Source organism: Gobio gobio, assembly GCF_949357685.1.
Source record: "Gobio gobio genome assembly, chromosome: 16".
Lineage (NCBI taxonomy): Eukaryota > Metazoa > Chordata > Actinopteri > Cypriniformes > Gobionidae > Gobio > Gobio gobio.
This window is the reverse complement of record NC_137109.1, coordinates 30397198-30503393: the sequence shown is the minus strand read 5'-3', so window position 1 is coordinate 30503393 and position 106196 is coordinate 30397198. Positions and strand designations below refer to the sequence as shown.

At 38.9% G+C, this 106196-nt stretch overlaps 9 protein-coding genes across 17 annotated transcripts; 6 read left to right on the top strand and 3 right to left on the bottom strand.

Moving 5' to 3' along the window:
* Positions 1-1948: 1948 nt before the first annotated feature.
* cdx4 (caudal type homeobox 4) lies at positions 1949-4444 on the top strand (the record flags this gene model as incomplete). The annotated part of the gene is made up of 3 exons (XM_079838456.1): positions 1949-2384; positions 3960-4105; positions 4211-4444. 3 exons carry the CDS (start codon positions 1949-1951, stop codon positions 4442-4444), a joined length of 816 nt encoding a protein of 271 aa, XP_079694582.1.
* A 2080-nt stretch (positions 4445-6524) lies between these two features.
* Positions 6525-12205, top strand: chic1 (cysteine-rich hydrophobic domain 1). The gene is made up of 6 exons (XM_079838788.1): positions 6525-6673; positions 7656-7710; positions 8625-8780; positions 9208-9264; positions 9704-9763; positions 10825-12205. Exons 1-6 carry the CDS (start codon positions 6531-6533, stop codon positions 10873-10875), a joined length of 522 nt encoding a protein of 173 aa, XP_079694914.1. The 5' UTR covers positions 6525-6530; the 3' UTR covers positions 10876-12205.
* Positions 12206-13565: 1360 nt separating this feature from the next.
* Positions 13566-45171, bottom strand: lnx2b (ligand of numb-protein X 2b). Of its 5 annotated transcripts, XM_079838786.1 has the most exons (11): positions 33009-33227; positions 31855-32064; positions 31511-31752; positions 30056-30249; positions 28756-28952; positions 20573-20974; positions 20272-20406; positions 18317-18491; positions 17975-18218; positions 15947-16105; positions 13566-14593 (listed from the first exon to the last, which is right to left on the bottom strand). In XM_079838786.1, the coding sequence occupies exons 2-11, from the start codon at positions 31903-31905 to the stop codon at positions 14458-14460; spliced, it is 1935 nt and encodes a 644-aa protein (XP_079694912.1). In that variant the 5' UTR covers positions 31906-32064; positions 33009-33227; the 3' UTR covers positions 13566-14457. The 5 variants fall into 5 exon arrangements, with proteins under 5 accessions (XP_079694912.1, XP_079694911.1, XP_079694910.1 ...); XM_079838785.1 differs by lacking the exon at positions 33009-33227 and adding an exon at positions 44818-45171 and having other exon boundaries at positions 31511-32064; XM_079838784.1 differs by having other exon boundaries at positions 31511-32064.
* A 12571-nt stretch (positions 45172-57742) lies between these two features.
* slc25a43 (solute carrier family 25 member 43) lies at positions 57743-64160 on the top strand. Its single transcript, XM_079838770.1, has 5 exons — positions 57743-58152; positions 61236-61477; positions 61626-61798; positions 62730-62864; positions 63161-64160. Exons 1-5 carry the CDS (start codon positions 57881-57883, stop codon positions 63371-63373), a joined length of 1035 nt encoding a protein of 344 aa, XP_079694896.1. The 5' UTR covers positions 57743-57880; the 3' UTR covers positions 63374-64160.
* A 548-nt stretch (positions 64161-64708) lies between these two features.
* slc25a5 (solute carrier family 25 member 5) lies at positions 64709-67197 on the top strand. The gene is made up of 4 exons (XM_079838769.1): positions 64709-64957; positions 65952-66438; positions 66519-66659; positions 66743-67197. The coding sequence occupies exons 1-4, from the start codon at positions 64847-64849 to the stop codon at positions 66898-66900; spliced, it is 897 nt and encodes a 298-aa protein (XP_079694895.1). The 5' UTR covers positions 64709-64846; the 3' UTR covers positions 66901-67197.
* Positions 67198-69761: 2564 nt separating this feature from the next.
* Positions 69762-82431, top strand: LOC307139968 (uncharacterized protein). 2 transcript variants are annotated; one of them, XM_079839187.1, is made up of 16 exons: positions 69762-70079; positions 70720-70831; positions 71131-71344; positions 71624-71766; positions 77433-77592; positions 77685-77740; positions 77847-78034; positions 78139-78246; positions 78339-78479; positions 78628-78735; positions 78827-78985; positions 80545-81145; positions 81247-81310; positions 81396-81571; positions 81664-81752; positions 81869-82431. In XM_079839187.1, the coding sequence occupies exons 1-16, from the start codon at positions 69894-69896 to the stop codon at positions 81959-81961; spliced, it is 2598 nt and encodes an 865-aa protein (XP_079695313.1). In that variant the 5' UTR covers positions 69762-69893; the 3' UTR covers positions 81962-82431. The 2 variants fall into 2 exon arrangements, with proteins under 2 accessions (XP_079695313.1, XP_079695314.1); XM_079839188.1 differs by having other exon boundaries at positions 69766-70079; positions 77469-77592.
* Positions 82432-82744: 313 nt separating this feature from the next.
* Positions 82745-92092, top strand: ube2a (ubiquitin-conjugating enzyme E2A (RAD6 homolog); the record flags this gene model as incomplete). Of its 2 annotated transcripts, none has more annotated exons than XM_079839185.1 (6): positions 82745-82968; positions 83194-83274; positions 83635-83660; positions 84107-84196; positions 90310-90398; positions 90554-92092. In XM_079839185.1, 6 exons carry the CDS (start codon positions 82925-82927, stop codon positions 90680-90682), a joined length of 459 nt encoding a protein of 152 aa, XP_079695311.1. In that variant the 3' UTR covers positions 90683-92092. The 2 variants fall into 2 exon arrangements, with proteins under 2 accessions (XP_079695311.1, XP_079695312.1); XM_079839186.1 differs by lacking the exon at positions 82745-82968 and adding an exon at positions 82985-83040 and having other exon boundaries at positions 90554-91701.
* Positions 91728-96127, bottom strand: nkrf (NFKB repressing factor). Of its 2 annotated transcripts, none has more exons than XM_079839184.1 (3): positions 96000-96127; positions 94750-94874; positions 91728-94581 (listed from the first exon to the last, which is right to left on the bottom strand). In XM_079839184.1, the coding sequence occupies exons 2-3, from the start codon at positions 94856-94858 to the stop codon at positions 92366-92368; spliced, it is 2325 nt and encodes a 774-aa protein (XP_079695310.1). In that variant the 5' UTR covers positions 94859-94874; positions 96000-96127; the 3' UTR covers positions 91728-92365. The 2 variants fall into 2 exon arrangements, with proteins under 2 accessions (XP_079695310.1, XP_079695309.1); XM_079839183.1 differs by having other exon boundaries at positions 95105-96117.
* A 9-nt stretch (positions 96128-96136) lies between these two features.
* On the bottom strand, positions 96137-103742 carry arr3b (arrestin 3b, retinal (X-arrestin)). 2 transcript variants are annotated; one of them, XM_079839182.1, is made up of 15 exons: positions 103399-103742; positions 102104-102137; positions 100024-100054; positions 99856-99916; positions 99684-99728; positions 99405-99598; positions 99264-99323; positions 99105-99181; positions 98882-99017; positions 98699-98783; positions 98484-98556; positions 98199-98336; positions 97950-98054; positions 97620-97669; positions 96137-97037 (listed from the first exon to the last, which is right to left on the bottom strand). In XM_079839182.1, the coding sequence occupies exons 2-15, from the start codon at positions 102109-102111 to the stop codon at positions 96964-96966; spliced, it is 1137 nt and encodes a 378-aa protein (XP_079695308.1). In that variant the 5' UTR covers positions 102112-102137; positions 103399-103742; the 3' UTR covers positions 96137-96963. The 2 variants fall into 2 exon arrangements, with proteins under 2 accessions (XP_079695308.1, XP_079695307.1); XM_079839181.1 differs by lacking the exons at positions 102104-102137; positions 103399-103742 and having other exon boundaries at positions 99856-100048.
* Positions 103743-106196: the final 2454 nt, after the last annotated feature.

The following is a 106196-nucleotide window of genomic DNA, read 5'->3' as shown; positions in this document are numbered from 1 at the left end:
CATATAGCTCACTCTACCATTCAGACATGAGATGATCTATCATGACAATCATGATTGGCTGTTTGTTTATTAAAGTTTAGTGAACAAACTGCAAGCTGAAATTAAATGAGTCATTTAATAAAGACTTGGATAAAGATGAGACATGGATTTATGGATTGCCTTCATGAATATGGTTGCAAATGATTGTGTACGCTTTTTTTATTTAATAAATCCAATTTAAAACGACGTAAAACATTATTGTTAATTGTAAAATTAATATACATTCTTTTTATGACATCATATTAGTTGAGAGACTTAATGAAATAATTGTTTATTAATATAAAAAATATATTTGTGAGAGCAAAACTTTTAAATTAACTGAAAAAAGCTTAAATTACAAATATTGGAAACCCAGTTACAACAATTTAAGATTTTAAATGAATAGTTTATTTAAAAAAGCAATTTAATAGTTTTAAGTGGAGAAGATTTGTCACCACATAACATGTCTAGAACAAGAACTATTGAATGTAAACTAACTACCCAAATATATATATATATAAGTTGTATGTAGCCTATGTTGAAAATAAGTTAATTGAATAATATAAAGGCCAATTGAAATATAAGTATGGCCTACCACATTATTTGAATTGGTTTAGCACGTTTAATGCATTTTATATGTGCCTTTTTAAAAATGATAAATATTCTCAGTGTAGTGAATTTAAAATAAATTCTCGTTGTTCATGAAATGTAGCCTACTGTCCTTTCTGCCCAAACACCCGAGACAAGACAGTCAAGCCTGAACAAGCTACTGTCTGCATATGTTAATTATTAAAATACCCCAGAAACCTCGCAGTAAAATGAATTAACAACTCGTTAAATCTTTCGACTACATGGCGACACGCACGACACACTGTCGTCGCATGGGTACTGTAGGTGATACCTGACATTTCCATAAACCGGAATTAGCTGTGAAGTGTGACCCGAGAGTGTCATGGTGTGAGGGATGCGGAATGTGAAAAGTTCGCCTTACTTCAAGACACCTTCTCCCGCTTTGCACCTCTTTTACAAGAGTATCCTTTAACAAATACGCCATGGACTCTGGAGGCGAGAAGGTGGCATGGGTACTATGCAGATGTGGCGTTCCCATATCCACAGGTTTAGCTTCATTAGAGAGACAAGAGCAGTAAAACTTCAAGCGACTGTTACTGGCTGAATGATGCTGCCTGCCTAGAAGCACGTCACCGCTTATTTTTTCACTTTTATGATTAACACTTTTAACAATACAATTAAAATTGTATTATTATTACTATGATTAGGCCGTTATACTAGCTACTACTTGTATAAATAAATACAATTATAAATGTATAATAAAATAAAATGTAGGCCTATTACGATTTATATTAAGACAAATAGCTAGTAGCCAACTGTTGTTAGGCCTACTATCAAATATTATTATAAAAAGTACTTTTTACTTGAACGTTTTCCAAACACGTCAACTAGGCTAGTTAACAAGACACGTTTCAAATTGGCTGCTTTGAGGATAGAAATTTATTTTGAACTGAATATTTTTCCCAGCATAATGTATCGATTCCTTAAGTCACACAGAGCAAGTATGAATATGAATATAAGTCTGTGGTGATGCGAAAATCTGGCGCTAGGGGAATCTGTGAGGGCTTGGTGGTGTTATTGGCTGCTCATTTGAATGCAAATCGAGAGGTTTTGAAGTCGTGGCTGACGTCAGGAGGGCTTGGTTATACCTTTGCCACCACCAACTTGACAACAGAGTCACATCATGTTTGATTGAAGCACGTCAAGGACTACGTCGCGTGACCTGGAGATCTTTTTGGACTACCCCCTTGAGATAAATAGTAAAAGTTTTAAGTCAGGCCTTGTTGTTAAGAGACATTTGGCTTGATGCATGGCTGGCATGTTGCCTTAAAAAAGTTATTTTAGGGGTTTCTTTCGAATCATGTACGTTGGATACCTTTTGGATAAAGAGGGAAGCATGTATCACCAAGGAGCTGTGCGACGATCTGGCATCAGTCTTCCACCACAGAATTTTGTCTCCACATCCCAGTATTCAGATTTTACAGGATACCATCATGTGCCCAACATGGACACACACGCACAGTCAGCAGGGGCATGGGGCGCTCCTTATGGCGCACCGAGAGAGGACTGGGGCGCCTACAGCCTCGGACCTCCAAACACCATTTCTGCACCTATGAGCAATTCATCCCCGGGACAAGTTTCCTACTGCTCGCCTGATTATAATGCCATGCACGGCCCCGGATCAGCAGTGCTGCCTCCGCCACCTGAAAACATTTCTGTGGCCCAACTTTCCCCTGAGAGAGAAAGGCGTAATTCCTATCAGTGGATGAGCAAAACCGTCCAGTCGTCATCAACCGGTAAGGGCCAACAAATGTCTTTAAAAAACAAACAAAAACAAAAAAACACGTAAATGCTTATTTCGAAGGTGCTGAAATCAGTGATCGAAAAAAAGTGAAAGTAAATGATAGTAGGCCTAGTCTACGCCTAGGCCTATGATCCATGTTCTCGTTGTTGTAAAATAAAAATGACATTATTATAATTTAAGTCTGATAACCAAATATTGATTCACATGTTCTAAAAAAAATAAGAACGAACGAATACACATGTCTAGTATAACAGTATAACGAAAGGGAAAAAAGAACATCTAAATATTTGCGTTCTGTTAATTTGGTTTAATAGCTACTAAAATATTAGGGGGAAAAATAACATTTACACGTGGACACATCGTGCAAAATGCAACAAATAATTGTGAAACAATGATTAATTATATAGGCTACATTGTTTGCTGTTTGCCTCAACTAATTGCACATCTGACCAAATATTACGAAATGGCATTTTTTTAAAGAACTGTCCTTCTGCCCTCCGCAATTGTTTGCGTTCCAGAAAAGGATTATCTGCTTTATATTAGCCTATATTTGTTTCATTGGGGGGGAAAAAAATAACGCATGGGAAATACTTGTGGCAAAATGAAGGTGTTGGGAATTGGCGCCAGGGTCGCTTGTAATGCTAATTTGCGACTCCCGTAAACAAGATGTGAGGTCTACTTTTCCTGTTACATTGTCTCAGGTTTTGAGGGTTATCTGTCATATTCAGGCGGCGACTTCTTTCAACACCTTTTTCACTTTGATATGCAGCAGAGCGTCGTCCTCTGCCTCGGTTCGCGAGGGTTCTATTACCTCAAAGAGTGACACATTTCACAGCAAATAAAGTTCTCCCGTCTCCGGCGCACGTTAAAACAACAGCGAAAAAATCCTAAAGAAAACAATCGCCTTACTGTAAACGGCATTTTAATTTCAACAGTTGAAATAAATGAATGTTTTGGAAATGACACGTGAAGTTAAATTGTCATATATGTTAGACTAAGTGTTCGCAGCTAAACCATTCAAAAACACGAATTAATTAGCTACGTTCTTTATTCGTTCATATATGTTTTCAAAGGTAGATAATTTGAAGGCTATACATAAAACAAGTGCAGCATGCTCGACCTGAGGAAAAGATTTTTGATGTTATCTCCTTGTGATTCTTTGTAAGACGTGTGTTGTCTCTTAACACATCAATGGCGTTTGGGTAATGTCTTTGGGTCTCTTTGTTCTGCAGTTTGTTCAGAAACATCTCCTCAAAGAAGATCAGAAGCTCAATTTGAATATCTAGCGATGTAATCTAGTTTATACAACTGACTAAATATTGCAATTATGATTTATAATAACATTGACTGTAAATGCAACAATACAAGTTGGCTAAGAGATAGAAGTTCCTAACTAAATGTAAGCAAATTAAATGATAGGCTACAATGCACAAGTTCTTCCTCTGCTTTAAAATATTATTATAATGGCGCGCATTTTACGCAGAATACACATTTTACTTAATTTCACAATTATCATCTGTTTTACGACATTACATTCGTAATTGTAATGATTATTCGTTCATTTTAGGCAAAACGAGAACGAAGGAGAAATATCGAGTGGTTTACACAGACCACCAGAGACTGGAGCTGGAGAAAGAGTTTCATTTTAATCGCTACATCACAATCAGAAGAAAATCAGAATTGGCAGTACACCTCGGTCTTTCAGAGAGACAGGTAACATGACTTCCATTTGGAGTTTCACAACTAGGAAAAAGATTTATCTAACTAAACAATTCGACTTATTTCTTTATAACCGTAGCCTATCATTTGTCTTCTCAGGTAAAGATCTGGTTTCAGAACCGCAGAGCCAAGGAAAGGAAATTAATAAAAAAGAAAATGGGTCAGTCTGACGGAAGCGGAGGATCAGTCCACAGCGATCCAGGTTCTGTCAGTCCCCTACCGGTACCAGGGTCACTGAGTCCGTCAGATATACACGGTTCTATGTACCCACCCCCAGGAATGAACGCCTTACCATCTATGAGGAACATACAGCAAGTTACTGTCACTCAGTGAACTCGAACTTGGAACGTCCAACTTTAACTGAGCACTCCAACACGCTGAAAGGACAGAACCGAAGCGGACCACTCACGTGGTCAAAAAGGATTACTTTGTAATGAACAAGCATCAAGGCGCGCGTTGTGGATTACAACAGAAGAATCACGTCTTAGATGCAACGAAATGCTGGAGGCTCTTCAAATATTGTTTTAATAGAATAGTTTTTAAAATTAAGAAACAAAAAACATACAAAAAACCTTGTTCGTCTGATCCAGAGACTTAATATTTTAATGGTTTGTTTGTGTTTGCTCAATTAAGATATAAATATCATTTTCTGTATGTGGTGAGTGTATCTAAATGTTTGTAAATAAAATGAAAACTAGGCCTACAGTAGGCTACAGCGTTTTTTTGGGATGTATAATGATCCTGACACTGGAACTGTTCAACTTTTATTGTCTGTGTAAACCAAATGACCTGCGATGGCAGGCTGTTTTATGCTCCAGTTTGTGTCCAAAGCGCACGTCGTTCACTTTCTTTTCACAGGGGTGATGTGCAGGTGTCACATGCCTGATACGGGTATAAGGTTTGATTCCAGCAATGTGTAAATAAAATGTTTTGCAATAACTTTTATCGTGTCTTGATATATCATTAAACGAAGGCCTACTGCTTGACAGACAGCAGGTCGGCTATTTACCTTTAAAACGTGAGAACTCCTTAACCTTTATGCTTACAACGTTTGTGCTTGTAAGGCTGAGCAATCGAGCAATTTGTAAAGTGCGTATAAGCTAGACTATAGCCTAAACATATATTTCTGTATTGAAGCATTTATTGAAATTGGATGATTTGACAACCCCACCCAATAAAGGCTTTTTTTGGGTCTTATTGTTTATGCAACACAATGGTTGAGTATGATTTAGTGAACAATCTCACACACACACACACACACACACACACAAAAAAGTTATGAATAATGTTTTTAAAATAAATTGTGAAAACAGCTCTGTGTCATTATACACCTTGAAAAAAGGTTCATAAAAGTAAAAATGTCTGCAAGGAAAACGTTTGCATTAAAATGTCCGTGCATGTTATATTTACCTTCATATTATACTTTTTTAATAGCCAACATCTGTGAGGGAGATCTACATTTCTCCCTGTTTTTTTGTAACATGAGCTTGTTTTTTATATTTTTCATTTCATATAAAACATTATAACAAAATAAACAGTTTGACTACAGCAGTTGTGATTCCCATGCCTTGCATTAAATGGCACATATAGCCTATATTAGCCTGTGTTCCATGACTTTGTGCATTAGAGGCACAAATCCCTTCAATGTCAGACTTGTTATTTGTACAACAAACTCTTACTGTACATTCAATTAACCTGTAGCAAAAAAGAAAGAAAAGAAAAAAGTCAAATGTCTGGTAAACATATAAAACAGGCATATACCTATCTCACCACAGAAGTCTTGACATCAGTAGGCTACCCAAAAAGTAAAATCATACTACAATGTCAAAATCTTTTTATCCGCTTTTATATTGATAGGCTATTCATAATAGTAAAAACAGGCTATTGGATTATTATAATATTTTTTTTAACAAAAAATTCAGTGTTGACTACATTCATCAAACTCAACAATTCAACCATGTTACCCACGAAAAAAAAAACAAAACAGGATCAAACACATATTTTCCTTAATTTACTGGAAATATAAATGATTACAACCCCACATTTGGTCACCTACTGCAACATAACAGATTGATTTAGACTAAATTTGCAACTTTAAATTAGCAAATTTAACGTTTAATGCTAGAAAACTACAAAAGAGCACGTATGGTGTTATAAGATGTCTGCAAATAGAGATTAATAGCTCACAAATAAACTAGAATAAAATTAAACCGCTCAAATTTCTCCTCTTGAAATTGACAGCATTTTAAGCACCTCGCTTTAATAGATAAACCATTTATTTAAGATGTCCAGGAGCTTTTTTTGTAGGCTACTATATTCGTGCCCAGTGCCAATGGACGCTGACCATCGCGTGCGCTGCCATGACGCTGCCTGAGCAGCACTGGTGTGATGATGTCATCGGCGCTGTGCCAGAGACGTCATGAGCGTCCTACTGCCCAACATGGCGGACTTTGATACCATTTATGAGTTAGAAGAAGAAGAAGAGAGAATTGTGAGTGAAGAGCATCTCGTGAGATACTGCCCCGAGCCTGTGGTCATGCGTGGGGCTGGTCACATCACCGTGTAAGCGTATGAATGCGGCAGCACTGCTGTTAGTCACTGTTAGGTCATGTCTGTTTGTGTAGCCTCCATGCTAAGCTCACTGCATGTTTTCGTCGCTAAATTGTGGAATCAAAATACATGTTGGCCGGGCTTCTCCAGATGGATCCTGACAGTGATTTTAAGCGGAAGAATCATCCCTAGTTACCCGAAGTCTTGTTGTTAGCTTAGAGATTTATGGTTTTATTGCTGTCCGTGGATAAAGGCTGCCCCGTAACCACACTCAAACTCATTAGGATCTTCGCTTTAATTTGAAGTTGTGGGTAACTGTACTGTTGGAGGTAAACCTTAGAGATAATATTTTAATTAAAGCACTTTGGTGGAATAGCACAGCTGTCTGCAACTGTCAGTTATGCACATATTTCAGGCATTGGATCAACATCTGACTGTTAGAGCAAGGTTTGAGGTAAAGAAATATTTAATGAGGTAAACAACATGATATACACGAAACAGCAGTGCAGCACAGCATTGGATTATAAACAGACATCACCCAATACATTTATACAACCTTTAGGTTCCCTGGTGATTCAAGTCCAATGTAGAAACTGAACTTTCTCACTCTGTTGTGTCTATGAGCTGCTTATCAAGTCTAATTCAGCTGAACCCAACATTCTTCACACAGAGCCTTTGTATGTAAGCCCATTTTTACCACATAAGAAAAATAATCATTCTTTGGTAAAGCATAATTATGACATGGAAAAAGAAAATATATAATTATGATTATTTCAAACTTTTTTTGGGGTCAATTTCAATGTTGCATCTTATAATTATGACATGACTATTTATCCATTTATGACTCATCGCATAATTAGTATCTTAATTTTGATTTTATATCATAATCTCATAAATGATTTACCAAAGCGTGATATTTGTTTCTTATGTGGCAGAAATGGGGATCCGTACCGTTGCACCATAATTATAACCTTTTAAATATCTGTGTTTACAGGTTTGGACTAAGCAACAAATTTGACACAGAGTTTCCTTCTGTTCTCACGGGAAAGGTAATGATTTCCAACTCGCATCTACAAAGTAAATCATACTTGTGTGAATAAAGTATCTTTCCCTGTTGACCTTTCCCCTTACATCATTATTCATCATTGTATAAACTTTTGATTAATAGAGAATCCCCTGATGAAGTCTCTTAAATGGTTTTAATCCAGACATGCTGCGTGCTTGCCACAGAATCTGTCAATAAGTAAACCGTCCAGGGCTCCAGTAGGCAGGGATCGCAGCGCTGGGAGGACACGGCTCCCAGTGACAAAATAATGAAAGAAAGACTGTGCCGTTCACAAGAATGGGAAGCTTCCTGGGTCGGACGCAGAAATACAAAAAGGCTGCAGGGGGAAGAGCTGGCCGAGGGAAGTGCGGGGCAATAAAACGGAGCTCAAGTATTGTGACCCAGGGTGACATGTGATGGATGAGGTCAGAATTATGATGACTGAAGGGAGCAGATCAGGCCTGCTGGGCTTTATTCCGAGTTCTTTTGCTGTTTGCAAAGAGACCTTTGCATCCTGTCATAAAAGATTACGACCCCGGTTTTATGGCGTACATACCCAGAGAGGAATGAGCAGCCATTCAGGTTGTTTAGACGGTGCAGCCACAGGCCACGGGCTTATCTCATCTTTTTGTCCTCCCTTTGCCCTGAGTGTGTCAGAGCTCAGTTGGCAAGTTTCAAGCGTGCAATTGCAAGATCACCAGAGAGCATCTGCCAACATAAAGTTTTTCTTTAAAAAAAAAAAGAAAAATCCTATGACTATTTATGGAATTCCTTTTATTTATCTCATGGTTCTTAAGTGAACATTTTTGTTTTGTACCATTTATATTGTAAACCGTTATATTTGAATAATTTTATTTATTACTGACAATGCACAAAGAAACACTTCCTGACTTTTTGTTTCTCACCCATCTACTCTAGCTTGCTCCAGAGGAGTTCAAGACGAGTGTCAATCGAATAAACGCATGTTTGAAGAAGAACCTACCGGTCAATGTGAAATGGCTGCTCTGCGGCTGCCTGTGCTGTTGCTGTACTGTGGGCTGCAGTCTGTGGCCTGTCATATGTCTCAACAAGAGAGTGAGTCCTTCCTCAGACACGTCCCATCCTTCCCCCATTAATCCATGTGAATGACTTATTTCCCCATTTGAACACCTAAGAAATAAACCTGCTCGCTAAGGAGGCGAGTAACAAACCGCATCAGCTTATTAACTGAGTGTGAATTTGATATATGTCAGAAGGCACGGCTTGTTGAATTATATGCTGTGGAAAGGTGGTGATTTTACAGCTACAAATTTTAAGTTATTGGCCATGACGTGCAGCTTACAAGGTGCTTAACTACGAGCTCTGCTCCATAAATGCCTCTGAAGTCTTCATGCCCTGAGAGTTTTATTGCCATTTGTTAAACATGTGTTTGAAGAGTTTGACGGGTGATTAGTATAAAACCCTGTGTGCGCCCATCTATCTTTGTTTGTGTAAAATGAATTATTTATTTGTGTGTTTTCAGACGCGAAGATCTCTTCAGAAATTGTTAGAGTGGGAGAACAACAGATTATATCACAAGGTAAGCTCATTGCAGAACTGATCATAAAGATAAGAACAGTAGACCATCTCCAATTTAGCTGCCATGTTAAGAGGTGTTTAAGTCTTGGTGTGTGGTGGATAGCAATCATTAAAATGGCTGCTAACATTTGACCCTGTCAAATGCTTGTTGCCCTCGCAGCCATTTTGGTCTGATGCATTGATATAGTGAGGAGGCTGACCAGACTATGGAAAGGTCAGCAGTAAAAAAGCCACGTTCGGTTTGTTGTGTCTCAAAGCTTTGATTGACAGCCAGTAGCGGCGCAGACACATAAGGAAAGTCCTCCGAGCGCTGGCCACAGCTTGACCTCAGCTAACCCTTGTGTGTAAAGTGTGTCTGAGCATCTGAAGTGCTTGCGTCTATGTTGAATATCTTCCGCACGGCTTTGTCTAACCCGTATCTTCCTGCGTCTCGCCTTCAGCTGGGGCTGCACTGGAAACTCAGCAGGAGAAAATGTGAGAGCAACAACATGATGGAATATGTAAGTTTATGGCTGTTTTTTGTGAAACTTTGATAACAGTAATTCAAAGAAAATAAAGATTCAATTTGATCAAAATGGTTGCAAATGCGACACAAAATAAAATGTGCTACAGTTATTTAAAATCTCGTTGTCACCGGATACCATCCGGAAAACTCTGGAATATTCATCAGTTGTCATGCAGTCAGTCAAAACAATTCAGCCTTCAAACTTGCTTGTCAGTTTGTGATAAGAATCATAATAATAGTTTTGTCTAAAAACGGACAAATATTTAACTAAATATGAGATCCAATTTTAAGGTTGAATCAGCTGTAAGGGTGACCATAATCAACAGTATATTTCTATATGTTTAAGAGGGGGAGGGGGGTTAAACAGTACTTTCAGAACTGTGATATTGATATGGCAAAACCATGTTTACAATCACGTTCATTTTAGCGTCAGACAGTGACCGCATCAAATTGTAACTAAATACATATGCTAAATACAAAACGCACCCTAGTTTGCGCTACCGTTCAAAAGTTTGGGGTCGGTAAGATTAAAAAAATAAATAAATCTCAGCAACCAAGCTCTTATGTTCAGCAGTCATTCAGCAGTTCATTCTAATAAGCTGATTTGGTGCTCAATCATTTTTTTTAATGATTAATGTTGGAAACAGTTGAGCTGCTTTATATTTTTGTGCAAACTGTAATAAATATTTTAAGATAACTTCAAAATAACAGCAATTTTTTGATCACTTCTGATCAATTTAACGCATCCTTGATAAATATAAAAAATAAAAATATTACTGACCCCAACATTTTGAACAGTAGTGTATATAATTTAAACTGCCATAATCACAGCAGTGAATGTTGTCTAATGTTGGAAGCTATGCACACAATCAACTGAAGCGATCGTTATCGAGCGATTCTGTAATTTGACACACACAGACACAGTTTTTATGTAAGTTTATATACACTGTTTTTTTTTGGTTTGGAGACCTGCAGGCCGTAAGGTTGTGAATCATGAGGCTGGTGATTTTTAACCCCCAATTGTTCTTGCTTAACAGTGTCTTTTTATGTCTTCAGGTTATTCTTATAGAGTTCGTACCAAAATATCCTATATTCAGACCTGACTAATGGACTTCTGCTGGATCCTCGTGGAAGGCCCTTCATTCCTCTCCTTAGTGCCTTGTATATATGTTGGATTGAGGGTCTTTACTGGGTTTCTACAAGACCCATTTTCCCAGTACCTTGTACAGTAGAATTCGCAACACTGTCACTTTGCTTTAGAGCAGATTTTGCACATTTCCTGATGTAGTAGAAGCGCTCCTGTGTTGCACTCAGACGTTTTGTTATATATAACAAGAGTGATTGGAAGAAAGCAAATTCTAATACTGTTTAAAAGTGCATTTACCCCAAAGAGCCATCAAGTCCTCCCCACATACTGTACTATATTATAGTATTGTTGTTAAGAACAAGGCACCTTACGGTGTGAATTTGCCTTATGTTAAAGGACAACTGTTTTTAAGTCGGACATGTAAGCGTAGGAGTCAGAAGTGTGTCGTGTGTTATTGTTTTCAGAGTGTAATGGCTAGCATTGGGGCTTTTTGAAGATAGCTAGTTTTAACTAGCTTAGAGTAACAGTCAACACCGGGATCTTCTGGCACTTTTGCGCTTGTCTACTACACGGGGAAGTCAACAAACAGACTTGTAAATATCATGGACAGGATGTACAGTGTGGAATGCCATGTTTACATTATGTAACTTAGCTGGTTATTATTTTTTCGCCAAGATATTACTGTAGCATAGTTTGTTTATAAGCTGTCTCTGTAACTTTACAGTTGATATGGACCTGTTTACCCAGTAAGCCATAAAATATACGTACAAAATGCCACTCGAGTTAGGGCTGAAAATTGCACTTGAGCACACAAGGACAAGCAAATTGTCCTGGAGGTTTTTGATATTGTTTTACAATGTCATTGTGGTGTTTAAAAACGATAACATTTGCCAATCAAGCAAAATTTGTTACCAAGAACAATGTGTCATTCATTTCACACCAAGTGAAATTTACCTATTCAAGTTTTTGTTGGAACATTATTTGTACCCTGTATTTTTCCTTTTTGTTTCATCTTGGAGTGTGTTCATGGATGCTGTTACGCTCCGGAGTTGACTACAGACGCAGCATTGTAAATGTAATGGTTACAACTGCCCCTCATGTGTTTTCTATATCTGCACGACTTCTTTGCTCCATATACTGTAGACAAGACTGCATTAGTCGAGTGCCTCTGTAGATGGTCTTGAGAGGAGCTGTGCTTAAGAGGAATGATTCTTTGCCTAGCAATCAAATAGAGAGAAAGGAATCTGCTCTTAGTGCTGGTTCTGTTAAAGTACCTGTAAATGTTTGTCCCTACCAACTCTTATGGAAAGCTTCAATAAATTCCTGATTTTGATGTTTTTGAAAATTCTTTATATGTATACTGTGGACATATTTACAAATAATAAAGAAAGGGAACACACACGTATATAAAATATATTTATATATTACAGTGTATATACTGTATAGTGGTGGCAAATCATTATTCTGTAAATTGTTTATTTTAATGCAAGCTCCTGATATTTTAAAAAAGGAAAAAAAAAATGGACAACTAATTTAAACTGGCTGGAATTTTTACATGCTTGCATATAAAATAATTTCTTCATTTTTAAGGCTTATTTACTTTACATGATTACTTTTACTGTCTGTCTAATAGTAGACGTAGTTAAAACTTTTAACTGACTTTAATAAAACAGACGCCTCAGCTTTTTACTGTACAGTAACAGCACAGATCTAGAACCAAAAGCACAAAAAGTTGTACAAAACCCCATTGGTTTACATACAGCAGGGGCGTGAAGAACTCTGTATGAATAATTCAGACACAAGCAGCTGCATTTGTGGGAGTATGTCCACTTTCACTTGTGTTTTATGTATTTTAAGGTATTAGACCAGTTTTGCAACAATAAAAGCTTGAACTTTATATGGCCTCTAGGGGGCAGGCTAAGACACAAAGAAGAATGGCCCATAAATGTATGAAATTTTTACATTTGGCCTAAAATAATATCTGAAAATGTCTTGGTAGATGTCTTCTGCATTTGGAAAATGCACTTTATTAGCCACTATTATTTGGTTATTATCTTTGAAATATGTAATCTGGAATTCAGTCAACGTTAAACATCCTTTTGTGTCACAGATGTAGTTCACGTTCTCAGCAGGTGCTTGATGACTTTTGCACATCTTCAAATAGACCATCAGAGTTTATCACCATGATGACAAAATAGCAGTAGCATCTCACGTCAAATTCAACAATGAACACCTCACACACGTCATTCATGTTATTCTTTCACAGTTGGCAACCTATTGCATTAGTTTAACCTGTCAGCAGGATTTAAAGCCATTTAATCCTTGGTTCATAGTTCAAGGTTTAAATTCAAACTGCACAGGGCTGATTTATATCCTCCACAGGTCCCCTGTGTGACGGCACGTCATCCACTCGCCCTTCAAACTGCTCATATTGTGCGATACTCAACAGGGCAAAGCCGTTGTTATTGCCTAGGAATCCCAGTGGGACTATAATGAATGATTTGGAAAACGACTGAAATATGGGTGTTTAGCATGAACTCTTAATTAACAAGAAAAAAAAGCTACAAAGTATAAGCAAAACCGGTAAATTGTTGGACTACATACTGTAGTTCTGGCAGATGCACTGTAAAATAAGCCTGTACTGGAATCTGTTAGGTCTGTTGTTATGGATCAGTTCAAAGATTGAAAACAGCCACTGCCTAGAACAAATACGTAATAAAATAAAACAAAATCTTTTATTCTGTCATCATAATAACCCTTTTACATTGCTTTGCTAGTCCAAAGATCATCCTCGAAATTCACTAAAATGCATTAAAAAGTAAAAGGGTTAAACAAACCGACATCAGACGGAAAAAAACAAAGCATTCAAATAAACATTCTTCAGATGATGAAAGGCCAAAGATAACGAATGGCATTTTTGGTATACAGGCAATTAAGGCAGGTGTAGATCAGTGTGTTTGTACATATTTATATCCAAGGCACCTAAGAGATACATTCTTTAAAAAGTCACAAGAGCCAAGCTGTGGTTTTAAAAAACAGTCCATACTATCACCCCAACAGCAACTACATAGTTTTACACTAGTGTAACTATTCTCAAAACTTATAACAGTAAAAAGTGCCAGCCATCAACATAAGAATATGATATGGTCCAACTCCAGGTTGTCAAAATAATTACTCATATTTATCACCTTACTACTGAACACTTGATGTCAATCATAAACCATCTAAAAAGATTATTACTGGTTATACATGGAAACAAGAAGTCTTGAAGTTCCATACTAAAATATATCCAAGCAAGGGGCATGATAAATATCCCAATTTAAAACAGGAAGTCAAGCGTGTCCTGTATCCTTAAGTGTGGTTCACCGTCACAGCTCAACAAAAAGCTTTGTGAAAAACTAAATGCCTACAGTGGATTAAATAATATCAACCTTTTATCTGGATTTAAATCTAGGTCAATGATTGCTAACAGACTTCCCCTATTTTCCACCCTGTTCTTAAGAGAGGATGCAATAACAGTCAATATGTCTCTTCTCCAGTATTAGACTTGTGCATGTATCTTGTGGTAGACCCAGTAACAGAAATAGAGTTCAGGCTAGTCTTTAAACCAGGCTGCCGGGCCAGGAGACCACGGTCAATGTGACTTTGTTCTTCTGCAGTTTCAGCATTGGGATCAATGAGGAGTTATTCATGCCAACTGTAGTGAGTCCATTCACAGCCACAATCTCATCACCACACCTGCAGGAGAGCACGAGAGAGTCTCAGTAAACAATGCATTTCATTTTATAGACTCTTTGCACTCTAGAATGTCTTTCATAGTAACTTGTCAATGAACAACAATTAAATTACTTGAAAAGCAATGCTAACCCAAGAAAATGTTCATTTAATCTACACTACCATTTAAAAGTTTGGGTTGGTAAATGTGGTAATTCTTTATAATAACGTTTCTTTAGTTTAATATTATAAAAAAAAAACATTTTGATTTTATTTTCGAATGTAATTTACTCCTGTGATGGCAAAGATAACATTTTAATTACTCCAGTCTTCAGTGCCACATGATCTTTCAAAACAATCATTCTAATTTGCTGATTTGGTGCCTTAAAGGGATAGTTCACCCAAAAAATTAAAATTAGCCCATGATTTACTCACCCTCAAGTCAACCTAGGTGTATATGACATTCTTCTTTCAGACGAACACAATCTGAGTAATATTAAAAAAGTCCAGGCTAATCCAAACATTATAATAGCAGTAATAGTTGCTCTGTTTTTGAAGTCCATAAAAAAAATGCATCTGTCCGTCAAATAACATGCTCCACGCAGCCCCGGGGTGTTAATAAAGGCCTTCTGAAGCGAAACGATCCATATTTAAAACTTTATCAAGTAAAGTTCCAGCTGATCGCCTTCCGTGGAAAAGTGTTGAAAGTGCCATCTCGCAATTCAAGATGCATACGTGACGTCATGACGAGTGTACCTGGCCGCGTTTGTCTTTCGATCAGCAGAGGCACTTTCAACACTTTTTCCATATATTGAATACGGAAGGCGGTCGGCCGAAACTTTACTTTATAAAGTTTTAAATATGGATATTTTTCTTACACAAACGCATCGATTCGCTTCAGAAGGCCTTTATTAACACCCCCGAGCCGCGTGGAGCACGTTATTCGATGGACAGATGCATTTTTTAAGGACTTCAAAAACAGAGCAACTATTACTGCTATAATAATGCTTGAATTAGCCTGGACTTCTTTAATATGACTCAAATTGTGTTCGTCTGAAAGAAGAATGTCATATACACCTAGGATGACTTGAGGGTGAGTAAATCATGGGCTAATTTTCCTTTTTGGGTGAACTATCCCTTTAAGAATTTTTGTTATTATTATCAATGTTGAAATCAGTTGTGCTACATCATATTTTTGTGGAAACCCTGATACATTATTTTCATAATTTTTTGGAGAATAGAAAGTAAAAAAAACAAAACAAACCTTTCTAAATATAGTTATTCATTTCTTTCCAAAAAATTAAACATATTTTTTTTCTTTAACATTTGAACTGTAATATGAAACAAATGTTGTTAAAAAGAGGATGAGAGACTCACTTGAGCCGTCCATCAAAGTGAGCTGGAGTTCCAGGCACTATGGTCTTAATGAAGAAGGGCTGCTGGCCATGACTCTCCTCATATCCTCCCACGATACTGAAGCCCCAGCTCTCACTGTTGGTCTTCATTAGCATAATATCACGACACCAGTGGATGTAGCTAGTGATTAAAAATAAATACACAAATTATGAATTTTGCCCATGTTTAAGCCCATATGGGCTTAACAAGGCTAAAAGTTACAAAAGAGGACATCAAATTGAATATTGCACTTAATCATCGACATCACAACATATGTAGTGGGCAAAAAAAAAAAATGAAGGCCCACCCTAGGAATGAACCGATACCCCTTTTTTTTTTTTGAGTCCATACAAATTATTAGTTGGCTTAATTCTTTTAGCAAATATTTATTTTTCCTCAGTTATTTTCATAGTTAATTATGCCCGTTATAATGTATTGTACAAGCTTTAGTTACAGTTCACTTTTCATTATATCGCTCCATCATAATTTCATCTACAGCGCACATTTAGAGCTGCTCCAGTGCAGCGGTACAGTAATCACGTTTTTTCCTGTAATAATGTAGGGAACTACATGTTATATATATATAAATCATGTAGTAGTTAATGTTTTAGGCCAGGGGTTCTCAACCCTGGTCCTCGAGGCCCACTGTCCTACAGAGTTTAGCTCCAACCCTAATCAAAGTCAAGTCAAGTCATCTTTATTTATATAGCGCTTTTAACAATGCAGATTGTTTCAAAGCAGCTTCACAGTGTTAAACAGGAAAATAATGCAACAGAATTTTATTCAGCCGTAAAGCCGTTCCGGAGAGAACGGTGATGTCATCAGTTCATTTCAATTATCATACAGTGACAATGTGGGCTTTAGATCAGTAATTTAGTTTATATAGTTAATTTAGTTTAATAATTAGATTTATTTGGATATTTAGTTGAAAAATGTAGCGTCCCCAACTGAGCACGCCAAGCCAGAGGCGACAGTGGCAAGGAAACCAAAACCCCATCAGGTGGCCTAATGGAGAAAAATAAACCTTGGGAGAAACCAGGCTCAGTCGGGGTGCCAGTTCTCCTCTGGCCAATTAACCAGATTTCCGCCAGAAAATAGGAAAAATAGGATACAGGCTTATAGGTGCACCCACTGTGAGCGGACAAGGTGTCAGTATGCTCATCAGGAGATGTTTGAGTCATAAATGGTAAAATAAAAAGGCTATTGTTACGTTTATTTTGGGGAAAAAGTTGCATATAGCCCCTTTAACGTAAACCTGACTCTCAAATTTCTTCCACTCCAGATACGAGTTATACTATATATATTTTTTTATTTTAGTCACTTACGAATATTTTAACTTCATTTCTGTGTAAAGCACTTTGAATTGCCACTGTGTATGAAATGTGCTATACAAATAAACTTGCCTTACTAGAAAGCTACAGGCAGGTGAGTTTGATCAAGGTTGGAGCTAAACTCTGTAGGACAGTGAGCCTCGAGGACCAGGGTTGAGAACCCCTGTTTTAGGCTACATATACGATTTAGTTTTAATCTACAGTCTTCTGTAACTGACGACCAGCAATCAGACGCATTGCAACAAAAGTGCGCACACTTTCCCTCCTTACTGTCAAATAACATTAATAATAATAGTAATAATAATAGATGCATCATTTTACTTTCTTTGTTATTGACATATCTGACCGAACTTTTCAGCGATGTCTGTGAGAAAGGGATGTGCGCTCGACATGCTTTTGCGTCTATGCTGCTGCTGTGTGCTCAATCCACTTAGCATAAATTCAAGCTGATAAGTAAAACGCGCTGTTCTATTAATTAGATACATTCACTTCACATCTTTAAAATCTTGGATCTATGGATATCTCCATATCTTTGTTTGTTCTGTTGTCAGCGTTTCTTTACCTGGACAGAAACACTGTTCTGTCCACATGCGTGGTATCAAGTTTTTGGTATCAGAGCATTTTATTGCATACACAAGAGCATCCAACATCATCCAACCCATATCCCTAGCCCACACACCTGGGAAGGCCCAGCCAGCGGGTCCAGAGAGGAACCCAGGTAACATCTTCCTCTTTGTGTCCCTCCAGAGTTTCCATGTCTTCTCTAGTGCTGGATTCTCCATCTTGTTCCTCCTCATCAGTGAAGGTTTGGATGACTCGCAGTGTTACTGTGTTCTGAGCCGTCTGAGCCTTTAGGACAGTCACTGCCTCATTGTAGGTCAGTTGGGTCAGGTCAATGCCATTTATACTCAGCAGTACATCACCTGAGCAACAATAGCCATGACAACGCACAGTTAACACAAGCATTTTGCAAGATGCTCAGAGAAATAAGCATTTTATAAGGAGGCATGAGGAGAATGACCTGTTTTGACGGTGCCGTCTCTGTGCAGGCAGCCCACCGGCTGCACACTAGTGATGTAGACAGGCAAACGGCTGCGGCAGTCTCTCCCACCTGCAATGGTGATGCCTAGAGAGAGTCGAGGTTCCTTCTTTAGACTCACGGTCTTCTCTTGACTGGAGAACCCACCTGGAGGCTCCTGAACCCACATAAATGCACATTAAAACACATGCACAATCCAACAAATAGTCAAAAGAAATGTGTTAGTGTGGCTTTGTACAATTTAAATAAAATAAATACAGTAAAACATTAATGTTGTCAAATATTATTACAATTTTAGAAATAACTTTGCCAATCAAAATAAATATTTTAGTGTATTGTAAAATGTATTTTATTCCTGTGATGGCAAGCTGAATTTTCAGCATCATTACCGTAGTCACATGATCCTTTAGAGATCATTCTAATATGCTGATTTGGTGCTCAATAAACATTTCTCATTACCATTAATATTGAAAACAGTTGTGTGGTTTAATATTTGAGGAAACAGTGATACATTTATTAATATTCTTGAACGGTCACTTTAATGATTTTTGTGGAATAAAAAGTACTAATTTCTAAAAAAAAGAAACCTTACTGACCCCAAACATTCATATACACAGTAAGTGGACTATGATTGGCCTTTCATTGTGAGCATGGTCTGAAAGAATTGTTGTTTTAATCCTTCAAATATTTGACTAAGAATTTTTTTGTGTATAGTTTGACAAAGGATGAAGAAGACAACTGTGTATGCATTGCAAGCGAACTTGATGATTAATAGTAACGGAGTCTTCCATAAAGTTCTGTACTTGGGGGTTGGGTGAAAAGTGAAACTTTAAGACATGTGCCTGACTCCTGCGGTCAAAACATTTGTAAAAACAAACATCCCAGATCCTGCTGCGAAACGGAGAGATGTGTTAATGTGACGCGTTGCCATCGTAACTCATAGATTGTGGCAAAACGCTCTCCTTCCGCCATCTTCTACCAGTCTCGCTGGAGACCCCAGACCTCCATAGGGGGAGGGGCAGCCTCTTCCTACCCAGCAGGGAGGCTCTTCCTCCCAGCATGAGCTCAAGCTTCAACTCCACAGGTGAAAGCTAACTGTCACCAGCTTTGATCCCCAGCTACAAACAAACACAGTGGCTGCAGCAGCTCAGAGATCAGCACCCCAGGCCTTTTGATCAGGGACGAGTCCTAGAGAGAGAGGGGGGCATCTGCTTTCATCTCCCACTACCCAGCCTGTGTTTGCTGCCTCTGCCTTCAGCTGGTGAGGAAGTGTCACAAAAGCAGGGTGTGACTCGTCTCTGGGTGAAAAGTCACCTCGCGCGCACACATACGCAGACTTTGGCTACAGTAGCACAACGAATCAAATATGCAACCCATTTTGCATGCAACCATTTTGCAAATGAGTACATACAACTGTATCTACAATGCGATCATTTTTTGATGACCTTTATAAGTCTGGGTCTCGTATTGTACAATAACCTCAAAGTATAATATACTACCTCATAATATGCAAAACATTGCAATACATGCCATAACTTAATACAATGCAATGCATGAAGATATTATAATTCATGATATTCACTGTAAAATGTATGAGACAGATTCCGAATTTTAGAGGGACTTCAATCTCTCCTGTATGATTCGCTTCACTTTTGGCAAGTGTTGCATCACATTGTGTTTGATGGAGTATTTCTGTGCCAAAATTTCTGTTCCGGTTTCTCACAAGTTTCCAAAATATTTTAGAGTATGGGCCTACGTGACGTCAACAAGGGCGGAATTTCCTTGTACGGGCACTTCTTCCGGAGGGGCACGCGCACACGTCGACCAGAGCGAGAGAGCAAAAGCACGCCCATCAACGCGCTTTTAATAAACCCAAGTAAGCTTACACCCAAGGCCACAGTTTAGTCTAGTGCCTTTTAACTTGTCAAAATTTTTACCTTCATGTATTCAGAGCGTCGTTTGAAGTACTGTGGTTCGGGGACTTTCCTGGCCCCTCGGCTCTGTCCCTCACCACCCTCCTCGGAGAGATCAGGGAGTCTCATCACTACGAAGTTCACACGCATTTCACTTGCCTGCCACAAACATAACAGAGAGCACAACAATCTCTTACATTTAATACAAAACTTTAATACAATCCTTTGAAATAATCTATTTTTTACGTTTAAAAGTAACCTCATTATTAGTAGTATTAGATTGAGACATCCACTTTTTCTCTCTAAAGTTTGTCACTCTCTGCACCTGTATGATCTGAGCTGCACTCTCTGGGGTGCCATGTCTCAGGTCCTGTCCGTTGATGCCTAGCACTTTGTCATTGTTCCTCAATTTGCCATCTTTTGCAGCCAGTCCTCCAGGCAGCAGGTCTAGGATGAAGACTCCTGGCTCCTCAGACTTACGGATGAGTTTGATTCCTAACGGCTCAGAGCGCTCACGCTTTACCAGGGTGACCTGGATGACGGTGCCGTGGTTCTGGTTGGGATTGGGTGACTGCGATGGGGGAGAAGCTGAGGGTTGAGGGAGATGCTCAGGCCGGGGCTTGAAGCCCTTTTCCTGCATGACAGTTAGCCTGAGCCGGGAACATGACTGCCGAAGCACTGCAATGGCACGGCAGTGGGGAATGGATGCCAAACTGACATCATTTACCTGCAAAGATCACATTGTTAGTTTGAGGTTGCAGTGTAATAGAAGCAGAGGCAGATCATTTCTTCATCAAAAATCACATACATTTGGTGACCTTATAAAACTTGTTAAAGGGATAGTTCACCCAAAAATGAAAATTAGCCCATAATTTACTCACCCCCAAGTCATCCTCTGTGTATATGACGTTCTTCTTTCAGTTATATTACAAAAGTCCAGGCTAATCCAAGCATTAGAAAAATGATTCATAGTTGCTATGTTTTTGAAGTCTATAAAAAGTGCATCTGTCCGTCAAATAACATGCTCCACGCGGCTCCGGGTGGTAATAAAGGCCTTCTGAAGCGAATTGACGCGTTTGTGTAAGAAAAATATTCATATTTATAACTTTATCAAGTAAACTTTAGACCAGGGGTGGCGAACTCCGGTCCTGGAGGGCCACTGTCCTGCATAGTTTTGCTTCAACACTAATCAAACACACCTGAACAAGCTAATCATGGTCTAAAGGTTTACTTGAAAGCTACAGGCAGGTGAGTTTTATCAGGGTTGGAGCTGAACTCTACAGGACAGTGGCCCTCCAGGACCGGAGTTCGACACCCCTGCTTTAGACCGACCGCATTCCATGAAAAAGTGTTGAATGTTGAAAGTGAAACTCAAGATGCGTACGTGACGTCATGATCTTTCGATCGGCAGGGTAACTTTCAAAAATGTTTCCATAAATTGAACATTCCATAAATTTAATTAAAAATTTAAGTTTTAAATATGGATATTTTTCTTACACAAACGCATCGATTCGCTTCAGAAGGCCTTTATTAACACCCCGGAGCTGCGTGGAGCATGTTATTTGATGGGCAGATGCACTTTTTATGGACTTCAAAAACAGAGCAACTATGAATCCAATTCTAATGCTTGGATTAGCCTGGACTTTTGTAATATATCTCTGAGAATGTCATATACACCTAGGATGACTTGAGGGTGAGTAAATTATGGGCTAATTTTAATTTTTGGGTGAACTATTCCTTTAAGATTACATTTTAAACACATATACACGGATCAGGCATAACATTATTACCTAATATTTTGTTGGTCCTAGAGAGAGAGGACCAACAAAACAGACCTGACCCGCCAAGGCATGGACTCCACTAGACCCCTGATGGTGTGCTGTGGTATCTGGCAGCAAAATGTTAGCAGCAAATCCTTAATTGCGAGGTGGGGCCTCCATGGAACTGACTTGTTTGTTCAGCACATCCCACAGATGCTCAATTGGATTGAGATCTGGGGAATTTGGAGAAGGAGTTCAATCTTCAACTGGCTGGCAGGAGCCACCACTGGCAGATCATGTGACCTGTCAGTGGGTGGTGGCAGCTGCCAGTCTCAGCCGCCGTTGAGCTATGAGTATAACACGTTCTCTATCACTCTCGATGCATGGAAATACATCCTTTTATTAATCTTAGGAATATATTCTTTTGTATGAGACGTTTTAGAGGGGTTTCTCACTATTAAAGCAGTCATATGAACGTGATCACGACTGGGTGCATACTGACACTTGGCTGGCCGCGTAGTCCAACCAGCCGCTGTTGAGCTACGAGTATAACACGTTCTCTATCACTGGATCTACAAGGAAATACATTATTTTATTATTATGAATATAATCTTAGGAATATATTATTGTGTATGATATACGTTTTAGAGGGGTTTCTCACTATTAAAGCAGTCAAATGAACGTGATCACGAATGGGTGCTTACCAGTGATGCGCGGGTCAATGTATAAACAACCCGCACCCGACCGACGTTTTCAACTAACCCGCCCGCAACTCGGACCGCAAAAAAAAAGAAGAAAATATTGTACCCAACCCGCTTCCTGACCCGCATTTTTTAATAGTAGTAAATGCTCATCGTAGCTCATTGGGCAATTGAGAAAATGTTTCAGGCCCTGGCGTGGTGCTCAGAGGTGCAGCAGCGAGAGCAGGAAGTTCTTGCGGCGGCCCATCATTTTCCATTTCAGCTCCAGATGCATATTATTGATGAACGCGATGTTTATGTTTCGACCCGGCTTGAAGAATTCATCAGCCCACATTTGGAAAACATTTAGAAAAGTGTGAAAGCCCTTAGGAGCGCAAACTGTTATTTTTCTGAATGCTGTATGATATAGCCTAGTGTTATGTAATACAGGCTTGATTTATTCATTTATTTCGTTTAATTTTCTTAACAATTAAGATGCTGCATGTGTTTATCCAGTCTAATCGAAGTGTGCGTCTCTCCCCCGACTTTCCCAACAAAAATCCCGCCCCCTCTCAGAAAATACATAAAACTGACTTTAAATGCGTTTAAAAGTAGCCTATTAAAATGGTACAATGGCATTGCTCAGTTCAACGTTTTGGGAAATCGGGCATTTTGTCCCGCGTCAGCATTTATTCAAAAGTTAATAACGCTCAACATTCAAAAGGTAAATAAGGATTTATTGACGATCCGACCGACCGTGACCCGAATATCATTAAAAATATTTTTGGATGACTCGTAACCGCGGGTAACCGCGGGTGGCCGCGGGCACCCGCTCATTTTGGATCAACCCGCGCATCACTGGTGCTTACTGACGCTTGACTGGCTGCTCTCTGAATATTCATATTGGGATAATTCATGTTTTTATAGGCAATTTTTTCTTTCAAATTAGAAAAATTTTCTTGGAATTAGAGGCAAGGGTGGCTGGCTAAACTGAGTGGCCAGCCAGGCGTCAGTAAGCACCCAGTCGTGATCACGTTCTATTATACAAAAGAATAAATTCTTAAGATTATATTCTTAATAATAAAACAATGTATTTCCATGCAGCAATAGTGAACACGTTATACACGCAGCTCAACAGTGGCTGAGACTGCCAGCCAGCCTGCCCAGAATCCAACTGCCAGCTGCCACCACCCACCCACTGGCAGGTCACGTGACCAGCCAGAATCAGACTGGCAGCTGCCACCACCCACTGACAGGTCACATGACCTGCCAGTGGCGGCTCCTGCCAGCCAGTTGAAGATTGAACCCCTACTGGGAATTTGGAGGCCAAGTCAACACCTCAAACTCGTTGTTGTGCTCCTCAAACCATTTCTGAACCCTTTTTGCATTGTGGCAGGCACATTATCCTGCTGAAAGAGGCCACAGCCACCATGGAATAGCGTTTCCATGAAAGGGTGTACAATACATGGTCTGCAACAATGCTTAGGTAGGTGGTACGTGTCAAAGTAACATCCACATGGATGGCAGGACCCAAGGTTTCCCAGCAGAACATTGCCCAAAGCATTTCACTGCCTCCGCCGGCTTGCCTTCTTTCCATAGTGCATCCTGGTGCCATGTGTTCCCCAGGTAAGCTACGCACATGCACCCAGCCATCCACGTGACATTAAAGAAAACGTGATTAATCAGACCAGGCCACCATTTTCCATTGCCCCGTGGTCCAGTTCTGATGCTCATGTGCACACTGTTGGCGCTTTCGGCAGTGGACAGGGGTCAGCATGGGCACCCTGACTGGTCTGCGGCTATGTAGCCCCATACACAACAAACTGCGATGCACTGTGTATTCTGACACCTTTCTATCAGAACCAGCATTAACTTCTTTTTTATTAATTTGAGCTACAGTAGCTCGTCTGTTTGATCGGACCACACGGGCCAGCCTTCGCTTCCCAAATGCATCAATGAGCTTTGGCTGCCCATGACCCTGTTGCCGGTTCACCAATGTTCCTTCAATGGACCACTTTTGATAGATACTGACCACTGCAGAACAGGAACACCCCACAAGAGCTGCAGTTTTGGAGACGCTCTGACCCAGTTGCCTAGCCATCACAATGCCATCAAACTTGCTCAAATCCTTACGCTTGCCCATTTTTGCTCCTTCTAACACATCAACTTTGAGGACAAAATGTTCACTTGCTGCCTAATATATCCCACACACTAACAGGTGCCGTGATGAAGAGATTTTCAGTGTTATTCACTTCATCTGTCAGTGGTCATAATGTTTGGACATAGTTTGGGTGACTTGCCTCGAGCACGCAGTCGCTCATTTAGAATGCTCCGAATACGTCAACATTAGAACATTGTTAAGAACAAATTCATGTGTGTACTTGGATTCGGAAGGTTTTTGTGAGAAATAAAAATGTGCGTATAAAAAACAAATAGTGTACGCAATTATGAGGAAACATGCGTACACAAGAATTTGAACATGAAATCTGCTAACAAATGTTTTCACAAACAAATCATGATTCATCAATAACTTTTGTTCTAATTTTTTTTCTAAATTTTCTAAAAACCACCTGTACGCAAAAAAAAAAAAAATCACAATCTTGGTGGCCTTATAAACATGTTAAGATGACATTTTAAACATAGCTATAGATCTTAAATAGGCCTCAGTAAAAGAGTATGCAATGCTTTCTTGCAGCCTGAGCTACCGCACATTTTCTTAACCCTCAGAGCCCGACGGCATCGCCCACGACGTCACACGGCACCTCCGATAAATATCTATATTATTTCATGAAACTTTTATCGATTTTCTTACCGTTTTTTCCAGCAGAAAGCTAACGAGCTAGCCATCATGGGGGTGTCTTTGGTGTCTTTGTAGCCTTTACAGAAGGTTTTCTATCCAGCCTGGAACATGTGCATCTTTTTGGAGTTGTTCAGCAATAAATCAAAACGCTTACATCCAAGATATATCCACTTGATGTCCATAATTTATACATTTTCCGTCATTTTTGCTGCTAGCGCGATGCTAGCTGCCATTTTGGATGAGGGTTTGACCAATGACAGGCTGATCCGTCATCCACGTTGGTGTGCGTCATTACGCATGAACCACAGCTCTTTTATTGTGAAGAGAGAGAGACGCACGGCTAGTGTTGAGGATAGAGAGAGAGAGACGCGCTGCAGTTTTTAGTAGTTTTGTGGAGAAAGTTTGAGGAAAAAGTTTGAGGAGAAAGTTTGAGGAGAAGTTCCTGATAGGAACTGTTTTGAGGCTTGGCACCAGTAAATATCCAAAATCCAAAGAGGCCAAAAGCGCCTGGACTTTTTTTGGAAAAATGTAAATAGTTTTGGTTCTGTATAAGTTATCATGTTTATTCCTGAGTTCCAGGACTCTAAAGACTTGAACAAACTGTTTTCCAGAGGAAATATGCTTAGCTTTTATTTATTTGTGTGTGTTTTCAATAAATATTTGAGTGATTCAATTTACGTTTTATGTTTTCATTTGTCTTTATGGTCCCATAACTTATTTTACATTCAGGTGACATCAATGCAACACAAATATACTGACAGAGCAACTTGTCTTGAAAAAAAAGAGGTGTGTCAATTGTCTGTGCACAACAGGGTTGATGTTTTACAAGCTTTTTTAGTAAATAACACCAGGCGGAAAATTAATTGTAAAAATACCCTTAGGTCTTAAAGGGTTAAAGACGCAGATACACGCATATACAGCTGGCTAATCAGAGGTATATAATGTCTGTATAAAAGATGTTTATTGTGTTTTAACTTGTTTTGAGGATGGCACTCTTAGTATTGCTCAAAGATCTTGCTGCGCGAGCTCTTTGGAGAGAATGCATCTTAAGTGTTATTTGCTGAGTGACGAAATAAAGGGGTGTGCGGAAAGCCCTTATATGGACATGGTTGGGTGCGTTTTATGTAAAAGACTGGCCTCATGGACACTGTCGCTCATTTAAAATGCTCCGAAGAACAAATTAGAGTACACACTTGTTGTGAGGTAGGCGGAACATTTTTTTTGAAAAGTTTAATTGTGCGTATAAATGTGAATACGGAACGCAATTGTTAGTATATGAGACCCAATATTTGTATTTGGACAATCTTTCTTCACTGGCTTGAAGGTTAATGTGTAACCTTCATTTAAAGGGGTCATGAACTTTTTTTTAATTTTAGGTCCACTTATAATGTTATCAAGATTTTTACATCAAAGAACATTTTCTAGCCTGTGTTTGACCCTCTCTTTTAAACACTCCATTTTGACAGGCGTGTCGCATTCAAGACTTGGAAGAAAACACCCACTGCTATAATCAGGTAACAGTTTTGCATAATCATTTTCAAAATCCTCGCAATTGTACGTGTGGCATTATTTAAAAAACTTCCAATGTTGAAAAATATCTTGTTATATAGTTGAAACATTTTCCAACAATGTGAATTTTTTTTGCATATTACAAACTATTTGTTACAACCAAGGTTTATAAAGCATAAGTACTTGGATTTACCACAGTTATAGTTACAAAGATAACTTGTGGTGTTGTGTAAACAGAAATATGGTTGACTGTCATCATTTGTCGCACTGTCGTTCTTATAGGCTATTCATCATTAATCCTTTTCGATAAAGTAAAGAACATATACATTGTCATTTGCAAAGTCATGTTTTTAATAAAATGAACACGCATCTGTCTTACTGATGACAAAACAGAAGATGTCGCTCAATGAAGATTTTATTCAGGATTATAGCGAATGGCTTTAATCAAAACAATAACAAAAGCGGTGTTCCCTACGTGCTTTCTTACGTATCCGGTGTTATACCGAATTCTGTGACCACACACATAATAGTAGTGACGGTATGATTAGGATTGGGATAAGGATTAGCTCAAAACAGCGCCTACTAGGGTCACATAATTTGGCACAACACCCTGGACCCCCCGCATTAACCCCATAAATGCAGAAACAAAGGAAAGAACACCAAATCACAACTATTCACAGTTTTAATTAAAAAAAAACGTTTTGGACTAATGAGGAAGGTGATATTTTTATAGTACAATGACCTCTTATAAGTCAAAAGATCAAGAAAAATGTCATGACCCCTTTAAGATCCAACCAGTACGTTTTGTTCACTTTAAAGAACACCATAATAATAGTTCCTAAAATAATGCTGTTATTTATGCTTCTCGACCAAAAAAGCCTTCCTGCCTAAGGCTTGGAACAGCCCTTTGTGATAATCAATGCCGTGTTGAACCAGAAGGGGAAAAGAGAGATTCCATTTCAAGAAATAAGATATGCAAGCCATCCACAGATCTCTTTACAGGCCATAGCTCCCAAAAAAAGTCAAAGGAGCTCTGCTTGGGATACAGATCATCCTAAGGCTGACAGTTGGCCTCGTTTAGATTTTCATATATATGATCTCAACAAACAAAGATGAAAACAAGATGAGCTGGAGGCATTCATTCAAACTCAAGGTTGAATTTGAATGTGAAGCCAGTCATGCTGGTTTGCTTTACCAAGGCACTGCTTTCCAGGACTACCAGGGAAAGAAATCCTAGGAGAACGTAGGATTGTGGGAACAAGAATGTAAATTTGCTGAACTGAACTGAATTGTAATTGAGAAGAAATATTGTGTACCTTAGCTTTTTAACTGTGCCTTCAGTAATTTGGTGCTAAATTAAAGTCTTAAAAAAAACAAATGCATCGCGTTTTTGTGAAAAGTCATCTGAAAGGTGAGATAAAGACTGTATTCAATAGTTTAAAAAGAAATACTTTTTTTATTTATTGTTAATGCGGGTCATCCCCTCAATGTATTTCGCCATGACAAAATGACGTAAAATGGTGTTTCAATAAATGTTGGAGAGAATCCTTGTGCTCATATTAACTATAAATATTTTGATACACTTCCAGGGATGTGACTGCAATGTAAATATAATGACGCTGGGGTATGTACACCGACAACATGAAAACCGGATGGAACGAGAGATAAAACCTGAGGGGAATATCTAATGAGCTTAAATCCATAGCGACTGATAACCTAAAACAGACAAGATGGTGTGGCAAGCGGAGATATGCCTCACCTCTAGAATATGATCTCCAGGAGCCAGCTTGCCATCTCGAGCAGCCAGTGAATCACGCACAATCTCCTGAATGACGATGTTGCCCAAGGGTGTGTCCTTCCCTCCCACTATCCGCAATCCCAAATCCTCATCTGTATCCTCTCGAAACAGCTCCACCACAGTTGCCTCTGCCACAAGACTGGACCTCAGAGGGGTATCTGGGAAACCAACAGACCATCAGGAAGCTGATTGCTAACAACTACGAACAAATGCTTACAACTACCAAGTATTGCAACATATAACAGTAACCCATGCAGTTTGTTTATGGCTGCAATAGAATGAGTCATTTATCTAAGGAAGCACACAAATGTATGACATATTATTCCCATGAAATAATGAGATAGTTACTAGGCAACTTTATGACTAACAGCATTTCCATTCATCCAGACGACAGGTCCAGACTCCCTCCAGGTGTTTTTAGAGCATTAAGCAGATACAAGTTGGAGTGAATCTCCATGAATATACATATTCTCAGGCAGTGACAATTGTTGGTTTTAATGACATAATGTATTTCGGTGTAATATTAATAACAACCTGGCACACCTCAGCCACAAAATAAAGGGCAACATAAAAGATTCCCTCTGTTTTGCTTTACCCAAAAGTAAACACAACTGGAAATCAATTTCCTCTGCTTTTCAGTGTCTGTGCTACACTCTTCTTACCTTTCCTCTTGAACTACCACAAATCAAAAACTACCATAATACACCCCCCAAGAAAAAAAAAACCCCACCAAGAATGTGCTTTATTCTTTTCTACATCTAATCCTTACCAGATGGTGTACAGTACAGAGAAAACAGAGATATTATACAAATATTATTTATGTAGAAATAGTGATATAACATTTCTAGCCATTACAGATAAGCCACGCCAAGATTTACTTTTTATGCAATAACCGATAAATGGAAAACCAACATCAAATTTCTATCTAAATCCATTGAAAATTGAAAAACTAAAAATCTGTCATTTCAAATGCTATAAAATGCTATATAAAATGAAAAATATATATTTATTGTAAGGTTTCCCAACAAAACCAATCTAGGGGAAGGGAAATTATACAAATACATTTTTTTAAAATCTGCAAAATTGTTCGATAACCATTTTGGTATCAATATTCCTAAAAAAATATATGTAAATACTCCTAATTTTAATTACACTTGGAATATCATAACTGCTTACACATGGATCAGCTAACGCTCATTACATGGTTTTGTAATAATATTTGATGGACAGGGTACAAGAAAAACAGAAAGAGATGCTATACCATCTTCCCCCTCCTCAAAGGCTGGGTTGACCAGTCCAGGTTCTGAGGGTCCACTGAGTTGAGCGGTGCGTGCAATTGTTGGGGTAGATTTGACGTCAGCTAAATCTCCATCTGATTTGCTTCCTTTAAACTCGTTCCAGGAAGGTTTCTTTTTTTTCTCTGCCTCCTCCCTGAGTCGTTTGAAGGCAGGACATCTGAAAAAGAGAGAATTGGAGCACAGTGAAACAGATAGAACTTCAGCATCATTACTCAGTGGCCTGCTGTTAATTAACCTACAAGACATTCATTACCAGATGGCAGCCGCGGTAACTAAAAATATCCTAAACATGCACCAATGCTGACTGCTGCTGTGGACCTGCCATATTCAGGAGTCAGCAGAAAACAGAAGCGAAAAACAAACCAATGCTTAAATGCTATGTAGCTTTGCACTGAAACAATTATCTATTATTTTAGATGAACATGCTCAGGGAGTGGGAATTCTCAGTACAGAAACAAGATGAGCTATGCAGATGAAGAGATGAACAGGCTTTTCTGCTGCATTGCAGGGATGGTATTGGTCAAAAAAATTAGCAGAATAAGGTCTAGTCTGGGTTTCACCATGTCAATACCTCCCTTCTCATCCCACAGCTGCCATCTCTCTGTTTACACTGGGCCGGTCCTGCCCATGTGAGCTATCAGCCAAACAACCTTTAGTCCATGGCATGCCATTACATCACAGAAGATAAGTATGATAAAGCGGCAAAAGGAAACCCATGCAAGGGAGATGAACGCTGAGGCACAGGGTCATACTAGTGTTCCATTAATGCCAAAGTCATGGATTTTATTCCCAGGGACTTTTTTTTTTCATACCATATCACCCAGATCATTAACTATGGCTTTGCATTTAGTGGATCAACCTTCAAGCAAATTCTCTCTCTATATTTTTTTTTTTTTACATTTAATCTTATAGGAGTGTGGAAAGGAACTAGAAGTTTGTACAAGGGGAAAGTTGTGAGTAGGGATGAACTCTTAATACAACTTAAATCCCGTACCTAAACAGACGCAAATTAAATATGTCAACTCCCATGTGTTCCTGGCAGACGGTGAACAGGATGAACTATCTGCAGAAATTTTATAGTAATAACTCATGTGATTCCTAATTAACTCCATTATTTAACAGAGTCACTCATTTCTTTTCAGTTAGTTGGTCATATGGTCCAGTTACGTCTATTCTTTAATCCTGTTCAGCTCTCTCAAATCTCTGTTCACATGAAACCTGGATAAGTGGAATTCCACAAATTTTTGAGCAGTTCTCTTAATATCTACAGCAATACAACATGTGCATATTTATTCACCTCTCTTCATTTCTACAGAATGATATCTGCATTTTCTCTGTCTACATCTCTTTTCGAATATGCCTTGGTGCCTTAGTGATATGTAAACATTTCCATTTTAAAAGTTGTGGCACGCACTAACCTGTTGTGCAGATGGGGCTGCAGCTCACAGCGTTGCATGATCTGCTGGCACTCGCTGCGGAATGGGCACAGCACAGCCAGTTTGTCCAACAGGTTGCGCACCAGCAGGCTGGAGGCTCGGCACTGCTGTAGCTGAAGCCTCTGGCGGTCGACTGGACAGAAGTCTTGGTCGTGCAGGAAGTTGCTGAGGCACTGGAAGCAGTACGTGTGGCCGCATGGCGTGTCCATAGGCTGCAAAAGAGGCTGCAGGCAGATGTGGCACACCAGCTCGTCATCCACTTCATCCTGATATTCAAACAGGTGACTGTCCTGACATTCATGACACTGTCCACATTCCTTACACACCCGAGCCCACGTTACGCCACCTGCCAATGGAGACGCCTTGGACTCCATCATGGCCTGAAGAAGTAAAGCTGGACGTCCGCAGCGCTGGAGAGCTTATGCCTCTTTCTCAGCTTGCAAACTCTTCATCAGATTCATCAGATGAGAAGCAATCAAATATATCCCATCCAAGAAGAGTACAAACTGCTAGCTGCTTCATCTACACCCAAGTTTCTGTTGGAAAAGAGAACAAAGAAAAAATGAAGCTCACGTCAGGCATTCTTTTTTTGGCTCATGCCGGCTGGACAGGAAATGACATGGATCCACTTAACAGCAACAATATGGGGAGAGGGCTGCAGCTGTATCCTTTCCACAAGTTTCCTCCTCAACAGCAATCTGAGTTTGGCTAACTATCACTGTTCAGGTCATTAAACCGGTTAAGCACTGTAAAATGGCAGGAGACATCAGTCAAAACTCACCTACTAGGTCAAACAAAGGAGCTGCTCTAAAAAGGAGTAAGAACTCAAAATGAATAGTGTAGAAATAAGCTTGTTGGTAATGACTCCTGTATGCCCGATCTTTCCTCTGTGAGCCACATAATCTCTGCTAAATCCATCTACAATGAATGTTTGTGTATTGTAACCTTAAATACAATCACACATTCAAGATGTCATTGTCATGTGGTGTGACTCCCTGACGATATTTATGAATAATTCATGATATTCGTTAAAAAAAACCTTATACCTTGAAGAATACGTATATACATTTTAATGTACAGATTAAAACGTCTACATGTATTCAGTTTAAGGAAAATAAATTTTACTTGGTTAAACCACATGACATTTTCAATTTCAATTAATTAAAAATAGTATTTAAGTTTTTTAAACAAACATAAATACAAAGAAGTTGGTGCATGTGTTTTAAATTAAATATTTTATCATTGACACGTCATGTGTCAATGTCAGACCCTTATAATAATACTATAAAATCATCACCTTTAGAATACAATAAATATATGATAATAATACACCAAAAATTCCCATTCTATAAAAAACAATTAATAGCACAATGCAATGACGATTAACAACCGGCACTCAAAGGATGAGCAAATGAGCAAAACAAACACACCGTCCGCCATGAATGTGAGGTAGTAAATCTTAATCATTATTCCAACCCACCTCAGATGGCAGTGCAGTTACACTCCCAGCAGCCACTGCATGAAAACAAGAAACTCAAGCCCAACAGCTGCGCTGGCTGCCTGCAGCCTGACTGAAACCAGAGCCCGTCATCTCAACAAGGGACAGAGTGTGTTTGTGCGTGTGAGTGTGTGTATGCAAGGACATGCAGTTAAAGGGGAGCTCAACAGACTGGCGTTCATAGTCCGGCTGTGTCGACCCAGGAGGAGGGGTTGAGAGAGCGTGCATTTGTGTGTGTGTGTGTGTGTGTGTGTGTGTGTGACGGAGGACGAGGGGGAGTGTAGAATGCTGATGTGGTACTAGTGCAGGCAGAGCATTCTAAGAACCAAGCTCAACCTCTGGCCAATTACACTGTGTTATGTGTGTGTGGTCTGAGGTCAAGCAGGACATATTTATCTCTCTTACTGCCCTTCTTCCCGTTTTACTGATAACTGAACAGATATAACCCTGTGAACACAATAATTCACACTAATCAGTAATTCACATCCTAAAAATGATATTCCTTACCACTACGTTTAAATAAGTGGCAAGTCAAGTAAAATTAATTACTTTACAGATATTATATATTATGTCTATATTGGATATTTAATTCTTCTATTTTTACCTTTCCCTTCAACTAAAGCTTAATCTTTAACAACACTTTATAATTTAATAAAATAATTTTTAAATAACACTGTAAAATGTAATAATTAATAGTATAAATGTAATAAAATAGAATGGAATTTGAATATTGACCATAGGGATGGATGTCAATTTACATAAAATCCCATAATAAATTAATAATCAATTAATCGATTAATCTTTCATTTGATTGGCTGACATGCTGCTTGGCTAAAGCTATTGGACTTCCGGGATCCGATAGACCATTTTCACAGACTGTGATGACGCGTTTTAACGGTCATCAATATCATACATTTCTGCAGCGTTTTTTGGATTTTTTTTGTTATGTATGTACATTTATAACACTAATACTTTGTATTTTGTTACTTTTGCATCAAAAAACAAAAAAAACAAACAAGTTAGCTCTGCTGCGAGGGTGTTTCTATGGGAGAGATGGTAAAAATTAACATATCTCTCTCTTTTGACTGCCATTAGCAACCTCACTATTTTTTCCCTCTTTTTGAAATTTGTAAAATCACTATTGTGGCGTTTTGCTTTTGCTATTTGAGCAAATGGGTACACAAAAAAAACTCATTCACAACTACAATATTAACCCAACTATGACGACTTCCGCTTTGAGAAACCCGGAAATGTGAAAAGGGTCTATTGCGTCGCGATCATAACTCAGTGTTTTCCAATATCATTTGAAAGTTCAACCAATGGAAACTAGATCTCGGGTGTGATGGGTAGGTGTGTAGATGCCAATCGGACAGCTGGAGCGCACTTGGATTGGCTTGATCTCTCAGATTGACAGCAGGCTTGCTGCAATAGTTGGTGTTACCGGTGTTACACCGTTCAGCTGCACATCGATTACATCACTTGCTCACCGCGGCACCATGCCCCACAGTCGTTTTGATTTGTTATACAGGTGCTGGTCATATAATTAGAATATCAACAAAAAAGTGATTTCACTAATTCCATTCAAAAAATGAAACTTGTATATTATATTCATTCATTACACACAGACTGATATACTTCAAATGTTTATTTCTTTTAATTTTGATGATTATAACTGACAACTAAGGAAAAACCCAAATTCAGTATCTCAGAAAATTTGAATATTACTTAGGACCAATACTAGGGCTGCACAATTTGAGGAAAATATATAATTGCGATTATTCTGGTTAAAATTGCGATTGCGATTTAAAATGCGATTATTATTATTATTATTTTACAAATGAAAAGTGTGTACCGGTATATAACATTTTGTTTTTAATATATTAATATTACTAATAATAATTATGATTATTATGATTATTATTGCTGAAGAAATATTACTATTACAATAACATTCAATATTAAACAATTAAAATAGAGCATTTAAGAATAAATATAACAGTATAATATTAATATTTATTTACAGAAAACAAAAAAATTATGGGTTACCTGTTAATATGCAGACAGCCTATGACTAAAAATCATTAGAAAGGTTGAAGGATTTATTGTGTGTGTGTGTGTGTGTGTGTGTGTGTGTGTGTGTGTGTGTGTGTGTGTGTGTGTGTATATGTATGTATGTATGTATGTATGTATGTATGTATGTATGTATGTATGTATGTATGTATGTATGTATGTATGTATATATGTATATATATATATATATATATATATATATATATATATATATATATATATATATATATATATATATATATATATATATATATATATATTAGGGCTGCAACGACGCGTCGACGTCGTCGATGACGTCGACTACGAAAATACGTCGACGTGCGTGAAATGCGTCGACGCGTCGGCGGCACATTATTTACGTTCTAGAATGGAACAGAAGATCTAGAATAATGGCAGCTTTTGCTCCCGGGCATAGTGAAAATGATCATTTATCATATAAAGCCAGACCGCGACATTCAAAAGTGTGGGAGTACTTTAAACAGAAGCCGAATAAAACTGTGCTTTGTTCGCTCTGTACCGCCGGTTTCACACTGCGCGGGGTGGCAGAGCAGGAGCTGTGCGCGTGGAGAGCGAGAGCTTTCACACTGCCAATCAGTGTTGCCAAGTCCGCTTTTTTCCGCGGAATTGGGCTACTTCTACACTGTTGCCGCGGGCTGTGTCTCATGTCCGCGGGTTGAAGCAAAAAAAAAAACCCACATATTTAACCCCCCGAACGCGATGTTTACCAGAGAACCTCCCCGAAACGCGATTGGGCTTGTTTTGGGCTAGTTTTGAGTAACGAATGGGTGGGTTTTGTTGTGTAAACCTGGCAACCCTGCTGCCAGTGTTCTCTCGCGCAGCTGAACCGTGGCGCGTGTATTGCAACAGACGGTCACATTTTCCGGGGTTCCTCTCCGACCCCAGTACGTCTCGTGCTTTTATTTATTATGGGCTGCATATATCTCCTGTTAATGCGACCTGGTTCCCCTCTGTCCCAAACACGCATAATAACTTGTTGTATATAGGTAGTTTACATGATTAAAGTAACATTAAAGTTAAGATATGCCTCTAGCTTTAATCATTTAAATGTGTCTTTGAAGTTTGGGCAAAAACTTCTGGCAGCTTTAGTCGTTGTTTATGCACATGTATCTTCAAAATAGACGACTAGTTATACATTAACACTATGCTGAAAGCTCCTGTATGTGAACCTTTTGCAGATAAATACAAGTGCATTTTCGTTTACTATTGACACAAATCAATAAGTAAATCATACTCAACTACTATAGTAAACAACTTTTCCTAATTAGGCCTACTCTGTATACATTTTATGATGAATAGTATCATTATATATTATGTTTAAAAAGCTTCTTTTGTTCATATATTTCATTATAAAATGGCATACTATTGCTGCCTTCACGTGCTATCGGAATTATCGTAAATACGAGTTTCCGAGGTAAAAATTGCACATGAACGCCCCCACATTCTGAAACTTGAATGCAATGAGCTCGTAATCACGACTTCAGAAGTCGGAATTATCCAATTTCCGATAGCACGTGAAGGCAGCATATGTTCACTACCCTTCCTGAAATACAATTAATATTGTCATCATTCATTGATTTCATGTTAAAATAATATACAAATTCACTACCCTCTTTGAAATAAAATAATCAGTAAAAAAGAATAATAAGATTAATCTGGAAAAATAATCGTTAGATTAGTCGACTAATCGAAAAAATAATCGTTAGTTGCAGCTCTAATATATATATATAATATATATATATATATATATATATAACATATTATAAAAATCTGTGCTTTTTATCTGTGATATCAATTTCTTAAAGTCTATGTCTTTAATATGAAATATGAGCCTCCTATGCATCCACTGTGGGGATTAAAACTCCTGTACATTGAAGGAAAAACATGGATTGTCATACATTTATTTAAAAGTATTCTTTTTCTTATTTTATACCCTAAAGTTTCATTCAAACTGGAGGCCAGAGGGCGCCCTCGAGCAGAAACTCTACATTTGCATCAGAGAAGTAATAGTGTTCAGGAAATCCCTTACTGTCTATAGTTAGGGATTTCCCAATCTAGCTATAAGCTGAATAAAAGGAAGATAGAAACTCTTTGGTTAAACATGACAACAATAAACACCACTGACATTGTGTATTTGAGTTCAAGTCTACTCGGGTATTTTCATAATAATAAAGTATGAAGTGCTGATTGACATTCTGTGATAAGAAACCACATCAGCTCGACTGACGATATGAAGTGAGTTAAAACATGTTATTAAACGTATTTTGTTGGACAACAGGTTTATGAACGCTTCTCATTACTAGTTTGTGAAGATGTTTGACACGTTGCTTTTTCAAGCGCACGTTATAATAAGCGACTCAAACTCACAGTGCTTTCAGAGATTGAGAAGAGTTTACTGATCACAGAGCCACTCTTCACTGACACGCTGGGCATATATTTAATTAATTAAAATCGCAGCCTTTGCGCTTTTATAATCACGCACAAGCCAAATCACAATTGTGGTTCGATTTCGATTAATCGGGCAGCCCTAACCAATACAAAGAAAGGATTTTCAGAAATCTTGGCCAACTGAAAAGCATGAACATGTACAGCACTCAATACTTAGTTGGGGCTCCTTTTGCCTGAATTACTGCAGCAATGCGGCGTGGCATGGAGTCGATTAGTATGTGGCACTGCTCAGGTGTTATGAGAGACCAGGTTGCTCTGAGAGTGGCCTTCTGCTCTTCTGCATTGTTGGGTCTGGCATATCGCATCTTCCTCTTCACAATACCCCATAGATCTTCTATGGGGTTAAGGTCAGGAGTTTGCTGGCCAATTAAGAACAGGGATACCATGGTCCTTAAACCAGGTACTGGTTGCTTTGGCACAGTGTGCAGGTGCCAAGTCCTGTTGGAAAATGAAATCTGCATCTCCATAAAGTTGGTCAGCAGCATGAAGCATGGCATACTGGTATACGGCTGCGTTGACCTTGGACCTCAGAAAACACAGTGGATCAACACCAGCAGATGACATGACACCCCAAACCATCACTGACTGTGGAAACTTTACACTGGACCTCAAGCAATGTGGATTGTGTGCCTCTCCTCTCTTCCTCCAGACTCTGCGACCCTGATTTCCAAAGGAAATGCAAAATTTACTTTCATCAGAGAACATAACTTTGGACCACTCAGCAGCAGTCCAGTCCTTTTTGTCTTTAGCCCAGGCGAGACGCTTCTGAAGCAGTCTGTTGTTCAAGAGTGGCTTGACACAAGGAATGCGACAGCTGAAACCCATGTCTTGCATACGTCTGTGCGTAGAGGTTCTTGAAGCACTGACCCCAGCTGCAGTCCACTCTTTTTGAATCTTTTTTGAATCTTTTTGAATCTCCCCCACATTTTTGAATGGGCTTTGTTTCACAATCCTCTCCAGGGTGCGGTTATCCCTATTGCTTGTACACTTTTTTCTACATCTTTTCCTTCCCTTCGTCTCTCCATTAATGTGCTTGGACAGAGCTCTGAACAGCCAGCCTCTTTTGCAATGACCTTTTGTGTCTTGTTCTCCTTGTGCAAGGTGTCAATGGTCGTCTTTTGGACAACTGTCAAGTCAGCAGTCTTCTCCATGATTGTGTAGCCTACAGAACTAGACTGAGAGACCATTTAAAGGCCTTTGCAGGTGTTTTGAGTTGATTAGCTGATTAGAGTGTGGCACCAGGTGTCTTCAATATTGAACCTTTTCACAATATTCTAATTTTCTGAGATACTGAATTTGGGATTTTCCTTACACTCTAAAAAAAAAGGCTCGTAATCATAGGGGAACCTTTTTTAGTGCTATATAGCACCAATTTTGGTGCTTCAGTGGTTCTTCAGCGGTTCTTCAGAGGTGCTATATAGCACCTTAGTCAAAGAACCGGTGAAGAACCTCTGAAGAACCGCTGAAGAACCTCTGAAGAACCGCTGAAGAACCACTGAAGCACCAAAATTGGTGCTATATAGCACTAAAAAAGGTTCCCCTATGATTACGAGCCAAGAACCATTTTTGGTGCAATATAGAACCTTTTTTTTTTTAGAGTGTAGTTGTCAGTTATAATCATCAAAATTAAAGTAAATAAACATTTGAAATATATCAGTCTGTGTGTAATGAATGAATATAATATACAAGTTTCCCTTTTTGAATGGAATTAGTGAAATAAATCAACTTTTTGATGATATTCTAATTATATGACCAGCACCTGTAGTAATAAAAAATTATTTAGTTAAGTTAGAGAACAGGCACCACAATTAAAAACTGAATGCGTCTGCTCAATGCAGCGTGAGCCGAATGTAAGTCGCAACATGGATCAGTAGCAGCAAGCAGACTGACAAGAAGAGTGAGTCAAGCTAACTGACAAGACGATGGTGGAAGATTTGGTTTCAAAGTGAAATGTATAAGCGCCTATTTGGCAATATTTTGTATTTAAATGCTAATACTAGAGAACCTGCAAACATTAAAGAGGCAATCTGTAAACTTTGCCTCATTAAGGTGTCAGAATCCAGAGGTAACCATTCTAATTTACACACACATCTTCATGGTGTTTTGTTTTGTTAATAAACATTCTATATTTAATATAAGTGTGTGATATTCGTTTATAGATTAAAAACACTGTTATATGCATGCCAGGCCAGCAGTTAGCAATTGCACTTAATATTGATATACACTGTTAATTCTGTAGAATGAATTGCGCTTTCCTATACCTAAGTTTAAAGTTACCATGTCTGTCACGATGCCAGATGTATTTTTGAAATAAACCTTGTTGCTGATTTAAAGAAGTTTCAAATGGATCTGATGGGTTTTGTGGCATGCGGCAACTGTGCTATCATGTGTGTGTGTGTCTATGGACTGGAACAGACTGTGTGCCTCTGCTTTTACAGAGCAGACTCACACCGAATGCACTAAACAAGTAATACGCATGCGCAAAACCATAGACTGTAAAAAAATATGGACGTAGTGTCCGTGACGTCACCCATAGGATTCTGAAGAGCAGTTTTGAAGCGTAAAGTAGGGACGAGCTGGCCGTTGCGTCATTGCACATCACTCCTGGATAATAGAAAATGGGCAAAGAGGTGGGACGTGGGTGGAGCTGAGGTGACACGATTACTAACAGACAGCAGATAAATGGCTATCCACCTGTCACTCAAAGTGACCCCACCCTTAATTATGCAGAACTTTAAGGCTTTATATAATGTAAACGAATGAGTTATAACCCCCCCCCCCCCCAAAAAAAAATTAGCCATATAGACCAAAACCACAATTTGTACCAGGCTGTAAACATGTTTTTTCTGTTGTATAGTTAGGCATTATAAGATGGGGCTCAATGAGATTCTGCTCCCTTCTGGAGCCTGTGTGGCCAGTCGATGAATTGCAGTTTAAAGGTCCCATGGCATGGCATTTTTTTATTATTTTATAATGTTTCCTGAGGTGTACTTATATTGTTAGTATGATTTTTACATCATAAAATGTCATAATTTAGAAATAAAAGGCATTTTTTCTATGAGGCCCTGTTACAAGAGGCGTGTCTGCTGTGAGACTTCAGTAAAAACGCCCACTGTTGTGATTGGCTGACATCTTTGCATTTGATATGAGCGGAGGGGGCGTGGTTTAATGAGGTCTACGAGGCACGAGCAGGCACGAGCTGCTGCCAGAGAGACGGATGGACCTGAGTTCACTTCACATCAGTTCTGTCAGTCTCAGTTCAGTGAACTGTTTTAGTTGCAGCATATACTTCAGGTTATTAGTCTATTTCTAGTCGGAGGGGCTGTCACTCATGCCAGAAAGTTAGTAACTTTAGTAAATTATGGATCAGCGCTGACTGGAGACGCGAACCAATTAAAGCGATTCAGTCCGATTTGGTGAACTGATTCGGTTCACTAAAAAGAACCGGTTCAAAAGAAAGATCGTTCGCGAACCGGACATCACTAATGTACCAGAGATGGAGCTCAGCGATTGCTAACAAAGTTATTTATAGTAACTACTGAGTTATGAGAGCGCTGTCAGTCAGCGCGAGTTTATTGTGTTTGTATTTGAGAGTTCTGAATAAACATGAGTCCCAGTCACGCCGAGTCCGTCTTCATCATTATTACCAACTTTGTAACACATGCAAAGTACCATTACAGCTGTCCAGATGAACGAGTTATGAGTAAGTGTTGATAATACCATTATTTTTAGATATGTTCCTATCATATGGAAAGCGTCAGTGACGCGCATTGAGTACACAGCGCAAACAAAGACACAACAGCAGTGCAGTAATCGAATGTAATCCAGCTTATTGTGGGAATAGCTGGCTAGCCTAGCCCAGATACCCTCACGCTTACCCCCTTTCTGCTTAATCTCGCGCCGCGTTTGGTGCCTCCGCTGTGGGCCAGATGCAGTACTGGGGGTCGGTGATGTTGGAGGCCGACCGGACAGTGCAGCCTGAGCCTCGGCGTGTGTAAGGTTTATCTCTAAAGATGTTACTCTGCTGATGTTGAGCAGAAACGACTGTATGCACATTGTAGAACAGATAGACGCGACGAGGACGTACAAAAACACTGACTCACAAGATAGAAAACACGAAAACACCGTTCTGTCGAGAGAGAGAGAAGCCGCATTGTGTGCACGAATAATAAATAATTAGCTACACATCAGAAATCACTGATCACAGATCAGAAGGAACTGAAAAAAGACTTCTGTTTTCATTTGTACATCCAAACACTGAGAAACTGCCAGCGTTCACTCGTTCACAAGCAATGATCTCTCTAGCGCTTGCATGGGCGTGCCAGATTCTCTGGGTGGAGGAAAGGGAGGTAACCGTTCCTGCTTGGACGTCAAACCAGGAGACTTCAGGATTGGCTCGTCTGGCCTGTCATTTTCTCAAAGGCAGAGAAAGACAGCCAGAACTCGGGTTTACACCTATCAACATTTCTATCCACTTGGGGACAATATTCAGGCTAGGGGAACTCATATTAATGTTGAAAAACCTCATAAAATGAAAATTTCATGCCATGGGACCTTTAAGTCACTTCCGTATTGGCTTCGAGAGAAATGCGGGAGGGAAAAACGCATTGTTTTTTCCGCGTTTTTGTTGTTTACACAGAGACAACAACGATCTTTTTTTTCAAAAACTTGCTCTTTTAAACCCATTTTCAAAGCTTGTGTTTTCAGGCCCCCAAAACGCCGTTGTTGTGTAAATGAACGTCAAAAACTCATAAAAAGTTTTCAGTTTTTAGTTAAAGTCTTAGTTTTAGTGTTGTCTAAACCGCCCCTGAGACAATAAAGGTATTGTTTTCAAAAACATGCACTTTGAGAACCATTTTCAAAAGTTTGCGTTTTCAGGCCACCAAAACACAGTTGTCATGTAAATGAACAATCAAATTGTTTTACGATTTATGGGGCCACACTGTTTTTTGAAAACGGTGTCCTGTAAACAGCCCAAATAGGAGCACACAACTGAAACAGCGCTGGAAGATCCGCATTCATCCACAAGGATCTTGTTATTACTTGTTGTTTATTCTATGTACTTTGGCATTTACACAAATTTTTATGTTCAGTAAAATAATTTTTTTGGAGGGTTTTTTTGACCCTTGGTTAATTGTTTTGAAGTAAACGGCTATAGCCTACCTAAAACATTGCATGGTTTGAAGACATTATTGATTTAAAATATTTAACTACGGTGCGCCTGCTTTTTCTTGTGTGTCTGCTGCATGTTTTGTTCATGAACGGCACACACCTCAAAAACCAGAGCAAAACTTTGCACTCTGATGACCTTGCTTAATCAACCATCAATACGTTTTAGCGATTAAATTATTTTCGACAATTAATCGATCTTCGATATTCACATCACAAGATAAGGTTTGGGCCATTGCAGTGCAAATCTATAGGACTCCGTTGCCCATTTTATCATGCCAAAATGTACAACTTGAACTTAAGGTTTTCAACAAAGTAAATAGTAAAAAGTGCATTAGTAAGTTACAGAACACCAGTAATTAACAGCAGCCTTGATAAACATTCTTTAGCATAAAACCCTGAACCTTGGGGCATAGTGATGTGTTTACTTAAAATTACTTCCACACTGTCCACTGAAGCGGTGACCCTGGCTAAGATAGATGATTCGCCCCATAGCCTCATGGGAGTATCTTACACACTGGAGACAAGCAGCTTGTCAATCTTTCCTGTCCTGTAATGATGCACAGTTTCTGAACCTCTCAAGGTTGAACTCCACTACAAAAAGCAACAAACCTAAGTCCACATACCTCCCTGAGTACACAATGTCACTTACCTGTTTGTGTACTGAACAGTCACATGGACTGTTTCAAAGTCCATATAGTGTTTCCCCATATGTTAAGATTACCTGTGTGCTGATATTATAATAAATTAACACTATTCCTGTCCACTGCCTACAGAACAAATGGTAAATCAAAGAAAATGTGAACACCCAGTCTGAAATGCGCTCACCTACCCAACTCAACCAGGGGCCATGAATCATTCAGACACACCCTCACATAATGAATACAACGGCAATGGCACAGCTCCGACAGCATGACTTAGTTCGGAAAGTATGAAAATATACTGCTGTATAGTCACCTGGAGTTTTTCTTTATCGTCCTTTAAGCCAATAGGAACAAGGCTGATTAAATGTTGCCTATTCCATCCGTTAATGCATGCCCTAAATCAACATTTCAAGGCTTAAAGAGGCAGTTCACCCGAAATGGAAAAAGGTTTCATCATTTACTCCCCTCATGCCATTCCAAAACTTTCCTTTCATCTGTGAAACACAAAAGAACAAGGAAAGGAGGCCTAATACTAGGTACTGACAGCTTCAGTCACCATTCACTTTCATTGCATCTACATGCGGTCATCTCATTTTCTGTTCTACGTAAAAAGAAAGTCATACTGTACACAACTGAAGTACACTAGGAAGAGTAAATGATGGCAGAATTAACTTTAACTTCAGGACAAATGATCCATTCAACGTTGAACCAGATGTGTTCAACAACCAGTTCTCTTCTTTGAGAAAGAAACAAGCAAACTAGAAAATATATATACACGTACCAAACAGCCAGCAGAATAAACAGACGGAACAACATTTTGTTTACCTTTAGAGGTCTGTTTGCGTTATGTTTATTCTGAAAGGAGACTCCGCCTTCTGGAGGGGGGTAACTTCCGAGCCAACTGATATTAGTATTAACCAACAGCATGGTTTAAAACACACATTATGTTTTACTTTAATACTACATATCATCTGATATAAAATAATATCTGACTTTTCTAACCTTCTGAAATTGGTCTTCGTGGTCTGACCTACACGTTGCAGGTAGATGTGACACACGATAAAGAAGCCATAAATCATTCATCAATCAGCTGACGGGAGATTCTCATGGTAACCTGGACAACAGAGTGCCCTTGAATTAGCCTAACATGTTCGGTGAAGAAGCAATACAAATAAAGAATGCGTTTCTCTACGTAACTCGGCATAGGTACCTTCATCTCAACCTCCTAAAAACACCTACAACGTGTCCGAGGTATGTCAGAAGCGGTGTAATGCGTTTGCTTTGCTGTCCTTTAACCTTCAGTGGTTCACATTCAATGATAATAAGCAACATACGTAGAGCTCTTACAGTTGAAGTTTAAGCAAAAAAATGTGAGATTAGTGTATTGTGTAAGAAGAGAGACGCGTAGGATATTTCGCGCTCAAGACCGAAACTCGTCTTACCTGTGCGGATTTTCCGGAAGTAATAAAACAAAGACGCTGTCGAAATATAAAACAAACCGTCGTGACTTCGTCTAAACTCCAATATATGAATATCTCGTCATTTCCATTCCCATGTTCTGATAACTGGACGCCAGATATTATTAAACCGTAGGCGACGCAACCATCATGAGTTTCAGACAAACAAGTCGGATCTGACGCCTCTTTCACAGGAAGGGGATAAATTCACCTTTGGACTCAGCGCGTGGCATGCAGGTGCAGAGGTGTGTAACGCGGGAGAAATAATTAATTTGTCAAAAATGTGAAGTCAGGATCATTTTTAAACGTTGTTTATAAAGTTTATATCCTACGATACGCAGAAAGGCACATGTGTCATATATGTGTCATATGACATATGTCAGTTTGTCTCAATAGCGGGGCATGTTGTCTACCATATGGAGTAAGTTGTCACACGGGTAACCTGTTCAAAACAGTATAGCAACATTTAAACTTTTAAAAATAATTACGAAACTCCAAGAAAATCATGAAACAGGAAAACGCTGGAAAAGTTGGAAAAAAATGTGGACAGTTTGTGTGCAAATGTACCAAATAATGTAGGCTACAATATACAAAACAGTCTACTCAGTGAATACAACAATTTATTTTGGACAATACATTTTATAAACGTACAAAATCTTAAACATATAAACAGCCTTAATAAAAGTGTGACTTGATGCTTATAAACACCCAGTCCTGAGAACAGTGCATTTCAGTTAATAACTTTTTCATTATTATAGACTATTTGATAGCCTATGATCTTTCAAAGATCATATAGGCTATGTTTTCCATCTAGTTGTATTGCGCTCACTTGTTTACTAAACAGCTATAGCAAAAAATGATCGACTACTTTTTAATTTTTAATTTAATTTCCTAATATTATTCTAAATCAAAGGAGTGTATGAAAACTAGCCCAGTCTCTCATGTACTCAAATCCTCAATGGATTAAGTTATGCGGCTTTCTCAGAGATTTGATTAATGTGCAGGACCATCTTATTTGTCTTCTGATTTGCTGCAGCTATGAATTTTGTGCATTCTCCAAATGTTTTGGCAACAGTGTTAATGTTTTGTGTCAGCAATTCATTAGCGGCTGTGGGAAATAGCTGAAGTTTGAATTTGGAAAACACTTGTATGGGCATTATTAATTTTAGTATAATGCACTTGTTCAAATGTTAAGTGTTTTCATTCAAACTATTCATGTGTATAATTGTTTTATGGGTGCATAATTAACAAATTAATTACAATAGCCTTTGCTATATTCTCTGAGCGGTTTTCATCAACCATAACAACCCAGCAGGAGTATATCTCAAATGAAACCTTTCATAATAACTATACTTTAAAGTGAATAGCTTCTGCGTGTTAATTCTTCTCTCCTACTAGAAATCAGAGAGAGTGGAAAAAAAGTCTACCTAAATGATGTCCAATAAAGTAATAATTCTTTGTTTGTGATCCTGCCAGTTAAAAGGTCTTTGACACTTGGACAGTGTTGGCCTCTACCCCCTGCAGGATGCAAGGGAAGTCTCCCCTCATAAAACCTCTGCGCTGAGGCTTGTTCCCTCTGTGATTTATACCCCTGTAAGTCCAGCACAGACAATGCTGATTGACAATGCTCAACTAGACGTTTCTTTGTTTCATCTATTCCTCAAAATACTGTACCAGTAGCCTATCCGCTATAAATTGATAAGAATCAGGGCCACACCTCCAGGTATATTATGACAAACAAAAGCTGGTTTAATTATATAAATGTGTTTATATTGTCATTGTGGCTAAATACACAATCTACATGCACAAACATCACATAACCAAATTAAATTGATTTATCAAAAGAGAGCTGATGTAGTAGGATCCAGGCAGACAAGCAATGATATCAACGATCAAATTTGAACAAGGAATAAAACATTTATTAAGTAAAAATATAGAGATAAACAAATTAAATAAATAAGAGTTTATAATATGCAAAGTATTGTATCTAACAGATGAAGATTGCGAAGATCAGAGTATAGAGAGAGAAGGAGCCAAAAGAAGTAAGATATTTGCTGAATGAAAGGAGAGGTAGACGAAACGAAGCAGATGGAGCAGAAGTGAAGAGCAAAATAAGAGCAACAAATATATATGCAGGGAACTTACATTCTCTTAAACTCATGTTTTGGTCTAATAAAAAAAGGTCCAACAGACTTATCCGTAGTTGGTGTAAAGACCAGGGGCCTGTACCATGACGGTAGTTTAACAAACTCAGGGTTACAGGATTAGTTTTGAGTTGACAAAACCAAACCAGTCTATTCAGGCTTTGTTTGTACCCATGATGCTGGTCATCAGCTTTCTCTGTCAGCTCAGGCTTTGATAATGAGTTTAGGATTTTAGCTGTGACATCAGAAGTGAAACTGACATCTACTTCTCGCGAGAGAAGCAGCGAAATTGATTTCTCTCTTCTGCAGAATATTACATGATTGAAAATATTAGGAATTTAAACAAATTTACACAGGAAGAAGAAAAGAGCTTTCTATGAAAGTGGACAACTTTAAGAAAAATCTTACTTAGTCAGTGCAAGTAAAAGTTATGAAGTTAGTTTAGTTGATATATAGAGAGAATTGAACATTTAAGCTCACATGTAGTAATTTGTATAGCTTTATTTATTGATTTTAAAGCTTATTTGTATGGCCTTTATATAGGCTATTTATATTCATTTGAACTATGTGCCTATTAATGATTGATTTACTAAAATGATACATGTGTAATTGATTAAGGGTATGATAATTACATAAATTATATCTAAGTCATTCAAAATTATTATTATATTAAATAAGCATTGTTAAAAGCCAGACACTTTAGTCTTTAAAAAACATTTGCTATGTAGTGACCTTTAATTTGGAGTAGAAACAGGGGGAGTGACTTCATTGCATTATGGGTGTGTCACTTTGCTCATAGCTGATTGGTCTAATTTCATTTTGAGATCTATTATCCAGAACATAACCTGCCCTGGAGCTGGTTAGCCGTGGAGCGTAAGTTACTATGGAGATGAACACTGCTAAAAGCCAAACCACTTTAATGGTAAACCCAGGATTGGCACAAACTAAGCTTAAACATTTCTGGCTAGCCAGCTAAACCGGCTTCATGGTATAGGCCCTAGGTCGACATGACTGGTCGAATGTCAAACATAGAGGAAAATAGATTGAAAATAGGTGTTGTTTTGACACCTTTAGGTCCTTCAATAGAATATCGGAGATCTTGCAATATTTCATGTCTGCAGAAATGGAATTTTGAAACAAAGGTACACCACATAATCAATTCTGATGGAAAATACACCCACTCTATCTTACAGCACAAGAAACACCAAATAATCAAACATATCACCAGAGCATATAGTACAAGATATCATTATATATAAATAATTCAAGAACTAAAACAATAATATATAAAGAATAATTAATAAAATAAATAATATGAATAAAGACATTATCATAAACATTGACCATTTTGGATACACCAGAGCGAATATAAAATTGTTTTCCTGTGCCATTGCAGACATCAGCTGTGCCTGTGCTACATTTGTGCAGCTGTTCCCAGATGTTTACACTCACAATGGATAGGTGACTGCGAGTTAAAGCCATTCATCTGGGCTGGTAAGTGGTAATACGCATTTTCAATTGAATTATATGTGTTTTATGTATAAACAGATTGGCATTTACAACCAAAGTTGTATCTGATATCGGTATAATACATCAAATGTGAATATAACAGAAATGTTTTTTCCAGCATTAGTATAGCCTCTGTATTATAAAAGGTCATGGAATCTAAAACATTCCAGTTGTGACCCTGGCAGTTGACGGGAAAGTCTGTGTGTATGAAGACACTAACGTGAAAGGACACGAAAAACAACAATGAGTAACAGACTGACCCTTTTGCTGAATCAGTCCTATTGGCCCCTGTGTTTGAGCACAACTCCCACAAATAAGAAGGAACCTGTTTGTCTTCCCTGGGATCGGTAAACATCCTCAACACAAACAGCAGTGTGAGAGAAGAAAGTCACACCACCAGGGCAGCTGCACTCTCACTGTATGTGTCTTTTGATGTCTGTAGGAGGGAACTGATAATGAAGGCTCTTACGTCTTAATTCTTTTAATTGTCTGTCGTTGGGCCATGAACAGGAATTAGACTTTATCTTAATATATATTTTATTTTATTATCCGCATTTTCCAAACGCTTGTCCTAGACAGATGATGAGTCCATCATAGATTTTATTTTATCCACTTTACAAACCGCTTTTCTTCCATGGATTGCCCGTCCATAACAGATATTTTTATTTTGTATTGATAATAAAGAGCATGTTTTGCTTTGATTGCTAGAGTGCCTTGTCATCAGAAGAGAAATGTCTTTACTAGATTATTGAATTGTCACTGATGTAATTTGTGTGTATGACCTCTCTTTCCTGTCACTGTATAACGTGTGCAAGCCAATATACATAATTACATGTGCACTCATGGTTATCCACTGTGTCCTGCATCTCACTTACAGACCTGGTGCAGGTGCAGTGAATATTACAGCTCTGTTGCTAGGAGGACCAATGAAAGCACATTAACTCCACAGGCAGTTCCCCCCATTTTATTCACCACAGACTTCCCTCCTCCCTCCGCCAGACAGCCAGGCATCTGTTTCAGGCTGCAGCTTGCACCCCCAGACTTCAGGCTCTGTCTGGCATCCACATGCAGGCCCTAAATCAGTGCCTAGGGAGCACACAGACGCAGCCCACCCCCGCTATGCTTTAGTTTGACATTCGAGTGTCACTTTAACAATCTCCAGCCATCAAATTGAGCAAATGTATTTAAAATGCATGATGTCTTTGATTCAGTCTGCTGTGTTGGTGTGGAGCATGTTCTTTAATTGATTATTTTGTCCTGAAGTTCTGGCAAAGAAATGTAGATTAGTTGCATGCATTAGGTAAATGGGAACATGATCTCCTCTCTTTTTAAACCATAAATAATGTCCCCTGCTCGAGCAAAATGTATCTAATTTGAGCCGAAAGTACTTTGCTCAGTGAGGCAAGTGTGCTGTGTTAACTTTTCACTCCACTTCACTCCAAAGCGAAATGGCTAATTGCCCATCTGCCATTCCTCCTGTAGCTATCTGGTTCTCCTTGAAGACATCACCTCCAGGGCTGTGTTTGCTTGTTTGTACCTGTCATGTGGGCCTGCTTGTCCACCCAGCATGCCACTTGGTAACATCTTATCAGTTCCTTAAAGATCAAAGACCCATGGTGATCTTTATCAGCCGATATACCTCCCCTCCTTCTTCACTCGGCCTCCATCAAAGTTCCAAAACTGTGTAGACCATGCCTTTAAGCACTTTAGCCTTTCCTCTTCTTATCAACAGAGAAGGGTTTTCATTCTTTACAGTCCAAAAAGGCCTTGGAACAAGAGAAAGAGACCAGACTGACCTGTGTCTTCACAGTTACACAGAAGAGCCCATTAGGGTTAACAGGGGGGTTAATTCAACATTGTAAATCTGAGCATGTTATGTACACTCCTGGTCACTCTGTGAAGTGATTCATGTAATCCGTAATTTATTATGCTATAAATTTGACTACTTGTGATCTTTCTCCTAGTGGATGGAATTGTTTTCATTCAATCTGGTAGCTTTTTTACCCTCATTAAAGGTATGAATTTTTCTTTTTGACTTTTTAGGTCCAAAGGTCCTCAAGTGTATTTCAAAGTAATCCTGACTGAACATTTATGCATTTCTGGATGAGAAGACAGTGCAGACGGTCCAGGGGTAAGTTACCAAAGTCACGACCTAGCCCTGACCTGGGTTAAGGAAGTGGTCATGCAGTTTTGGACAAAGCTGTGGAGGAGAGAGACTGAGAGGCCAGGCGGTCGTGCCTGAACAATAGCTGCTGCACATTCAGCCTGGGAGTTACACAAAGGCCAGAGCTGCCCCCTTCACCCTAGTCACACCTCACCATAGAGCTGGCATTTCACACTCCTCTGTGAACAGCCATTCAATCAAACTACTGTTTAACTTGTGTTGTTTTTTTTCTTGGTTTTTTTTTCTCCCCGATATCATCTGTGTTAGACCCTGGAGCATAAAAAACTTCTTGCTAGTGACAAGGAGGCAGGGTAATAGCATTTCCTTGATATTATACAATAGAAATGTTTTTACAAGCCCATATTGTGAGATGTTGTTTTGATTAGCATTTGATTAAAATTTAAGTATTCAAATGTAGTCAAGAAAAGCCAATAACATAACAGTAACCATTTATTAAAGACATTTTAGATTATGTTTAATGTGAAGGTGTTAGGTGTAGTTGATGGGTACAATACTGTTCAAAAGTCTGGGGTCAGTAAGACTTTTTTTTTTATGTTTTTGAAAGAAGTCTCATATGCTCACCAAAGCTGCATTTAGTCGATGAAAAATACGGTAAAAATAGGAATATTGTGAAGCATAATTACAATTTAAAAAAATGTTTTCTATTTGAATATATTTTGAAAATAAATTGTATTACTGTTATGGGAAATGTGAATGTATTTTAAAATGTAATTTATTAAAGCTGAATTTTCAGCAGCCATTACTCAGTCTGACACATGATCCTTCAGAAATCATAATTTCTTGCTCAAGAAACATTTCTTTTTATTATCAATGTCGGGGAAAACGTGATACATTTCATTAAATTGTTGATGAATAAACAGTTTAAAAGAACAGCATTTATTTAAATTATAAATCTTTACTGTCACTTGATCAATTAATTTAATCTATTTATTGCTGAATAATTTTTTTTTATTTTTTTTAAATATATTACTGACCCTAGACTTTTGAACAGTAGTGAATAGTCAGAACTAGACACAAAAAATACTGTTACATGGTGGTCTTGGAAGCACTATTAAAATTGAGTATTACAAAGTACCATGGTATTACCATGTGATACAAAAATGAAAATATGCTAAAAAGTGGTTGATTTATGATTTATCTGTATCAGTACCAGGCACCGCATGCATAAGTCCCATGAGGACCACAGAAAGGCCCATATAACCAGGTACTGGCGCAGGCCACTGCCGTGAACAGAAGATGCTCATGGTTTCATGGGGCCGACTGCTCTGTAGGGAGTCGGAGGCCCTAAAAGATTCTTTGTCTGAGTCGAGTGCCCTATGGCAAGACCTAAGAGGAGGACTCTACAAGCCCCCCCTCCTTGTTACTCAATGGACTACTCCACCCCATTACCTGTCCCGGCTCTGGATCAAGGTGTGGGGGCTGCATATCAAACAGTTTCTGACCTTTGATGTTCAGAGAAACACAAACACTGATCTGACCCGAGTCGTAACAGCTTATTTGTCCCCTTTAGTCATTCATAGCCTCCTTGTTGAATGTCTAAGCCTTCAAAGGCTCTTCTCTATTGGTCTGGCTTACAGTAGCCATGCTGGCTTTAAGAGGTCTGTGACCCACTATGTCGAAGGTCTGGAGGGAGGCCATCTGGCTTCCTGCTAGATTTGATATTGATTTATTGGTTGTACATGTGAAGATAGGAGAACAGCAGCTGCTAGGAGCCCAGGTCTATCTAGTACTTTGCAAGCCTGTATAACTAAATGGCTCTCCTGAAAGCTTCTCGTGTATATAGTAATTATTCTTCATGACCTAAATAGCCTATATCAGGGATTTCCAAACTTTTTGTCAGCCAAACCCTTTTGACCGAAAATATTTACTTCTGACTTTCAAAGTTAATTTGAAAGATTTTAAGTTAATATTTCAATCATTTAACAACAGTTTTGCCTGTAAACAAATATACTATTAATATAATTGTTATGTCCCTAAAGTGAACATTTAACATAAAATAGATAAATAAATTCCAGTATCTTTTAACCCTGTTAGACGTTAATATTTAAAATATTATCTTTTCTTGTAAGTTTTTTTATTTTAAAATTATTGATTCATTTGTTTGGGAAACCCTGGCCTATATCAATCCAGTGCAATTAGGCTAAATATTATACTTACATATGATTATTAGATAATCTTTATTATTATACTTAAACATCATAAAACATACAAATCCATACAGTCCAGAGATTTTCAGTAAAGAACATTTCCTTTCTGTGGAATTTGGGTTAGTCAACTTTCTGCAGTCTTCCCAGATGAAGGGTGTCAGATCAGCCCTTTTTTTCTCCTCCAGATTATCTCCACAACCCCTCTATCTTTCCCCCCTCCTCCCGTCCCACCTGGCAGTAGGCTGTGATGTGGCTGTGTTCTTGATAATGAGGTGAGAACTTTATTGCTCTTGTCTCTGGCCTGGCACCAGTTTGCTAGAAGAGGCCTGTTTCCATCACCGCACTGACTGACAAAGAGCGCCCTCTTTTGATGCTTTACATTCACAACAAATTATATCATGCAGGGCGAGGAGTTCAAAAAAAGAATTGTGGAGAACCGTAAATAGTTTCAAATGACTTTACATTATTTAAATAAAAAATATTCTATTGCAAAGAACATTTAATCGTCATTTATCAGTAGAAATGTTTTATCATATATATTAAAGAGGATGAGAAAGAGAGCCTAGGTCAGACACTATTGCTCGAGTCAGTCTCTCTTCCTCCAGCACTCCATTTCAAAGCCAGGGATCAAGGGCAGACTTGCGCATGGCATACAGTGAATGACAATAGCTTTCCCCTCCGCTCGCAGCCCCCTTAAGTATAGAGAAGAGCAAGACAAAGGAGCTCTGAAAGTTCCCGGGTTAATAAGTCCAGGACACACAGTCAGTGCGGGAGTCAGGAAGGACACTGTGTGAATTCAAGAGGAAGTCAGTGCCCTATCCACTAAAGTAGAAGCAGATCACAGAGGAGGCGGGCGAGTATGGGTAAAAGCGAATAAACAAAGGTGAAAACATGATTGAGAGACACATTAAAGGGGCCCGAGAAGATATTTTCTCTCGGTAGCACACAATGTGTCCGTCTTGACAAGTGGCTCGTCCACTAATTGATAAGATCCAGCACATGCGCACACTTCACACCTGATCTTTCATAAGCATCACTCCATTATCTTGTAATTGGAGCCGCATACATATGACCGAAAGATCAAAGGAGTCCTCCTTGTCACGTACAAAGGAAGTGCCGGGACTTTTACTGCTTCTGAGGGCTGAAAATTCACTCATTCTCACTGCGGTCAGCTCGCAATGACAGTCAACATGACTGTAAATATTGAACGTGTAAATATAGTAACTCCCTGAGAAGTATGTCTCCAGTTCACCATCTATGCTGCAATATGACAAACCTCGGTTAACTTGAGTGGTGCTTGGTGATGTTGAATTGATATTGAACCAATATGCAATGATAAAACATCTCCCGCACTGTACCAGCCCCCCAGCACAATTCTGTGGCATAGGGGTCTTTTGAACAGACTGTCATTTCCTTCTCGGGGCACTGTTATTCCAGTAGCCTTTGTGAAAAAGCCAAGTGGCCCAGCTACAGACAGGAGGTGGGCTCTTCACAGGCAGCTGAGGTTGTCGACTCAGCAGGGGAGGGAGGCGCACATCGCAGGGGGATACAGGCTGAAAACAAACACTAGCTCTAACAGGAAAGGAACTACAAGACCCTGCTGGGAAATTAGGGGGACTTATGTGCTCATTTTCATACATAGGGCAACATGCTAGAATGTGGCATCCTTGATCGTGTTTGTTGTCATGAAAGGGTCTAAAGGGATGACTGGCATGGAGAAGTTGTTTACCTAACTCACAGTTTGCTACATTCGAAGACAAAACTAGTGTCTGCTTTGACGATAAAACCTCACCCCATTTTTATGTGTACTTTACTTGAATATTCAAAGTGATAAAATGAAAGCCATAACATTCATGAACAAGATAGGTTCCCCACTTAACTGATACGGTAGTAAATACAATCACCTTCAGTGCTTATGTTGTAAAACAATGCTGCCTTTATATATTGTGAATTGCTCTGCTAATAATACTGTAGTGTTATTAATGCATTAATTACAACATATTATTAATAACCTTTTAAAAAAAAAGATCTTCCTCATATGCAACCCCTTACTAATATGATTTATTTACATACATCATTTCATCATAACAGATGTTAACACATTTCTCTCTTTTTTGGTTTGTTGTAAATGTAGGTACTCTTAAACTATGTGACTAATTGTTGTGGGTAAAGACTGCCATCTGCTGGCTGTCTGACTGTGGATCGTCATAAGACATTGTTTGACAGCTGATTTTTTTTAGCTATTTAACTTCCTAAAAGCAATATATATTATGAAAATTTACATTTGTATGCATACAAGGAAAATTCACAGTAAATTCAAATGTTTATTTGTATATTGAAATATGCAGTTGCATTATCATTTAAAGGTTTGGGGCATATGCTTTTTTAATGTTTTTGAAAGCCTTTCATGTTCATAAAGGCAACATTTATATAAAACACAGAAATACTGTTAAATATTACTACAATAAAAAAAACCTCTGTTTGAATATATATTAAATATTTATATGAATATATTAAAATGTATTCCTGTGATGGTAAAGCTGAATTTTCAGCACCATTACTCCAGTTTTCAGTCACATGATCTTTCAGAAATCACTGATTTGGTGCAATTTAATTTGGTTCAAACGAATGCATCTTGTTAATAAAAGTATTATTATTATATATATATTTTTCAAAACTTACTGACCCCAAAATTACACGGAAGTGAGCTGTGACTGGTATGTTTTATATGGAGAATGGTGTGTGTTTCACATATTTTACTTTTCTATGCAAAGTTTGAAAGTCCTATATTCTCTTCCATATTTCTATTTTATAATTTACAAAATACAGCTACCGCATTTTGGCCAAAATATAAGTATAATGTGATCATTACTTAGGAAAACTTCAAAAACACTGAACCAAAACCTATGCACACAGAAAAAAAAATTGGTGCTTTGGGGTGGTTAAGGTGCTATATAGCATCACTGCCATACAAATAACATGTTAAGCCCCTGTATAGTTCTTTAAAGGTTCTCTAACTCTCTCTTAGTCTCTTAGTTGGGGAAAGAATAAAAAAAAGACATTAAAATACAGTGTATTTCCTGAAGATAACATGGTTCTCAACCTTTATGCCCCCAAGGCCGCCCTATAAGGAAATATTCCAGCGCCCCCACACGAGACTTTTTGACCTCAGAAAAGCATAAAAGTGATTCTAAACAGCTTTTGTCATTGTTGTAAATTCTCATAGTAAACACATGTGGAGTGGAGTAATATATCTAAAATCTAAGGAGGAGAATGGGGTGGTGGTGGGATGCAACAAGACCGTTTGGATACTGACAGTAAATTGCACGTTAAATTATGTGGAAGGAGGAAAACAATTGGACGATGAGAGAAAGATTGTGATTGGCTTTGAATGTACCTCTTATGGTTCTACATAGCACCATTTGACAAAGGTTAACTTCTGTATTATAGCCCCTGTAAAGATAGGTGCTATAGCACTTAAAGTGGTTCCCCTATGATTACAAGCCAATGAACCACTTTAAGTGCTATTTAGCACCATTTTTATTTAGAGTGTGGACTATCGCAAAGACTTTCATCCTTTAGGCTATTATAATTATATGATTATAATAGCCTATATTTTTTGGACCAAGACTGCCATCTGCTGGTAACTTACTGGTACTTTTCTATTGCCACACTATACCAGTTGCTGCCAGTATTACTACAATAAAGAATTCCTACAATAGATACCGGATGGAGGTTGCAGTTTCAGGACCGCAGTTACTAGGACCACAGATTTTTTTAGAACAGACAGTCAATTCTACTCCAACAGATGAGACCCGATTCAAATTTGAAACAAACAGATGCAAAGACTAGACTCACAGAAATTATACAATTTTCTCCAGTTATTATTTAACTGTGCAAAAACAGTTCATTGTGCTGCTAGATGTTGTAAAGTAGTAAGCTATTTGTTTTCAAATTATTTAAATTTATTAACGTAGGCCTACTAATAAACACTAGTTTGTAGAGCAATTGAAGTGTCACTAAAACATCAGATATCATCACATACACAGAAAATACTCTTTCTTTCCAAGAAAACTTTGAAACCAGAATATAGTTACTCATACATTGAAACAAATAAGGTTAAATATTTTAAGAGGGTTGCCAATGGGTTGGACTATGTTTAGGGTTAGGGGTTGGTAAGGCTACCAATTAAATGTATACAATTAAACAACTAAATTTCTGAAAATAACGAAATTGAATAATAAGTGCTCTAAAATATTATAACTTATACATACATAAAAAAAAACAGCCCGGTATCACAGGAATACTTTACTCATCGCTGCCAAGAACAGGTGTTATTTGGAAGGAAAAGGTTCTTTAAAAAACCTATGCCTAGATTTAAATGCCTATTGTTGCATAATAAACATTCATTTGTTTATATTTACAATTTTTTTGTCTTTACTCATTTTCATATTATTCACATATCATAAACACGCATAACAGAGATTGATTGTGTGTGAGAGGTCTTACAAATATTGAGTTCCAGATTAAAATGTAGGCCTATATAGGATTTCCATATATCCATGTTATCCTCCAAATGCTTTGCAAATTTCATAGCCTACATTGTCTGCATGTGGTTTAAAATATAAATTATATCCCCAACTAGGGAACCCCTAATAATGGTATTTTCAAAAGTCTGTTTTCACACCGAACCCAGTATAGCACCTGCTAAGAGGAGTAGACTATATTGACATGTCCATGGTTCATCCATTTTTCATCAGATTTGCATTGGCCTAAAATGAATAAGGAAAGCACATTAACTTTGTTTGTGTCGATATGGTCAGTGACATTTATTTCCATCTATAGCTTTTTGACAGCTATTGAATTGGGTTTGCATGCAACCAAACCTGCGCCTTGCATAAACAACACCCCGCCTTCCCCAAAATATCTACCATGTGACTGGCCGCTGAACCACACATTGCGCTGCAGCTGGATGGTAAACAAAACAGTTAGTGTGTTCATGTTCTTATTTTTCCTTCGACGGCTGGAGAACAGAAGAAGAAAAATCGTTTTTCTTATGAAATATGGCCATTGTAAAAAAGGACGATCGACTGACAAGTTCTCAAAGTTTACTCTGCGTCGGTTTTGCAGGGATTTTTAGCAAAACTGTAACGTCACCACTGGAAGTCGTAAAGATTTTGAGCCAAATAGGAACATTTCACTGTAAACGCGGTTTTCTGCACAGTTTTGTGTTTATTTGTCAGAATGAGGGACTTCGAGCATTTTGGAAGGGTAATATGGTTTCCTGTCTGCGGTTGTTCCCCTACAGTGCAATTCATTTAACAACTTACAAAAAGTAAGTATTAGATATTATATATTTTTTAATAAATGAATGCTTGATAATAAGCGTTAATGCCCGATGTACATTTCGTTGTTCAGTGTTGGTTGTTCAATCGGCTGTGATGGTAAACACAGACAACAGGAAGTTGACGTGTTAGCTTGCTAGCGTTTGAAAGTAGAAGAGTGAACATCATTTAATTATAAATGTATACTAACAAGAGATGACTCATTTAAATGTACTTAAGAATTTACATTTACGTCGGATCGTTTAGAGAAATTATTTTATTTCAACCCCCTTGCTTCATTAGCTTAGCTTCTTTTGTTTAGCGGAGGTTTACGTTAGTTCATCTTGTAACACATCACGCCTTCGTGTCCTAACCAATCACGTAGCTCAGAAAACTAGCGCGTTGATGTGGCGTCATCCTGAACCCTATAACCAGAGGGCTACGTGGGCGTGGCCTTAATTCTGTGAAATCATAAAATGTTTGTATTTGTAAAACGGGTGCGGTGTCAATTTCAGCTGTAGTGTTTCCATGGATATGTACCATGCACTTGGGAACAGCGTTCAGCGCAGCCTGTGCCTGTCCATAAACGAAAGTACATCTTGTCACGTGTATTTTCACATGCTGCATGGGTCAACGGAGACACCGGAAACAGTTTTAGAAAGACCCGTACATGGTGTTCCAATATTCCAGGAAAACGAGTGGAGGGTGTATTCCGACCTGTTTTGAACACATTGTTCCTGTGAAAAGAATACGCGTGTAACGTTACCTCTCGAATGCAAGTTTATGTTGTTGTTGTTTAATAATCATCGTGTTGTGACAATTTTTAGTAAAGGATATAATTTTCTAGGGCTACTACCTATATAATAATTATGTAATAATGAACACTAATCTATATCTTAATAACACAAAATAACAATACTTAAAACAATTATAACTTTTAAACATACATTTTTATTCAACTGATTATGTTTAGAATTTTGGCTAATTTTTTCGAATTACAAACATTTTAGACCAAAGTATATATGCAGTATAGCAACAAAATGACTGTACCTTTTAAATTATAATTATATTTGTTAAATTCACATAAACGTTTTAGTAGTTCATACACTAAGAAAAAAATTGCACTGGACTGAAAATTAGCAGTACCTTTTCTGTTAAGATTGCGTATGTTTCCATCAACCTTAAAACACAATGAATTCAAAATATCACTAAATTCAACACAGAAAATTCCTATATATTAACATGGTACATTGTGCTGTATTTTTGCACATTTCTTAAAGTGTACATAGCCACAAATTATGTGTATCAAAGTCCCCATGAAATCAAAATGAATTTTGTTTGGCTTTTAGTATGAACATGTTAGCCTTACTGTTGTCTATAAGCTAATGTGCTAAACAATGACAAATTAAGTTCTCATTTAGAAGATATAAGCATTAAAAACTTAGTCTCTCACTTTCAACAATATAGATAAGTGATTTTGATGACATCACTCTGCACTTGAGCGTCTTAATCAGATTTTCGGTCCAATCAAATGCTCTCCAGAATCTGAAGCATCCCACCCCCTACATTATAGCACAGAGCAGATCATGTGCTCAAGTTGGCGCAGACCAGAAAACGTATCAGACCCATTTGAACTCTGCACTGAATATTATATTTTAAAGCGATATGGAGTAGAGATTAGGAGGAAACTTTGTCTTTACCGAGCTCAATGGCTCTGGCAGAGCTGTGATATATACAAAATGCTATTGTCTATTTAAAAAAAGGGGAGAAGTGATATGTCCTAGCCTGGATGCAAGCCTAACATAGCCCCGCCCACAACATTTGAGGTCGGGAAGTTCGGTCTGGACTTGATCCGTTGTAGAGCAACTATGCTCGAACCAGAGCTGTTCGGACCAATCAAATTGTCTGGCCGGGCTTTATATATGTCTGGGGTACTGTAACACTGATTCCAGGTATCCTGAGAGGATTTTCTGGTTGTCGTACTCTCATTAAGTTACGTTTAAAGTTAGTGAGTCCCTGCTAACGTACAAACCGAAATAACTAACTGTTCTTGCGTCATGTACAGTGTAGGTAAAACACACATAAACGTTAGTGAGTTCTCTCCATATTAAACTGGTTAAATGTAAATTAATTTAATTTTACCCTGCGGTATTAGTGTTGATCCTGGATGTTGTCATCTGTGACCATCGTGACGACCATAACATGAGGCTTCTCCCGCTTGCATCGAGATCTGTAAACCCTCGCTTCCAAATGACTGTGTATGTGAATGATAATGCAACGGAGAGAGAGAGTTTGTGAATGCAACGTTGCTACGCACTTCTTATACTTGTTTGTTCAGCTCTTACGGTCATTTTTTTGGAATGAAAAAGGACGCAATAAACTTCATAAACCATTAGTAAAGTATGGCCATCATTCAGATGGGGTCCGCTACATTCCAAAAACATTTTGGGATAAGGTTTTCACACTGACAGCTGTCATTGTAAGACAGTTAGCAACTGTGTTTGTTTGTTCGAGTTAGCAACAGTAACTAAATAGGTCAATTGAGTGCAGAGGCATTTTCTTCCCATAATCACAGCCCAATAGAGCGGTATCAGACTCGTACTCTGACTAGAATCTGAGTATGACGACGTCAGGCTACATATGTCCTGCCCTGTCTTACTGTTTCAGAGGAAATTATGTCAACACATTGTATAATACTGCGCAAAACTTCCTTAAGTTCAAGCATTTAAGGCCCTGTGGCACACTTCATATGCACTGTCGGTCTTGTGGACTTACAATGGCTGCCACGTGCCACGTGTGTCTGTTTACTCCATGAGACCGTATTTTGCAGTCAATATGCGCCCTTGAAGCGAGCTCCACAGCAGACTTCTTCCCAACAGTAAAAGTGGCGTTACATCACGAAAGTGCAGACTTGTAGGAAGACCGCCAGTGTTTAGGGTGCCATTTGGGACAGGGCCTAACTAAACATTTAGCCTTTAGATCAGTAGGTCTTTAATATCATGTGAATATATCAGTTAGATGTGTCTGGTAGATTTGTCTGGTACTCTACACTTATCAAAAATGCTTACTATACATTTTATTCTATTTTTGGCAGTATTGTCCACCTTCACATTGATGAACTGGGTGATATCTCACAATGGAGAGCCATAGTAGCCGGTGGGCTGGCAGGCATATCTGCTGCTCTAGCAACATATCCGTTGGAGGTGGTTGAAACCAGACTTATTGCTCAGAATTGCAAAGAACCAACTTACAGAGGGTTGCTGCATTCTCTCTCCAGCATCTACAGAAATGAAGGACTTCATGCTCTCTACAGGGGTTTTTCCCTCACAGTGTTAGGTATGTATTAATTCAGACACTGTTTAGACCTCAGAATAATTCTGAATTCAAACATCAAAACCAAGCTCATACCTTCTAATTAATAAAAAGTTTTACAATACTTGTTAAGAAGTTGATGGAACTTTATGTTTGGATTACTGTGGAATAGGCGCTGTTCCGTTCTCTGTTGGCTGCTATGCGGTGTATGTCAATTTGGATAAGCTGTGGCAGGAGCGTCATGTTCGCTTCACGTCTTTGCAGAACTTCATCAATGGCTGTCTTGCGGCAGGAGTCGCTCAGACTCTCTCCTTCCCCTTTGAAACTGTTAAAAAGAAGATGCAGGTGAGAATAGGTGTAGTGCTATGTGTCATCACAAGGGGGCACAATGGTACCAGAGTCACAGACTTCATTTTATATATATATATATAATATAAAATGAATAGTCTTTGCAACAGGTCACACAGGACAATGCTGGACACCATTATGAAGGACAAAAGGCCCTGCAGCAGCTGAGAACGTACATACCGTCCAGTGTCTGCCTATGCCAAAGATAAATTGTCTAAAGATATCTGACCTTTAACACACACAACAAATATAGTGGTACAGCTGATCTAGTTCCTATGTTTTGATTTGCTCTACAAACAGCCAAACTAGAAATGACAAGTTCTGCTTTTTTTCTTTTGTAAGTTAAATTGCATTGTCAGAAATAAACAGACCAAAACTGTTAAATATTCTGAGACTTTCAGTTTGGTGCTTAAAAAAGTATCAGGAACACTTTACAAAAAGGTTTCAACTACTTTAGTTAACATCAACTAAGAATTAACAATACTTCTACAGTATTTATTAATCATAGTTAAAATTTCAACATTTATTAATACATTATTAAAATCAAATTTTGTATTTGTTAACATTATTTAATGCACTGTGAATTAACATGAGCAAACAATGAACAGCTGTTTTTTTTTTACTAACTAACTAACAAAGATAAATTTTATAACAAATATATAGCGCATTGTTAGTTCATGTTAGTACAAATGAAACCTTACTGTATAGTGTTACCAAAGTATCTATTGACACAATCAACACGGCCTACGGAAAAAACATCAAGAGGGTTTATGGTTAGTTAAGTGTAGGCAAATGTGTTTCAGTAGGGCAGTCAATGCAAAGCAAATGTACATGAATTGAATACAAATATTTTAATAATGTCAGTATTCTCTTATCCAAGTATTTCTCAATGATCAGGAAATCATTGTTTCTCAAATTATTATTTTAGGCCCAGAGTCTTCTTTTGCCCCATTGTGGAGGAGTTGATGTCCATTTTAATGGAATGATAGACTGCTTCAGACAGGTCATCAAGACCAAGGGTGTCATGGCTCTTTGGAGTGGCCTTACAGCCAACATGGTGAAGGTGATGTCTGTTTTATGTACTTGTGTGGTGAGAGAGATAAATATAACCCAAGCACTGTGTAAATGGTCATTCAAATTTCGATCTGTCATTTAAAAAAAAAAAACTGACAGGGTTGTATATTACACAGCCATATTGCTCCTTGCAGTCTATGAAATTAATACAACAGATAGTAACAAGAGTTTCTTGAGCTGGCTCTGCATTTAATAGCATGCTCAAATGTCTTCAGAGGTTGTTTATGGAAATACTTTATATAAATAATGCCTTTCCACTTCCTTGTTTTATTTTATTCATTACAGATCGTCCCGTATTTTGGTCTGCTCTTCAGCTGCTTTGAGATGTGTAAGCAAGTCTGCCTTTACCGGAATGGCTATATCATTTCTCCACTAAGCTACAAACTTAAACCAGGCGTGGACCAAAGCCTGGGCCCATATGAACTGCAGGAGTTTAAGCGCTACCTGAAAAACAGAAAATCACACAAAGCACAGGAATCCATAGGAAACCGCTGGTAACTAATCCAAGAGTTATCAGGAATAAACAGTACTCTGAGAAGGGCATTTTGCATTCCAGCAGTACAAATACTTAATATCAGTGTATTGTTCAAAGTGGTACTTTGTGCAGTATATTTGATTATTACAAACGGTTGTTTACCTCTTGTTGTATTTAACTTCCGATATGCTATTTTAAGGATTCTGCACATACATACTTGAAGCACAGTCTGTTACGTACATTCTACAGTACCTCAAAAACCTCAGACAGGCCCTTAGTGTGTCTATGAGGTATTGTTAAAGGTGCCCTTTCATTTCAACATTGACATGTATTGCGTTTAGCTTTACACTCCACTGAAAAGTGTAAGAACCATCTAATCACTCAGGAAAATATGTTGAACATCATTTCAACAGTATAGAGCAATGCCTTTGTCAAACAAAGTACTAGTCTTTTACTGGATTTTAGCTCTTTGGCCTTTTTAAAGGTCTTCTGTTATTTATGCTCATGTCCATACATGGTCATATTGTGGTGCAGTTTTGGCATTGGCTAGTTTGATCATATACAACGATCCTGAATCTGCATTGTAATGTAATATCCTGCTGAACTGGACACATGGTAACCCAATAATTAACAACTCTGATTTGTGGTTTTCCATGATATCATTAAGATGTTAAGATTAAATCTTCAATCACATTGTAACAATTAAGTATTTGCAATAAACATCTTAGCCCTTGTTGTCAACGTATTGCATACTTGTCATATTGTACTCTATGTTAATTATATAATACAAACAAATTGGAATTCCATTAGAAGAAATGGCAGTGATTCAGATAGTATTGATTTGGTATTGCCTACTGTAGTCACATGTTCCCAAAATGGATCACTGGCTTTGCCACACAGTCAAAAGTCATGTGAAGGACTTTGTACTGACATGTCGGCCTGTTTCCTTTCACACACATGCCCTTGGAGATCATTAACTGGACACAGGCAGCAATAGCTACTAACAAACATGCATGCTATGTCACCTTGGAGAACTGCTTCTTGGCTTGACAGCTGAAAGAAAAAAACTTGACAATCCTGATTCTCTTGCTGTATTGGGCTGTCAGTGTGTATCAAAATCAGTGCAAAATGTCTGTTTTTTTGTTGTTGTTACGTTTTAAATATTAGTCATGAATTATTGGAAACAAAATTTTCTCTTTTAAAAACTTCCTGTTGTCATTTACGCTTTCCACCTTGAAAAGGCTTAAGGTTACCTTACGAGCCATTCATCGCCGTCATCACGCGATGACCCCGCCTTTTGGAATCTGTGACGTTTATCTACAGTCCAATCAAATCTTAGAAGCGTTGGATACGTATTTCTCTCGCGAGACGAACCTTTTAAAACCGTCGCTTCAACTTTTCAATCGGCCATTTCGAATCAGCCGGCATTCCACGCTAGTCCTGTGGCAGAGCGGGATATACCTCTTCAAGCAACACCACTCTAAGACCATCACACAATGAATGAGACCGCCATCTCTTTCGCCAAGGACTTCTTGGCCGGTGGTATTGCCGCTGCTGTCTCTAAAACCGCCGTTGCCCCCATTGAGAGAGTCAAGCTGCTGCTTCAGGTATATATGCGATGTGATATTCTCGGATTTATTATGTAATCCCAGATTTTGACATTTTAGAATGGGAGAAAATGTGAACACTAGCTCAGTGTATTTTTAGATCCGTTTATGGTTCGAATAAAACGTGATAGTCTTTTCACATTTTAATATGCGGTTGAACACTGTGTTAGAACACTGAATGCAGATTAGCCTAACCTATAACTTGTACACGTATATAATAGTAAACGCCTGACTAAACGAGAACGTGTGTCAATAACGGATGCTTGTATTAAACTGAGCCGTTTAAAAACTGAACTGGTCGTCAAATATTTCGTTAAGAGGATCGACTAGGCCTTGAGAGCTTGTAACCTTTAGCAACCCTCCTCGAGAGCAACTTGAGAAATGTCTTGATCGACAACCATTTAGCCTCTAGACGACTGGAATTTAACAGCGCTAAATGAGCTTGTAGCTTTACTATAGTTATGAGGAGTCTTTTTATAAATTTCTTTTAAAACACTTCCGTGAAACACTGTGGACCAGCATCTTCACTCGTCGCGCCAAGGTCGCGAGAAGGGGAGGCCTGTGAATAGCTAGGCCTTTATTGCTAGCTTGCAAGCTAACGCTCGACGCTAGGACGAAGAAGTCTCAGCTATTAGGAGGACACTCTGCTATATGGGCGTATCACATGCTAACTCTGATTTAATGTTGAATATTTCTAGCTCACACAATTTTAACACAAATGTAAGTTTTTGTGAATTTAAGTTTTACAGGAACTTTTTACCGGAAGATATCGCGCGTTTTGCGCTTTGTCGGCTTCTTTCGTTTCGCATAATCACATGTTCGCGGTTCCTCGAGTTTCTGTTAAGCCATCGCTATTTTAAACCACTTTCCGCTTAATTCAGTTTTATTTGCTTCAGTTTGACATTTGCAATCTCAGAGGCTTCAGTTAATTAATTCACTGATTCAATTAAAGGTTTCATTGTGTGCATACATTGACTTCCTCTTGTGTTTACAGGTGCAACATGCTAGCAAACAGATTACAGCAGATATGCAGTACAAGGGCATTGTAGACTGCGTGGTCCGTATTCCCAAGGAGCAGGGCTTCCTGTCGTTCTGGAGAGGAAACTTGGCCAATGTCATCAGATACTTCCCCACCCAGGCCCTCAACTTTGCTTTCAAGGACAAGTACAAGAAGGTCTTCCTTGATGGTGTGGACAAGCGCACCCAGTTCTGGAGGTACTTCGCTGGTAACCTGGCCTCAGGTGGTGCTGCCGGTGCCACATCCCTCTGCTTTGTGTACCCCCTCGACTTTGCAAGAACCCGTCTAGCCGCCGATGTCGGCAAGGCTGGAGCAGCGAGAGAGTTCTCTGGCCTGGGTAACTGCTTGTCAAAGATCTTCAAGTCTGATGGTCTCAAAGGATTGTACCAGGGCTTCAACGTGTCTGTGCAGGGTATCATCATTTACAGAGCCGCCTACTTCGGCATCTATGACACAGCTAAGGGTGAGTCCACATTGCGTTTAAGGTGTCACCTTCAGTGTGTTCTGTTGCTGCATTAGTTACATCTGCTCTTTTGTCTTTAGGTATGCTGCCCGATCCCAAGAACACCCACATTTTTGTCAGCTGGATGATTGCTCAGTCTGTGACTGCTGTTGCTGGTCTTGCATCCTACCCCTTCGACACAGTCCGTCGTCGTATGATGATGCAGTCTGGACGCAAAGGAGGCAAGTTGCTGCTTTGCTTTTTAAGATGTTTCTAGTACAATTTGACTAGTTAAAGCAGTGGATTAATTTTTTTTCTATTACAGCTGACATCATGTACAGTGGCACAATTGACTGCTGGAAGAAGATCTCTCGTGATGAGGGTGGCAAGGCTTTCTTCAAGGGAGCCTGGTCCAATGTTCTCAGAGGCATGGGTGGTGCCTTTGTGCTCGTCTTGTATGATGAGCTGAAGAAGGTCATGTAAATGTTTCCTGTCCACCATTCAATGTGAGATGTTTAACTGTAACATATCTTGTACATTTGGAAGGACTCTCAAATTCCGCCTTATTTATAGGGACCAACTAGTATGTCAGTACTAGTTGTACTGGGGAAATTGTTTTTGCGGTTTTCTTTTGCCCCGTTCATCTTATTTTTCTCTTTGTTCCCCTCACCATACTGTCATTCCCAGAAAGAAAGAATGCCGGGTACTAAAATCTACCTGTTTTCCAGCCGGTCTGTTTTTAGTCAATGCATCAATAAAGACCCACTGAATGAACCTAAACCATAACTTGTCTTTTCTCGTTGTGTAACAGGTGTTGTAAATGACTCAGCCACTTGGATTGTTTCGGCCCTGTTCCTAAATTAAAAAGTCCCCACCCTTTTAAAAAAAAAAGGTTTCATCAAAGTTGTCATATAGGTGTTCAAGTGTATATTCAAAGGCTAGACTTCACACATGCCTCTAGACATGTTCCTGGATGACGGGCAGTGTTTTGTTTCTTAAGATGCAACCTCATACTCTGTTGGCCCTACAGAGTTGTGCTTGAGTCTGAGCCAAGGACAGCTGAGGGGACACTTGTGCCACTCATAATTCACTCCATCAAAACATGATTTATTTGAGGCCTACATGTGGTGTAGTGGAATCTAAATGTCAAAATATGTATCTTTTATAGCATGCATCTGCACATTTGAGTTGGTTTTTGTTGTTGATGTTTTAGTTGCCAAAGATGCATATCTGCAAAGCTTGCAGAGTCACATGAATCAACCTAAAAGGGGGGGAATTTGCTGAAGCAAGAGGGTCAGAAGGTCCCAGTGATGCAGGTCACCTAATATGTTAGAAACTAGAATCAAACAATTAAGGCTAATGGCTCTCGAGTGTGATTTACTATTGGAGAAGGTGGCTCAAATATGCCCTGTTAGGCTTAAAACCTTGGTGACCTCTTGGTAGGCATCAGGCTAGTCGTAAATTAGCGCACTAATCCGCCCTTGCATCACCTTCACTTCAGGCGTGGCAAGTTCCTGAGTGTGGTTTTACAGGATGCAATGAGGGTTTTTTTTAACGAATTTTTCGTGAATTTACCACCTGTCCTGGCACCCCTTTTGTCAGTGATAACTGAAAATGTTTGACAATTAACTGAATTTAATGACAATTTCCCTGATACATCGTGTAAGCGTTAACACGATGAGCCGATTACACAAGAGCCGGACTCGCCATGTTCACTCTGGGACGTGACGTATTTCCGGGGAAGGCGGTTCAAACTTGCGCTGGCTGGCAGCAGGCTCTACTAGCAGGTCACATGACTTGTACAGATTCGGTCGTATGGTTCTATTTTTATGGGTTTAATCGCTTGCTGGCTGTGGCAGCAGGCTCTACTCCATCCATCGTGACTGTAGAGGTTTAATCATATGCCAGCTGCCTGAATTAACCTGTCCAATAATCAATTTCTCTTCAGGCTTACTGGATCGCTGATCCTGGTAAAAAAGGAAAGTGGTGGTACTTAAATAGTGATGAGGCTTTTGATTCATGTCACTGAACAGTTACACAAAACAAAACAAAAACTCGTTCAGTGGTCCCTTTTGCATATGATCTTAGGTTATGTTAAAGACCAATTTTCAAAGGATGCTGGTTTTATTATACATTTTATTTTTATGTAAATTTCATATCCACAAATGCAAGTTTACAAATGGCAAGCCCAATGTCATAGTGTTTGAGAAGATGTAAACTGTGCATATATGTAAAGTGAAATTCGAAAAATAGTAAAGTAATTCAAACATGAGATGTGCTCCTCGTTAAACATTTTTGTATAAAAAGATTCCATGTATGGTTATGTACCGTTTCTCGTCTTTTTCCCCTCTTTTTTTCTGTTCTTTTATGTAACAACACTGATTGTATTCACTAAAGTATATTATGTCTTGATGTTGTAATATTGATTACAATTCTGTACCTGTTATTTGTTTTTAATAGAGTGTTTAAAAAGGGGGGAAAAGAGCACAACTCTTTAATTAAAGAGACTATTTATTTAAATGATAAAAGTTTTGGTTGATGCAATGTGGCACTGGTGGGTGTGGCCACATCTCAAAGGAGGACTCCCTCAACACCACCTCAAAGGAGGACTCCCTCAACTTCAAGGTGAAATGTAGAAAACTATATATATAATGGTTACCATTTTAAATGTTCTTATTCAATTTTTGTTAGCCTTGTTAGTCACATTTTAATATGTTGTCATCAATATTCTGATATTCAGATTTCATCCAATTTAATGTCAACACAACATGTTCTATCAGTTTTGCTAATAAATCATGTGTTGAACATGTAACATTTATCAGGTAGAGTGTCTACTGTAGTAGTAGTAAAATAATGTATATAGCTTAATAGGCTAGATGTAATGTTATGTTACATTTTGTTACACATCACCCAAATTCTCACCTTCTGTTTTGCAAAGGCACACTACAGTACATACACTCTCCTCATAGGGATCGATAAAGAATACAACGTGTGCCACCCAGTGGTTGACTTAATGTACTTAGTTCCACTCACTGTATGCTTTATGTTTTGTGTCGCATGGTGCCTGCTTTACTAGAGTAAGCAATTTTGTAATGTAATAGCCTTTACAGTAAACGGTCTATCGTAATGTATGAAAGTGAACGATTAATTCACTTAAAGATTGGTTCAAAAACACCGATTCGTTCATAAAGTGTACTGTCTGTACCATACAGTTATTGCATACAGAGAACAGATTATAGAAAAGATTAACCAGACGTTCCAGGGAGTGCAAAATACTACGACATCTTCAGGTGCACCAATCACATTACAATCGCAAGTTCCTCATAAACACTTACCTTCCGGTTCTGTATGCGGTATGAGTGTCAGCTGTCTGTATGAGAGAGAGCTAAAGGGAAGGATGCAGTGTTGCGTTTAAAAGGACGAATGAAAAACGCTAATGTGAAGGAATTTCTTTCTGAACCTGGACATTTTTAAAAATGTACACTTGGCGATACTTTCTCGCCATTATATTTGTACTTGTTTGGTACTTCTCAGAGTTTGGACAAATATGGACACAAGCTTTCTTTTGTATTTTATGCTTTTTATATTTCCCTTTCAAAAAGCAAGACCGTGAAACAAGCACTCAGACGGATGATACACTTGAGGAAACAGCACGAGAGGAGGTAACATTGCGTTCCTGTATGCTTATATCAACGTATATGACTTGAGAATATTAAGAACAGTTCTGATATTATTACTTTGAACATGTCATTGACACGGCCCTGTTGGAAAATCTAACTTAGCTGGTAACTGTGTCTTAAAACATGGTTTCTAAGGTGGTCATCAGCTGTTTGACTACATATCATGTTCCCAAAACCAGCTTGGCTACCTTGAAATGGAACGACCAGCTGGACTAAGATTGTCTCCCAGCCTCCACCAGCTAAAGAACCAGCTAGAAACCAGTTACTGTGTCCCAAAACAAAGCTACTAGCTTAGGATTGATTTTTCAGCAGTGGGATTGAAGACATATCTGTAATGGTTATTGTAAATGGATAAATAACAATATAGTCAACTTTTAGGTAGAACTGTGGGAAGAACATGGAAGCATCATCACTAGGCCATATATCAGAATTATTGAAAGCTTTGCTAAAGACTTATTCCGGTTCTCACTTCCAGATCACTTTTTGTTCCTTATTTCTGTACGTAGGGTCTTCCAGAAAGCAAAAAAACGCAAAGCTCTTGCTGACCTCATTTCTGTATTCTGTATGACTGATATCAGACATCATCAGTTTAATCCCTTGTACCTTAATCCTCCTGTTTCAGTCGAAGAAAGGTCACACTGTTGGCGCCAATGATGAGATTGATGCCGCCAGAACTGTACAAATTGTGTCTCATACAATTCAATATCCAAATGTACAGAGGTCACTCCTCCGGGGTAAATAATAATTATGTTGTTCACAAGCTTCACCCCCATTATGCCTATTTGTCTGGAGATAATGACTGAGATCAGGTTTTTTTTTTCTTGAGCCCATGACACATTTCGATCATATTTGTTCTAAAGATGACATACCAGAAATGCTGGATCAGAAAATATGATCGTGTGCCTCTCTTTTAGAAAATGTAATTTTATACACTCTCTTAATTTTCTCACCAAACGTTATTAATGCATACGGCATTAAAGTGAGATCACTGCAGTTGTGCATGTCATGATTACATTTTGTTTTTCTTTTTTAGTGTTTAAATGTGCCTATAACCACTTGGTCCAGCCATGGTACACTGTCCCAGAACTTGGCGACAGTCAGCCCCTTCATAGGGCACTACAGAAAGAGTATAATTTTGTTGTGGAGAAAATTATTTGCAAGGCCAAGAACTTTGATCTATCTGCTACCAGTGTGGGTTGTATTAGGATCTTCACAAACCACCTGCATAATGCAAAACAGTCAGACGGGTAAGCATGTTTGTTTGTAGCCTGATATACTGCATACTATTCTGGTGTGAGTGACACCACTGTATTGTTATAATTTTGTGAACTTCCTTCCTTTTCTATTTTATGCTTAGTCCTTTTGGGAGGCCATAAGTAGAACTGGGTCTTATGATTCTTGAACTTTTAAAAGTAATGAATTTCTGCCAAAAACTGATGGACTTTCCATCCAAACCTATGACTAATCACCTGATGCAGTTCCAGGAATACACCTATTAAATGAAAACTGGCCTGTTTCTGTTTCAGTTCTCCAGTGTTCGTTTCAAGGTCAGAGGAAATGGCAGTCCTCAGAACTTTCTCTCAAGCTCTGGTGCGAAATCTTTTCCCCGAGTGTCTATGGGAAGCAAATCTCTACCAGTGTGTCCTAACTGAGATTGTAGCTACAAAAGGTTAGTCCTACTTACCTTTGTGCTAAATACTTTCTGATGATCAGAACATTCCAATCAGCTATCTGGCATCAGCATTTGTAGCAGTAATTCTTAAGTCTAGGACAGTATCTGAAACAAACATATCTTTGTCACTTGTTGCTTCAAGGATTGTCTCAGCATGTCTTCACTGCTTCTACAGACTTGTTCATCCACATTTTTTGTGCCTAAATACATAACATAGGGCATTGAAAGAAACAAATCTCTTTGCTTTTTCTCAATGGTTATGACAACAGAGTGATTTTTATTTTATTTATTTATTTATTTTTTCTCTAACTGCCCCCAATATCATATTTAATATAATTTCAAAATAATATACAGGTGCCTCTCAATAAATTAGTGTAGTGGAAAAGTTCATTAATTCAACTTAAAAGGTGAAGCTAATATATTATATAGACTCATTACATGCAAAGTGAGATATTTCATGCCTTTATTTGTTATAATTTTGATGATTATGGCTTACAGCTTATGAAAACCCCAAATTCAAAATCTCAGAAAATTAGAATATTGTGAAAAGGTTCAGTATTGTAGGCTCAAATTATCACACTCTAATACGTTAATTTATCAAAAACACCTGCAAAAGGTTCCTGAGCCTTTAAATGGTCTCTCAGTCAGGTTCAGTAGAATTCACAATCATGGGGAAGACTGCTGACCTGACACTGTCAGGCTGACAGTTGGGCAGAAAACCATCATTGACACCCTCCACACGGAGGGAAAGCCTCAAAAGGTAATTGCAAAAGAAGTTGGATGTTCTCAAAGTGCTGTATCAAAGCACATTAATAGAAAGTTAAGTGGAAGGCAAAAGTGTGGAAGAAAAAGGTGCACAAGCAGCAGGGACGACCACAGCCTGGAGAGGATTGTCAGGAAAAGGCCATTCAAATGTGTGGGGGAGCTTCACAAGGAGTGGACTGAAGCTGGAGTTACTGCATCAAGAGTCACCACAAACAGACGGATCCTGGACGTGGGCTTCAAATGTCGTCAGAAGCGTCTTTCCAGGGCTAAAGAAATAAAGAACTGGTCTGTTGCTTAGTGGTCCATTCCTCTCTTCTGATGAGAGCAAATTTTGCATCTCATTTGGAAACCAAGGTCCCAGAGTCTGGAGGAAGAATGGAGAGGCACACAGTCCAAGATGCTTGAAGTCCAGTGTGAAGTTTCCAGTCTGTGTTGGTTTGGGGAGCCATGTAATCGGCTGGTGTTTAGCCACTGTGCTTTATTAAAGGGTTAGTTTACCCTATTTCACCCAAAAATGAAAATTCTGTCATTAATTACTTACCCTGGTCGTTGAAGATATTTTAGTTGAAATCCGATGGCTCAGAAAGGCCTCCATTGGCACAATGCACTGTACACTCTCAAGACCCATAAAAGGTACTAAAGACGTTGTTACAAAGTCCATCTCACTACAGTGGTTCTACAATAACTTTATGTAGAAGTTCAGAGTCAACGCACCTGTCTACCAGGACATTTTAGAGCACTTCATGCTTCCTTCAGAAGACAAGCTTTATGGAGATGCTGACTTCCTTTTTCCAGCAGGACTTGGCACCTGCCCACACTGCCAAAAGTAACAAAATCTGGTTCAATGACCATGGGATTACTGTGCTTGATTGACCAGCAAACTCACCTGACCTTAACCCCATAGAGAGTCTATGGGGCATTGCCAAGAGAAAGATGAGAGACATGAGACCGAGCAATTAGATTAGATTAGATTAGATTAGATTCAACTTTATTGTCATTACACAAGTACAAGTACAAGGCAACGAAATGCAGTTTAGGTCTAACCAGAAGTGCAATAGCAGCAAGTGCAGGATATACAATGGATGCGTAAGTGCAGGACATGGATATGTACTGAATATGTATAAATATGTATAAATAGAGAGACGTTATTACTATAAACAGAACTGAATTTACAGGTGAATATGTACAGTGAATAAATATACAGATGGCTATTACTATAAACAGAATTTACAGGTGAATATGTACTATGAATACAATATACAGATGGCTATTACTATAAACAGAATTTTACAGATAGAGGTATACAATAATATGTTAGGCTAATATGAGGAATAGCAGTGGATTAGGGTAGTGCAATAAATTATGGACAGAGCTATCCGGAAAAAAAGTGTAAAGTGCAGTGGAAAGTGGTTGCATATTACATTTAGAAGTACAGTGCAAAAATGCAAATGTAAACATTGGTACTATAAATACAGTCGGCAGTGCAAATGAGCATAATCCAGTTAAGATATGGCAGTGCAAGATGCATATGTAAACAGTTGTTACTGTGATAAACAGTCGGTAGTGCAAATAACAAAGTGAAGGAAGATGTGAGGTAGGAGAGTTATCAGTTTATGAGGGAAGTGGATCAACGGGGGTTTGAGTTCAATAAAGAGACAGCTCTGGGGAAAAAACTGTTCTTTAGTCTGCTGGTCCTGGTCCGGTGGATCCTGAAACGCCTGCCGGAGGGCAGGAGAGAAAACAGTCTGTGGGCTGGGTGAGAGGAGTCCTTGAAGATGCTGCGAGCTCGATGCAGGCAGCGTTTCCTCTGGATGTGCTCGATGGCAGGCAGTGGAGTCCCTGTGATGCGCTGGGCAGTTTTCACCACCCGCTGCAGTGCCTTGCGCTCCGCAACAGAGCAGCTCCCATACCACACTGCCACACAGTTGGTCAGGATGCTTTCTATTGCGCAGCGATAGAAGTTCACCAGGATAGCCGAGGAGAGCTGATTCTTCCTCAGTGTCCTCAGGAAGAAGAGGCGCTGGTGAGCCTTCTTGACCAGGCTGGAGGTGTTGGTCGTCCACGACATGTCCGCCGAGATGTGGATCCCCAGGAACTTGAAACTGGAGACACGCTCAACAGCCATTCCATTGATGTGGATGGTGTCGTGTGTGCCTCTTGACTCTTTCCTGAAGTCCACGATGAGCTCCTTCGTTTTGGTGGTGTTGAGGAGCAGGTTATTATCAGCGCACCATGTGGCCAGGTGCTGGATCTCTTCCCTGTAGGCAGTCTCATCGTTGTTGCTGATGAGCCCGATCACCGTAGTGTCGTCCGCAAACTTGACGATAGAATTAGATCCATACACAGGCTTGCAGTCGGCGGTGAAGAGGGAGTAGAGAAACGGGCTTAGCACACAGCCCTGTGGTACACCAGTGTTGAGTGTGATGGATGTGGAGCAGGTGAATCCTGAACGAACATTCTGGGGTCTGTCAGTTAGGAAGTCCAAAATCCAGTTACACATTGAAGTGTTGATGCCCAGGTCTCCAAGTTTGGCTATTAACTTGGATGGGATGACAGTGTTGAATGCGGAGCTGAAGTCAACAAACAGCATGCGTGCATAAGTGTTCTTATTGTCCAGGTGAGTGAGCACAGAGTGCAGTGCCATGGAAACGGCATCCTCTGTGCTCCTATTGCTGCGGTAGGCAAACTGGTGTGAGTCCAATGTGGATGGTAGAGAGTCTTTTAGGTGTTCCAGGACCAGCCGCTCAAAGCACTTCATGACGATGGGTGTGAGTGCTACAGGGCGGTAGTCATTAGGGCACCTCGGGTTAGAGTGTTTTGGCACTGGCACAATGGAAGTGCGTTTAAAGCATGAAGGTACAGCTGCTTGGGCAAGAGACAGGTTGAAAATGTCTGTAAAAACCCCAGCGAGCTGCTCCGCACATGCCCTGAGCACACGTCCAGGGATGTTGTCTGGTCCAGCAGCCTTGTGTGCGCTGATCCGGCTCAGTGCCTTGCAGACATCTGTGGAGGAGAGTGTGATTGGTGGGTGGTCAGCTGAGGGTTTGAGCTTGGTGGCAGTTTCTCTGTTGTCTCTTTCAAAACGAGCATAAAAGTAATTTAGCTCGTTCAGGAAGTTGACATCAGTGGCTGCGGGGGTGGAGTGGGTGGGTTTGTAGTCACTGATAGCCTGAATGCCCTGCCACATGCGTCGAGGGTCAGAGTTGGAAAAGTGACCCTCTATCTTTAGCTTGTAGCAGTGCTTGGCCTTTTTGATGCCCCTCTTCAGGTTTGCCCTGGACGTACTGTAGGCTTGTGCATCACCTGATCTGAAGGCAGTATTGCGTGACTTCAGCAGGAGTCGAACTTCCCTGTTCATCCAAGGCTTCTGATTAGGGTATGTGGTGATCTGTTTCTGGGTTGTAACACTGTCGATGGTGGTATTGATATGATCCAATACAGAGGAAGTGAATGAGTCAATGTCCGTGTGAGCGCCACTGGTGGCTTGAGAAGCAAACATACTCCAGTCTGTGTTTAGAAACCTTTCCTGGAGTGTGGAGTCTGCCCCCGCAGGCCACACCTTGATGGTCTTTACTGATGGCTTCACACGGTTGATGAGGGGTGAATATTTGGGTGATAGAAACAAAGAGAGGTGGTCTGACTGTCCCAGGTGGGGGAGGGGTGTCGCAACGTAAGCTCCAGCCATGTTTGTATATACATGGTCTAAGGTTTTGTTTCCTCTGGTGTGGCAGGAAACATGCTGGTGAAACTTGGGTAGCACTGACTTTAGGTTTGAATGATTAAAGTCACCTGCAACAATAAACGCAGCTTCCGGGTGATCAGTCTGTTGTTTACTGATGGCTGCGTGAAGTTCTTTCATAGCAAGCTTGGCATCAGCATCCGGGGGAATATAGGCTGCAGTGATAATAGTGGAGGTGAACTCCCGCGGTAGATAAAACGGTCTACATTTAACCATGAGAAACTCCAGGTTAGCTGAACAATGACTCCCAACAATAGCAGAGTTTGTGCACCAAGCTTTGTTAATATAAATGCACAATCCACCCCCTCTGCTCTTCCCGGAGCCATCTAGTGTTCTATCCGCCCGGAGTGTGTGGCGTCCCGCTAGCTCAATAGCGGTGTCCGGTATTCCGCTGTTTAACCAGGTTTCAGTGAAGATTAGGACGTTACAGTTCAAAAGTTTCTTACTGTGTGTAATGCTGAGTCGAATCTCCTCCATTTTGTTCACTAGCGATCGTACATTGGCAAGGAAAATGCTGGGTAAAGAGAGCCGGTAAGGAGTTAGCCTTAGCTTAGCTCTTAGACCTCCACGCTTACCCCGCCTTTGTTTACGATCACAGCGCCGCCTTCTAGCACTTCCGCCCGGCCGGGCAGAGCGCATCGCAATGTAATGCAATGCAGAAGAGCTGAGGGCTGCTATTGAAGCATCCTGATCTCCCATAACACCTCAGCAGTGCCATAGGCTGAGCATCCATGTCACACCGCATTGAGGCAGTAATTCATGCAAAAGGGGCCCAAACCAAGTACCGAGTACATATGCATGATTATACTCTTCAGAGGGCAGACATTTCTGGATTTAAAATCCTTATTTTATTGATTTCATGTAATCTAATTTTCTGAGATTTTGAATTTGGGTTGTTCATAAGCAGTAAACCAGTAAAGGCTTGAAATATCTCACTTTGCATGCAATGAGTCTATATAATATATTAGTTTCACCTTTTAAGTTGAATTACTGAAATAAATGAACTTTTCCACAACATTCTAATTTATTGAGATGCACCTGTATGTTTTTTAGAAGAGTGTACTGACCCCACAAGTTGTTAATTTTGTGCTGTACTAATTGTATTGTGTATTTTCTACTAATACACTGATTCTTTGTTACTCCTGCTGTCCATGTCTAGCACTTGATGTGCTTGTGACTTGCCTCTGTAATCCAGACAACCTGAATCAGATGGTGGTTTTGCAGTTGGATAGAGTAACTCCTAAAAGCTCATCAGGAGACCTGTTAAACTCAGATAGGGAAGGCACACCATCCTCTATGGGAAGCGTAGAAGCAGAAGAGTAAGTCATCTCAATACATTAAGTCTAAGAATATTTATCATATCATTGGGGGCATCTCTCTTTTCTCAAACTTGTGGATTAAAATTCCACAGATTGACAGATGAAGCAGAGGATGGTCGGACTGAAGACATTAAAGGAAAAAAGAAGGGTGATGTTTCTCTCTTTCATCTCACTAATTTGATTTATTAGCAGTAATTGTGCATAAATAATGTAATAGAGTGTCATTTAATTTATGTTCTCTTTTTTCTAAGTAGGCAATAGAATCAAAGAAAAAATTTCTAAATTGGTTGATAAGGTCAAGTCAAAGAAAGCCCAAAAGAAAAAACATAAGAATAAGGAGCAAGTGCTTTTACAGAGGGCTTTATCAGCACGTAGATCTGCTGTTATTGAAGATGATGGTGCAAGCAGCAGAGAGGGCTCCGACAAAAGCGGCTCAGACTCTGTATGTTTTTGGATTATGTATGGAATATACCAGCAAATGTTAATATTAAATTGATTTACAAAGTTTTTGGTGCATCTGATGCTGCCTGTGCTTTCTTTTAAAAGGACAGTGAAATGGATGTTTACCTGACAATTGTCCAAGAGGATATGATGGAGTTTAAGCTTTCCTATGAGATGTGGCGGGTGGGGAAATGGGCAGTCCATGTTTCGAATGTGAGGCATATTTTAAAACAAAGAAAGCTAAACAATGTGCAATCCAAATTGAGTTGAATAATGTAATAATAACGATAAAAACACTGTCTTAGGTTCAGAAGGAAAATGAAGAGCTGTGTTTTACGGTTCACCTGGAGGAGAGAAATAACCCTGAGAATCTCCACTGGGATGTGAAAAAGACCCAGTCAGAAATACTTGAATTTCATAGCCTCTGTCAGGAGAGAGAGGAAATGGTGAGGAATCTTCAAAGCATCGGTTCTATTGAAACCTATACTATCTTGTATAGTCATTAATATTTGACTCTTTACAAAGCGAGAAACTACAAATATTTATCAAGAATAAATGATAAAAGCTTTTGTCTTTTCTTTCTTTTTTTGTAAGGATACTTCCACTTTACCCTCTATATCTGCAATAGTAGAGAACACAAAAAATGAACTTGATGATGTATGCGCAGAGGAAGTTAGATCAGCTTTTGAGCACTTTTTACAGGTAACTGCAGTCACACACACACCATCTAGAATGTACAAGGGAGTTGCCAGTAGTAAATACCTGGAAATGTTTTCCCCTCATTTCTCTCCAGGAGCTGGTTTCTGATGCACAGCTTGGTCACACTCAGCCTGTATTCCAGTTCTTGGGCCCTTTTGCACAGCTGCGGAGTGATAAGGAACATAAGGGAGGTGTCTGGAGTCTTCTGAATGGACTTGCAAGCTTCCTCACTCCTAGCCAAGATGAGGAAGAGGTAAGAACCTTAAAGACAATCTGATGATGCAACCGATGATACACTTCTGTTCAAAAGTTTGGGGTCCGTAAGATACAAAAATAAAATAAAATAAATGAAATGAATACTTTTATTTAGCAAGGATGCACTAATTAATCAAAAGTTATAGTTTACATTGTTACAAAAAAATATAAAATACTAAAATATTAGGCAGCACAACTGTTTTCAACATTTATAATAATAAGAAGAAATCAAATCAGGATATTAGAATGGAGCATATCTGAAGGATCATGTGACACTGAAGACAGGAGTAATGATAATGAAAATTCAGCTTTGACATCACAGGAAAAATATATTCAAATAGAAAATTGTTATTTGAAATTGTAATAATATTTCATGATATTACTGTTTTACTGTACTTTAAAAAAAATAAATGCAGCCCTGTTAAAGCCACAATATGTAAGATGTTTAGATTAAAATATCCAAAAACCACTAGAACAGTGTTATATATTTTGTTGTCCTGTGTACTTATATTATCTCAAACGTTTCCAACAATGTTTAAATCCAGAGAAACCATTTTAACCAGTGTTACAGACCGTATCCTTGCATCGCCTGTCAATGACGTTATATCTGTGCTACCCTTGATTTCCATATAAACCATGGAAACACTAAAGATGCTTTTATATAGTATGCATTTTATTACCCCCCTTTTTGAAAATATACATGAAGATGCACTATCCAAACTTAAATGGTTGCAATTCAAGAATGCTTTGGAATATAGACATAAGTTATTTTACTAAATATTTTATATAAAATATATACGTTACAAAATAATTTGTACTCTAAAATTACTATGAAATCAATGCCAAATATCTAACCAATTTGTGTTCCAAATTTGAAGTTGATATCACAAAAATGTACGTTCCCATGAGATTTTGTTGTAATACAAATAACCACCGGGTGTCATAAATTCCATTGATTTTTTTAATGCAATCTCCTGTAACAAATGTATATATTTTTGTCCAAATATCACAAAACAGCTGGCAAATATAGAACCGTGAGACTCAGACCTTTACGACGAAATGTGTTTTGTCAAGATTAGAAAAGGTTTTAATTATAAAGTTTTTAAAATAAATGTTGTAATATGAAACTTGACAACGCCCACTTGGGGAGAAGCCACTAGAAGAATTTAGAGTACCGTTTCCATAGTAACGCAAAATCCGATTTAAAAACTGTTTTCACAGGATGAATCTTGAGTTTGTAAGCTTTCGAATGATATATAGTTTGTCAACATTAGATCAGGCTAAATATAGGATATAATTGTTTTAAACATGCAGTGGCAAATGGGCCCACTGGTGGGCCAGTGACCGTTAACAGGTTAAAGGGTAACTTCAGTGATTTAGCATTAGGCTTTGTATCATTAGAAACCCGGTAGTATATTCAAATTATGGTACTAATACGGCTTGAGTTATAGTACACCTATACAGTACCTTTAGCTTCTATTACACAGTGTAAATGATTGAGAATACTGCCATCCTCTGGTGATACAGGTAATGTAATGTTACTATGATTTTTCCCAGTCCAATAACTGCAGAGGAGAGGATAAGCTTGATGAAGCAGGAGCTTTAACACATCATGGTGGACCGACAGCACAGCCAGCCTGCATTGACACAGTTGAAGAGCCAAAGGGCGGCGTTGTAGAAGGGCCAATGGCTACAAACATACGGTTTTGTACCCCCCATGAAGAGACTGACCCATTCAGAAGTAGAGAACCAGATATAAAAGACAACAATCAGATCTCTGATGATCCTGATGTGGTTTCTGATGGGCAGGAGAGTCTTGCTGAGAGCTTAGATATTTTTGTTAATAGGTCAAAATTAGTCATTCCCACAGTACACTCCAGTGATATCTCAAGCTCAGTCATGAGCCATACTGAAGGCTTACAGTCTGACTCAGGCGATGGCTTTAAAAGTGCCCAGACTGGAGTCAAAACAAACAAAAAAGAAAAGTTGACTCACAAAAAGTCAAATGGATCGCAAAAGTTCAAAATAAAAGAGAAAACTGGACAGTTCAAGGATGAGATGACAAATCCGCCTCCGGCTCAGAAAAAGGAACCCCAGACCAATTGGGAGCAGGTTGAGGCCACCAAAGCCGTGTTTGATTTACTGAAGGAAATAACTGGTATGACATAACTCCTTGTTCTGTTTGGCCTTTATGATGGCCAAGAACTGAAACTAAAAACAGATTTTCCTTGCCATCATTTTTGTCTTTAATCTTTCCAGGTAACTCAGTTCTCATTAATATTGTTGATGCCATTCTAAAACCAGTCCAGCCTTTGGTAAAGAAGTAAGTATAATAGCAATAGTTATTCAAATACCAAGGTTGTTTAGCTGTAGATGTGAAGATAAGCTTAAGCTTTTGTCCCATGCAGGAAAATAAACAACTTTTTTAAAAGGATGAATCCTAGCGAAGATCAGATTGCATCCTACATTGATACTTTCCGGGAGAAGATATGGCAAGATGGAAACGTGCCACAACAGCCGCCACGTGACAGTGAGGAGAAAAAAGAGACCAAGGAAAAGGCTTTGCAGCTTATAAATTCAAAATGTACGTACAATATTTGTATGTACAAAAATACCCCGCCCCCCCTCACTTTTTAAACGATTCCTTCATTCTTGTAATTGTCGTGGTGCTTTTAGATTCAAACTCTCTAATCCTCAAGAAGACTGATGTGGAAACGCTGTTTAAGATATTCCAGGACACAGAGGAGAACAAGAAACTGGTTTATGTGAGAACTCTAGCTATGATTATTATTATTATTCATCTTATTTAGTTAAAATTCATTTTTTAATATTTTCAAAGGTTAACCAGATTCACATTTATATTCTTTCTGTGTGTCCATAGAGGCTGCTTTCCTATGTCCTAAGTGAGTTCCTGCCTGGAGAACCTGCCTTCTATTCAATAGCTAATCTAACTGTGAAGGATTGTGTTTCATAAAAGAAACCGGTCTTTTATTATTTGAATAATTTGTCTAATGTTTTTAAATGTCCATTATTTTTTATTTTTTTTAAATAATATTCTTTAAAGATGCATTCTGATATACCTCAGCGAGGTCATGAGCCGCATGAACACTTGTTTATTGATTTAGCCTATAGATTGATATTTTTATTCAACAAAAATGTGAAATGTTAAATTGTTAATGTTAAATGTTAATGTTACTTCAGCTACTGTGATTATGGTTCACTTCAATAATATTACAATATTGTATGTTCTTTAAAAATGATCACTGTATAAGTTCACTTTTTGTTTTGTTCCTTAAAATTGTGCACTGAAGCACAGCTTACTCAGGACAGAATGAAGTCATTATGCTACTGATTATGATTTTACAACAAGACTTAATACAGGGTCTGTGAGGAATGTAGGCCTATCTGAATAATAACATTGCCAATAAATATATTTTACTACTAATTGCGAGTCGTTTAATTTCTTGCACCTTATTAAACTGTAATATAAACAAAAACATACAATACTCCAGTACCCACTGTCAAAATCATGACGTAACTGTTAGCCCGCTACAACTGCACATGTTTGGAGGGTTTTCTGTAAACGACTTAAGCCATATCTATCCTTATTATTGAACAAAACACTCTAATTATTAATGTAAGTACTCCTAGATTGTTTTGCTGATTTTTCTTAAGCCCCGAATAAGTTTACGGGTTTGTGAACGAGTTCACTTTTATTTGGGCAGTTGCTTCTCCCCCGCTTTATTTGGTATGGTCCAGTCTCAGAGAGACTGGTTTAGTAGAGAAAACAGGCAGGAGGATCCAAGCAAGCGAACGGCTAACGTCGATATTTATCCAAATCGACTAAACCGACGTCCGCTAAACTAAAAGAATTGAACCTAATTCAAAGCAACGACGTCGACACCTTATGTTTACGTCTCGGCTATCCAATTAAACCATGTCAACCCCAGCAAGACGGCGTCTGATGAGAGATTTTAAACGGTAAGCGACAGAGAAAATGCTAAAGGCCCTTGGGTGCTTTATGGACACCGGCTGCTCTCGGTCTTTAACATGGCGACTTTTTCCACATAAAAGCCATTTGTTAACTATCACTAGACACTACCCCTCTCCGATAATGTGTTTTGGATGTCATCTGTGCGGTATGTGGTGTTGTCGCAATGTAGGTATAGTATGGGATGTAACTTCTCTGTATAACTTGTTTTTCAGTCTCCAGGAGGATCCTCCAGCCGGAGTTAGCGGAGCCCCGTCGGAAAACAACATCATGGTCTGGAACGCTGTCATTTTTGGGTTTGTATCACTTGCTATTATTGACCGCTATAAACAGTTAACAGAACACATTGACACTTGTTTATCTCAACCAACTCGAGGTCTGTGAGATTCAGCTTGTTAGCGGTAATATAAGCAGTTTTAAATAGGCCAGATGGCCAGTGGTCCCCCATAAGAGGTGCTGGTTATTTGATCTTTGTCTTGTGGTGAAGGAAACAGGTTATAATGTCATATCCGTAGACTGTTGTGCCTTGTTATTTTTGGATTAGAGTAATGCGCAGGGCTCTTGCACATTGGTCAGTGATTTTGGCTTTGTTTCTTGCTGTCATGCCAAAGTGTTATGTGTAACCTGACATGTTGACCCATTTCTCTTCCCTACAGCCCTGAAGGAACACCATTTGAAGATGGTAAGTCAAGAAAACACAAGCTTCAGTCTTCAGAGTCACATGAGCTTACAGAAATCATTCTATGATGTTGATTTGGCGCTCAAAACCATTTGTTATTATCAGTGTTGAAAACAGTTGTCCTGCTTGCTTTTTTGTAAAAAAAAAAAAATTAGTGGTGATTGTTTTCAGTGTTTGATGAATAAAATCTTTTGCAATATATAAATGTCTTTACTGTCACTTTTTAAATGTAATGTCATTTCCTTTCTAAATAAGTCATTTCTTTCTTAAAAAAAAAAAAAACTACATTGACAGCTGAGTAAGTATTGAGCTTTGGGTTCTAAACACTGTTGGCAACTGCTTATACATGCCTCATTGTAATTGTCTACCACTATTTGGCATGGTATAATTCTTTTGTTTACATCTGACAAATGATTTTGCTTCATATTTTCTTTTTCTGCTTGTCATAGGAACTTTCAAACTCACAATAGAATTTACAGAAGAATATCCAAACAAACCTCCCACAGTCCGGTTTGTCTCCAAAATGTTTCACCCTAATGGTAAGTTTTACAAAATCGTGGTGATTTTTGTATTTATAAAGTCCTTGCGCTTTAGATTACTTAAAGGGATAGATCACCCTGAAATGAGAATAAAGCCATCTTTTACTCACCCTGCTGTTGTTTTAAGGCCCTTTGTCGGACCTCAAAAGCAGAAATTTAAAGACAGAAGCTCGCATATCACGTGAAGATCGCGCACAGAGAGGAGCGCAGAAACGCAGTGTCAACACTGTCCTGTGACTAAAGTAAAGTCACTAAAGTAGCTTAGAAACTCAACCGTTATAGGCATATATTTTAATACCTTTGAAGTACAAAAAAATGACACTGATTTCATATGACAGTTCCATAGACAATTAATTAACATTAACCCTCTAGGCGACACGGTCGAGTTTACTTGACAAGATGCGGCACGGAATAAAACAGCCGATTTTGTCAAATAGGGTGTCAGATTTCGTTCGACCTCCCCTCCAATAGATGGCAGACATGTCATACTTCATCCCCGACTCAAAAAAAGTCATGCTTCTATACAAAATCTTCGAGCAAGAGCGCATTGATTCAGTGCGAACAAAAGCGAAGCTAGTGTGCAAGTGAGCCATTTTATCAGAGCAATATTGTCAACGTCAGCGAGTATTTGCATTAGATTATTATTATTTTCTAATGGCATCAATAAAGCTTACCCGCAATGAAGTGTTGGGTCTTCTATTCGTGGACCCTGATTCTGAAGGGGAATATCTGCTTTCAGAAGATGACGTGATTCTGAAAGTGAAACTATAGCCCTACACCAAGCACAAACGGTGAAACCTTTGCCCAATGTCAGTGCAGTGGTGGGAACACAGTGGTGTTTCCCAGGGTCGGAGTGTTCATCGTGAAGTTAGCAGGCGTGTTACGCCGGCTTCACACCGCACATGCAAGCAGTGCGTTGGCAGGGCAGGAGTGGTGCGTATGGAGAGTGTGTATTGCAAATACAGTTAGGGGGCAACGTGGAGGCAGGGTGGGGAGTCGCAATGACAGTAGTCCGAAATGTGCACACTCTGTCCGAAATGTGCACACGTGCGCGCGTCTGTCTCTCGTCTTGTCTCACTCATGATCTCTGCCTTGCCGTGGCGAGTGATCTTTTGAACTAAACAGGTCTTGTCTACTTGTGTTTGTGTGTCATATGAATAATATATATGTGCCCCATACATGGAATCAGAGTGTCTACTGTATGTAGTAAATGGAAAGTCTCTACAGCAAAAGGCCAACCGTTACATGCATTTGGTTTCTACCATTTATTAGTAACGATTTACAGTTTGTTTACTATTTACCTGAGCATTCAGTATTGTGCAATATAGCATACAGAAGGTGAGGGACATTTTGGGGGGAAAGAAGTGCTGCATTATCATTTAAACATGGGACTTTTCATGAAAATTCTATAATCCAAGGTGACCACCACCATGTGACGTCATATGCTAATTAGATGGGAACATGTAATCCCTACATAAACTTTGGGTCATCCTTAATATTTCTCTAATTTACAGAAAGTCTCTATCTTTTATCACTTTTAAGATATAGCCTTTTGAAATTAAGATGTCAAAAGCGAACGTTTTAGGAAAAAACTTCTGGCGCCTAAAGGGTTAAGTCACTTACATTTTAGATGCAATATTGACTGTTTTTGTTCGATTTCAGCAGCAAAAGATCAAACAAAGATCACAGTAGAACCATAACGCATCTCATAGCAACAGTGTGTTCCTGAATGATTCAGTGTTTTGAACGAATCAGTTGAATCAAATATTCAATGACCTGTTCATAAACAACTGCCTCATTCTTGAATAAATCAGCCGTTTGAACGAATTGTTTGAATGAATGACTCAATGATTCACTCATTAAGACGGTCAGCTGCTGCCACCTACTTGTAGCCTGGCTCTGCCCTCCTACGTACTTCCGCTCAATTTTCATTTTCCTTCAGTACTCCGTCTGGGACTGCGGTATATTCTTAGGTTTTCTCTGATAAAATTTTTACTGGTCCAATCAGCGAACAGAGGGAGTGGCTGAGAACAAGGACGTTGATGTCGTGCGCTAGTTTGAGTTGTTGTTCAGTAATGGCGGCGGAGAAAGATGCGAGCGAAGCCATTCATTGAGTTGTGGCACCGCTGCCGAATATCCAGAAGTTAAAGCCGGAGCAAGAACAATCTTTGCTGAGTTTTGTTGGTGGCCATGATGTTGTGGCCCTCCTTCCCACAGGGTTCGGGAAAAGTTTGATTTTCCAGCTTGCTCCATTAGTGGTGAAGGAGTTGGCTGAAGCCCTATTCGGACAGTAATTGTTTCTCGTGGGGTCAGAAGGTATTGTCATAATTTACAGGGGCTAGTCAGTGATTTTATTACCGTCCGTCTCCCACCACCCACGTAAAAATCCCCGGCCGAATTACCTACTGTTTTAGACAAACACCAAGGTCGTGTGGTCATTTAATTGCTGTCCGAATCCACGTTTTCAAGAATATATCACTTCAGAATTCACTGTGTATATCCTTTTTGACTACTGCAGAGCATCGTGCGGTTGCGCTTCGCTGTAATTTGGATGCATTTTTAGTAGGGGTGTAACGGTACACGTATTGATACAGAACCGTATTGGTACAGGGCTTTCAGTTTGGTGCATGCGTGTACTGAACTGTTTACGAATGCAATCTTTAACAGTTAACAGTCGGCTTGTTTTAAGCACGGAACATTATTATACCTAAAAATAAATAGCATTTAGGCTAATAGTTTGGGCTCTGTTGTTAACCTTTAATATTAATGTGCAAGTAAGGGCTCCCTATATAATTTACAGCAATATCTTCAATAAACTTTTAGTTATAATTTAATTAATTTAAGGACACTTTTTTTTTCTTCAGTAAACCACTGTTTAATAAAAATAAATAAAAAGCAATTTTGTAAAACTGCTGTACCCGTACCGAACCGTGACTTCAAAACCGAGGTACGTACCGAACCGTCTGTTTTGTGTACCGTTACACCCCTAATTTCTAGACTTGTATTTCTTTAAATGCTGGCAAGGATTTACAAGAGCAATATATTTCATCACCGCTCAAAAAATAAAAAGAAGAAAAGCACGTAAACATTTGAATTGGGCCGTTATTTACGGCAGCATTTATTCTTATCATACCAAGCATATGACATTTTATTTAAAATCACAATCTGAATGCACAAGTTTTAGGTTTTATCACTGAGGTGGCGTGCACAATCTACAGTTATTTTTATGGACTTCCATGTGAGAAACCGAGGCAAACGGCGCAAGACATACGTCACAACCAAACGTTAGCGATTGGTTATGGCAGAGTGGCTCTGGGCAGATCCAATAGTTTTAAATTTCAACAGAGTACCCGCCTTCAAGGAAGTAAACGCTTGTCAATGGAGAGTGGCCAGACTTTCTGTACAAATGAAATGTACAAGAGTCTGGTAAGACCAGGCTAACCTACTGGTGGTTTAGTTTCATTGTAGTAAAACGTTGTTTGTACGGGAAGAAGGAGGCGGGAACCGGCGGACATTCAAAATGTTTAATCAAAATAAAGACAAAATAAAATGGCGGCGGCATTCCCTCGCGGTCGACTGCCGCCTACATACAAACACAAATGAAAATAAAAAGCTGCAGCCCCTCACGGACGACTGCAGCGAACACAAAATAAAACATAACACAAAATCCAGGCCTGGTCCTCTCTCGTCCCTGACTGTCGTCGCTCCTCCTTTATACTCCCTCACTCCTCCGCAAGGGCCGAGATCGCTGTGGCTCGCAGCTGGCGCTCATCCTCTCTGATGAGCGCCGCCTCGTCCCGCCCTCACGGTCCCTCGGCCTCGCTGCTCGCCACATACCCCCAACGCCCTTCGCAGGCCGGGGGGCACTCCCGAGTCTGCGCTCTACTCCCCCCCCCCCCCCCTCCCCGGGGGGGGCGATCACGGCGGCCGCGGGACCTGGGGGTAAGAACAGCGAGGTGAGAGAACGGAGCGGGGAGCATGAGGAGCGACAGAGACGAGAGAGTGGAGAGAGGAGAAAAAAAAAATAAAAAATTCTGGTCCGGTTCCCAGACACACTGCCGCTCGGTCCTCAGCCAGCCGAGAGGCTCTTCTTCGCGGTGCCATGCGGTGGCACTGGACGCTCGGTGGACGGCCCGAGACTCCTCCGCCCCCTGGCGGCCGGCGGTGGCTCCTCCTTCTGAGGGCGGCCGGAAGCGAGTCCCCATCCCGCGCTCCCTGCTCCTCCCCTATGCGGCGGACGACAGCAGGCTCCGGCTCCAGGCAAGCGCTGGGGACTCCTTCGCCCCCTCGCGGACAGCAGCCACCCCACCTCGACCCAGGGGCGCGGCAGCGAGCTCTCCGTCCCACCGATCTTCATCCGCTCCAGCACCACCGCTTCGGGCAGCCGCTCGCGGACTTCTCTCCTCCGCGCTGCCCGAACTCTGCGGCACCGCGATCCCCCTCAGCTGCGAGGGCTCTTCGACAGCGTGTCCCTCCTTCCTCCCGGGCTTCGGCACCACTGTAGTAAATGTTGTTTGTACGGGAAGAAGGAGGCGGGAACCGGCGGACATTCAAAATGTTTAATCAAAAATAAAGACAAAATAAAATGGCGGCGGCAGCCCCTCGCGGTCGACTGCCGCGAAAACTAAAATAAAACATTTAGTTATATGTTTTATATGTCAACACAAAATCCAGGCCCTCTCTCGTCCCTGACTGTCGTCGCTCCTCCTTTATACTCCCTCACTCCTCCGCAAGGGCCGAGATCGCTGCGGCTCGCAGCTGGCGCTCATCCTCTCTGATGAGCGCCGCCTCGTCCCGCCCTCACGGTCCCTCGGCCTCGCTGCTCGCCACATTCATCTTTTCAACTTTTCTTATTTGTATATTCAAACATATTTAAAACAATTATTACTTAATTGTTTAAACATTATGTAATGCACTTGTAATTTATTTTGTGTAAATTATTTTATTTGATTGGTAACATCCCTATAGTGTCTTATTCTAATTTAATTTCTAGTTCAAATTAAAAAAATAAAATGAAAGCTGAAGAATAGCCTATATTTAATAAGATTATGGAAAAAAATTCCCTTTATAAAAAGTAAAAATATCACAAATATGCAGATTTAAATATGTCAAGGCTGATTGAACACTGGTGAGAATATTGCTTCAGAATAAATTATATTTACAACACAAAAAATAGAAAAAAATTCCAGACAAGCTAATGTTTTACTCGGACTAGTGAGTAGCAGATTTACCTGTCCGAAGGACAAGCATGTGAACCGGCTTAATGTCGAGCCCTGATATACCTTATAGAAAAGACGAGAGTTGCGTTTGTTTCTATTGAGCCTGATTTCTCAAAATAGTGCATGTGTGTGCTTATCCTGGGTACCATGACAACAGTGTGAGTTATAGTAAGAATAAGCACCTGCTGACGACTCGCACGCACTCACAGGAACGCTAACGGCCGAGCTCAGTATTTTGACTGAATGCGGTTTCTTTCTCGCAAAACCTTATAGTATTCCTTCTGAACACTTTCCATTTATGGCGCGTGTCTCACTGTACCAATACGTGATACTTTTGAATATTTTTGTAATGGTTTAGCCTGGTCACTATTCACTGCCATTATATGAAGGAGCGTTTTTTTTTTTTCTTCTGCTTTTGAGGTCCAAAAAAGATAGGACATGGGGCATTAGAACAACAGCAGGGTGAGTAAAAGATGGCTTTATTTTCATTTCAGGGTGAACTATCCCTTTAAAGAGAGAGTTCACCCAAAAATGAAAATTCGTCATCATTTACTCACCTTCAAACCTGTACGATTTTCTTTCTTCTGAAGAGCACTAAAGGAGATATTTTGAAGAATATGGGTAACCAAACAGTTGATGGGCCCCATTGACTTCAAGTATGTTTTCCATACAATGGAAGTCAATGGGGTTCATCAACTGTTTGGTTACCCTTATTCTTTAAAATATCTCCTTTAGTGTTCTTCAGAAGAAAGAAGTTAAGACGGGTTTGGAAAAACTTGAGGAAGAGTAAATGATGACAGAATTTCCATTTTTAAGGGATAGTTCACCCAAAGGTGCACATATAAAAAATGTATGTGACAATGGACCATAAAATCTAATCGTCTTTGTGTTCAGTTTATGCAGATGGTAGTATATGTTTGGACATTCTTCAGAATCGCTGGAGTCCAACATATGATGTTTCTTCAATTTTAACCTCAATACAGGTATATGCCTGCACATTGTTCTGCTTTTGTGCACAGACTAAATGTTTTAATCAACCTGTTTTTTTACAGCTTTTCTTTCTGCTGTTTTTGATGGTACCATTAAAAAATGTGAGGACATTATTAGGGGTTATTAACATGCCTTTCACTTGTCACAGTCTTTACTGGATGAGCCGAACCCAAACAGCCCTGCCAACAGCCAGGCAGCTCAGCTGTATCAGGAAAACAAGAGAGAGTATGAGAAACGTGTGTCGGCCATTGTGGAACAGAGCTGGCGTGACTGTTGACCCTCCTTACAGTTCCCAAACGAACAATAGTCCGCCTCAGCCAATGAGAGGAAAGCCACCTTAAAAAGAATCAAATAAAACACATCATGTTTTGAATCATTCTCCACCTAATCGGTAGAATTGTCTGTTCTGTAGCTGTTGCAAGATTAGAGTGCTGTTGTGTTGTGGTCTCCCTCTTCATGCAGAAACTTATCTTGGAATAGGAGATTCCTTAATTTAACAAAATATTGTTGCCAGGGTTACTTGCTTTTATTTGGCCTGCTCTCATTTTTGTCATCTTATTTCTTTGGTTTTATAAGTTGCAGATTTAATTTGGGTTATTAACATGTTGGTTGCTGTTTTCGGTATGAATCCAAGTTCGATTATCCTTGTTTGAATGTAGAGATTTTGTTGTCTCTGCAAAAGTGTCATACTGAATGTCGCTTAATGTGCCGTTCAGAGTTCCAAATTAAACGGCAAAGGACATTAAAGATGATTGATACATTGTCTTGTATGGAAAGCTTACATGTTTCAGAAACATTGCACTTGGAAAACCTGACTTTTTACAACCAATTAAAAAAATGCAACGTTACAAACGGCCCTTTTATCAAGTGCAAGTGGTTATGTTCTTTTAATTCAGCAGTTCATAGTGATGTTTAAGGTGTTGCCTATTGACACTGACAGTGTGTTACATTTGTCAGCAGTAATTGTTTGAAGGTACACAGTGATCTGTCAGAACATAACAAATTGTCATCTTTGAAGTGTTTCCTTTTGTTCTGTATTCACTCTTTTCTGTCTGTTGCACCCCAGTTGCATGGTTTTCTTGCTCATTTTTTAAAGTTCCATAAAAGTGCCGTTTATTTTTCACAGTGAATTGCTCCTCCAACCATATGGATGTGATGCTGTCCTGCAGTGTCCATTTTAGATAATTAAAATCTTCATTTTTCTAATTTACCAAGAGTGTCAGATTTGCACTAGTAACCCATGTAAGAAACTGTACATTTTCTCACTTCTTGTAAATAAACCGTAAAATAAACTCTATGGTGTTTTTTTCTTGAACAAAAATAAGATGAGCAATTACATTTTATTGAATGAAGTAGAAAATGGACTATGACCAGACTAAATTTAATGCGTCAAAACAAGCAGGCTGGTTGACAGTATTTGAAACAGCAAATGGCTTCACAGGGATTGCTGCTCAGGCATTATCATTTGGAGATAAATATTTACTTGTACAATCCACAACCAGAAAATGACAAAAATATGTTTTGTAATTACGTCAAGAATATTTTTATATTTCAAGTGTTTATCTTACAACAAATGAAAGACTGAGTGATATATTGTCCAGTTTGAAAGCATAATAAAACAGAAAATGGGATGTCTCGTGCTGCCAAACTTCTAATATCTATGTCAATAAATATCATAAGATACATTATGACAAAGTTTAGTAAGTAAGGATTTGTGTTAATCATATGGCCTTGACCTAACTTACAGCAAATCTGGACAAAATGGTAAAGGGAAGAAAAGGGTACACATTGTAGACATTAAGAACCGACAGGTTTTCCAGGCTTCAGTCCACCCTTTTTTTTCTTTTCTTTTTTCTTAAATTACTCTTCGGAAACAAATTAACAGGAACCGTAAAAAGTAAAACTGCTTAGCTTTTATTAATAGTCATTTGTTGGATTCTCAGAGGCCTGTAGAGCCCAGTCATTGTGACGCCTGAGGTTTCACCAGTTCATATCGTCCCACCTGCCCTTCCTGTAAAAGCTGACCAATCAGCTGTGCCTTCTGGACTCTGCGGCTAACCACAAGAAAGCGTAGTCGGCCCTGTCCGTACGATTTGCTGCGCAGCCCGTACCTTTGGGATATCTGGTGGATCTGCCGGCGCTCTTCATTGTTGAGCTCCGTGGAGAAGCGCAGATCATCTTGACGGTCTGAACTCGCGTAATTCCGAATGATTTCCTCAATATCGCGCTTAGTCAGCTGATTACCTTGCCTGTCCATGTCCATACCGAGTCCTTCCCTGGTAAACTGCTCTTTGACTTTGATGGGTTCAGCAATGCCCTCTCCTTCTCTACCCAAACCACCACCTGTCCAGCCCATCTTACGGAGTAGCTGGTTACCAATGTTGTCCTCCTTGATCTCCTGCCGCATGGATTCCTCGCCAGAAAGAGCCATGATTTGATTTCGGGAAATTGCATCCACATGGCCCTCCTTCCTGAGATTGGACTTCACCACAGCCTGTGTACGTCGAAGTGTGGCAAGGGCCTCCTCTGCTGCAATATGCTTCACCGTCTTTTTGGGCCCAACGCCTGCAGCCACATACTTTCCATCCAGGTAAACTTCGCACTGCCAGCGATGGTCCGGCAGAACCGTGAATTTGTAGTCAGCAATCACTTTATTGAATTGAGCAGTGTCATTTATTATGCAAATAGCGTTATCAGAGTTTTCAAGAATGACCAATTCACCCAGCAGTGTTTTCTTGCTGCTTTGCTGGGTGTATCGGCCACCGGGCTGGTCCGAGATGTGGTTTCCTCCAGAAAAATGCTGCTGCTCTGGTTGGCGAGCAGTCTGGTTCATTCGCAACTTCCTCACCGCCTCCTCCGCCGCTGCATGTTTTGAGCTCTTCTTGGTCCCTCTGGCTTGTGCCACCAGCTCACCCTGCAAGTACACACTACAGAGCCACAAATTGCTGTTGGGAACCGGGTCAAAAGTGTAATCAACTTTCATGCGGTTGAAGGCAGCCGAGTTGTTGAGTATACAGATGGCATCATGTGCGTTCTCCACAACTACGAATTCTGTCCAGTGTTTGCTTCGGTCAGGCTCATACTGGCCCTTGGTACTAGGCAACGGCTTGTCCTCAGGGTTGCGAAGAGGTGGGGGGAGGGTTGGGTTTGGAGTGTTAACTTGGCACACCACCATGTCATTGACGCAAGTGCGCTTGTACTGCCGTTGCAAGACACGGACTTCCACCGGCTTCAGGAACAGCTTGACAGCCTGTTCTGACGCTCGGTCTCTGGCACCGTTTTTGCTTCCAGAGTACCCCGTGGCAAGGTACACACACTGACACCTCAGTTCACATGCATATCCTTCAGGGGGTACTTTTCTGTTCTTAGGAAGGTCAGCTGGTGGAATATCTCTTAAATTGACATAGATGTACTCTGGATTCGTCTTGCAGGCCTGAATGCTGCGGCTAAGTATGAAATTGTAGTTTGGGCTGTCGGGTCCACTCATGAACGCAGGGTCTCTGAGGGTGATGAGAACGGCTGACGATACTCTGGTAATAAGCCTCTGTTTTTCGTCAATTGTTGCTGCGGGTAAAGAAGTCGGCAGAGAGGGTGTAGGGAGAAGGCCAGGGCCGGCTTTGCTTGGACCGTCGTATACCCTACTGAAAGCCTTGCTGGAGGTTGGCCTATCCTGATGTCCAAATCCCAGCCCAGACCGTCCGCTATCCCAGGCTCCAGACCGCCCAGCACCTCCGTATCCCTCAGCTCGGCCTGGTTGTGAGAATGATTCCGACTGTCTGGTTTTATGAGCCTCATATCTAGCGGTGTACTCCTGCTGCATTTTGCACATGAAGTTCAAGGCGGAGCCTCTGCTGCCATAGCCAAGCCCACCTGTGCCGCCCGCGGCCACGTCCTTGGTTCTGTGCTCAGGCCAAGAATCATAACCGTACATCCCCATCTCAAGGGAGCCAGAGGAGGAGGAAGGGCCATTGTCATGGTTACCATTATATGGCTGATGATCTGGTTCCCTCTGTCTTACTTCATTCATCTCGCCTCTCCTGCGCGCTCTCTCATTTTCTTTTTCGTCAGTTTCTCCAATTCCACTGCCGCTATTCCCACCACTCACAAAGTGTACTGGCTGAAATCGAGGTCTGGAAGTGAATTTTGACACAGGCATCTTCCTCGTGGGCTCTTCAGCTAGGATATGAAAGCATATATGATTAAAATATCCATTTACACACAAATATGACAATTCACACTGCTGTTTTGTTTTTAATTGATGCAAAAAGAGAAAAAGAGACGATAGGTAGATAGATATATAGAAAGATAGATAGATAGATACATTTCAGGCATTGACAGACTTACTTCCATCAGATGAATATGGTCTCTTTTTTGATTCAGCATTCGGGACTAGTTCATATGAGGGCATTTCACCAACATCAATCCCTTCAGCCATCTCAAGCACCTTGTGCATTAATTGGGACCCATACCTGTACCGCCCCCAAAAAAAAGGAACAGCCATAGTATTGGTTGGCATTACTAATACTTAACTTTACAATTAAGGTAGTCTGTATAAATAAGTCATACACTTGTATATGCGAAATTAAATATGGCATAACATTAACTTGGCCATGACTTACACTAAGTATGCACTCAAACTCCTGCGGGGAAAAAAACAGTTAAAATGCCCAATTGTCACGATATTCAATCAAATCCCCACCTGCATCCCAGGAAAACATGGTTAACCCACACCATCGACAGGGCCAGCAGCTTATCAAGAGCATTTCCCTCGTACTCTTCGGCGTGTTTCACTATGAACTGACGTCTAGCGGACCACTGCTTGTCACTCTCGAAATGCTGACGGTAATCATCGATATTACAGGTCCGATTGCGCTGACCAGCGGGTTTACTTGAAACACGCGGGTGCGTTGAATGATGTCTGATCATCCCGGTGTTTGATGATAGCAAGCAGCTAACCGGAAACAACGTAGTGCGCACAGAGCATGCTGGGCAGGGTTGCCAGGTCTACAGGGGGGTCGGCTTCAACACGGGCACTACAAAAACTATCCGCGTTAACAACAGTGTGAATATACAACACTTGGCAACACTGATGCTGGGAGCGTCACACGGCCCAGTAAATGTTACGACCAGAGCCGTTGAAAAACATACACCCGATGTAGCACAGAATAGTAAACTAATGCTCAACAATCACGCAGTTACGTCGAGTCAGACACTTATTTGATTTAAGTAAGGTAAATTTAAATCAATATGATGATTCATTTACTATGACATTTGACAACATGATTAAAAACAGACCTCACAACAGTCTGTTATGGATTCACGTAGGCTATTCAACCCTAGCCATTTTTGTCACAATGTGTTTTTTTTTTAAATGGCACATCTGTAATTCTTTAAAGTACAACGTTCGTCAAGCATTAATTTCGCCATAAATGTGTAGTTTTCCCTCATGGTTAAACTAACCAGAATGAAACTAAAAGTGACGCAGTAGCATTTTCATTCTCTCATACTATTCTTCAGTTTTGTTATGCTGCTAATGCGCAAACTGTGAACTACACGTCGAAGTACTACATAGCATATCACTATGTGAAGCTTACCATTGTCGTATGCTCTGTTTAGGTGTTTAACTGTTAGGTGCTCTTGATTGTGTAAAGCCGCTGCGCATAAACTGAACTGGAGCTTAAACTGACAGTGCTAAAGCTAATCCAGTCAGGAAAACAGAGACGCATTCATTCATTCACATCTGCTCAAGACACATTTAATAGCCTAACACTTAAGATTTGATCTGAGCTCAGAATTTTATACACAATCCTAATTTCTTCTACTACTATATAGGCCTGCTAACACTTTACAATTAGGTCCCATTAGTTAACTTCAACACTTTGTTCTTGTTACATAGGACATGGGCTGTTACATGTAGGCTAATATTACTCCTATATAATTACATTGTAACAACTTTAAAATAAAGCACAACCTTTTATTTTAAGATGTCCTTGTTACAGTGTAATTGAGTAATAATGATTTACTACATGTATTTACAATAGGGTTATTTGCATGTAATTATGCATCATTTACTGTTACAGTAAGTGCACGTATAAGCACACTCTATATTTATAGGCCTATATGCAAAAAATAAACTGCTCCACTGCATCTACATAAGAAGGATGTGGAAAGACTTTGGGAGTAGTCCAAATAACACTGCAATGTTTATTGATTTCCACCATCACCACAGCCAGAAGAAAAAACAACCAAAAAATAAAATTAAATATACCAATAATATAATTAAATTAACTGTGTTACTCCCTGATATTTTACAACACTAATTCACATACAAAAAGTACCTAAAACACTATTAAACTGAGTTCCCACGATAAAGGCAGAATAAATAAACATGACAATTTAAAAGCATCAGATCAATACTTGATATCAGTGTCATTGAGTTCATATTGTATACAAGGCCTTTAACCCATGTTTAACATTATACAGCTAATTCCTTTTACACATGTATTTGTAACAATTATGGTCTATGGCTCATGAAATGAAGTTGTTAGGTATCTGCATCTATTCCTGAGTGTCTCTCCTCCTGACTTGCTCCTCGCCGTCACTGTAGAATCTATTCGAGGTTGATATCAGCCCTGGATAAATAAAAAAAAGACATTACTTTAACAATGGCTTTGTGTGTGTGTGTGTGTGTGTGTGTGTGTGTGTGTGTGTGTGTGTGTGTGTGTGTGTGTGTGTGTGTGTGTGTGTGTGTGTGTGTGTGTGTGTGTGTGTGTGTGTGTGTGTGTATATATATTTGTACTGTCAAACAATTAATTGCATATATATATATATATATATATATATATATATATATATATATATATATATATATATATATATATATATATATATATATATATATATATATATATATATATATATATATATATATATATATATTGTCATTGAAGATCATTTTAGTTTTTTTTATTAAAGGCTCAAAGTCTAAGATTTAAAACGAAAAGCACATAGAAGTTAAACATTCTGTCTCAACATTAGAAACAAGTTTACGTTGATACTTACACTTCTGCTCAGAATGCACAAGGATGCAGTTAGAAGACAAGAAAATTGTGCTCTTTAGTATGTTTCATAGCAGTGTCACTTAAAATGTTCACACACACACATAGGCTGCTCATTTTAAATATTGAAGAAAAGAAAATTTCTTTTAATCTCACCTGCTGGTTTGGGTGACATTAGAACCAGAGGGAGTTCAGCGGTAATATCGCTGTGAAAAGAAGATAAACATGATTGAGTACTCTCACTGCTCACAATGCTAAAACACAACACACCATGTACTGCTGGATTTACTTTCATTGTTGTTTAATGATAAGGTAACTAAGCAGACTGTTCCTCGTTAAGTCGTTGTGTTTGGGCATCATCAAGGGAAATATATACCACAATGGCAGAACAAAAGTCATTAGAGAAAGAAGGTAAAATGACTCCATTATGACTCTCCACTGAGAGGCCAATGACATTGGGATGAAAGAAAATATGAAGAGCCAAACCTTAATGTGAGGCTTCCCAAGAGACCACCTCCCATCACGAGAGTAATCTTAATTTTGTAGGAGACAACGATGCCTTGCATTTGTTTATCCATGTCAGGTTGCAGACTGCAGAGAGAGAGAGAGAGAGATGCAGATGAGTCTACTTGTTTTTTTTTATAAATAAAAGTGTTGTGTTTTTTGTAATAGCTGTTATTTGGACTATGAACACGAAAATCTGTTTAATGCTTTTTTAAATGAAGATTAACTGACATTGTTGAAGAAGCCAAGTTGGTATCTTCATCTTTCAGTTTGCCATCCAGTGCAAGACCAAGTCTCTCTCTGTTATTGGCCAGCAGAGGAGTGACTCTATATTCCTTCTCAAAGGTGGTGTTTGCATTAATTTGGTCCCTGATACAAAAGTTATCAAAAAATTCAGATATATAAAAAAAAAAAAAAACATTTTCACAACATATGAAAGATAATACTGAAACCCAAAAATAGTTTAAAGATCCTCTGACAAATTCACAAATGCGACGTGGAAGTCTTTTCACTTACCCAAATTCTTCATTCAGGACACATTTGTTGTATTTGTCCGTTGAGTAAAGCACTACATCTGCAATTTGGTAAACTGAAACACACAAAGAGCTAAAGTTTATTTTGGATCATTGTAGGAAACGCATACACTTCTGCTTAAAGACAATAACGAATCATTCTTAAATGGATGAAGACTGGCTATTTTGTTTATTAATATTAATTATAAAAATACTTACTACTGATTTTGACTTTCTTCACTACTTTGCTGGTCTCATTGTTCACTTTGACTTGGATAGGAATGGGATCACCGTGATAGTACAGCTGAAAGGATGGGAGAAAAAAAACAGCAGTAAATAAAGAGACAAAACTGCACGCTTTCAACAAATCACAATTTCAACAAACATTTAAAAACACTGTACCTCCTTCTCCATGGACGCTTCCATGTGAATTGGTTTGTCTGCCGTGATGAACTGTTTGTTGAGATTGGTCTTGGGTCCCGCTGTTATCTCATTTGGTGCATATTGGATTTTGCGGATGATCAAACGGCAAGTGTCCCTATATTGGCAGAGATACCGTAATCAGTGTGAAAATGTATTCATTTCTTTCGATAGTATCTCTATGTTAAAAGGGAGTAGTACATACTTCTTGTCAATTTTCTCATCTATGCTGTCTGCTTCATGTGCAATATAGGCTTTGACTTCAAAGTCAACCCCGCAAGGCTGTAAAAATAAACATATTACATATAAGAGAGATATAGTTAGCTGTTTGTGACTGCATTTGTGTGTATTTCTGCTATTGTACCTTCCCATCATCCTCTGGTGCTGGCTGAAGGGACACTGAGCATGGAAGACGTACTGGAATCTGAGACAGAACGGGAGAGACACAAATGAAGGACGTCCCTGATTGTTTAACTCAAATACTCAAATAAGATGCATGATTTACATCAAAAGTGAAGGCATGTCCTTGATCTCCAGCTTTCTTCAAAAGCGCTTCCTGCATTGATGTATTTGGGGGCTTGGTTCCCTCAAAGGGATACATCTGAATGCGCTTTATCCAGATGTCTTTCCTAAAGGAAACTCCAATCACATCCAGATCCTCTTTTCCATAGCGGAAGGCACATGCAAGCTGTACCCACACTGAAATTTTTTTTAATTCAATATTTAGAAGAAGTGTCTAAATGAATTCAATTACAGAATTGCAATGTATTATGTTATATCATACCTTTCCTTCCATTAAGAACTGAAGGATCAATCTTGAGCACCCCATCTGAGAGGGAAATTATTATTATTTTTTAAATATTGCCCATTAATAGAAAAGTGCTGTGTATATAAATGCAGACAACTTCTCACATCCTTGAGGAATAATACAGTTTTCAATGTAAAGTGGAATGTACCAATTGAATCAACACTTTCCACATGGTCCACAAAGTCTCTTCTCCCCAAATAAAGGCAAAGCTGTAATAAATCATGACTGAGATTATTATTGTGTGCTGTTGAGAGCATGTAAATATGGAGCAGATGACAAGTAATGGGAGGTGTAAGCAGTATAAAGGGAATCTTACCGAACCATTTCCATTAGTCTTCTTGTAAACCCTGTAAAAACAACAACATACATGATACATACACACTGTAGAAACAACATACATGTCTTAATATTATACACTCAATTTACTCTTTTAAAGGGGACGTGTTATTTTTAATGTAAAAAGAAACATTGTTTTTGGCTGAAACACTGTAGTATTTCTTAAAGGGTTAGTTCACCCAAAAATTAAAATTCTGTCATTAATTACTTACCCTCATGTCGTTCGACACCCGTAAGACCTCCGTTCGTCTTCGGAACACAAATGAAGATATTTTAGTTGAAATCTGATGGCTCTGAAAGGCCTCCATTGGCACAATGCACGGTTCACTCTCAAGACCCTTAAAAGGTACTAAAGACGTCGTTACAAAGTCCATCTCACTACAGTGGTTCTAAAATAACTTTATGAATCGGTGAGAATAGTTTTTGTGCGCAAAAAAACCCTAAATAACGACTTATATAGTGATGACGATTTCAAAACACGGCCTCATGAAGCTTCGAAGCGTTATGAATCAGTGAGTCGAATGAGCAGTTTGGATCGCCAAATTTCAGCAGTTTGGCGGCTTGACACACGATCCGAATCATGATTCGACTCACTGGTAAGGGTCTTGATAGTGAACTGTGTGCATTGTGCCAATGGAGGCCTTTCAGAGCCATCAGATTTCAACTAATATATCTTCATTTGTGTTCTGAAGATGAACGGAGGTCTTACGGGTGTCGAACGACATGAGGATAAGTAATTAATGACAGAATTTTCATTTTTGGGTGAACTAACCCTTTAACAGATGCAGCTTAGCCAATGGCGCCAGTTTTGGGTGTGGGGCTATCTATGTGTCTGACCAATAGCAGATAGGGGAGTGTTTGGGAAACCTGTTTGAAAACAATCAATATTTTTTGTAATTTTGTCTCTTGTCTGATTCCAGTGTTGGCAAAGAAATGACATATTTAACCTTTAAATGCATATAATAAGAGTATTATCAATATGTGATCTCAGTGGTGCAATGGTAACCACTTAAAATCAAGGCAATTCTTTTGTTTGTGTGTTACTCAAAACCAGCCTGTGCTGCGATTAATCCGAACAACATTAGGCTACTCAATTTGAGTCTCAACAGGTAATAACATGTTTTGCAATCACTGGCACATATTTACTGTTTAGAACAGGTAATATTCAGACAGAAGACAGTTTCACATGTTGAATATTTAATTATCGCTCTATTCTGGGAACAGGATGCCTTTGAGGCAGAACCTAATTTCACCAAGTGCAACATGTTCCTGGAATTTTGTTGATCCTGGAACAACATTCAAATCAACCAACCAGATTTGAGGGACAAGTTTACAGTTTATGTCAAGTTTAGGCGTACAACCAGGGTTAGACGCTTCTACAGAATTTCCCTTTGATTTTAGGGATAATTTATGGTTAGGTTTAGGGGTAGGGATATGGATATGGTTATGATTACATTTTTGGACAGGAAAGTTGTTCCGGATCAGTGACTCTGGAACACGTCTATCTCAGCAAAATCCGGACGTGCTTCTTTGAGTCTATACTGAAGGTAGGTATGATATAATTCGCAGTCAAGTAGGGAAAATCTGCAATGGCTATTACATCGCTGAAACTAATGTGTTCTGTTTGGTCTCTTAAAAAAACCTGTACTGTATTTTAAACAAATATCAATATCTTTTGATATGACTTGTTAGTCTGCACGAGGTGATTAGTCATCTGCATATGCTAAGCTTTGCACTGTTACTCTTAAACTCTTGTGGTAATCCTGTCAATCCATTCTAAAAGGGATTTCTTATAATCTGATAATCCACTGGGATTGAAGACCAAAAAGACTTCTACAGATTTAATACTACTAGTGAACAGGTTGTAGGAGTATTACACAAAGACTGCTTAATCTAGAGAGGTATCATAAATGTGAAAAAATATTGAATAGTCTGTATAGGATATGGAAAAAGTATGATCGTAAATGCCTCACAGTTGTCTGTATGATGTTTTAAATGACTTTATGTCTCATGTGTATTATTTGTAAAATGTTGGGATAAATGAATATGCACACACTCACTTTGTCATAGTTCTGGAAAGTCAGGTGAAGCTTTCTGAAATGAGAAGTGAAATTGTTAGTGCGTAAAATGTGCCAGCAGAGGGCAGTAGTTTGATTTAGCAACATTTAAAAGAACCAACATCCTGCCCTGAATTGAGGTACAGTGTTTGGAAAACCATTCATGTTTATATGTTGTCCTGCTGAGATTTCAATCCACTAGGGCTAATCAGGCAAGAGGAGATTAGCATAACGATAGACTGCTTCATAATCCTCCACAGAAGCCGCACTCAGGATTAGCTCTTATCTGTTTTTAATGTGTCTCTGTGAATGAAGCCAACTATTTCAAACCTGGGAAGAGTTAGCGAAAACATCTGTGATATCTATTATTCGTTAAAGAACATTAAATCACTATTTTAAATGTGGGACTGTATTGGAAATATTTCAATATAAATATATTGAATAATATTTAAATATTTATATGTAAATTAGTGCAAATAAATTACCTGTAGTATAAGACACTTATCAAAACTCAGCTGTCATGATCTTGTTTAAAAGTCTCACTATATTTCTATGTGACCAAGGGTGTGTATGTTCAGTTAAATTGATCTATTTGTGTGGGTCCAAAGTAATAATATAAAATGAATATTAATCTTTTTCTAGAGAAATTAAACACAATGATCAGTCTTTTCTCAAGTGCAATCAAGATGTACATTTTATGTCAGATTTAGATGACTCTTATCGTTTTCATGATCAATTGTGGATATTCTTGATATAGATGACATTATTTTTCAGGTTAATTGCCAGTTAGCATCAGAATTAGGTTCAGGAATAACTGGACAGCAAACCACTGACCATAAAAACAACTGATGCTCCTCAGGTCTCTATTCAAGCACATTTTTTTTATGCCACAACTCAATCTTCCTAAAGCATGAATTAGACAAAAAAGACAAAAAGTGTACAGATACAGCAGGCAAAAATCTTAGAGGGCGCTCAACCACAAATAAAATAAATAAATAAATAAATTAAAGGATAAAAAAGGATTTTGTCACATCACAGCTCGATAAAAAGAAACCCTATTGCATGTTCTCACCAAAAAGTGACATTTTGAGCCCTATGGCTTTTCATCAGTGCCAATTTTTTCCTCTTTTTGTGAATCTTCCAAAAGAAGACATGAATGCTGATGTTCACACTGAACAATCTCATATACTGTAAATTCAATCTCATATAAATCCAAATCAGCTGTCTAATGCGCTGTGACTTGCACCTCAAAGTCTATGTGTGTTTTTTCAGTGTTATGACAGTCCAAATCTTCTTACCTGTGTCCAAGTTCCTGGAGGGTGTCCTCTGCTTTGCTCTTGCACGTGAGCACCGTTCTGTAGCTGGTGTTGTTGGTTGGCTAGTGTGTTTCTCAGTTTGTCTGGTCCGCCTTTATAGTGCAAACTCTCCTCCCTCTCTGGCTTACACAGCCCACATTATAAAATGCTCATTTTAGTCCCAATCCTATTAGCTCATTAGTCCACAACTTTTTTTGGCTACAATGGGCATAAAAATAAACACAGAATTGGGCTTACGGATTAGCTATTGAACAGTGGACGGGAATGAGAGTGTCAGCCTCAGGGTCATTTGGTTGGACGACAGAACTGTAATAATACGGTTACATGTCTCATCATAGAGCTCCACCTCTAACATAGCGTGTGTTCATTTAGGGCATGTACTCACTGTGGCCTCAGTTACCAGTCATGAGGCCAGAATAACAATAACAACTGCTCCTAAAGCTTCATAACATACAGTACTTTCATCTTTAGAGGATGAGCATGAACAGGCACCAAAGTACACTCAGACAGCTTTAAAACTTCTGCTTGCATTTTATCATAAATATGTAAGTGGTTCTCTTGGCATTGGTCTTATAGGGTTTTGAGAGAATGAGGTGGGTGACTATTTTAGAACATCGGCTTCTTCAAAAGCATTTAGAGGGACATTGTCATTGTACCCTCAGGGGGATTTGTGGCTGCAGCATATAATACAAACAAACAGCTGATTGGTTGTTACAGTATTATTTTGCACCAACCAATACAGAACACTCAACATTTATTTGAGATCTGAAATTGACAGTGATAAGCTCATTTGCTATTTGACAACTGTACAAAGATCAGGAATGACAAAATGAAACTGCAAAAAATGCTCAAAAACAATCCACTGCATAATCAGTAACATGTAAATAAATAAATTATATATATATATATATATATATATATATATATATATATATATATATATATATATATATATATATATATATATATATATATATATATATATATATATATATATATATATATATATATATATATATATATATATATATATATATATTAGGGGTGTAACGATTCATCTACTACATCGATGTATCGATTTATTTTCCTACGATCTAACTACATCGATCTGTGCTCGGCAAGTTGGCCTTCCGGACGACATATATCGATCTAACATCGTTTTAAAAGGTAATCAATCGATTGTATCGATCATAGGAAATAACGCATTGGATTTAAGCACGTCAGACTTTAAATGGATGTTTTTCTTAGCACTTTTAATGATAAAGGCGTTAAACGTTACTCGATTCAGTCTGCCTATCTGTGACATCATCGCAACGCACGCACCAGCAGCAGCGCTAAGAAAACAAAACATAGCATTGCGGATGGCAGAGGAGAAGCCAACCAGCGAGAAATTATCAAGCCACCAGGAGAAAGAGCTAAGTTAGTAACGTGTTACCTGTACTTTCAACCCTTGCTAAATGTTACCTGTGCATTCCTGACACCAGTGTGCCAGCAGAGCGAGCTTTTAGTACTGCTGGCGACATAGTGAACGCACAGAGAAGTGTTCTGCGGTCAGATCATGTTGATATTTTTGAAAAAGAAATATGTAGAGTCATTGAAGAGTAGTTGGTTACATTTTATCTTTTGTTAAATATTTTTTGTTTATTAAACTGAGAGTAGTAGCAGGTTCAGCCAGTTTATTCAAACTGAAGAAATGTTGGTTGCACTTTATTTTTTATATTAATATTGTATTTGTATTATTTTAATGTTGAAAAACAACAGCAAAAGTAACAGGTACACCTACTATTAATTAAACCTGAAGAGAAGTTAGTTGCACTTTATTTTTGATATTAATATTGTGATATTATTATGTTGGATAACAAAAGCAGAAGTAGCGGGTTAACCTACTGTTGAAATTTTGGTTGCACTTACTGTGCTTTTATTGAAAATGTATTGAATATTGAAAATGAGAGCAGAAAAGGTTAACTTCCTGTTAATTCAACCTAAACTGTTGGTTGCACTTTATTCAAATAAAATTTGAATGCATTTGCCATTAATTGTTGTTTACTTGTTTGTTTATATCCATAATATATGGATATGGATACCTGATTCCCTTACAAGAAACAACAGGAATCTAGGAAACTTCACCTGCACTGACCAGTATCCAGATATTTATTTCAGTCACACAATTTTTGGCTAAAAAGTTACTGAATCGATTTCAAGTCACTGAATCGTTTCGGATCGTATCGTTCTAAATGAACCAAAATCGTCCTTGAATCGTATCGACAACCTCAAATCGTGATACGAATCGAATCGTTGTTAAAACGAATCGTTACACCCCTAATATATATATATATATATATATATATATATATATATATACTGTATATATAGTATTTCGTTTGAATGATACTGCATCCATGCCACTAGGTGTCACTATCAGTTTTTTTATATGGTGTAGCCTAGCCTACTTAAATACAAATTTCTGTCACTATGGTCCAACTTTCTCCCAAAAAAGACAAAACAACTAAAAAACAACAACATTTAATCCCACCGGTCACAGTGACCGTAAAGAATGTTTTCATTTAAAAAGCTTAAAAGCTAAAAAAAAAAAAAAAGACTGGTGTTTTAGTGCATTGCATGCTCAATTGGAAAACATAAATTGTATCAATTAAATATGCGCAGTCTCATATGGTTAGTCTAAATTGTCACATGACTAAAGCAGTTTACTTTTTTGGCACCGTGAAAAGATGATGGCTGCATCAAATCTCCAAAACAAAAGGTTAGTAAAGTCAGTTAAC

Coding starts and splice junctions, on each gene's coding strand:
- arr3b (XM_079839181.1), bottom strand. CDS start 99,964: ATGCTCTCAACAGCACACAATAATAATCTCAGTCATGATTTATTACAG. Junction 99,599..99,683: donor AGTTCTTAATGGAAGGAAAG/GTATGATATAAC, acceptor AAAAAATTTCAG/TGTGGGTACAGCTTGCATGT. Junction 98,557..98,698: donor GAAGAAAGTCAAAATCAGTA/GTAAGTATTTTT, acceptor TGTGTGTTTCAG/TTTACCAAATTGCAGATGTA.
- chic1 (XM_079838788.1), top strand. CDS start 6,531: ATGAGCGTCCTACTGCCCAACATGGCGGACTTTGATACCATTTATGAG. Junction 7,711..8,624: donor CTTCTGTTCTCACGGGAAAG/GTAATGATTTCC, acceptor CATCTACTCTAG/CTTGCTCCAGAGGAGTTCAA. Junction 9,764..10,824: donor GCAACAACATGATGGAATAT/GTAAGTTTATGG, acceptor TTATGTCTTCAG/GTTATTCTTATAGAGTTCGT.
- nkrf (XM_079839183.1), bottom strand. CDS start 95,331: ATGATCAGACATCATTCAACGCACCCGCGTGTTTCAAGTAAACCCGCT. Junction 94,875..95,104: donor CATGTTTTCCTGGGATGCAG/GTGGGGATTTGA, acceptor GGGGCGGTACAG/GTATGGGTCCCAATTAATGC. Junction 94,582..94,749: donor ACCATATTCATCTGATGGAA/GTAAGTCTGTCA, acceptor TTCATATCCTAG/CTGAAGAGCCCACGAGGAAG.
- LOC307139968 (XM_079839187.1), top strand. CDS start 69,894: ATGTACACTTGGCGATACTTTCTCGCCATTATATTTGTACTTGTTTGG. Junction 71,767..77,432: donor TGAGATTGTAGCTACAAAAG/GTTAGTCCTACT, acceptor GTCCATGTCTAG/CACTTGATGTGCTTGTGACT. Junction 78,736..78,826: donor CTTTTGAGCACTTTTTACAG/GTAACTGCAGTC, acceptor ATTTCTCTCCAG/GAGCTGGTTTCTGATGCACA.
- slc25a43 (XM_079838770.1), top strand. CDS start 57,881: ATGGCCATTGTAAAAAAGGACGATCGACTGACAAGTTCTCAAAGTTTA. Junction 58,153..61,235: donor CATTTAACAACTTACAAAAA/GTAAGTATTAGA, acceptor TATTTTTGGCAG/TATTGTCCACCTTCACATTG. Junction 61,799..62,729: donor CTGTTAAAAAGAAGATGCAG/GTGAGAATAGGT, acceptor TTATTATTTTAG/GCCCAGAGTCTTCTTTTGCC.
- lnx2b (XM_079838783.1), bottom strand. CDS start 31,905: ATGATGGAGTCCAAGGCGTCTCCATTGGCAGGTGGCGTAACGTGGGCT. Junction 30,250..31,510: donor CAGCCCCATCTGCACAACAG/GTTAGTGCGTGC, acceptor TCTCTTTTTCAG/ATGTCCTGCCTTCAAACGAC. Junction 18,219..18,316: donor AGACGGCACCGTCAAAACAG/GTCATTCTCCTC, acceptor ATTGTTGCTCAG/GTGATGTACTGCTGAGTATA.
- slc25a5 (XM_079838769.1), top strand. CDS start 64,847: ATGAATGAGACCGCCATCTCTTTCGCCAAGGACTTCTTGGCCGGTGGT. Junction 64,958..65,951: donor GAGTCAAGCTGCTGCTTCAG/GTATATATGCGA, acceptor TTGTGTTTACAG/GTGCAACATGCTAGCAAACA. Junction 66,439..66,518: donor CATCTATGACACAGCTAAGG/GTGAGTCCACAT, acceptor TTTTGTCTTTAG/GTATGCTGCCCGATCCCAAG.